The sequence below is a fragment of the Zingiber officinale genome, chromosome 4B (genome assembly GCF_018446385.1).
Source record: "Zingiber officinale cultivar Zhangliang chromosome 4B, Zo_v1.1, whole genome shotgun sequence".
NCBI classification, from domain to species: Eukaryota; Viridiplantae; Streptophyta; class Magnoliopsida; order Zingiberales; family Zingiberaceae; genus Zingiber; species Zingiber officinale.
The window spans coordinates 16,278,688-16,422,866 of NC_055993.1; the positions used below are offsets into that span (position 1 = coordinate 16,278,688).

A 144,179-nucleotide genomic window follows, 5' to 3' on the forward strand; every position below is an offset into this window, starting at 1 on the left:
CAGCCAAGGAGGCATCGTCTCCCCTTACACTAACAGCCTGGACTTACACCCTCGTTGTCGGCTTCGTCAGAACCCCCTCTCTTGCCGCTATTCCCAAGCATCGATTCGGCTACTATCACCGTAGGCCCTATGGTGGCCCATCTGATGGCGTTACACTTCCGTTGTGCTCCGGCCTTCGTGCCAATTTATGTGTATGCTATGTCCTGATCTTCGTATTGATTTGATTTGCGTGTCGTTATTATCTCTCGGCCTACGTGACGTTATTATCTCCCGGCTTACGTGTCACTATTATCTCTCAGTCTGCGTGCCACTATTATCGCCCGGTCTGCGTGTCACTATTGTCTCCCGACCTATAGCTCATCTTTCAGCTCCGTGTCACACCCGGCTCCGTGTTGTCAGGTTCAGCTCTCCATCCTGATCGGGAGTTGTCTACTCTTCCGGGTCACGACAACTCGAGCAGCGTCCCATCTTAGGGCGCCCCCCTGGGCCAGGGTACGTTCTCCATTCATATTTTATACGTATTTCATTATTTTATATCTTATCCTGTTACTTATATACTCGTTGGATCTATCTCGAGTATCGGGGTACTAGAGACCGGGGCGACCCGATCGTTGGTTATAGGTAGCGTTGATTAGAAGACTTCTAACGACTTAGTCAACATAGAAGTCATCTCAGCATACCCCCTCCGGGACATCGCGACTCGGTTAACATTCCATCCACCTCACCCTGGCAATCCATCTGACTCAGATTTCGAGCAAGATCAATTTAGCGCCGTCTGTGGGAATCTTCTCCACCTGTTCTAGAACGTGAAGATGGATGACGTCAGAAGGTTCTCTGTCATTATCACAGCCCCGGAGTATTTCTACGAACTTATTAGCTTCTCTCCTCACTCAACAGGTATTCGGGAGCCGAGGGATTAAGTTGGAGCTTTAGCTTGCTAACAGGCCTTACTCCCTTTACCCACAGTGCTATGCTTCCTTCTGCTGATACGGACTCTGCTCCCTTATATTGCCATGGGCTTCGTTCCCTTTAACAGTTAGGGCTCATATTATTATCTTCTCCCCTCTCTCCACGAGTATTCGGGAGTTAAGGAACCAAGACATATCCTCGACCGGTTGACACCACTTTGCGATCAGATATAACAAAGGCTTAGCTCCCTCATATTGCTATAGGTTTCGCTTCTATGGACTTCAGGGCTTGACCTCCCCCGTTCGGGGTCAAGTGGTTTTCACTGATCTCGGACCAGCTTATCGGATCTCTTATCTCCCCCGTTCAGGGTTGAGGTATCTATTAGTTAGAGCCCTAGAGTCAATCATATGATGATTGTTATATGGACTCGATGTATCATATTCCTATATATATTTATAAAGGCTTTTCTTTATGGTTATTATACTTACTTGTATTGGTGTCAAATAACTAAGTATAATAGCGTCCTTGAGTAGAAGGTTCTTATCTATATCAATCGATTGGTTGAATTGATAGTGAGATGATATAGAGAACACTACTCTTAATCATTCCTAGTCAAGTATTAACATTCAGGGACAATGTTAATGCGATGAGACTAGCATGTAGGTCAACTCGATGGCTTGATCTCACAAGTCATGGATATAGAGATATCAAGTTGACACATGGGTATGCATTGGAGAATGCATACTGAATGACCCGCCATGAGAAAGTATCATGTATCGTTATATGAGTATCATATACTTTCTCATGTGACTATTAGTATGACCATCAATCCTTGGACCTGAAGTCATCATGGTTTCCTACATAAGAAGTTACATACTTTGGCTTCGTCAAACGTCACCCGTAACTGGGTGGAATATAAAGGCGATTACTGGGTATGTAACAAATTATGTGGAGGGATGTGAGTGATGTAGATGGGATCTATCCCTCCTATATGACGGGAGTGACATCATGATTCTTGATAGAGTGAGACCACTAAGTGCATGGTCATGCCCAAATGAGTCAATATGAGATATTGAACACATTTGATTAGAGTGAGTCTACTTAGAGTTCAAGATATAAATTGATTAGAGGATGACACGGTCTATGCCTCATTTGATCAATTTAGATGTCAAGGATAGAAGGACATTGTCACATATTGTGAGAGTCACAATTAGTAGTCACAAAGGTGATGTTGGATCTCAACATTCTTGTAACTTGGGTAGTAATGATTGTTGCTAGATACCGCTCATTACTTATGCTTCTAAATGGGTTTATGAGCATTGCCAACGTTACAAGAACCTATAGGGTCACACACAAAGGGCAATTAGATGGAGAATAGTTTCATATGATGGACCAAGAGGATTAGGTTCATGTGATGAACCAAACTGGATTATGAGTAATCCAAATTACACTAATTGAGTTGGACTCAATTTGATTCATGTGTTGAATGAGTCTAATTTAGATTATGACTCATTGAATCAATTTAATTCAATGAATAGAGATTCATTAAATCAAATTGACTTGAATCAATGGTTAGATTTGATCAACCATGGGAGATAAATGAGTCAAGTTTGACTTGACTTGAGAGGGAAGATGAAGGGTCAAGTTTGACTTGACCAAATGTCACTTCATTGTAACATGGCATGGGGGTCGGCCAATGATGATGGTCCACATCATCAAGGCTACATCAAGTGTGTGCCACCTCATGAGGGAGACCAAGAGTCATAACTCTTGGTATTACATGGAGGTTTAAAAGCCTCTAAAAGTGGTCGGTCACTTAATGCTGTGTGATCCGGCGGTAAGAATGGGGGACCCACTTCCTGAAGGGTCTTAGCTTGAGGACCGATGAAGGGCTGACTAAGTGGTTAATGGCCGCGCCGAGAGGCTTAGTAGGTCCGAGCGGAGCTAGAGATAACCCGTCCATGGGCTTGGGTTTCCGACGCCAAGGCAGAAGGATCGAAGGGCCGAGCGGGAGTCCGCTCGGCTGGGACCAAAGGGCCGAGCGGGTTGTCCGTTTGGCCCAGATAAGGGCGAGGGTACAAAGGTGGCCGAGCGGCCTATGCGCTCGGCTCGGGATATGGGATATCAGCAGAAGCATGTCTGATGATTAGGTCGTACACAAGATCGCACGATGGAGGATCTTGCCGTCACATCATGGAAAGGTTGATACAGTAGCAGTATGGCCTCATGGACGTCTTTCTGACGGATCCATATCTGGGCATGGCCCTTCTGACAGACCCATACTTGGGCATGGTCAAATGTAGGTGGTTACTTTGATTGGCGCGCCCAGGCTTCTTCGAGGGGTCTATATAAGGTCTCCATTTCTTCACCGGAGGTATGCAAATCTTCATCTTGAGGCCACCTATTCGTTATTCCTCGCCTGACTTGAGCGTCGGAGGGCCGTCGCCGGGACACCCCTCCCTGTTCGCCGGAGCGCTCGAGGATCCAGCAGGGAGCGCCACGTGCCCAGTGTCCGTTGACTCCTGGTTCGGACAGGATCAAATTGGCGCCGTCTGTGGGAACGCTCCTGCATTCGAACAAGAACAATGGATGAGGCTGGACGACAACACACGGTGGCGCTTTCAACAGAAGAACTCGACGCTCTGGTCGAGATGAGGGCCGCCAAACTTGTGGAGCAAAAACAGAAAGCCGCGGCCGAGCGGCCGGAGCAACAAGCAACATCTGCATCGGGTGGCCGAGCGGAAGCACCTCAGGCCACCGTCGCATTCCACCGGGCCTTATTTCGCACCCCTGAAGCCGTACCAGCTCGGAGAGATAGAGGCTCTTCTTCAGACGAAATGCCAAGGTGGGATGACAGAAAAGGGAAAGCTCCCCGGGCGGACACATCTCCCGAGCGGATCAATCGCCAATTCTCGGAGGCTATTCTATGAGACCCCCTACCCAAGCATTACGTACCTCCGACGATCGGCGAGTATAATGGAACAACAAACTCGGATGATCATCTGGGTAAGTTTGATAACACAGCTACACTCCATCAATATACAGATGGAGTAAAGTGCCGCGTCTTCCTTACAACCCTCTCAGGATCGGCTCAACGGTGGTTTCGGAGGTTGCCGGACGGATCCATCACTAGCTTCAAGGACTTCCGAACGGCCTTCCTCCACCATTTCGCTAGCAGTCGGCGGTATCAGAAGACAAGTGTCAGCTTGTTCGCCATCAAGCAAGAGCCGAGAGAATCGCTTCGAGCTTACATTCAACGGTTCAACCAAGTGGCGATGGATATCCCAACGGCCACATCGGAGACGATGATGAATGCCTTCACGCAAGGCCTTGTAGATGGGGACTTCTTCCGGTCACTCATCCGAAAGCCACCCCAAGATTATGATCACATGCTGCATCGGGCCAACGAATACATAAATGTGGAAGAAGCGCAAGCCGCTCGGAAAAAGGAAACTCCAACCGAGCCAGCATGCCGCTCAGCAGCCACCAAGAGGACCGAGGGCCGAAGCAATCCGATCCCCCCACGCCAGGTCGCACGTACAAGAAGTGGCTGCAGCTCGGCCCAAGCCAAAGAAGAGGTGGACCCCTATGTTCTGCTCCTTCCATCAGACGGATACGCATAACACGAGGGATTGTCGAAGTCTTCCCTTCGTGGCCAATCCCATTCCCAGGAAAGCCGAACGACTGTCGACTCCCATCGACAGGAGACAAAGGACCCATGAAGCCGACCGGACCCGCACCGAAAGGCGACATCAACAGACACCCGATCGGCACCGGTCTCCAAGACAGGAGAATCGCCGGACGTCCAGAGAACGGTCACGACCGTCCGCTCGGGAAGAGGAAAACAGGAGCAATACTTCCCGGGGCGAGATCAACGTCATTGCTGGCGGGCCAACCGGAGGAGACTCCAACCGGGCCAGAAAGGCGGGCGTTCGGCAGCTACAGATCCACGCAGTCGGCTGTAGTCAAGAGCGGGCAAGTGGACCGGAAATCACTTTCGGCCCCGGAGACTTGGAAGGAGTAGAAGTGCCCCACGACGACGCTCTGCTCATTAAAGCGGTAATAGCAAATTATACTGTTCACCGCCTATTTGTTGACACAGGGAGCTCGGTCAACATCATATTCAAGAAGGCGTTCGATCAGCTGCAAATTGATCGTGCCGAGCTGCTGCCCATGACGACCCCGCTATACGGGTTTACTGGCAACGAAGTTCAGCCGGTCGGACAAATTCGGCTAGCTACCTCACTGGGAGAGGAGCCGCTCAGGAGGACCAGGACAATAAACTTCGTGGTGGTCGACTCTCCTTCGTCCTACAACGTCATTTTGGGACGACCGGCGCTTAGCGAATTCCGAGCCGTCGTCTCAACCTTCCACCAGAAGATGAAGTTCCCCGTCGAAGACAAAGTGGGAGAAGTACGGGAGGATCAGTTAGCAGCTCGGCGATGCTATATCGAGATGGTCCGAGCAGAATCCAACTCTGCTCGGAAGGCGCCTCGAATCGAGGTAAATGCCATCACCGAAAAACCTCCTGCTTTAATTTATGATGAAAAGGAGGAGGTTCAGATCCATCCGAACCGATCGGAGGCCACAACTTTTATCGCCTCCGATCTGGAGAAGGATCAGAAGGAGGAGCTGATCCAGTACCTCCAACGAAATCATGATGTCTTCGTCTGGTCGACACATGAGTTGCCCGGGGTTTCGCCAAGCCTGGCGCAGCATGAATTGCATGTCCGACCGGACGCTCGGCCAGTGAAGCAGAGGAAAAGGGATTTCAGTGCCGAGCAGAACGCCATAATCCGGGCGGAAGTAGAAAAGCTTCTGGAGGCCGACCACATACGCGAGGTGCAGTTCCCAAGCTGGCTGGCCAACGTGGTATTGGTCTCCAAGCCGGGCGGCAAGTGGAGAGTCTGCATCGACTTTCGGGACTTAAACAAAGCATGCCCCAAAGATTTTTATCCCTTGCCCCGGATAGATCAGCTGGTGGACTCTACGGCCGGTTGTGAATTGATTTGCATGCTCGACGCATACCAAGGCTATCATCAGGTGCCGTTCGCCCGTGAAGATCAAGAAAAGGTTAGCTTTGTGACTGCCGACGGCACGTATTGTTACAATGTGATGCCGTTCGGACTAAAGAATGTTGGGGCCACCTACCAACGCTTGATGAACAAAGTGTTCAGGGAGCAGATCGGGCGGAATCTGGAAGTCTATGTGGACGACATTCTCATTAAGTCTGTCCGAGCTGCCGATCTTTTCAAGGACATAGAAGAAACCTGCCGAACGCTGCGCAAATATGGAGTCAAGCTAAATCCCCAGAAGTGCTTGTTCGGAGCAAAAGGAGGACGTTTCTTGGGGTACATAGTGACCGAACGGGGAATCGAAGCAAATCCTAGCAAGGTGAGAGCTCTGCAAGACATGCCGCCCCCGAGAAATACAAGAGAAGTGCAGAGGTTGACCGGTCGGATAACTGCTTTGTCCAGATTCATCTCCAAAACCGCCGACCGGAGCCTTCCATTCTTCAAGATCCTGCGCAAGGCTACTAAGTTCCAGTGGGACGAAGAATGTGACCGAGCGTGAATTGAAGACGTATCTTAATTCTCTGCCAGTGTTAGCCAAGCCGATCGGGGGTGAGTCACTTTATATTTATTTGTCATCGACTGAGCATGCTGTAGGCTCAGCACTTGTGAGGGCAAGCGGCGAAGAGCAGCCGGTGTATTTTCTAAGCCACATTTTAAAGGATGCTGAATCTCGTTACACCGGGCTCGAGAAGTTGGCCTTTGCTTTGGTTCTAGCCGCTCGGCGCCTTCGTGTTTCTTGGCTCACACCATCATTGTCCGGACGAACAGTCCACTCGGAAGAGTACTGTTGAATCCAGAAGCGTCCGGACGGCTCATCAAGTGGACAACAGAATTAAGTGAATTTGACATCCAATATCAGCCCCGCTCGGCGATCAAAGCCCAATCCTTGGCTGATTTTGTGACCGAAGTGCAAAGGCCAGAGCCGGAAGCTATGTGGAGAATATATGTGGACGGGTCCTCCACTCGGCTCGGAAGTGGGATCGGAATATTGCTGCTCTCACCTCAAGAAGAGAAGATGCACCTATCCGTCCGGCTGGATTACAAAGCTACCAACAACGAAGCAGAATATGAGGCCCTCATAGCCGGATTGCAGGCAGCCCGGCATGTGGGTGCCGGTCGGGTGACTCTCTATTCGGATTCACAGTTGGCCGCTCAACAACTTTCTGGCACCTTTGAAATCAATAGTGTTCGGCTTAAACTCTACGTTGAGGCCTTTGAGAAGCTCAAAGCTACTTTCCGAGAGGTTCTTATACAGAAGATCCCCCGAACGGAGAACCAGGCAGCAGACGAGTTAGCCAAACTCGCGAGTTCAATAACACCAGTTGCCATTCAGCAACCAATTGAAAAAGTACTGCTGGTGGCGCACGTCGATCGGATGCAAGGCCTCACGTTTCCAAGCGACTGGAGGACACCTATTATAGAATTTCTCCGTTCGGGCACCACACCCTCCGATGAATATGCAGCCCGGCTCCTCAGAAGAAGAGCCGGTCGGTTTACACTCATCGGAGATCAGCTTTACAAGAAAGCTTTCTCGCGCCCGTTGCTGAAATGTGTAAGCTTGGAGGACTCAGCTTACATCCTCCAAGAAGTACATCAAGGATCATGCGGGGGTCATCCGGGCGGGCGCTCATTGGCCAAGAAGATCCTCTTGGCCGGATACTTTTGGCCAACTTTACAAACAGATGCCGCTCGGACAGTATCTACCTGCCTTTCATGCCAGAAGTATCACAACTTCTCCCACCGACCGACCGAAGAAATGAAGGCGTCAAGCGTTTCATGCCCGTTCGACCAATGGGGAATGGATATTGTCGGTCCATTTCCGATGGCGGCCGGGCAGAGGAAATTCTTACTAGTGGCGGTAGACTATTTCTCCAAGTGGGTGGAGGCCGAGCCGCTAGCAAAGATCACTGAACAAATGGTTAAAAAATTCATCTGGCAACACATCATTTGTCGGTTCGGCATCCCTCGCCGACTAGTGTCCGACAACGGGCGGCAGTTCACAGGGAAGATGTTAGAGGATTGGTGCAAGAGCTACGGCATTGAGCAACATTTCACATCCGTGGCCTATCCTCAGAGCAACGGTCAAGCTGAAGTAGCCAACCGGGAAATTCTCCGTATTCTGCGCGTTCGGCTCGACCATTTGGGAGGAAGTTGGCCGGATGAAGTGCCGAACGTCTTGTGGGCCATCCGAACAACGCCAAAAGAAGGGACAGGAGTCACATTTGGTATATGGTGGCGAGGCCGTCATTCCGGTTGAAGTCGGCGTGGAGTCCGCCCGGATCCAGAGCTACGATGAGGACAACGCCGAACGGAGAAACATGGAGCTGGATTTGGTAGAAGAGGAGAGGGCAAAGGCGTCCGTTCGGCTGATGGCGTACCGACAACGAATGAAGCAAAACTATAACCGGCGCGTCATTCCCCGATCATTCCAGATCGGCGACCTTGTCTGGAAGAAAGTCAAGCCGGTCGGCGACGTCGGCAAGCTTGAAGCTCCATGGGCAGGTCCCTTCAGAATCATCGAAAAGCTCCGCTCGGGCGCGTATTATCTGGAGGATGAGGAAGGTCGGCAGCTAGATAGGCCGTGGAGCGCGAACCACCTCCAGCCTTACCGGGCAGGGTGAAAGGTGTGCCTATGTAAATCATCTTGTGTACTTTTTTCGACTGAATACTTGAAATGCAGAAACGAAAAATCAAGAGAACAAATAAGACATCGCCAACAAAAGAACGAAGGCCCCGAGCCGCTCGGCCGGAGGTAAATGGGTCGGGCCAAGCGCTCTAAAATTGAAGGCCCCGTACCATTCGGACGGAGGTATATTATCCTAGCCCAGATGCTCGACGAACCAGACCCTGAGCCATTCGGCCAAGAGTACGTTATCCGAGTTAGGTGAAAGGAACCAAAAGTGATAAAAAGGAGGGCCAAAGCTTCGCCGAACGGAAGCGTCGTCTAGCCAGACGTTAACCGTAGAGCCGCCGGCTATAAAACCGGCGGAAAGCCGACGAGCACCGTCGTTAAAAATCGAGCGGCGATCGGCTATAAACATCCGCGCCGACGAGCACCGTCGTTAAAAATCGAGAGCCGCCGATCGGCTATAAACATCCGCGACGAGCACCGTCGTTAAAATCGAGAGCCGCGACCGATCGACTATAAACATCCGCGCCGATGATCACCGTCAAAAATCGAGCCGCCGATCGGCTATAAACATCCGCACGCGAGCACCGTCGTTAAAAATCGAGAGCCGCACCGATCGGCTATAAACATCCGCGCCGACGAGCACCGTAAAAATCGAGCCGCCGATCGGCTATAAACATCCGCGCCGACGAGCACCGTCGTTAAAAATCGAGAGCCGCGCCGATCGGCTATAAATATACCGAGCGGAAGAACGAATATCAGAGTAAGAAACCGCGGAAGCTACAAATATTAAAACATTCAGGCCCGATTGGGGGTTGGTCCTTCGATACTCGGCGTTTGTTGACTTCACGCAAGCAGGATACGTGCAGAGCAAGTAGGTCTTCTCGCTCAGACTTTATGCAATGAGCCAAGCCGATCGGACTCGTGAGGGAGAAAGCTTAAGAGCATGACTGGCAGAAATTTTACAAGCATCAATGTTAAGCAAACAGAAGAATATTATGGACAATGAGTAGGAAGACAGGAAAAGGGGCATCGTTTCATTAGAAGAAAAATTATGCCGAACGGCACGTACAAAAATTTTACATCCGCCGAGCGGATGAAGTACAAAAAGTGCTTGAAATAACCCGCATCACTCCGGATCCTCAAAATTAAAAAAGGTGTCCGGGATGTCGTCAATCATGGCCGCCAGTTCGGGAGGGGGAATGCTCAGGTCAGCAGGAAGATGCCCCCCCTTCTTGAGGTACGCCGTGGTGACATTGACCGCCTCGAGGAAGGTTGAGGAGACGTTGCCACCAAACTTTTCGCCAAACCGCTCCGAGCGGATGTATTCCTGGCGTGCTGCTGCTAGCCGACTTGGCTCGCCCTCCTTATATTATTTGAGTACCGCTCGGGAAGCGGTTAAGGTATCTTGGACTGCCTTCAAGTCCATCTCAGCTTTTGTGCGTTCAGCCGAACGGATCTCCCGCTCGGCATCCAACTCGGCCCCTAGCTTCTTAGACTGTTGATCTAGAGCCCGGACTTCGACTTTCATTTTATCTAGATCAGCAATTGCTCGCCTCTTCTGACCATTGGCGCGCTTCACGTCCCCGTCCCGCTTCTTCACCAAGTCTTCGAGTCGGGCCACCTCTGCAGCCAGATCGACAGCCTTCTTCTGTTCGGCCTCAAGAGCTTGTTTCTCCCGCTCGGCCGTGGGACCTCCCGACACTTGGAGTTTTTCTAGGAGATCCTCCAACTCGGCTAGCCGATGGCTCGTGGCGATTTGCTCAGCCCAGCGCTGTAAGGGAAATAATAATGTCAGGAATCAAACAATAGCATGACACGGGAATGAAGATAGGTTTACCTGAGTGGCCTGCTGCATATTGTTATCGCCGAGCTGCTTGGGCGTCATAAGGGCCACCTGAATCTGGGCGTCCTCGAAGAGCTTGGCGAGCGGACCAGTCAGGGTTATTTCGTGAACGGGGCTCGATGGCCGATCGGCAGACAGTAAATATTCCTCTGACGGGAATCGGAGGGTAGTCTTGATGGTAGGGTGGCCGGACGGCGCTTCTTCAGTCGCGGCCGCCTGATGCGAGGACTCCCCTATGGTGGAAGTTTCGCCCAACCGACGTAAGCGGCGGCGAGTTCGGGGAGGAGAGCCGGAGGGCTGTGCGATAGGCGAGGCCACAGGGGTCCCGATCTGCGGGGGCGTGCGGTCAGGCGAAGTTACGCTGATCGGCGCCTGTGGTTCCCCCTCTTGGGTCGGCGGAAGGCTGGGGTCTCTTCGACGTTTCCGCCGAACCTCCAATGGTGGATCTCCAACCTGGGGAACGCCCAGCTCGGCGGGGGCCGAGGAAACAGGATCCGCCTCAACCTCCGTTGAAGCGGATGGGGCAGTTTTTGTTTCAGGGGCGGACTGCGCCCCTCCCTCTCCTGCATCCGCCGGACGGCTGGGGATGAGTCCCCGCTCGGCGAGCTCTTTTTTCGTAGCCGCTTCAATCTCCACGGACTTCAATTTCAGGTTAGCGGTAGCCTTGGAGCGCCACATGACTTCAGCTGCAATAAAAGAAATTAAAATCAATTAGACAAAAAAAGACCAAGGGAGTAAAGGGTCCTTACTCATGCGGAAGGGGAGATTTGCCCGAACGGGAGACAATCCGAAAATATACAACACCCCCTTGAGCAGCAACTGGTCGATCTTGTATCGCTGACCAGACAACCAGTTCGCCGCGTGAAGATAGGCTGGATTGCTTCTGAACTTGCCGAGCTCCGGCTGAGTCGGCACAGCGGTCTGCCATTTGGTTCGGAATGCTGGCCGCTCGGGGAGTCGAATACAGAAGAAAAACTCTTTCCAGTGTTTGTTGGAGGTCGGCATATTATCAAAAAATTTAAAGCCTATTCTACTTTGGAAGATAAAAGTGCCCGGCTCGGATTGTTTGGGGTAGAAGAATGTTAGGACCAAAAGTAGCTAGAGGGGGGGTGAATAGCTCGTCGCGTGCTCGTTGCTCGGTGTTGCTTGTTTCTTCAAGAATGCACAGCGGAAAATACATAAACAAACACAAACACGCTAACACTAGGAGTTTACTTGGTATCCACCTCCAACGGAGATGACTAATCCAAGGATCCACACCACGCACGCACCCTCCACTATGAAAACACTCCTTTTCGGTAACTACCGAGGGCGGAGAAGCCCTACAAGACTCTCAGTACAAGAAGAAGAAAGGGTAGTAAAGAATAAGCAAAAGCTTACAAGAAATGCAGTAAAAACCCTAGCTTCTTCTTCTTCTCGTTGCAACTCGTCTCTTGACTTGGATGAACCTCCAAGAACCTTCAAGAACTGGCGGTGAGGAGCTTAGAGAGTGCTGGGGAGGAGCTGTGTTGAATCTAGAATGAATTGGTGAAGTTCTACTGAAGAAATCGCACGCCAACAGCTATAAACGACGCCAACGGTCGAATCCCAATCGATTGGATTGCTCCCAATCGATTGGGGAGGCTTTGGATCGATCCACGGATCGATCCAGAGCGCCTCTGTGCTCTGGAAAAACTTCTGGATCGATCCACGGATCGATCGAAGCAGCAGCGTCCCAATCGATCCACTGATCGATTGGGACCTCTGGATCGATCCAGAGAGGTTCTGTTCGTGGGGACTCACCGGATCGATCGGTGGATCGATCCAGATCTTTTGGATCGATCCACTGATCGATCCAAACCTGCTGGATCAATCCACGGATCAATCCAAACCTGCTGGATCAATCCACGGATCAATCCAAACCTGCTGGATCAATCCACGGATCAATCCAAACTTTGGTTTTTGCCCAAAACCAAGCCCAAAGCCCCCTAAACCAACATCTAGTCAACCATGACTTGTTGGTACATAAGACCTAGCATCCGGTCACCCTTAGCCAGCTAGGACTCTCTCACCAAGTGTCTGGTCAATCCCTTTGTACCACTTGGACTTTTCTCTTCTTGCCAAGTATCCGGTCACTCCCTAAGACCTACTTGGACTTTTCTTCCTCGTGCCAAGTATCCGGTCAATCCCTTTGACCTACTTGGACTCTCACCAGATGTCTGGTCAACCTTGACCCATCTGGATTTCTCTTGCCTGGCTTCACTCACCAGGACTTTCCCAATTGCCTAGATTCACTCACTAGGTCTTTCACCTGGCTTCACTCACCAGGATTTTCCTCCTGCCTAACATCCCAGTTAGGACTTCCCAGTCAAGTATCCGGTCATCCTTGACCTACTTGACTCTTCTTCAATCAATATCTTATTGTCAAACATCTAAACCCAAACCAAGACTCAGCTTGGTCAACCAGGTCAACCTTGACCTGAGGGATGTTGCACCAACAATCTCCCCCTTTTTGATGTTTGACAATACCACAATAACACTTACAATGCCACATGTAAGTTAGGCTAATCCCATAGCCTCATTCTTCATGCCACTAGGTAATGAAAGCATAAGTTAAGCTTTTCATTCTCCCCCTAAGAGGGAAAACTCCCTCTTAGATAATGAAAGCCTAACTTACTCCCTTTCACACGTCCTTTCATTCTCCCCCTATTGGCACACATCAACCTATGCCCCCTCTTTGGGCACACTTCAACAAATCCTTTTGTTGAAAACTCTCCCCCTGAAGAGTTGCTCATCATTGGTTACAACTTCACTCGTTGAACCAACATGATAATGAAGGTCCCATACCCTTCATTTATCCTTAACTTCTTCCTCAATGTAGACAAATACCCAACCTTGAGCATTTACTAACATCTTGAGTTCCCACTTGAAATAATGAGGATATCCACTCCCCATTTCAAGTTCAAAAGCTCGTCCATGAGCATTTTCTTTAAAGAAGGTTAACCACCTTCCAAGGTTCATGAAAAATAATTTTCATGCCTTTAAAGAGTCCCTCCCCCTAAAGACATGGTGGTAACTTCTGTCATTGCACCAACAATGACTTGGAATCCCTAAACCTTTAGGAAACCCAGATTTAGAAGTTTTGAAGTTCGAATGTTCAAAATTTGAAACAAACCTCAACCTAAACTTCAATGAAGTCTTCCTTAACCATTCCATCCTTGTTTTCAACACGAAAACACCCTTTTTATGTATACAAATGTATTTTAAGGGTTTGGAATGGTTACATAAACTAACCATGGTTCAAAGATGCTGAAGTCAGGCCTTCCCAGCCAAAATTAGCAACTTGGATCGATTGGAGTTGGGATCCAATCGATTGAACCAACCGAATCGATCCACTGATCGATTCAATATGTGTGGATCGATCCACTGATCGATCCAGCGAGCTTCTGCTTGCGAGATTTACCTTCTGAATCGATCCACGGATCGATTCAGGAACTCCAATCGATCCATGGATCGATCGGAGTTCTGATAGTTGCTGAAATTCCATTTCTTCAGAAACCCCTAGAAAATTCTACAAAAATCCAAAAATCATGAAATTTCGTGTAGACATTATTTAGGGCATACTTAATCATGGAAAAATAGCTTTCTATGAAAATACTTTATATTTTCAAAGATTGACACAAACTTGAAAATTTGCAAAAACTTTAGCGTTTTCTTCAAGTTTGTGTCTAACTATTCAATGGTGATTACTATCAAAAGATAGCCTTCACCAAAGTTTTCCAAAAACATTTAAAAATATTTTCAAAACCAATATCCCATCATGTTCCTTGGGCATAATGCACATGACTTGTACATTAGCTTTCCCAATGATGGGAAAACACATAACTATGTGTTTTGATGAACTTAAAACTCAAAAGAATGCACTAAATCAACATCTTGAGTTTTGTTCATCATCCTAACATCTCACTTGTATCTAATGTGCACTGAAACACATATAAGTCATCTTATAGGTCTTTGTGAGATGTAAGATTTTGGTTTTGCCCTATTCTAGGGATCATGCATATCTATCTAGGCATTTTGAGAGGTAGACATCCACAAAGGATGTTACTTGTTGATTTACTTGTTAAACAAATGTCACTTGTTTATTCCACTTGTTGTAAACAAATGCCACTTGTTTAACTAATGTCATATGTCCTTAATTTTTAAGGAAATAAACATAATGCATGATAATGTTATGGCATACATCAAAATAAAATAGCTTTCAAAAGAAAGATTTCTATAACTACATGATGTATGTATGGCATGACATGGTATTTTTGTATTTTTCATGATAAGTCATGAATGCAAAATACAAATAAGATAAAATATGATGTCATGGCATATTATGAGCAAACAATCATGGCAAGGTTTAGCATAAATAAAATATACCTAGATTACCTATCTAAGTATCGTTAATCTTAGCTAATCCTAAAACTTAAACCCTAGATTGCCCAAAGTGCTTCAAGAGAGTGCCAAAACCTAAATGGGCATTTCTAATTCTCTTGATTAATTTATGCCAATTGAAATTAAGCTTATCCTCAAATGTTGGCATATTCCATTTTTCCTCAAGAGTAATCACATAAATCAAGGCCCGGAGTGCCTTAAAATTTATAAGAGAATACCAAAATCCCAACTTGGTATTTCTCTAGGTTTTCCCAATTTATGCCTTTTTAAGATAAAATCAATTTTCCACCATTAGGCACATTTTACTCTTTCAAGGAGTAAATAATAATTCCATTTCATTTTCAAAGGTTAACAACAACCTTGAAAATGCTCCTTGAGTGTCAATTTCCTCAAAGTTGGGTTAACTACCCTTCTAATCGGAGTTGACACTCTCTAACCCATCTATGGGGTAGAGAAGATGCTCCTAGGAACCCAACACCTATTGGTGCTCCTTGGATGCTCTAGGTACTCACTAGGGATAACTTCCCTAGATACCTTCCTAGTAACCTTGTTGAGCTTCTTAGAAGCCTTGGTTACATTTTCTAGGTCAACTCTAGGGATAGCCTCTCTTGTGACCTTGTTAGTGACTTTCTTAGACTTCTTAGAAGTCTTAGTCACTTTGGTTGCAAAGATACTTCTAGGGATATCTTCCCTTGTATCTTGGACTTGACCTCTAGACTTAGGGTTTGTTCCATAGCTATATGGAACCCTATGATAACTAGGCACATCCTTTTTAGCTTTGGGTTTGTATCCCAAACCTCTATGACCATTGGATGACCTTTGTGCTCCTAGACCTAGGCTATGCTCATTTTGGCCTAATAAGATATTTTCCATCCTTCTTAGGGTCTTTTCCATTTTATCAAGTCTTGACCTCAAGACTTGATTTTCCATCACTAAGTCCTTAGTTTTTGGTTTTCCATTAAGTCCATGAGCATTTTTGTTTCTAGGCTTGTAGCTACAATCCTTAGAGTTCTTGCCTAGACTTTTACCTACATTCCTAGCCTTAGGTGTAGTAGTTTTGGCATGTAGGGCCACATGCTTTTCCTTAAAGCCCTCATGCTTCCTATTCTTATGGTAAATCGCATTAAAATGATAAAAATTAGAACTATCATGCTTTTTACCATAATGTAAAGGAGTAGGCTCAATAAATGTTACCTTCTTCTTTACCTTGGAGGCTCCCCCTTGCCTAATGCCTCCTTGAGCCTTGACCATCTTCTTCCCCTTGAGGCATTGACTCCGGTAATGCCCCTTTTGATTGCAAGAGAAGCATATGATATGCTCCTTGCTCTTCTTTGTTCCGGGAATGGTCTCCTCGGGCTTCTCCTTGCCCTTCTTCTTGGCCAAGTTGGGACACTTGCTCTTGTAGTGCCCACTTTCCCTACACTCAAAACATATTATATGATTTTTATTTTTAATTGAAACATTTATACCTTCTTGTGTAGGGATGGCACTTGCTCCTCCATTTGCTATTTCTTGAATTTCGGAGGTGGCACCATCTTCTTCTTCTTCACTTGACCCGGATGTAGAAGCTTCTCCTTCTTCTTGATCCGGAGTCACCAAGGATTGCTCCCCCTCAATCCTAGAGGTGGAGGCTTCATCATCTTGAACATGAAACAAGGAGTATGCTCCCTCCTTGTTCCCTTCGTTGCATTCCCTTGAGGATGAAGCTTCTTGGATTTCCTCTTCTTGGAGGTTGAGCATCTCTCAACCTCGGAGTCCTCCTCTTGGTCTTGCTCCAAAGAGTCACCCTCTCTGGATTCTTCATGATCTTGTACAGTGGAGGGGATCTCTTTATGAAGCTTGGCCAATTTGCTCCATAGCTCCTTTGCATCTTCAAACTCTCCAATTTTGCAAAGGATGGTGCTTGGCAATAAATTGACCAAAAGCTTGGTCACTTTGTCATTTGCCTCGCACCTTTGGACTTGCTCCGGGCTCCATTTGCTTTTCTTTAGAACTTTGCCCTTTGAATTTCTTGGAGCCTTGAAGCCTTCCATTAGAGCAAACCATTGCTCTATCTCCATCATAAGAAAATTTTCGATTCTTGATTTCCAAGAATCGAAACTCGTAGAAGTGTATGGTGGAGCCACCCTTGTGTCAAATCCAAGCCCATCTTGGAATTGAATCTTGAAGTTGAGCTTGATAAAGTCTTGAACTTGAAGAATTTGCTCCAACTTCTTCACCCTCTAACTTTTCTTGATATGCTTGACCCTTTCGGCGATGATTCCGGTGAAGAGCGGCCTCGCTCTGATACCACTTGTTAGGACCAAAAGTAGCTAGAGGGGGGGTGAATAGCTCGTCGCGTGCTCGTTGCTCGGTGTTGCTTGTTTCTTCAAGAATGCGCAGCGGAAAATACATAAACAAACACAAACACGCTAACAAGGAGATTTACTTGGTATCCACCTCCAACGGAGGTGACTAGTCCAAGGATCCACACACTCACACACCCTCCACTATGAATAATACTCTTTTATGGTAACTACCAAAGGCAGAGAAGCCCTACAATCTCTCAATACAAGAAGAAAGCAAAGGGAACAACAAATACAAGAAATCTTACAGGTTTTACAGCTAAAAAACCTAACCCTAGCTTTTCTTTCTTCTTATGTTCTCGCCTCTTGACTTGGATGTCTCTCCAAGATCCTTCAAGAACTGGCGATCTAAACCTCAAGAGATGCTGTGGAGTCGCTGGTGAAGATCGGAGATGAATCGTGTAAGATCTATCGAAGTTCTCGAACGCCTGCAACTATAAACGACGCCAACGGTCGAATCCCAATCGATTGGATTGCTCCCAGTCGATCGGGGAGGCTTTGGATCGATCAGCTGATCGATTCAGTGCGCCTCTGTGCTCTGAAAAAAATGCTTGGATTGATCGGCTGATCGATCCAGGGCTTATCGCGCAAAGTCGCGCCTCACAATCGATCCACTGATCGATTGGGACCTCTGGATCGATCCACGGATCGATCCAGAGGTGTTCTGTTCATGCGATCGCTTCTCCCCAATCGATCCACTGATCCTACTGGATCAATCCACGGATCAATCCAAACCTGCTGGATCAATCCACGGATCAATCCAAACCTGCTGAATCAATCCACGGATCAATCCAAACCTTGGTTTTTGCCCAAAACCAAGCTCAAAGCCCCCTAAACCAACATCTAGTCAACCATGACTTGTTGGTACATAAGACCTAGCATCCGGTCACCCTTAGCCTGCTAGGACTCTCTCACCAAGTGTCTGGTCAATCCCTTTGACCCACTTGGACTTTTCTCTTCTTGCCAAGTATCCGGTCACTCCCTAAGACCTACTTGGACTTTTCTTCCTCGTGCCAAGTATCCGGTCAATCCCTTTGACCTACTTGGACTCTCACCAGATGTCTGGTCAACCTTGACCCATCTGGATTTCTCTTGCCTGGCTTCACTCACCAGGACTTTCCCAATTGCCTAGATTCACTCACTAGGTCTTTCACCTGGCTTCACTCACCAGGATTTTCCTCCTGCCTAACATCCCAGTTAGGACTTCCCAGTCAAGTATCCGGTCATCCTTGACCTACTTGACTCTTCTTCAATCAATATCTTATTGTCAAACATCTAAACCCAAACCAAGACTCAGCTTGGTCAACCAGGTCAACCTTGACCTGAGGGATGTTGCACCAACAAAGAAGAAGTGGATATTTTGGGGTCAAGAGGGATACTGTGCAGCTTAAAGAGGACGACCACCCTGCTCAGCAGCCTAAAGGAGTTCGGCACAAGTTGGCCGAGCGGGATGCGAAAATAGTTACAAACCTCTAAAATAAAAGGATGGGTAGGAAATCTAAGGCCACCTTGGAATTGGTCTAAAAAGAAACAGATTGTGCCGATCGGCGGGTCATGTGGTCGGTCAGTCGGGTCGGCTATAACTATTTCATGGTTATCGGGAATCCCATACGTCCGAACTAGGCGCCGAGCACCCTCCTCATCAAACCGACTCTCCATGGTCACATACCAGGGACCGTGAACGCTGGTGGCGGGTTCAGAGGAACTTGCCATCTCGGAGAGGCAAGAGGATAGCATGAAATTGAAAGAAGGGGAGCGAAAGAGGCGAAATGAGCAGGGAAAACCTAGTAAGTGAAGGAAGAAGACTCACTGAGGAGGAAACGGGCGGAAAAGATCACCGGGGAAAAGGTAGCAGTCGGAAAGTGGGACTGGATCGCCGAGCGAGCGTGCGGCAGAGGAGGAGAACTGAGACTTTATACAGCCGGGGCCCGTCGGCCTCCGCCGTCCGATCCAGGTCACGAAGGACAAGGACGCCATCGGGCCGTCCATTTTAAACGAAGGCGTCCCATCGTGAGTGACGCCGCCGCCACACAATGGTCGACAAGTGGCGCTCTGTCGCCAAGCACAATTAATGCGCCCATACCGCGCATGCTTCTACTTAATGGAGAGGATTTGTGTGATTTTCAAGAAGATCTAGACAAGCAAATATCCACATTAAGCGACAAGGCAACCGAAATGAAGAGCCGAACGGCTGAATTTGGCAGAAGGGCCGAACGGCCCCGAGAATATTATGAGCCATGGAAAGGCGGCGACCGCCCGCTCGGGCACGTATAGTCCAGTCAGTCGGACTCACTGCCTCCTTCGACTAGACTTGAAGGGAAGGCAAGTGATCCGGCGGTAAGAATGGGGGACCCACTTCCTGAAGGGTCTCAGCTTGAGGACCGATGAAGGGCTGACTAAGTGGTTAATGGCCGCGCCGAGAGGCTTAGTAGGTCCGAGCGGAGCTAGAGATAACCCGTCCATGGGCTTGGGTTTCCGACGCCAAGGCAGGAGGATCGAAGGGCCGAGCGGGAGTCCGCTCGGCTGGGACCAAAGGGCCGAGCGGGTTGTCCGTTTGACCCAGATAAGGGCGAGGGTACAAAGGTGGCCGAGCGGCCTATGCGCTCGGCTCGGGATATGGGATATCAGCAGAAGCATGTCTGATGATTAGGTCGTACACAAGATCGCACGATGGAGGATCTTGCCGTCACATCATGGAAAGGTTGATACAGTAGCAGTATGGCCTCATGGACGTCTTTCTGACGGATCCATATCTGGGCATGGCCCTTCTGACAGACCCATACTTGGGCATGGTCAAATGCAGGTGGTTACTTTGATTGGCGCGCCCAGGCTTCTTCGAGGGGTCTATATAAGGTCTCCATTTCTTCACCGGAGGTATGCAAATCTTCATCTTGAGGCCACCTATTCGTTATTCCTCGCCTGACTTGAGCATCGGAGGGCCGTCGCCGGGACACCCCCCCCGGCTCAGTTTTACTGCAGGTTCGTCGGAGCGCTCGAGGATCCAGCAGGGAGCGCCACGTGCCCAGTGTCCGTTGACTCCTGGTTCGGACAGGATCACTGTGTATTAAGCATTTTTGGTGTGCTAATTGAAGTCATCTTCTTCCTCTTCTCTTCTCTACTCTCCCTCTCCTCCTCCATTGCCGAGCCACCCAAGAGTGCTAGCACACTCTAAGTGGTTCTTCTCCACCTTTTGTCCGTGTGGATACTTGTAGAGGAGTGTTCACTTGACACTCTACGAGATCCGACAACTTTTGAACGAGCGGGATAAGTGAAGGGCTTCGCTACAAAGGTATACTCTCTTTTCATGTAGATCTAGTGTAGAAACATGTACATGATTTAATTTAAATATATCTTCGCACGGATCCGTGGCTAGAATTCAGGGTTTCTACAACGTAAAAAGTGGTTTTTACGGCTCGAATTGATAACAGTATCGCCACTGGTCTCGGACTGGAATATCGCCACTGGTCCCGAACCAGAGTATCGCCACCGGTCTCGGACCGGAATATCGTCACTGGTCCCGAACCAGAGTATTGCCACCGGTCTCGGATCGGAGTATCGCCAACGACCTCCCTGTTGTGCCAAAGGATGTCCACATATCTCCACAATGACATGATATTGTCCACTTTGGGTCTAGACTCTCATGGCTTCGCTCTTGGGCTCTCCCCCAAATGTCTCATGCCAATGGAGATATCTTGCATCCTTTTAACCTCATGATCTTTACCAAATCTTTCCAATGTGGGACTTTGATTGAACCCCAACAATCCTCTCCTCAAACGAAGGACCACAATTACTCTCATGGTCTGGGCCTCCCCGCGAGCATCCGGTCATCCTGACCTGCTCTAAGCCTCCCCGCAAGCATCCGCGCCCGGTTACCTTGACCTACTTCGGGCCTACCTGCGAGCATCCGGCCACCCTGACCTACTCGCCTCACCGCAAGTACCCGGTCACCCTGACTTGCTCCAGGCCCCCCCCCCCCCGTAAGTACTTGGTCATCCTGACCTGCTTCGGGCCTCCCCGTGAGCATTCGATCACCCTGACCTACTTGCCCCTTGCAAGTATTCGATCACCTTAACCTGCTCCGGGCCTCCCCGCCAACATTCGCGCTCGGTTACCTTGACCTACTCCGGGCCTACCTGCGAGCATCCGACCACCCTGACCTGCTCCAGGCCTCCCCGCGAGTATCTGGTCACCCTAACATGCTTCGGGCCTCCCTGCGAGCATCTGATCACCCTGACCTACTTGCTTCCGCACAAGTATTCGATCATCCTGACCTGCTCCAGGCCTCCCACGAACATCCGGTCACCCGACCTACTCCGGGCCCACCCTCAACTTCGTTCAAGGTCGTCCCACTTGGCATCTAGTCCGGATCATGGCTTTGATACCATTTGTTGTGCCCAAAGGATGCCCACATATCTCCACAATGTCATGATATGGTCCACTTTGGGCTTAGGCCCTCATGACTTTGCTCTTGGACTCTACCCAAAAGGTCTCATGCCAATGGAGATATCTTACATCCTTTTAACCCCATGATCTTTACCAAATCTTTCCAATGTGGGACTTTGATTGAACCCCAACACTCCCGGTCGGGCTCCAGACTCTCGTCCCAGCGCAAGTTATAAGTGAGCATGCTCTCATGCCTCCAGACTCTCGCCCCAACGTGAGTTATAAGTGAGCATGTTCTCACGACCAACGGCCTCCCAGTAAGGCTCCCACGCTCAACTACTAGTCGGTCGGGTTACTCCCTAGTCAGGGGTTCACTTCACTCGCCACTCTGCCCCGCACTCATCACACTTGCCTCACTCGTCGCTCTGTCCGACACTCTCCATTCGCATTTTCACTCATCGCTGTTGCTCGATCGGCACTCACTGCTCACTCGTCGCTCTGCCCGACACTCACCATACTCGCCTCACTCGTCGATTTGCCCGACACTCATCACGCTCGCTCCATTCGTCAGTCTGCCCGACACTTATCATTCACGACTTACTTGTCACTCTGCCCGGCACCCACCATTCGCATCTCAATCACTGTTATGCCCGGCACTCACCGCTCTTGCCTCCCTTATCACTTTGCCCGGAACTTGTCCCTCGCATCTCACTCATCGCTTTGCCCCGCATTTGCTGCTCGGTTGATATCCACTTTCCTCTTAGATTGACATTCACATAACCGCCCGATTGTTCTACTCCCGTTCACGCTCCATCCACAGACTCTGATTGCGTTCGCACCCGATCCACAGGCTTCGCTCTCAATCGCTTTCAGTCTCTCGGGATCCGTGCCCAATTCGAGTCACAGAGCCTTTGCTCCCATTCGTACTCGATCCACGGGCTTTGCTTCCATCCTCATTTAGTCTTAGGTTCAGTGTCTATCAAGCGCACAGGCTTCACACCCACTTGGCATTCTTTCGATCACCCGGTTGGCCTTCTCTTAGTCGACCGATCAGTATCACTTGGTTATCTACTCGGTTATTCACTTTGTATCAGTTGGCACTTTTCTCGGTCACGCTCACGGCTTTGCTCGTCCATCATTCTCTCTATTACCCGGTCACGATTTACTGTCACTCGGTCGACATTTTTCTCGGTCACGTTCATAGCTTCGCTCGTCCATCATTCTCTCTATTGCCCGGTCTCAATTTACTGTCACTTGGTAGGTATTTTTCTCGGTCGCGCTCACGGCTTTGTTCATCCCTCGTTCCCTCTATGGCCCGGTCGCGATTTACTGTCACTCGGTCGGTATTTTTCTCGATCGCGCTCATAACTTTGCTTGTCCATCATTCTCTCTATTGCCCGATCACAATTTACTGTCGCTTGATCGGCATTTTTCTCGGTCGCGCTCACGATTTTGTTCATCCCTCATTCTCTCTATGGCCCGGCCGTGATTTATTGTCGTTGGGTCGACATTTTCTTGATCGTGCACTCATCTTCGCCCGCCCATTCTCATTCCGTCCGAACGACATTATCTCTGTTGCCTAGTCGGCATTTTCTCGATTGCGCGCTCGACGTCGCTCGCACGTTCTCATTCCATCCGAACGACATTATCTCTGTTTCTTGATCGACATTTTTTCGGTCGTGTGTTTGACACCCCTTGCCTATCGTCTTTCCACCCGCTCTGCATTTTCCCTATTGCCTGGTCGGTATTTTTCGATTGCCTGATTATATTTTACAATTACCCGGTCGACATTTTTTATTTGCCTGACCACGGTTTGTTGTCGCTCGGTCGACATTTCCTCGGTCATGCTCTCGACACCGCCCACCCATCGTCTTTCCACCCGTTTGACACGCCCCCTATCGCCCGCTCAGCATTCACTCTATCGCTCGGCTTAGCATCGCACGACCGTCTGCTTGATATCGCTCGATCTCCCGCTCAACATTCGCTTTATCGCTCAGCTTAGCATCGCATGATTGTCTGCTTGATATTGCTCGATCTCCCGCTCAGCATTCGCTCTATCATTCGGCTTAGCATCGCATGACCGTCTGCTCGATGTCACTCGATCTCTCGCTCGACATCCGATCGATCGCTGGCTCGGTATCGCTCTGTTTCTCACTCGACCGATTGCCTACTTGACACGATGATTTGACTCTGCATTCAGAAGGGATTTCGTTGTTTGTTTAGTTAGGTCTAGTCAGTCTTACTCACGCCTCCTTCGACTAGATTTGAAGAGGAGGCTTGTAATAAGGATATAGGGGAAAGGGGGAATTAAGAGGAGAGGGAGGGGTATTTTCATCATTAATTTGTGTAGGGCTTTAAGGGGGAAGCGAGCACTGTTGTGAAAGGGGGAGCTTCGTTGGCTTCTGTCCGCCGCCACCGCGAACACAGTCCGTTGCTCACTGGATCGATTTCGCCGCCTCCGAGCGCCTCTCGCCACCGGTCGCCACCTCCTCCCTTCTCCTCGCCGACGCCGGCCGCTCCCCTTCTCTTCTCTTCTCTCCCTCTCCTCCGAGTCTTCTCTCCGCTACCTCACGCATAGGAGGTCTCCTTCGTTGGCTTCGCCGCCACCACGTCCAAGGATCGAGAAGGAGGTGACAACTTCTTCTTGGCTTCGCACACCTCCACCCTGAGGACTAGCGACGCCGGTCTCTACACACTCGTTGTCGGTCGTGCTGCTATACCAGCATCCATGCTAGAGCTATCCTTCCTCTGTTCTCCTTCTCTCTCTCCTCTCTTCTCCCTGGAGCCACCTCCGAGCCATCCCTCTTCTTTCAACGACCACGCTACTACGAACTTCGCCAACTCCTTGTCGTTGTCTCCTCTCCATGACATCAGCCCCCTCTTTCCTCACCTGAGACGCGTCGCAGCCCGGGTGTCGCGCGCCTCTACTGCCTCAGCTGCCGTTGCAGCCTCGTCGACCAGCAGCTATTTCGTCTCAAATTTTCTTTAGAGGCCGAAAAATAACTTGCAGATTTTTTTTGTTTCTAAAACCATGTTTTCTTGTAGTGTATAAGCCTCTGCATGCTAGCATAATTAGTTTGGGTAAGAGTATTACTATCAAGAGGCATAGGGTTGATTCTCAGCATATACAAAATACCCTACTAATTACCTCAATTTCTCCTTACATGAGTTGTTGTTGGGCGACCGACTATGTTGGGCTTGATCTTATCTAAGATCATGTCTAACATGATTTTAGTCTCCCCACATCATATGCTTACAATATTCTTTGATCATAACTAAGGTTTGACATCATATCTATCTCCCTCTCACTCAATCCTACCGGATGAATGTAAATTTATGGAAATTCAAATAAGCTATGTCCATCAATAGATTTCTATCAAAACTCATTAATCAATTTAAAATTCTAAGATTACACCTATTTTAAATTATATGGATTTCTAAGATTATAAAAAATTTAAATATATCGTCCATTATTTATTTTGGACTCTTAAGAGGTGTTCCAGTATTAATGATGGGAGAAATAAAATAGAAAGGTCAGTAAAGTGCCTTTGATAAATTATTTGTGTATAGTATATCCTTTCGTAAATTTCCGTAATAAAATTTCCTTTTAATACCATTTTGTTCGTTCATTAAAATGTAAATGAAAGATAAATGATCGTTTTAATTTTGCGCGTGTTTAAAAATGACCAGTGGATTTTTATGATGTACATAAATAAAATTGTTTAAAATTATGAGTAAATCTGTTAAAAAAAATGGAAAAGGCTCGACTGATTTAATTATTATTTTTAATTAGCATTGTATTTAAACTATAATGCATCGAATATTTATATAGTCTCAAATATTCACAGTCGATTATTAATTACAGTGAATTACATAATATTTTTCACTCGAATCCGATATTGAGGTATTGGACCGCCAATATTTTCAAAACAATAAGAAACTTTCGAATAAACTCGATTAACAAAACGCTATTATTATGCGGTACTTTGCATGCCATCCGCCGAGCCTTTGCGCGTTTCGTGTTCTCTCCAATTAACACATGGGTGTATTATGGGTAAATTTAGTAGAGTGTCTTTATCAACGGGAAGTTGCAACTTCCCCCATGGCCCCACGCTACACATGCAGCCATCCTTCTTAGGACGCTAAATGACCTATTTACCCCTCCTTGCCCCTAAGAAACCGAGAAAATAAAATGACAAAAGAACCCCTGATGGAAGTCGTTAACTCCGACCCGAACGCTCATCATCAGACGGCTAGCGTTCGCCTCCTCGGCGGATCAGGTATCCCATGGCACTACCGTGATTTTCGTAAACAAAAAGGGGAATTTATTCGCTGCGGACTCTATAAAAGGAGGTTCGACCTTGCTTTCAAAGGCTTTGCTAATCTCCCCCAATTCTTCTCCTTCCGCTTCTCTCTCGTTCGACGACGGTTGCCCTTCGCCGGAGTAACTAAGGTCCGGTCGATCTCTCCTCTTCCGACGCCGCCTCTAATTTTTTTTTTCCCCTTTTTTTTGGGGGGCTGGTGGTACACTGTATTTTGATTTCACTGGGTTCATTTCACCAATCTCGAGGGCGTCCTGGCTGACGTGGCGGGAGGGAGGGTCAGGATGCTGAGCGAACCAGAGAAGAAGCTTGGCTCGGCGGGGAAGCGGAAGGGCCGCGATCAGGGCGAGGCCCAATCCGTGGCGGAAACGAAGCGAGCTCGGGCCGAGATCGAGGCCACGGCCCAGGGGAAGGACAACAGGCTCCTCGCCGGCTTCCTCGCGCACGAGTTCCTCTCCGCGGGCACGCTCCTCGGGCGGCGGTGGGATCCGTCGAAGGGTGCCTTCGAGCAGGGCATACTTCCACCGGCCTCCGGCGCGTACAGCCAGGCGTCGTACTTGTTGCTGAAGGCGGAGGGAACCCACATCCCCGGCGTGGTGAACCCTAGCCAGCTCGCCAGATGGCTTCAAATGTGAGCGAGGGGGAACTTGAATCAAACTAAAAAAAACAGGTAAGGGGTTCAAGCATCCACAGAACAATGGTTTTATTTTATCTTGATCGATCCTTTTTTTCGTGGATTGTCTTTGAGTAGTATAGCTGATTAGTTCCTGTAGCTCCTTTAACTCTAGCAAATGATTGAATTTCTGTTATTGAAGATCATGCCTTCGATGTTAAAGTATTACTTCTATTCTGCTTTTCTTGGGAGTCTGGTGCGGATTCTCCGTGTTCTTGATTGAATCGGAGGTGCTGTTGGATATCTTTCATTCAATTGGTAAATCATAGTAGTTACATCCAATGCAAGTAACATTAGATTCAACAGTTCATGACTGTCGCCGCAATCAATTGCATATATCTTGATCAATATTCTCAAAATTAAAAAATTCTATCGCCTGAAATTTTTTTCTTTCGTATTCATTACTGTCACTGTTTTAGGTCTCCATATACCTTAGAAATATCTTTGCATTCAAGTAATTGACTAACATTTATGATTATATTGCACATCTAGATGGTAAACATCATAGAATATGGATAGTATGTGCATTCAGATGTTTTCGATTTGTAGATAATTATATCTTTTGTAAATCTTGATTGAACCTTTTATTTCTCAATCATGGATATATGGCTTTAAAATTATGCTATTTAATTTTGGGAAAAAGACAATATCCAATGAAGATTTATATTTTGATGGTGGGGTTACATTAGCACACACTTTTATCATGAGATGTCCTTATATGAATTGAATATGAGACTATTTTCATGCTTTAGTACTGAATGATAAACTCTAAAACCCTAAACTCAAGTAGTATTTTAGTCAATTTTAAAATATAATTAACATAGAATATGACGAACTCAAGTACGTAGCACATTAACCGACTTTAGAAAGACTTGATGGTGGAGCCAAAGCATAGAATATTTTGAGATGTTGCAATGTATGTGCTTATATCTTCCGACAAAGAATGAGTCTTTATATATACATGTTTAAAGAATTTGTTCTTGCCCATTAAAGTTGCAACCCTTGGGATAGAACATCAACTACCAATAATTTCAATATGATGGCAAAAGACGATTTGCTCGTTCCAGCGCCTCCATCAACTCATTCGTAGATTAATATGGAAGAGGTAAATCATGGATGACTACTAATCTTAGACAGTTGCTTGCCTGTCGAGCTATGGTGCAATGGCAAACTGCTCAAATAGTTTCTCAAACACATATGGTTTGAATGCCATCTATGACGTACTGTAGGACGTTGACTACTGAGCGAGAAGTCATCCATGCTTTTGGATTTGTCCACCTCTGGCACTAGTTAGACTGAAATCCCAAATGCCTGGATTATATATATATATATATATATATATATATATATATATATATATATATATATAAAACATGATGAGATGCACATGCCAATCAATAATCAGTCAATAACTAAACATTTTGTTAAATGCACCACTTTGAAAGGTTAGATAGGAGTTATCTAATGGTTGATCTGCTTGGCTAGGCAACTCTTGTGATAGTATGTTAGAATTGAATAACAAAGTGACCATCTAGTATAATTATATCTAAAGTTTAAAATTTCTTTGTAATTGAGAATAAATTAAGATTAAAATTTATCAGGTAAAAAATAACAAATGCAAAAATAGAACTTTGATGTAAACAACAAAATCATCTAAATGCAAACGTTGAACATTAAGGTTTTATTTAATATCCTTTAAAATTTCAAATTCTATAAAATAACTCATATAAAATTTTGTCTATAATTCGATATTTGAAACATCCCTCTACGTTGCATTTAGAAACAGTTTGAGCTTTTTTTTTTTTTTTGAGCAATTTTAACTAAAGCTTGGTTAAAACTATTCTAAGATTGAACAATTTTGATCAAAGTTAGAGCAAATTTAATTAAAGTTTTATTTTAGAGCATCTCGTGGGAGCTCTCCAAAGTCAGCCCTATGTAAAAAATAAAATCTCTATGTATTTTTCCATTATTAAAAAATTCTCAACAATTCCTTTATGTGTCTCATTTTTTTTTATTATATTTTATCTTATATATAATTAAAATCCTCCGTATCATCCCTCCCTTCCTTAATTCAAAAATCTCTTCAGACAAATTTAAATTAAAAATTTTATTTTAATAATAATAAAAAAATAATGTGAGGGAGAGACCCTGTAAATATTAAACCGCTTCTTATCGAAGGTGAAAGAGATAGGAGGGAGCTCTCTCCGTGTCGCCATATCCACAGTGGGAGCTCGATGCCTTTATATTTTTAGTTGTTATTTTACATTGTCGATTAATATTTACATGATCCATCTAATTTTACGAAAATTTTCTCAATTAAGATAAATTAAGAAACACTCACAATGAATGACTCATTAGCTTAACATTTTTAGATCAATCGCCTATTAAAAAAATTCATTCATTAATTTGTCAACTAAAACTTGATATTTAAATGTTTGGAAAATAAAAAAAAAAAATGCTCTACCGTTACAGCATTACCCGAGGGCTAAAAGTTATTTAAAGATAATATAGTTTCAATTAAAGTTATTGAGTATGTTAAATTATTGATGAGGAATTATTTTGATAAATTTTAAATGAGAGATACCTTTTATAATAGGAGTAAAAAAAACAGAGTTGGCTCTGGATAGTGTGGTGGTAAAGTGTTTAACAGACTCCTCCAGAGTTTGAATCTCACCCGCTGTAAAAAAAAAAATCTCTAATATAATGAAAAATCTAAGAAGTTTATGAGCGTGCACACATTTGTACTTTCGAATGTGTAATTTTGATCCTTGTCCTAAAAACTTATTTTAAAACTTTCTTTCTTCGCTGCTATTATTATAATAATTTTAATTAAAATTATTATAAATTATTTAAATATAAAATAAAATTACTTCTATTAATTAAAATTATTACATATAGAATAATATTATATAACAATATTATTTTCAAACCTGATTCAAATATAAAGTGAGAATAAAGATTTCTTAACAAAATAGGCACACTTCATCCTAAAAATATTCTTAATTTTTTTATCACTTTAATTAATTACCTAACCAGGTAATCAACTCTATTTTGACTAATTCTACAATAACTTTTCTTATAGGTTGGTTAAAAATATGTCACTATAAAAATATGGAACCATCATATTAGTGCCTCCCAAGCCTTTTACTACCATTGAGATGGAGGTAAAGTGAAGAAGTTCAAGTGACAAGTGTCTCGACGGAGATTTAAAGAGGCAATGAACTCCTCTATTAAATTTTGATCCACTACTATAACTTCATCCCAAACACTTACCAACTAAAGGGCTCTGACATATGTCACCATAGGCATTATGGAAATTGGGCATAATGAAACCAAACAATTTTAGCGAGACTCAACTTTTTATAATTTTTCTCGTCACTACAGCTCAAACTTTCATAGCTTCTAATATTACCATTTTCTTAGTTTTATAGGTGTGGTACAGTGTCAAAGAGCAATAAAAGGACTATAATTTCAATCTCAAATAAGACAAATATCTTAAAGATCGACTGTGTCAATTATGTTCCATATTTATCCAGTAGGAAAACTAGCTAGGGAGAGATCGTCTGTCTGGCAAAATTTGAACACTTAAATTATAAAAAATTATCATTCCCTCGTGATAGCATATGCGCTCAATAATACTCTCTTTGAGTGGGAGATTTAAATTATATCACGGTTGCAGATGAATGTTAAAGACAGATAAGAAGTGCAGGAGGTGGAACTCCAGATAGATGGAAGCCTTGAAAGAGTGAATTTTTGACATAAAAATTCTAGAGGTGGAATTCCTCGCATGTGGAATTCGAAGAAGTCTTGGCAAGTGGAAGTGTAGGGAGGACGGAGTCAACGTAGGTCCAGTCTCGGTAGTACTCCGCCCCAAAATAAAAATAAATTATTATACACATTTTTACATATAAATAAATATTTATAATATTTTTTATTAATGAAAAAGCAATGGTTTATTACCTCCATGATATTTTATTCATTGTAATCATCACTAATGTTTATAAAGAGGGCATGTGGTCCTCATACGGTGTGATAATTGAGATATGAGATATTATCATATGAGATTTTAGAGTCGAAACTTAGCGCATCCGAGCATGTCTTCTCCTCATGTTTCATTCACTTGGATCTCTGCAAGGATCTTTTTTCTGTCACGAATATATGTTGTTTTTTTTTTTTGTAAAAGATCCCTACAATCTCTCATGTTCAGTTCGTTGGGCTCCATTCTGTCAGGTAGTGCCCACTCGAATAAGTCATCTGCGCCACCGCCAACTCCACCCCGTAAAGCTCCAATTGTATCCTCGAGTAGGACCATCGAACTCACCACCATTGCCTCGCCGCTCAGGACGAATGACACATGATGAAACACCCTCGCCTCCTTTCACACTGACATTTGCAGCCTGATCACCCACACGTTGACCATCACCCGAGACTACGTCGGAACCAAGTACCCAACCACTTGGATCTCCTCCACCATCTCGTGGAGCATCAGCAAGATAGACAGGTGCAGGTAGAGGGTCTCCTTCATTGTGCACTTGAGGTAGGGGAGCTTCACGAGCTCGCTCTCCTAGACCAACTGGTCTAAGCCAATGACGACTGCCAGCTAGCTCTTCTTGCACACACCACATCTCGTCAGGGTTCTTCATCAACTCGACCATCGCTCATTTGATTGCCGATGCCATCGTCTCTACATCACGAGGCAACCACTACCTTGCATGCCCACGTCGCTACCTCGTTGGATAGCGCAAGCGATCGCGCCTATACGGAACTAATATTCTAGCTCTGTCCTTACATGAGAGAGTGTATTCCTAGCAAATAGATCATCAAAAGTGAAACTCTTCATAGGTTTGTTGAATGTCAAAGATCATTTACTAAAGAGCTCAGGTGACCTAGATAAAGTTAGCCTTTATTTGTAATTGTCCGAGTGAAACGACTGACATTTTAAGTCAGGCAGGTAAAGGTAGTAATTGACCTTTATTCGGTCATTTAATGTCATTTATTGCAACAAAGGGGTCTGAGCTCTTATATAAAGATGCACACATTAATGCGAAACACTTCATTCACTTTCGTTCCTGTGTCCTAGGAAATAGATGTCCAATGTAACCTTGAAGCATTGTCGGAGAGAGAGGAATCTGTTTTAAGAAAATTACGTCAAACGTAAACCTCAATATCTTCTTTTTCTAGATCGGGCAACCCATTTGATCTCGGTCTCCCGACTCAGTGTTCGACGATCCACTTGAGAGTTAGATCCGCTCAACACCCCAACCCACTCGCGGTACTCAGAACCCATTCGAGTCATTCAACAGTTACTCGATTGACTTGGTTATCGGGCGACTCAGTGAACTCGACACTTGTTGACTTGGTAGATCGATCACTAGACAAGTTGGACACTTGGCATCACGACTCAGCGCTCAATAGACACAGCAAATTGAACCGATTGGGTCACTCACCACCTTCTTGTAACTTGGTAGCTCGATCACTCAGTCAACTTGACATTCAGTAACTTGGCCAAGACAATCAGCTAAGCTTGATTATTCTGGATAGTCGAACTAGCATAGTCTGACAATTTGAGATTATTAGTTAAGATCATTATCTAACAGATAAGCCTAAAATTGAATTTTATAATTTTTAATTTAGAATATCCCCTATATAATAAAAATTGTATAATAAAATAACACTCAAAGGTAGAGGCTTGTTGAAGAGATATACAAGAGAGGAGCATGATCAATATGAAAGTGTCAGAATAGTGCTCTAGTGTGATCCTGTCCGGAATCTGAGTCGGATGGACCGTCGGATGAGGTGGATGGAATGTTGATGGAGTCGTGATGTCCCAGAGGGGGGTGTGTTGAGATGACTTCCATGTTGACCAAGTCTTCAGAAGTCCTTTGGTCAACGTTACCTGCAGGCAGTGACCGGGTTGCCCCGGTCTCTGTTACCCCGAGGCTCAAGGCAGATCCGATGAATATATAAGTAACAGACTAATATTAGAATAATAAAACAAATGGAGGGTGAGTATGAAAAACGTACCCTGGTCCAGGGGACGCCCTCGGATGGGACGCTGCTCGAGCTGTCGGGATCCGGGAGAGTAGATGAATACGCCGGATGAGGAGCTGGATCTGACGACACTGAGTTGGACGCAGAACAAAACCGAAAGACGAGCTACAGGTCTAGAGAGATAATAACAGCACGTAGGGCGAGATAAAACATCGACACATAGGCTGGGATAAAACATTGGCAAGCAGGCCAGGATAAAACATCGACATGCAGGCCGGGATAAAACATCGGCACGTAGGCCGAGATAAAACATCGGCACGCAGGCCGGGATAAAACATCGGCACGCAGGCCGGGATAAAACATCGGCACGCAGGCCGGAATAGGATCTCGGCCCGCAGGCCGGACAACAATAATACCAAGGAGGCTAGACACAAATCACACCGTCCGAAACACAATCGCGGCTCTAAGGCCGGAACACAACAATGACTCGATGACTGGTATAGTGCCGAAGACGCTCGTCAACATGGGTCGGATACCGGATCGACTTCGGAAATGTACTGCCATGCAGATCGGAAGCCGTCTACGACGCTGGAACTCGGCCATGGCTCAGCAGCCATCCACGACGCTAGAGACGGCTGTGAACGCTGGTTGATGACGGTGACAAGGGGCTGGACAACAAATGGTTGTGCCCTTAACGCCGGAGAGGGCAGGCATTGATCGCGACGATGATGGCTAGCCGCTGCGATGAGGAAGAAAGTGGGGGCGGTGTCTGTCCGATGGCTGTGTCGCAAGGAGAAGAGAAGGATGGCGGCGTCGCGAGGAGAAAAGGGAGAGAGGAGAAGAGGTGGCGGCCGACATCGGCTCCGGCGAGGAGCGTGAGGAGGAAGAAGGTCCTGTAGTGGTGGTCGTCGCTCAAGGGTGGCTGCGAAGGAGATATCAGCGGTGACGTTGCGGTGAGGAGAGGGAGAGGAAAGAGGTGGTTGCCGGCGTCGGCTCCGGCGAGGAGCGTGAGGAGGAAGAAGGTCCTGTTCTTGTTGGCGGCCCCCCCCCGCCCCCCTCCGCTACAGTGTTCTATCCCCCTTAAAGACCTACCTCGTCACTTTCCCAAATTGCCCCTCCCTTTTCCCTTAATTCCTCCTCTACCCTAAACCATATTCACATCACAAGTCTCCCCTTCAAGTCTAGTCGAAGGAGGCGCAAGTCCGATTAACTAGACCCAGCCAAGCGAAAAGCAAAATCCGTCCTGAATGCATAGTCAGATCGCTGGTCTTGTCCTATAGTGTCGGACAAGTAGCTACAAACGGCGAGCGCCCAGCAGAGCGACGAAAAGAATAAGTGTCGACCGAGCGACAAAAGCAATACCGAGTGTGTTGAAAGAGCGATCTAGCGAATGTCGAGCGGTATCGAGCAGACGATCAAGAGATGCTGAATAAAGCGAACGAGCGACAATAGATCAATATCGAGCGACCGAAAAGTGTTGACCGAGCTATAGTAAATCGCGACTGGGTAATAGAGAGAATGATAAATGAGCAGAGTCGTAAGCGCGACCGAGAAAAATACTGACCGAACGTCAATAAATCACGACCGGACAATAGAGAGAATGATGGGTGAGCAAAGCCGTGAGTGCGACCGAGAAAAATTCTGACCAAGCGTCAATAAATCGCGACCGGGCACTAGAGAGAATTATGGACGAGCAGTACCGTGAGCGCGATCGAGAAAATACTGACTGAGCGTCAATAAATCACGACCGGACAATAGAAAGAATGATGGGTGAGCAGAGCCGTGAGCGCGACCGAGAAAAATTCTGACCGAGCATCAATAAATCGCGACCGGGCAATAGAGAGAATTATGGACGAGTAGAGCTGTGAACGCGCCCGAGAAAAATACTGGTCGAGCGTCAATAAATCGTGACCACGCAATAAAGAGAATGATAGCCGAGCATAGCCGTGAGCGTGACCGAGAAAAATACTGACCGACCGTCAATAAATCACGACTGGGCAATCGAGAATGCCAAGCGGTGCAAAGCGAACACCCGAGCAGATGGGCAAGTGATACTGATCGATCGACTAAGAGAAGGTCGGTTGTGTGATCGAAAGAATGTCAAGTGGATGCGAAGCCTGCGCTGAATAAACACGGAGCCTGAGACCAAATGAGAATGGGAGAAGAGCCCGTGGATCGAGAGCGAATGGGAGCGGAACAATCAGTCGGTTATGCGAATGCCAAGCAAGGGGGAAAGTGGGTATCGACCGAGTAGCAACAAGCAACCGTGGGGAGCGAAATGCAAATGATGAGTGCTGGGCAGATCGACAAGTGAGCAGTAAGTGCTGACCGAGCAACAGCGGTGAGTGAAAACGTGAGCTGAGAGTGCTGGGCAGAGCGACAAGTGAGCAGTAAGTGTTGACCGAGCAACAGCGGTGAGCGAAAACATGAGCTGAGAGTGCCGGGCAGAGCAACAAGTGAGCAGTAAGTGCTAACCGAGCAACAACGATGAGCGAAAACGTGTGCTGAGAGTGCCGGGCAGAGCGACAAGTGAGCAGTAAGTGCCGATCGATCAACATCGGTGAGCGAAAACGTGAGCTGAGAGTGCTGGGCAGAGCGACAAGTAAGCAGTAAGTGCCGACCGAGCAACAACGACAAGTGAATCAAGTGTGATGAGTGTCAAGCAGAGCGGCGAGTGAGGAGTGAGTGCCAACCGAGAGGTCGTTGTGCGTGAGAGCATGCTCACTTATAATTCGCACTGGGGCGAGAGTCTGGAATCCCGACCAGTAGGTCGTTGGGCGTGAGAGCATGCTCACTTATAACTCACACTGGGGCGAGAGTCTAGGACACCGACCTGGAAGGTCGTTGGGCGTGAGAGCATGCTCACTTATAACTCGCACCAGGGCGAGAGTCTAGGACACTGACCTGGAAGGTCGTTGGGCGTGAGAGCATGCTCACTTATAACTCGTACTGGGGCGAGAGTCTAGGACACCGATCCCGAAGGTCGTTGGGCGTGAGAGCATGCTCACTTATAACTCGTACTGGGGCGAGAGTCTGGGACACCGACCCGGAAGGTCTTTGGGCGTAATAGCAATGCTCACTTATAACTCGTACTGGGGCGAGAGTCTAGGACACTGACCCGGAAGGTCGTTGGGCGTGAGAGCATGCTCACTTATAACTCGTACTGGGATGAGAATCTGGGGCACCGACCCGGAAGGTCGTTGGGCATGAGAGCATGCTCACTTATAACTCGCACTGGGGCGAGAGTCTGGAGGCGTAAAAGCATGCTCACTTATAACTTGCACTGGGGCGAGAGTCTGAAGGCGTAAGAGCATGCTCACTTATAACTCGCACTGAGGCGAGAGTCTGGAACCCGACCGAGAGGTCGTTGGGCGTGAGAGCATACTCACTTATAACTCTCACTGGGACGAGAGTCTGGAATCCCGACTGTACAGTGATCCGGAGGCCTAACCAGTACTTGATCTGGAGACGTGACCAGGAATTGATCTGGAGATCTGATCAGGAATTGATCTGGAGACCTGACCAGGAATTGATATGGAGACCTGACCAGGAAACAATCTGAAGGCCTGACAAAGAAGCAATCTGGAGGCATGACCAGGAAACAATCTGAAGGCCTAACCAAGAATTGATCTGGAGGTCTGACCATGAATTGATCTGGAGACCTGACCATGAATTGATCTGGAGATCTGACCAGGAATTGATCTGGAGACCTGACTAGGAATTGATCTGGAAGTTCGGCCGAGCATTGGTCTAGAAGCCTGGCCGAGAATTGGTTTGGAAACTCGACCGAGAATTGGTCTGGAAACTCGACTGAAAGATCATTAGCGATACTCCGATCCGAGACCGATGGTGATACTCTGGTCCGAAATCAGTGGCGATAACTTGACCCCCGACCGGGGGAGAATAAGCCTTGAAGCCCATAGAAGCGGAACCCGTAGCAATATGAGGGAGGAGAGCCTTTATCATACCTGATCTCGGGGTGGTGTCGACCGACTGATGATCTGTCTCGATCCCTCAACTCTAAAATACCCCTGAAGTCAGGGAGAGAAATAGTATCGATCCCGTGACTTCCAAATATCCGCGGAGTCAGGGAGAGAATAATCTGAGCTCCAACCGTCAAAGGAAGTGAAGCCCATAGTCATATAAGGGAGCAGAGCCCATAGCAATAGAAGGAAGCAGAGCACCACGGGTGAAGAGAGCAGAGCCTGTAGACGTAAGAAGATGCAAAACAGGTGGAGAATACAGAGCATATAGTAATAATAGAGTGAAGCACCTATAGCAGTAAGAGGGTACAAAACCCCATGGTGAAGGGTGTAGAGCCTGTAACAGTAAGAGGATGTAGAGCCTCATGGTGAAGGATGCAAAGCCTATAACACACCTGATCGGGGAGCTGGACCCCTGGTCCCTGATTGGAGAGTAAGACCCCTAGCCTATAATCCAAAAGTGAGACCCTTAGATCCTGATCGGGAAGTCGTACTGCGAGTCAATGATCAGGGAGCTGTGTCCCTAGTGTAAGAGCAGGGAGCTGTGTCCCTAGTGTATGAGCGGGGAGCTGGGCCCCTAATGTCCGATCAAAAATCGAAGGCCCTAGTCTTTGATCAAGGAACTAGGATCTTACTCTCTATCAGGGAGCTATAGCAGCTCCTATAACCGTAAAAAGGGAGCAGAGCTTGTACCGTACCTGATCGGGGAGCCGTGCCAACCGGCTAAGGGTTTGTCTCGGTTCCTTAACTCCCGAATACTCATGGAGTAAGGGAAAAAACATGATGGAAAAACTAACCTGTCGGCCAGCTGAACCTAGACTTGATCCCTCAACTTCCGAATACCGGTGGAGTGAGGGTAGAAGATAATATATTCGTCGGGATCCTCCAGAACTGTGATAATGACAGAGAACCTCCCGACGTCGCCCATCTTCACGTCCCAGAATAGGTGGAGAAGATTCCCACAGATGGCGTCAAATTTGATCCTGTTCGGAATCTGAGTTGGATGGACCGCCGGGTGAGGTAGATGGAATGTTGACGGAGTCGCGATGTCCCGGAAGGGGGGCATGCTGAGATGACTTCCGTGTTGACCAAGTCTTCAAAAGTCCTTTAGTCAATGTTACCTGCAGCCAGCGATCGGGTTGCCCCGGTCTCTGGTACCCCGAGACTCGAGGCAGATCCGACGATTATATAAGTAACAGGCTAATACTGGAGTAATAAAACAAATGGAGGGCAAGTATGAAAAAACGTACCCTGGCCCAGGGGGCACCCTCGGATAGGATGCTGCTCGAGCTGTCGGGATCCGGGAGAGTAGATGAATACGCCGGATGAGGAGCTGGATCTGACGACACTGAGTTGGACGTAGCACGAAATCGAAAGACGAGCTACAGGTCTGGAGATAATAATAGCACGTAGGCCGGAATAAAACATTAGCACGCAGACCGGGATAAAACATCGGCACGCAGGCCGGGATAAAACATTGGCACGCAGGCCGGGATAAAATATCGGCACGTAGACCGGGATAAAACATCGACACCTAGACCGGAATAGGATCTCGGCTCGCAGGCCGAACAACAATAATACCAAAGAGGCTAGACACAAATCACACTGTCCGAAACACAATCGCGGCTCGAAGGTCGGAACACAACAATGACTCGATGACTGGAATAGTGCCGAAGACGCTCGTCAACATGGGTCGGATACCGGATCGGCTTCGGAAATGTACTGCCATGCAGATCGGAAGTCGTCTATGACGCTGGAACTCGGCCGTGGCTCAGCCACCGTCCGCGACGTTAGAGACGGCTGTGAACGCTGGTTGATGATGGTGACAAGGGGCTGGACAACAAAGGGTTGTGCCCTTAACGCCGGAGAGGGCAGGCATTGATCGCGGTGGTGATGGCTGGCCGCTGCGACGAGGAAGAAAGTGGGGGTGGTGTCTGTCTGGTGGTTGCGTCGCAAGGAGAAGAGAAGGATGGCGGCGTCGCGAGGAGAAAAGGGAGAGAGGAGAAGAGGTGGCGGCCGACGTTGGCTCCGGCGAGGAGCGTGAGGAGGAAGAAGGTCCAGTAGTGGCGGTCGTCGCTGGAGGGTGACTGCAAAGGAGATATCAGCGGTGATGTCATGGTGAGGAGAGGGAGAGGAAAAGAGGTGGTTGTCGGCGTCGGCTCCGACGAAGAGCGTGAGGAGGAAGAAGGTCCTGTTCATGTTGGCGGCGGCGAAGCAAAAAATCATGAAAACCCCGCTATCTCTGCTACAGTATTCTTTCCCCCTTAAAACCCTACCTCATCACTTTCCCAAATTACCCCTTCCTTTTCCCTTAATTCCTCGCCTACCTTAAACCATATTCACATAATAGTGAAATGCATTTTAGATTTTACTTAAAAGTTTTGTATTGAGATCTGTCACTAGAGGGATAGATGAATAGTGATTATTTAGTGGAGGGGATGGATGAATAACGATTTACTTGGTGGATTGAACTAGTTCGTGTGCTCATATAAAAGATTAATAAATATGAGAATTAAAAACACAGAAAATACGAGATTTTACCTGATTCAAAACTCGTGATTCCTATTTATAATCAAAAGTACCAACGATAATCCATTAATTTTCTCTTTATCTTATAACTTTGAGAAACCTCCAAAAGTACAAATTCTCAATACAACTACAATTTGCTTTTCCCATGCAGCTCCAAATGCAAATACGACATTTATGGTCCCCTTTCCTTTTCCCTTCTTCTGCACCTCTTATTTATTTTCAAAAATCTCTTTTATTTTTTTCCCTCCTTTTGCTCACTCGCTCGGCTCACTTTGAGGGGTTCTCTTCCTTTTTCTTCCCCCCTTTCTCGTTTCCTAAGAACATCTACATCAGTTATCTTATCTAACAATTTTACCTTAAATTTTAGATAGGATAACTAAAAATTCTCCGTATCAGTTATCCTATCCATTCCCTAAATTTAGATTTGATGAATAGTGATTATCTAAATTTAGGGAATGAAACCTCTACCCTAAAAATAAAATAATATTTCTTTTTAATCTCTCTCCTTCAACTCAATCTCTCTCCTTTCACTTATTCAATAAATATAATAATAAAAAATAGAAGAAAGAGAATAAAATAATAAAAAAAATAAGGATCATGAAAATTTTAAGGTATTTGATATAGTGTATAGTGAAAAATGATTATCTAAATTTAATAAAGTGGGACATTTACTTTAAATTTTAGATATAATAATAGAGAAACTAATGTGGATGCTTAACTTGATCTCCATTCTCTCCGCCTCCCAGTTATCTCCCTCTCTCATCTCCTCCTCGTATGCGTTTGGAATAGGAGGAAGCTGGTAAAAAACGAATACGCCCCCGGATTAATATGAAAAAGGTAAATGGCTTAGTAGGTAAGTGCAAGTGGGGTGATTTTTACACGAAATGCTGGGATTTATGTTCCCCCAACTCCATAATTCGACCCCACAATATTATACGACACGATATTATCCGACAATCAACCTGTCACTTACCAACTGGGTTAATCATGGCGAAGTATACGAGGAAGGCCAAGGGCACCGGCGAAGTTGCCTCCATCGAGGTTACTTACCAGTCCACCCTCGGCGTCCGTACCACAAGGGCTCTCGCCGCTGCGCCGGCCGAGGACTCCTGCGATTACCTCGAGCTTCGGAGCCGCCGCCTCGAGAAGCCCCTCCCGCCGGTCCTGGCCTGCAAGGGTGCTGACAAGCCCACCATTGGCCCCCTGTCTGAAAGAAAATTCTGGATCCGTGGGGACGAGGAGGTGCTCGGCCTCGGAGGCGTGGCCGGATGCAGAGGCGTCCTTTGGGGAGAATATTATTGAGGCCGAAGCGAAAGATAGGTGGGTTAACTCGGTAAATTAGGGCTTCTTTTTTACTTGATTTTTCTCTTCTTTTTCTCCTATTGTGCAGTTTGGCTTTTACGTTGTCATTTCGCTGATCATGTTGCATTAATACTTATTCTACGTGCTGACCGGAAAGATTCAAGTAAAAGAAATATATTTCATGTAGAGGAAGCTAACACCATTATATACAAGTAATGTAAACTAACATTTCTACTTATTCTGTTCATTTTATAGTTTTTATAAAATTGGCGATTCTTCTACCGTGCTTTTCTCCAGAACTTTTTCTTTCCTTTAATTTCTTTTGTTCTTTTTGTGAAGATTTTGTTCTCACTGATCTTTGAGGTGATTCCTTGTTCTGCACTTATCACAAGAAAGTTATCCTCTCTGCCAAGTGGTCGTGCTTTGTTGGAACAAAAAGTTATTATTCTTACACAACACCTTTTCACAATTGCTAAAGTCATCCTAGATGATCATTGTTTTTCTTCTAACTCCAAGATAATTTAGTACTTACTTTTTTCCCCCTCCATTGATTTTGTACCTTTTTTTACCGGGGTATTGGTGCCCATGGTTGGTTTCCTATGGTACCGTATGAATCCTTAGGGTTGATTCACTTCTTCATTGCCATTTGTTATTTATTGGATAATAGTATTGTGTCGTACTGTTTGCAGACTGTAACCAATTTGACTCCTACTTTGGTTTTATTACTAGGCCATGATGGTGAAGGGGCTTTCTGCCTCGTTTCATTTTGGTCCCGGCTACATAAAATTTGTTTTTTTGGTCATTCATGTGGCAAAAAAGGCGATTCGCTCGCCTCAACGTCCTTGCCATCGTCAATCCATCACTAGGCCAACACGGAGGAGATCAATCACGAGTGATTATTAGCCATTAGTGCAGTGGCCAAGGCATTGGGGAAGACATGCTCGGACGCATCGAGTTTCGACCCTATGACCTAATGTGGCAACACCTCATGCTTCAACCACCGCCCCGTCCCGAGGGGACGTTTTTTTTTGTCATTCATGCTTGCAAGCAAAGTTGTTGTTTTTGACATGGTGTGTATTCAATGCACTTTTATTTTTATTTTTGTTTTTTTAGTTGACACTAGATATTCAGCTTACACTGATTAATCCAAGGGGTGATCAACTCGGTCTTATGAAAATTTTTCATAGGCCACCACAGTAAATCGGGAAGGGCTTGTAGCAGATGACCCATGGTCCAGTGTTCAACTGCTCATTAAGTGAAATTCATCCATTAATTCACTGAAACAGGGACTCGATCATTAGATACGTGGGAAGGAAACTGTGAAGGCACCCTGCGACTACACCATTGCCCCGGGGGCTTCGGTGCACTTTTTCTTCATTGCAAACCATCCTTCCGTATCAAATATATCTTATGTATGTTTTTGTTACCTACCGATGCAACTCTGTCATGTTCCTTCCTGTTCTTTACTTGTTTTCCTTAGGAGCACATATTTTTTCCCTTCCTGCTCTCTATCATGTCATTTCTTTCCCTAGTGATTCAAGCTGTATAAAGTTACAACCAATTCGTGATGTGTCAGTACAGGTTGTTTTGGCCTAATATTTGTTAGTATGTTTGGCCTGTGAAATTTGGCTGTTTTTACAGTTTGTTTCCCACATGTGACTTTAGCAAATTTGTGCGGGCAAACTCGTGTCTCTCTTTGCTTCTTTGATTTTTCTAAAGTTGAAAATTTTACCATCATCATACCAAACTCCAAACGGTGTTGGATCTGTGTTAGGTGTCATGATCAGAAAATTTATCTGGCAGGCAACCAGGCATTAGTCTGAGAATCTACTGAGTTACTAAGTAATTCTATCCAGCTTAGCCCTTGTCCATGCTCGCAGTTTAGTCATGTCTGTGTTAAATGATTATTTTGGAAGCTGATTGGGGAATGCTCTCCTATTGTCATTGGGTAAAGAGTGAATAAACTTAGGTTGAAACCATTGTCTAGTTTCAATTTAGTCATGTCTGTGTTAAATTGCAAGTTGGACAGGGAATGCTCTTGTTATCATTAGGTAGAAACAGCAATGAACTTAGTTTCGATACTCCTGTTGTGTAGTTTGAGTGTCACAGATGTTGTCAACAAAAAGTTGTCTTTGTTTGGACACCTCACCTTCCCTATTTACTTTTTCTGCATTCTAATTAAATCTTCTAGATCTGATTTGCAACTTGTTGATGCGATTTGGAACCTGTACTAAATATTTTGTTTCTTCTCACTTGCACCAACTTTATGTTGGAAAGATTTTGACAACACTGTAGTTCCTATTCTCTTGGTGGAAAAAAAGATCAAATATATTCCTAGTTTTATATTCTTGTTGTCTAACAATTTGAAGTTTGCAGGTTGGGTTTACGCAATTATTGGCTGCTTCATCATTGTCTCACTGGAGAAACACAATTTGGTAGACCAATGTTTCTGATATAGCAGTTGGTTTCAGGTATGACAGGGAAACTGCTGCTTCATCATTGTCTGTAGAAGGTCAAAGGTCCCAGAATTAGCTGTTAGTTTCATGTTTTATGTAACATATAGAGCTGATGAAACACTCCAGTGTAGTTGGCAAGTTTAAGCTCTTTGTAACTTGTTTAACAAAAGTTAAGGGATCAAATGTGAGTTTCTCTCCAATCATCACTCCCATCTCCATAAAATATTATAATTAAGAAACTGTAAAAATAATATATTTGCATACAGGCAAACAATTCAAGTGTATTATGACGTGGATTAGTTATGTTGTGATAGATTTGATGCCAAAATAAATATGTTATGGTTATTTTTAAAAGAATTATATATAGTAGTTTTTTAAAAAATCATAAAAAGTTAGGTTAATTAATCAATAATTTAATAGCATAACCTTAAATCTGACAATAAGGGGCCAACAAAAGCATAGGAACAACCTATATTCTTCTGAGAAATTAATAAATGGGAAGGTTTAATTATGCAACACTAAAACCCTTTTGTGTTTCGCAACAACTAACTTCAAATTGAATCTTTGTGCTTCGCCAACTTAGCTTCTACATCGATTCAATAGTTTTTTTATAATTTCCTCACCCTCTTAGAGCCCACCTCTCTCACACATTTAGATTTAATAAAGTGTGTTGAATGAATATATCTCTTTGTGAGAATTAAGTATATGAGGTCCTTTGTGCACGAACACTTTCCTTCCCTTGAGCTTACCTATGGTAAACACGAAGACAAAGGAAGCTAAGAGACATTAGTGACAACATGATGAAGCTCGCGCCAACTAGTTGTTGGAAGTATGGCCAAGGTGAGTGAGGCAGGAAGGGGTACTTGAACTTGACGATATTAGCCCATGGGGTCTTTCTCAACTTTGGCTCCTTGCTAGTGGTGACTTGATTATTGTTATTGTTGTCGAGAAAGTAGAAAGAGGAATCTTGACGTAACGATAAAATTATTATTGTCCTTGTGGTCCCAATGTCATGTCACAATTTAGTATTCAATCATTCCATATAATATTTAAAATATACTATTTAAAGAGCATTATGGAATGATTTAATACTCTTTGTTATTAAGATTAAGTGCCCAATGCAAAACCATGAGCTTAGACAAAGATTAGCTTTTAGTTTCCATCCTTTAGAAAGAGGTGAGGATTGTTGTTTATTGAGAGCAATCCTGATTAGGATCAAACTTACTATAAGAATGGAAAAATTCTATTGGTGTGGGTTAAAGTGTCTTTCCCTTTTTTGTTTTTGTTTGTAGAGATATATCCTATTATCACTTGCAAAGAATAAATTAGTGGATTGTTACACATTTAATTGGAACAAAAAGATGATATCGTTCATCCCAAACGGTAAGTATTGTTAGTCATATGATAAAATACAGATAACTAAATCACAAGAGTATTTTATCCTAATATAACAGTTCTTTGCATGGGAAAAAAACTAAAATTAATAGTATCCTACATGTTGTATCATCTGTGGAAGTCCTCCAAGAAAATTCACAAATTTTTGTTTTAAGAGGAATGATTTAGACACTAGTATCCAAACACTTGTCTAGAACTTTTCCTACTTCATCAGCATCTCTATTCCTCATCAACATCTATATTCCTACTCTTAATTTGTATAAACTTACTCTTGATTTATCCCTTTTCTACTTTGTAGCTCTATCATGATTTGCCAATAGTATATATCAAATTCAATTTAAACTTATGTGATATAATGATAAAATACTTAAAGGAATATATTGAAAATGGAAGAAAAATCATTTGCCTTTAAAATTAATCAAGTGAAGTCTAAATTATTAAGTAAGAGTTTAGCTCACTCAATCTAATAACTAATTTCTTCTAAATTTTTTTTACCTCTTATAGTTTACTTTATTTTTTTTATTTTAATTCTATAATGCAAGGTATTAAGAAAGAGTTTATAAAATAGAAACCAAATACCATTCATTTAATATTAAGATAAATAAAATAATAAATAAGAAATATAAATACAAATTAAAATGTTTTAAAATAATTTTAGATCCAATAAAGTGTGTATGATGCGGATCCCTGAAGCGGTTTATTTAGTATGGGCTGAAGCCCAAACCCACGAACCAAACCGGCATAAAACCTCGCTCTATAAATTTCATTCAGGTCTATTGCCTCTTCCTGTGATGTCCGCGGCCTGTGCTCTCGGTGGTCGGCACCACTGCTTGTTGGCGTCCGCCAGAAATCTATCTCACCGTCTCCCTTTGGGAGTCGTTGTTCGCCCTATGTCCTACCGTCCCAACTACCAGGGCGGCCGCAGGGGCGGAGGAGGACGAGGTGGCAGTGGAAGAGGTGGAAGAGGGGGCGGGAGAGGCGGCGGCGGTCGGGGGGAGCAGAGGTGGTGGGATCCTCAATGGAGGGCCGAACGTCTTCGCCAGATGGCTGGCGAGGTGATTCTTCTGCCTCTCGTCTTATACTATTTCTCCCTCCATTTACTTTCTTCTATGCGCAGGGCCGGCCTGACTTTTGGAGCCCTTGCGAAAAGAGAAAAGGAACCTCATAAAACTTAAAAATCAATATATTTCATTTAAAATAGGATAAACTTTATATAAAATATATTTCTCAATTTTTTTTAAAATTGTAACACCATATAAAAATATGTTTCCGAAGTTTCTCTAAAAGGTGCTATACCTACAAATAAAAAAACAACTATGAAATAATCATTGAAAAAAATCTAGATTTTCTAGCATTTTGATAAGCAAAATCAACAATGAGGTCTTTAAAATCAAATGTTTCTAACACTTCATTTTCGATGCATAAAATTGTCAAGCCATTTATATTCAAATCATTATCATCATTTTCTCTCAATTATTCTTGCTCATTCGTTGCATGATTATGATCATCATTTTCTCTCAATTCTTCTCGCTCATTGATTGCATAATCATTTAGTTCTTCTTGATTACTTGATTGTTGCTCATTTGTGACATGATCATTTAGTTCTTCTTGACTTTTTTCTAGTAATTCATCAACTGAGTCTTCAATCGAAGAGTTAGCTTTAAAAAACTTATGAAGAACACCTTTGTGAGTTTTAATAATTTGTTTCACTTTTTTTTCTGACTCCCAGATTGATATTTCTTTGGGAACATGTTTGTGCTACAAATTTCAAATGTAAAAATAAAACACACAAAACTAGCAACAAAGCTAGCAATGAAACAATCACAAGCAGTGAAATAATAGTGAAAGAGCAATAAATCCTAGTTCGTGCTTGAAGCAATCGATATAATTTATTCTATGATAATTAAAATTGGGATGATTTATTTAAACTCTTTCAAGTCTGCAAGAAAAATCATAAAATATTGGACTCAAATACAATATTAAAAATTAATATTGAATATTGACAATAAGAAAAAATATAGATAAGTAGGTATCTTATGTTGTAAGTTTATATATTGATGAATGATGATATTAGTGAAACTAAAATTTCAATTGGAGAATAGACTTTTCTGATTTAATTAGAAGAGATTCAAAAGAGAAGAAGGAAGGACATTAGCGTTCTGACTTATGTAAACAAATTAATGAAGAAAGAGTTGTACAAGGAATAAAGTCTTGGAAAGGGAAAAAAGGATCGTTTACTTTCTTTTTTTTTTTCTTTTCTTTTTATATTTTTTTCTTAAATTTTAATGGAAAATATTTTCTTTTTTTGGCCTTTATTAAACCAATTCAATAGTATATATATTTTTGGACCTTTATTAAAATAATCCAATAAAATATATTTTTTTGGTTTTTTATTAAAACAATCTAATTATATATAATATATGCATCTCAAATTTAGGGGTCCCTAAAAATCGGGGGGTCCTAGGCTGTTGCCCCAGTGATATGCCTTAGGGCTAGTCTTGTTAATGCGATCTTCTCAAAGACCGACCTCTTAACAATTCAGAGAATGAATCTTACTACCCGGTTTTGGTTCCATGTTGAATCAGAAGACCTATGTTTCTTTGGGTCGATGGTTTAACATTCATTTGCGATGTTCTCTCTGAGATATAGATAGATTACTTTCTGGTACATGAAAGGAGTTTTGGAGCACACTCCAAAATCTAAAATGAACCACCAGGGAAAAAGCGACGTAACGATTTAAACCTACTACGTTGCAACATATATTAATTATTTTTATATGACAATTATTTTGAGTAAGATTTAGCATCATGGCAATGTGTTTTATTACCTTGTACTCAGATGATCTCAAATTAAATACTTAACTAACAAATACCAATAAGCTTGATTCTTTTCCTACTCAACTTCAAATTGCTTTGATAGTTTGAATCTTTTTTTTTTTTAAATACATAAGGTGATTTTTTGTTACAGTTTTTTATCATATTATATCAAAACTTTTTTGTTACACTTGTGTTGTAGGTATTGAGTTTATAAGGTACAGTGTGTTTAGTCCCTAAACATTATCATAAGTCTATGTATTTATCAAATGGTGGTTTCATTAGATATAATATATTTTTATCTTTTCCAAATTCTACATGGTATAAATACTTTTTCTAGGCTTAGGATTCCAGAATTGTTCTCCTAAAAGGAGGCCCTTGCCATTGCTCACAACCCATCCTCATTATCTATTCTTCTCTCTTCGTTGAATCTCTTCTCTTCAACAATTTTATTGCACACCTCAGCTGTTGCCCGCTATCCGGTTGTTGCCAATGCCCATGAACTGGCCATTGCCAACATCTTCTCCAATACTCCCTACAAGAACTAGATCTGACTTTGCTTGCTTGCAAAGAAGAGTAGTTGTGTCTCCTGCAGTGATGCCAGCACTAGGAGGATATAAACACAAGCTACAGCTCTTTTCCACAATATGTGTCTGCATAACCATCTTGTGCATCTTCTGGTCGTGCTAGCCATTGTGTGAATCCTTCATTGAGAGACCAAGTTGTAACTCTTTGCTATCATACAGTCCCCTTCCTTTAATTCCTATAGTTTACTGGTCGTCTCCTATACCTATATAGGTGTACTCTCCATGCATACTCACATTGACAGAAACTAGCTGCATTAATCACTTCCTCTCCGTGGCACCATTTCTCTAATGCGAGAAATCCTTAAATAAACAACTTACTCATTCTCTTTCTTGGCCAACCTCTTAACTCTACTCATTTTCTAACATTCCAAAACTAGATATGGCCAAATTTGAAGAAGCCTATTCCTTCGCTTTGGCTATATTGTGGTGGTCGTCTCCTTCTCTGCCAACCTATCAGCTTCTTCTTAATAAAGATCTTAGCTCCTGCCATCTACAACATAACATCTGTTATGCATCTATCTTATATCTTCTTCTTTGTTAGAAGATATCCTCTTCCTATAATCCTTGACTCCTACTTGCACAGCAAATTATCATATTTTGTTTACTACTTTATTTCAATTTTCTTTTAAGAACATTATCTTCCCCGTTTCTTCGTTTTTTCTAGTAGTTCTTATTCCATCAGGTTAAAACAGAGAAAATATCAGATTCTCATTTTGCTATATCCAACAAAAGGTTAAGATGTGCTATCTATCTTTAATGAAGTTTTTAATAAAGAAAATGTATAGTTATTATTTTGTTATGTCTAACAAGTAGAGCTTTCAATTTGGGTTGGGCTCATCGGGTTCACCCGCTTGCTAAACAATTTAAGCGAGTTGGATTGAAATTTTACCAACCCATTTTAAGGCAGGTCAAGGCGGGCTGATTTGCCTAGGTCTGCGACCCACGTGGATTGGCCTGCGGTGGGCTTGGGTTGACCCGCGGTTGGGAAAAAAAATCTTCTAAAATTTAAAACTAAAGTAAAAAACTCAATGGACTCTTGAGCTTGACCCGCCTAATCTACGATCCAACCTTAAAATTTTTGGCCTTTTCTATATGTTTTTTAAATTTTTTAGCGGGCCCACAATCCGCCGGGATGCCTGACCGTCCCGTCCCGCCATATGATGGGTTTTTGGTAGGTCGACTCACCCCACCCTACCACGGGTTATCCCATTTGATAGCACTACTAACAAGGAATTATGTTATACCATCCTTTCCTCCTGATTATTTTAGGCATTTAGGCTCTAAAATTCAAATTACAAATTATAAATTTTAATTTTAGGTTATAACAGAGGTAAATCTTAAATCAATACCATAGTCTAAAATCTAAATAGTATTTTTTAAATCTAGAACTACTGAACCGAATCCCATTGTCTGTCATCAAAATTTTTAGGTAGCCCAATTCAAGTTATCTGGTCTTTCCACAAGAAGTCCTCCATCTGCTTCTTTGTGATATTCTTAACTGGCTCTGCATTCAACAATTTAGAGAAGTGATTAAATCTCATGAATAAGAATTTCTTTTGATCTTTACCTTGTGGAAATGACTAAAAATATCAACATCCACAAATAGATTGGTAAGACAGTCTAATGCACTTCATAAATTCAGCTGCCATAGCATGTCCTTATGACTTTCATTGTCAAATTCCTTGCAGCTAGTGCTGGTCTGCTGGAGCCAAGATTTACTATTAGTGGGTGCAATAATAAGCTAAAAAAATTCATAAATATATATAGACATGTATGTTTATATTAGAATAACAGTAGTTAAAAGAATATATCAATATATGGTGTCATAATATGTAGATATAATAGTTCAAAAAATGCATGCTGTTGTAGCTTCTTAATATGTCCTCACCAAAATTGGGTCAATTGACTCTGCAGTCTTTAATTTGGATTCACCTCTACCTGTGCCAATGTTGTCGCCACATATTTCATCATGCAGTTCTCTGAACACCAACAAACACTAATTTGCCTTAGGCTTTATAACTAATGTGACCTCTTATAAAGAACCTCTTTAGCTAAAGTATACTTGGTAGCTTGAATCTGTAAAGCTTTGCCATTATCTTGCCACTTTCTCTCAGTTGCTCCACTTCTACAAATATAAAACTCATCCATCCAACATCGATACTACTCCCCCCTGGCTAATAATCATTTCAAATTTAAAATATATTTTAAATAACCCATGGATACCTCCACCTTCAACATTTCAAGTAACATCTCAAATTTCGCTGCATTTTTGAATTCCTAGTTTTACATCATTTCTGAATCAATTCAAAACAAAAAAGAATTTCAACCATTAAAATTTCCAAAAGAAAATGTACACTATTAAGCAATTCTAGATCTTAAGTTTCCAATACAATTTAAAATGATGTGTTATTCCTGTTTTTAAAGTAACTTGAGATTTGAAATTAGAAACAATTTTTTTACAGATAATAAATTTTAATTTTAAATTTACTAAGTTCATAGTAAATGTATTTTTCAAGGAAATTAATTTGGAAATTACTTTTTATTTGTGTTTTTCAAAATTTAAAAACTAATATTATATAAATTTTGTGAAAATTTAATTTCCAAAATTTTAAAATCAATTGTACATGTTAATTTGTAAAATATTTTTACAATTAGAATATTAATCTAAGAAGACTTGCACTATATGTGGCTTAATGACTAGTGAATTACATATTTGTTGTCCAAGCATTTTTTTTTTTTTTTTTTTGATATTTTGTTGGGCCATACCATTCCCTTCATACAACGATTATTTTCACTTTTTAGCTAGTTGTGGAGTACCAATTTGCAAATATACCTACAGTTGTTAAAATAGGATTCACTATCCATATTATATGATACATATAATATTCACATTAATTCACATTAATATGATAATTCACATTAATGATACGATACATATGAATTGGAAGTGAAAAGAATTGTAATGATTCAATTCAGTACGAATTTTATTTTATATGATTCTAACAATAAGAAAGATAACCCTAACCAATTAAAAGTAAGCCTGATCCTCCGTTAAGAAATTAAATGATAACCCTAACAAATTAAAAGTGAGCCTGATCCTCGTTAGGAAATTAAATTAAACCTAATATACTAGCAATTAAATTGAATATATTATAAAAGAATACAAAGTGATATAAATAAGAGTACAATCTCAAAGTTAATAATGACATAGAAAAATAATTTTGTTAATTGTAGATAGAGATAACCATAGTTGAACTATTTATCTTATTATCTAACAACGCAACAATTACAACCCAACCTTATCCCACTAGGTGGGGTCGACTATATGTATCCCCTACTATATCATTATTTATATTTAAATAAATTTTATCATATTTTATCATTGCTAATTAAGTCTTTTTTTTTGTTTTCTTCTTCCTCTTTTGATATGAACATGTGCCATAGTTTCACATCGCTTAACTGGAATATTTATTAATCGTCTAATTAAATGTTCGCACCATCTTAAACGTGTCTTCGGAGTTTCTCTCAATAGGTGCTACCTCGATTTTATCTTTAATATTTTCATTTTTTATCCTGTCCATTTTTGTATATCCGCACATCCACCTTAACATCCTCATATCTGTAACTCTCATTTTCTACTTACGTGTTCGCGTCATAACTCAACATTTAGCTCCAAATAATATAGTAGGTCTAACCGTTGTTTTGTAAAATTTTTCTTTAAGTCTTAGAGATACTTTACGATCACAAAAAAACACCTGACTTTCTCTTCCATTTCAACCATCTCGCTTATGTTCTATGTAAAACATCTCTTTCAACCTCTCCATCCTTTTGCAAAAATGATCATAAATACTTAAAACTCTTAGCTACACCCAACTCGCTATCTTTTATCTTAATAATTGTCTCATTACGTCTAATATTACTAAATTTAAATTCCATATATTCTACTTTATTCTACCAAGTTTAAAACCTTTCACTTCTAGCATTTCCCGTTATTCGAGTTTAGTATTTACTCTATCTGCCTCATCTACTAAAACAATATCATCTGCAAACAACATGCACCGTGGTATTGTATATTGGATGTGTCATCCATGATTATTATAAAAAGATAGACTTAGAGCTGATCGTATGTAACCATATGAAACGCTTCGGTTAGTTCGCTTGAAGTCTTCCCTCTTGTTATTACATTCTTATACATATCCTTAATTAGTTCAATATACACTATGCTAACACCTCTCTTTTCTAGAGTTCTCATAGAATTTTCCTTGGTACTCTATCGTAAGCTTTTTCTAGGCCGACGAATACTATGTGTAAGTCTTGCTTTTGTTCCTGATACTTTTCAATTAATTGCTCGAGAATTGCTCGAGAAGATGTATAATTTCTAATGTCGACCTTCCAGACATAAATCCAAATTGATTTTCAGTCACTGCTCTTTTTTTCTATTACTCTTTCCCAAAGTTTTATGCTATGACTCATTAGTTTAATACCCCTATAGTTTGCACATTTTTATGCGTCTCCTTTTTTTTTTTATATAAAGGATGGATCACACATTTTTTTAGTTTTCAATATAAGGTTGAATAACTTTGTGAGTCATTCAATACCTTGTTTTCCAAGACACTTCTATACCTCTATCGGAATATCATCTGGTTCAACTGATTTTCCATTTTGCATCTCATTTAAAGCTTACTCTAATTCTAAAGTTTGAATTTTACGATAAAAATTTAAATTTTTATACTCATTTAACCTACTTAAATTACCTAAATTAAGTTAGTCATCTAAACTTTCATTAAAAAGTTGATGAAAATATATTTTCCATTACTCTTTTATTTCCTTATCATTTACTAGTACTCTATTGTATTCATCTTTAATACTTTTTATTTGGATAAGATCTCTCGTCTTCCTCTCTTTCACTTCAACTATTTTGTAAATGTCTCTTTCCTCCTTTTTTAATCTAATTTTCAATTTAAGTTTTCAAAAGTTTCATTCTTAGTTTTATTTACTATTTTCTTGACTACTGTATATTTTTTTAAAAGTTTTTCTCGTTCTTACAAATATTTAATTCTCGTTTTCCTTCACTTTCTCTTGTACTTTCTCATTCCACTACCAAGATTTTTTACCTGGTGGTGCACGTTCCTTTGACTAGTACACTCTTGACTATTATTTTTAACTTTGATATTATCTTATCCCATGTCATATTCGAGTTGTCATATATTTCTTTTAATACTTACTCCTACTCTGTCGTTAAATGTGTTTTGCTTCTCATCTTTTAACTTCCACCACTTAATTCTAGAAGTCGTGTATATCTTTCTTCTATTGATACTATGCTTGAGGTGTATATTCAACACTAGTTAAATTTTCTCCAAGAATAACTTTGTAATCTTTACAAATCTCTCTATCATTCTTCCTAACTATAAGAAAGTCAATTTGTTATTATTATTCCTAATTTTGAACATGACCAATTGTTCTTTTCTTTTCTTAAAAAATATATTAGCTAGTATAAGGTCATATGTTGTTACAAAATCTAATAGAGTTTTTCCTTTTTCATTTCTTGTTCGAAACCTATAACCCACTGTGATATTCCTCATTTTTCGTTCCTACATGCTCATTTAGATCTCCTATTAAAATCATTTTGGTTGACGGAATGTTTTGTAATATCTCATCTAGATTGTCCCATAATCTAGATTTGGTGTGTTCATCTAATCTTACTTGAAGTGCATATATGCTAATTACATTAATAGTTTCTTTTGCCGCTACTATCTTGAGAGCTATAATCATATCCCCTTTTTAACTACTCCAATTACTTCGTCCTTTAGCGAACTATTGACAACAATATCTACTTTATTTCTTGTTTTACTTCTTCCTATATACCATAACTTGAAACTCGAATTCTCTATCATCTTTATCTTTTCTTTTACTCATTTTGTTTCACATAAAATATTAATTCTTCTTCTAATCGTTGTATCAATTACCTCCATCACTTTACCAGTGAGCGTTCTTATGTTTCATATTCCAAATCTTAGATCATTAATTTTCATATAAGATTTGTTCTTATCCAACTTATAGTGTGATAACTCTTACATATTTAACATTACACCTAAATTCTCACCGAAATGTAGCGGTCGTTGCCGATACATTAACTCTTCAACGCGAACTCTTGCATATTTAGCACTACATGTAGTGGTCCTTACTGCGACTTTACAGTCGAACCTTGCAACATGTTCCTTCCAGGGAACATCCTAGTATTAACACAATAGTTTGATGAATCCATTCATCGAAAATTTGCGTTAAAGTCCACGCCGGTGAGCAACCTAACGCGCACAACTCTCACCCTTTTTCAACCCGACTTGGGACCGGCTTTGGTGGGGTTCTATTCATCTAACAATGATAAAGAATAAATTTTGTTGTGTTGAAAAATAAAATGATAATTATGGCAAAATTTATAGTGACTTAGAAGATATGTCATGTTTAAGCTGTATTTTAGTTGATGTTAATGATTTTTTTAAATGTCAAGACAATGATTGCTAATTTTCTGATTGATCATTGTATCTCAATACTTAGTGGAACAAAATAATTTGTAAATTGTCATCAATGAAATAGGAATGTATACTTTTGTAATGAATAAACAACTTTATCGATTCTTTCATGTTATTGAATAAAATATTGTATTATTTTGCCTACTTTTTGATACCAAACCTATTTTGAATAAAGGATGATTCGTTTTGTATAGTTTGTTATTTTGATAATTCATCAAAACAATTCATGATACGAACCTTCATTTGATAACCTTGAATATGCCAATATTTGAGTCACTCAAAGATCATAAGGTTGCTAGATGATTACAATTTTTACTGAATAATACTGTGGATTCATGCGTTGATTAGTCAGTGTTCTGTTTTATTTTATTTATTCATATGTTTGTTTTGGTGTTGTACAGGTTGAAAAGCTGGATGAAAATGAATGGTCAACTAAGATACATAAATTTAAACAAGATTGCCAACAGGAGCTGATAGTCAAGCGCAATTTTGGTCGCGATGGTCAGAATACCCTGTCAAGTATAGCTCAGATGCAGGGGTTATACTTGTAAGATTCTAGTTCCATAAGGATGCTGGTCCTTCTATTTTTAATAAGCAAATAACAGAATTATTCTTGTTTTTGTTTTACCAGAATGTTATGCGTTTATGCCATTTAGGTATGTATGAAATCATGTATATTGCTATCATGAGGTGATTATGTGAAATCAAATTAGCCAGAATTAATTTGACACTAAACTGAAATATGCAGTATATTGAACATCCTTTTAGATAAGAAAGAGTCGTGACCATTATTTTTATAAGTTAAAGTGGCATCAAACTATCTAGAATATATTTCTTAGTGACACACGATTGATCATGGCTTCAAGTGTCGATTGGTATGTGTAGGCACAGCAAATGCATTATTTGATCTCTGACTGATATTGATACTATGACGTGGGTAAATGTCACTATATATGGCTTTTTGTTACCGATTGAGATAGATTATATTGGTTTGGCATTACATGGAGGACTTAAAGTACTAAAAAGAGTGAATGAGTAAAGGGACAATATTTGAGTCGGAGAAACCAAGAAGTATCTATCTTTTGTACCTAGATTTGTTATAGTTCCAACTATGTGAGTTCCAAGTACAATTGGTTAGTTAAGCAGGATATATTTATTGTCATGCAATAAAATCAATTCTAATACCCAATATTCTAGGGGCATTCTGTAACATGAGTCTGAAAATTATAAAGTTAATCTCTTTAGAATGCTGTAAGAACCAATGCTCCTATTGATACACGACACTCATTTATTCATTAGAAAGATAATTATTGGATGAGATGTTTGCTATGTTTTTGTAATTTTATAGCCATAAAATTTTAATTTATTCAATTGTCATTACTATATTCTTATATTTGAATATGAAGAAGTTAAGCAGAAAAAAAACTATCAGATTAAAATTTATTTCAGTTGATCTCCAAATGCTTTGAACTGTGCCAAAGCATGCAAGTGTTTTAGCATAACATTATACCAAAACTGTGCCATTGCGGTCAAGACAAACTCTAGCACCGAACAATACTTTAGACCCTGCAACTAATAATCAATTATTTAAGGCGAAGACGCAGAACATTTCACCACATGGTCTTAATATTGATATAAATTTAATGTAACTAGGCAAGCTCTCTAATGATTGTGGGGATGAAGAAATAGCAATGAATCCTTGGCATAATATTAGTGTATCATCGCAAGTGCTACTGCTGTTTGGTGCTTAAGGCGGCATCAACCAGATTTCCATTTGTGTTAATCATTCTATAGCATCTTTGGGCTTATTGTTAATCTTCTATTGTAGATTTTATCTGAGTTGATCTATACATGTTGTGTTAATACTATTTCTGCACAATGACACAAAGGGTATGCAAATATATTTCTGATGACTTCTTTCTTTTGTCTGTCTTGTTTTGGTAAGTAAGCCATGCATACAACAAAGGGAAGACACTTGTCTTTAGCAAAGTTCCTTTGCCTGATTATCGTGCTGATCTTGATGAAAAGCATGGATCAACTCAAACGGAGGTAGTTCAATACTGATATCTTGTGGCAGTCTAGGAGGTAAGTCTTAGAGCATCAATAGCTGAGAATTTTCTATCATTCCAATGCAGATTAAAATGTCTACAGAAACTGAAAGAAGAGTAGAAAATCTTTTGGATAGATCAAAAGATGTGGCTGCCAAGAGTAGCTCCACCAGTACATTTGTTGAGGGAGGCAAGAAAACATTGACAACCTTGCCCATTTCTATATCTGAATCAATTTCATCGTTTAATGCTTCAAAAGAAAAGTTTAGTGCTCAACTGAGGGACCTACAGAATTCCAAGAAGGTAGTTTTTTTACTGATTTTTGAGACAACACTAAGTAAGATGGAACCATATAGTTGTCTGTTTGTATTTGCTATTATGTTGGTGATCACTTTATCTCCTGCAGGCATCCCAGAGTGCCAGAGCAATGTTGGCTTTCAGGGAAAGGTTACCAGCATACAAAATGAAGGATGAGTTTTTAACAGCTGTGGCAGAAAATCAGGTAATAGTTATCATCTGACCACTTTTAGTAGAGTATAATGTTGGATGCATGGATTGAAATTTCATACCAAGCCAGTCGAAACGGGCGAAGTATTTCATTCTGCTCGCTGACTAGCACGGACATGACATTAGCCCAGCAGCGGCCACGGAGGCGTTGTGCGACCTCTGCGGTTGTCACAGAAGGGTCGTGCGACCCCAGTGGTCGCTTGACCCTAGCAGTCGCGTTGGAGGGGTCTCGCGACTCCAATGGCCATGCTGAAGCCGTCACACGATCCCCGCAGTTGCTGCAGAAGGGTTGTGCGACCCTAGCGGCTGCGCCAGAGGGGCCACGCGACCCCCCTGGCCATGCCGGAGGGGTCGCGCACTAGGTTTAAGAGATTTTTTTTTATTAAAAGTGAACTATAGATTGATTATCTCAATCAACTCCTAAATATGAAAGAGATAATTCATAGAGGCTCAATTAAATCTTAATAAAATTATCTAATTAATTATATATTTTATTTATTTTAATTTTAAAAATATATAATAAATTATTTATTTATTTATTAGCTATGTTATTATTTTTTTAATAGATCCCGTTAATCCCTAACTTAAATAGATTACCAAATATATTTTCTAAAATCCTAATCGAATTATCCAATAAAATATATAAAAAATTATTTAAAATTCTAAACCCTCTGTAGGTGGATTGGTGCCGCAATGACCTCCGCGGGTCATTGCAGCCACATTTTTTTTATTTAGTTAGTTTTTGTAATATGTATTTTTTTATAAATAAACTATTACTAATAATATTATTAATAATAATTATAAAATATTAAAAAATATTTCAAATATTTTAAAATTTTAAAAATTAATAAATATTTTATAAAATAATTTATTTTTTATAAATTAATATAAATTTAAGATAATCTAAAAAATTTAAAAAATATAATTCTTAAACATTTGAAATAAATTTTTTAAAATTTAAAATTCACAACTGCATTAAAAAATAATTTAAGATTTTCAAATAATTTTATAATTATTTTTAGCCTTTCATATGATTTTATAATTTAAAATTTAATTTTGAATGTTAATAATTACCTATTTTTTAAAAAAATTAATAGGCATTATCTTATGAGAAAATATTGAAATACAAATTTAACATCTCAAAATATAAAGTATATTTAGTAATCAAATATTAATAAACTTAATATATATGTATATTTAAAGTGTTAAAAATATACTAAAACTATATCGGCATAATACGATGCTGAAACCGTATCGTTCCAGTCCAGGACGGAAACCTCGGCATGAGTCTAAATTTTAAACCTTGATTGGATGTTCTGTTATTGTGACACTAATCTAATAACTTGGTTTTCAACCGTTCTAGCTTATAATTTGTATTTTATTTCTGAGGCTTGGATTTTACTTGGAAGAGAGAGAATGAACAAAATTAAGTAAATTGTCTTTTGACTGAGCAAATCTAGTGGTTTTTATACCAATGATTAAACAAACCAATTATTTTGGTTTGTTGACCACCATGGTTAGTTACACAAAGTTGTGTTTTTCCCAACTATATGGGTGGGCTAAATGGATTTATTTCTTCCTTGAGCTTTATGTTACACTATATCACTGATAATATTCAAATCCATTCAATTATTTTTTACTACGTTTAACTATTCATTCCTTTGTTCTTTCTTCACCTCATACACACTCAATTATAATAAATTCAATTATTTTAGTTATATAATCTACTGGTTGCCTTTGAACATATACGTACCATTTCAAATTATTTTTCCTCATTTGATCATCCATTGGAGCTAAATTTAGTCGCTATTAGGCATTAGCCCCCACAGGTTAGTGCAGTTGATACCTACATGAGTGTTTGCTCGAATAGGTCTTGGGTCAATTCCCAACGGGTACAAAATACCTTGCTGAGGCAAATGCCCCTCGTGATTTAGCCCTTTCCAAGACAGTGTGGGTCGCCCTAGAGGGCTGCTAAGATGACGACTTCATCTTTTTTGCTCCAATAGATTTAGTCGCTATTAGATATTAATATTTTGTTTATTTGATCCTTTTAGTAATGCATATCTATTTTAGCATTCTTAATCTCAGCTACATTAAATTTTTGTACTAGTTGCTTCCTAATAGCACAAGACTTTGATCTATAAAGTGTGACAGACATACTTTCAATTTTTTTAGTTTAAGGGGCACATAAATCATTTTCAAATTACTCTCTCATCAATTAACAATTGTTTATAGATAATATACACACAAAATCTATATTGAATACGACTGTTAATTTATCGGTATTAATACAAAAAATAGACTTAAAGCTAACCCTTAGAGTCAATCTTTATATAAACCTATGGCTATCAGTAATCTTTTTTCACATGGCCAATATCTCGAATATTAGCAACAACATTAACATGCTAATCTTTTATTATGATGATTTAATTATTAGGTTTATTTTTTTTTTCTAAAATCTACCAAAATGTTTGCCTAACTTTGTCATTTGTTTTTCCTAGGTTAATATAAATCATAGGCAAATCTTTGCTTTCTTTGTATTTTTCCATTAGTTATTTTATTATATAAATAGCATCTATGGTTTATATTCCTCGTGTGAAACCAAGTTGATTCTCAAAATTATTTCTCACCTCTTATTCTCCTCCCAATCACTTTTTCGAGAAGTTTTTGTGATATTACTCATCAAATTGATTCATCTATAATTTGAACAACATCGAATATCATTTTAATTTTTTATTTTTTTTCCCCATTTTAAGCCATCTTCTTAATTTTCAAAAATTTATTGAATAACTTAGTTAACTAAATTATACCTTTATCACCTAAACTCTTCCAAACCAATAATTTGAATAAAATTATATGTCTTTTTTATTTTATAAATGTAAAACCTTTTCTTCCATTTTAAAGCCATTTTCATAATTCTCATTTATTAAATAACTTAATTGACTAAATTATACCTTCATCACCTAAACTCTTCCAAACCCCAATTATTTGCACACCATTGTATATAATTTTTATTTTAGAAATGTAAAATCCTTTTCTTCAATTTTTTTTCTTAATTCTCAAAATTTATTGAATAACTTAGTTAACTATATTAAACCTTTATCGCCTAAACTCTTCTGAACTTCAATAAACCTACTTTGTTGTCTACTTTCATTTTCTTTAAACCTTCTTTAACACCATTTGATTAATATTGCGAGCAAGATCTATGATTCTAAATTTACAATAATTTTTGTATCTGTGAAACTAAATTCTCTACATAATGCTCTATTTAACAAAAGTATTTTTTTTTTCCATATTTCCTTAGGTCATGCATTCTATCAACGGGAACTTTTGATTTCCATCTAGATCATTCTTTTCAGTAAACTAGTGAAACATATACGAAGTTTCAGCAAAATGAAGTTTTTTAAAATCATTGTTTACTATATATATCTCAGGATTACCCTCACCATTGTTTAAAAATCTAGGTCCTTGTTGTTTCTGGTGAGACGGGCTGTGGCAAAACTACACAATTACCCCAATTCATCTTGGAGCAAGAAATAGAACATTTTCGTGGAGCAGATTGCAGTATTATATGTACTCAGCCACGACGGATATCTGCCATATCTGTTGCAACACGCATTGCTTCTGAAAGGGATGAAAGTATCGGAGAAACTGTTGGTTACCAGATTCGTTTAGAAGCAAAATCTTCTAAGCAAACACGTCTACTATTTTGTACAACAGGAGTCTTACTCCGGAGGCTGGTACTTCCTATCAATCATTAATGGATTCTTATCTTATATCTGGAATTTATTTTCATTTAAAGCTTCCAAGCATGTTGTTCAGTTAAGTAAATAGTTCGGTAGCTTTGCAAGTTCTCACTTTAGAATTCATTAATTGTCAAAAGCAGAACATTTATCAAAATCATTTAGATGGCTAACCCAAGATCAGATTCTACATATTCTTCTTAATTTAGTTTATCTGACCAATGCCACTATTGCAGAACATACTACTTTCTATTTATCTACCTTTGTGCCAGCATGTGGGAAATGTTGCTTTACAGACTGCATTATACCTTCCATCATATAGGGAAAATTTTCAGGCTTGCTTCTATTGGTGTTAACATATCAAAATGTGAAGGATGGAGACCAATGTAGAATTTTATTTTGCAGTTTTTGTATGGATATGAATTTTTCTAAAGTTCCGTGGCCAGTTTATTTGATATGAAAAATGCTAATATCTGGAATGGAAAGTAGTATTTTTTAGTTTGAGATGGAGTTAGAAAGCTTTCAGAGAACAAGTGATTTAGGCAATTCATTCTTATTTTTTCCATTTGAAATCTACTATATTGCCATGTATTTCTTAAATCATGACAAATTTGGGAGAGTTGAAGATCAAGCACCTGATGGAGTTTTTGGAGATTAGTTTTTATTGTATGATAACAATTTTAAGAACATAGATCTGCTTTAAAGTTCTTGTGAATCATGACAATCCTTGTGAAATCATACAAATCTTTAAGAATATAGGATCATCAAAATTCTTCTGAATTATGGAAATCTTTCTAAAACCATCCCAAAGTAATAATTTAGCCACAACCATGAGGATCAATGTTGGTATGAGGATAAACTCCTCTCACCTCCTAGCCACTTGATGGTCGGCTATAAGCTAACCCCGTGATTTACCTCCCTTCACATAATTTGGGGACGGGCTGTGAGGGACGTCTGGGGTGAGCGTAATCACCTTTATGCTACAATATTGGTATGAGAATTGGATGGTTAAAAGATCTAAGTATTGGTCGAATCAGTAGGTTTAGTGAAATCGGAATCGTTAAGAACAAATCAAAGAGAAATAAAATATTCATAGAGATCAAGGTTTAAAGTCGGAAGTCGTACAAGAATTTTGGTCTTTTACCGAAATGATACATATGATATTGTGGTGTGCTGATATGGATTTGGTATTTATTTAATTGAATTATTAATGATAACATTATTAATTCTACTTTCTAACTATTTTATTATAATTAATTATTTACTTGAGAGTTATAATTTACATTTATTATAATTATTTACTGATAGTTATAATTGATTATTTACTTTTGATTTACAGATAATATAATTAAAATTTACTGAAAGTTATAAATATTTACTTTAAGATATAATACAAGCAAATAATTATACTGTTAATTACTAATTTAATACCAAAATAGTCTAACCCTAATTATTATTTACTCTATTTTACCTACATATTTACTAACAATAATCAATTAAACTACTATATAACAATAAATTTACCAAATCTTAATTTATTTATTATAAATTATATAACAATCCATTAACCTATTCTATGTGTATTCCCATGAGCTTGAGATTGAAACTACCAATAAATAATTGTTACCATATATATAGTTTAATAGCTTATATAGGGGTGGCAAAAATGAACCCGACCTGAGTCAACTGAAAAAAAAAATTAGGTTTGGGTTGGGAGTTTTTGGGTTTGGGTTGGGAGTTTTGGGTCGGTTTAGTTTCGGGTTCGGGTTGACCTAAATTTAGGATTTTTTTATAGTTAAATTAACTTTTATTTTAAAAATTAAGATGTTTTATGTATATAAATAACAGAATGTAGTATAACAATGATGAAATATTGAGATAAAAGGGAAGAATTATAAGAAAATGACAAAAAAAAAAGTTTTTTTTAATGTTGGGTGGGTTATTCAGGTTTTCGGGTTGAGTTCGGGTTCGGGTTGGGTTTTTTTGTAACCGATCTTCAACTCGACCCGAATCCACCTAACCCATCCGAATTGACACCCCTAAGCTCATACATCTATCTATAGTATGTTATATAATGTAACAGTGATTTTATATATATATATATATATATATATATATATATATATAGTGTACACACTCTCTTTAGGGAAGGACCTTATGGGTTAAAAGAACACAAGTTGTTAGTCAACCATGCACCACATGAATAAGGGCAGCCCGGTGCACGACGCTCCCGCCATACGGAGTCCCGGGGAAGGATCCATTGTACACAGCCTTACCCTGCTTTTTGCAAGAGGTTATTTCCATATGCACCACATGAATGTGTAGATAAAAAGGTCAAATCAAGCAACAACACACTTGAACAAACCAAACAACCACTCACATTATGCTTACGAACTACTTTCAAGTATAGACATTTATGAGGGGGCCCTCCTAAAGTGTATTCTGTTTTATTATCAATTGATTAATTTGGACTCAATTTCACTATGAGCACTCCAATACCATGGTCAGGAGTAGTGGTGAACAACTATAGGGGTATTGGATAAGAATCGATACTCTAACTGAAATTGAATACCTTAAATAAGCTCTCTCTCTCTATATATATACGCATAATTATTTAAGTAGTGATGCGCCAAAGTGCATAAGTGTTGTGGTGCCTAAGGCGTACGTCTTACCGAAGTAAGTCGCTTTGGGTATAAATTTATACAATTCAAACATGTATAGGGAATTTTTGCCAAAATATTTCACTAACAAAATTATAATCCATAAGCTATTAAACAATAATGTAAATATAAAATTCACTAACATTCAAATATTGAAATAGTGTATCTTCATAATCAAAATCAAACTTCAAATTAAAGAAAAAATAAACTTCAAATATTGAAGAGTCATGTTGAGAGAAATAAGTTTGTAAGGGAGGTTGATGTTCATTTTATAAGGGAGAGAAAGAGTCTCGTAAGAAAAATGTGTCGTATGCATGCCACCTAATTAAAGTTTTCCAAGGGAGAGGAAGAGTCACCCAAGAAAAATGTGTAACATGCATGTAATCTAATTAAAGGTCGATGTTCATTTTTTATAAGGGCGCGAAACTCAAGAAAAATGTGTAGCATACATGCAACCTAATTAAAGGTTGATGTTCATTTTCTAAGGGAGCAGAAGAATCAAGTTAGAAAAATGTGCTGTATGCATGCAACCTAATTAATTTAAAGGGTAATTAAAGGTATGAGTTGAGCTTTAAAAAAAAAAAATTCAATAAGGCGAGCGAAATCGTGCCAAAAGCGCACCTTAACCTCTCAAAAGGCACGCGCTTAAGCACACTTCTTTAAAGTATTGCGTTTGGGCCACTACCTAGGTGCATATAGCGAGCCTGGCTGCACCTTGTGCCTAGGCGTAGCCAGGTGCGTGCTTTTCACAATTATGTATATATGTGTGCACTCGCGCGCAGTCATGAAATGGTGGTTGGCAATCTTTGTATTGGTGCCTTCGTCAAATCGGCCTCAAAGTCTCACAAAATCCCCTTCAACTAATTTTGAATGTTCGCTGATATGGATTTCCATAACTCACTGCCATTTTTATTGTCCGTTGGATCTAATATTTACTTAAGCCTAGGTTTCTTCTCCTCTCCTTGTGGTCCCACATTGCTTTCGTGTGTGCAGAAGACTTAATTGAGGAGATTTGTGGCGTTGGGGTGTTCTGTTTGCTAGTTTGTGGACAAAATGAATTATTTCACCCATGACGTAGACATGGAATGAAACGTTAAATCATGTATGAGATGACATCATATCAATTAAATAAGAATAATAAGACTATATGATGTTTTGTTAAGCAACTACTTTGTTTCTTTTTTTATTGATGCTCCTTGTTGAATAAGTGAGATTAGAGGAAGTTACATGTATTGTTCAGCACTTGCCATTGTATCAAATGGTTGACGGTGATTGTGGATGGGCTTGTTGCATTGCTAAGTGAACTTGGTGCAGGTCAAGGGAATGGGTCAACTTGTGGTATGACATATCCTACACCAAATACTTATGATAAATGTGATTTAATAATCATGATGAATTTCGGGGTGAGCATAGGTGAGATCCGATTTTACGAAAATTCAATTTGGTTTCATTCTGGGTATAGAAAAATTTCGAACTCGATCCCAAACCTTGTTAACCATAAATTTTCAAGCCATTTTATAAGTTGCTTTGCCACTTTATAAGTAATAACTATGTGGTATATGATAATGTTTATATTCATAGATTCTGCCTTAGCGCAAAAGTAAAGTTGCTGCCCTGTGACGTAGATGTCACGGGCTTGAGTCTCGGAAATAGTCAACCTCTTGTAAAGCAGGGCAAGACTGCATACAATAGACCCTTTCCTGGGACCCCGCATTGGTGAGATCTTCATGCATTGGGCTGCCTTTTATTCATAGATTTTGCCTTCTAGATATACAATTCATGATGCTTGAGAGTTATACTTGATCACATTTGTTATGCAGATAACACAATAGTTTTTCATGAATTTGGCATATCAGAAAATTCAGCACAATTTCATTATCGGTGTCCTTGTTTGATGCCAGTAGCAACTGTGAAAACCATATCATCATATCATAGCTTAGAGGCTTTGTGAATGTTAATGACTGAACAAGTTACAAAGTAGGTGGAATGAGAATTATGCTCATCCTTTGTGCAAGAGAACAATTTTTTTTGGTGATTGTGTTCTCATGCAACCCACTATTGAAAGGTATTTACAATTTGAATTATGTTCTTCTAGCTAAAACAGATTTCTCGTCAATTAGTTTGGTAATCTTAATTGAACTTAGATATAATACATTTCAGTTGTATTTTAGGTGTTTTCATGCTTGAACTATATGTATAGTGTTAAGTGCTAATTGCATTAGTTATTCCAATAATAATGAGGTAATTCTTGATCATAAAAAATAAGTTACCATGAGTACTTTTTAGCTTGTTGAAACTTGAAATTGCACCAACAGGTTCAAGAACCAGACCTAGCAGGTGTTAGTCATGTACTTGTTGATGAAATTCATGAAAGGGGCATAAATGAGGATTTCCTTATAATTATATTGCGTGACCTTCTTCCACGACGGCCAGACCTGCGAGTAGTATTAATGAGTGCCACCTTGAATGCTGATCTCTTCTCCAAATACTTTGGTAATTCACCAGTCATCCACATACCGGTAAACTATTTATGCAAGCTGTGACAACACTATGCTTTCCTTTGTAATTATACAACTGAGTCAATGGATTTCTTATTTCATTATTTTGCAGGGTTTTACATTTCCTGTAACAGAATTTTTCCTAGAGGACATAATTGAAAAAACACGATACAAGATAACACCTGAGTTTGATAATTATCAAGGGAACTCGAGGAGGAGGAGGATGAGGCAATCATCTGCAAAATGTGATCCTTTGTCAGAAATGTTTGAGGTAAATGCCTTTTGTGAGGTTTTGTGTTTGATTGTTTTATTCTTTGAGCAAAGGAAATCCGTACCTGGTCACTAAATATGTTTGATTTATGCAAGCATCTGCATCCGTCCTCAGCAATTACTACCCATTTGAGTAATATGGTGTGGGCTTGTATAGGAGGCTAATTAGGAGTTGAATTAGGTTGTGCATCAATTTGAATCTCATACTGTATCCATTGATATTTGCAAGACATTATTCAGATAGTATGTCGATACTTGATCATCAATAATGATAATTTCAGTTTCATATTTGCAGTTAACCATGTAAGCAGGAAAACATGGATTCTGTTCTTATTTGATCAGATTGCATTAACCTTATTCTTCCAATTCTTTTGTGCTAATTTAGTTGGTAAAGAATAAGCGTAAGACCACTGGAAAATTCATCGAAAGGACTTGCTTACTAGTTCATTGTGATTTTTAGGTAGTCATTTGGCTGCAACCTGTTGTATGTTGTTAAAACTCAAGTGTTACAACTCTATGCTTTTTTTATTTTTGGTTTGATCACTAGTCTTTCCTTCTCAGTTCGCTACAGAAACTTTTTGGTTATGCAGGGTGTTGATATTGATGTACAATACAAAAATTATAGCATATCTACAAGGCAATCACTTGAAGCATGGTCTTCTGCACAATTGGAATTGGGTCTTGTAAGTAACTGAAAGTTGATGCCTACTTTTTAAGGTTAATTATACTTATTTCCCTGCTTATTCATGGTTCCTTAACAAATTGATGAAGCCTGCTGTTATGATTTTGAAAAGGGGAGCTTTGGTGCAACAGTAAAGTTGCTTTATGACCAAAAGGTTACGAGTTCGAATCCTGGAAACAGCCTCTTGCAAAAAGCAGGGTAAGGCTGTGTACAATGGATCCTTCCTCGGGACTCCGCATGACGGGAGATTCGTGCACCGGGCTGTTTTTTTTTTTCTTTCTTTTTTGCCGTTATGATTTTGGATGTGCTGATTTTAGGTGGGATTACAAGTGAAAAATTTAAGGCGTGATATAACAAGTGCAGGTTTGCCCATGCACTTGGGTTGGGACTAAACAAACTATATTTATAATCAGATAGATGTCAGTTCTTGTTGGATGGCATTGTGCCACTGCATATGTCACTGGACTACCAGAAGATTGAAGCTTTAAGAATGTGGATAAACCTAATATCCGTTATATAAATTTGTTTCTATTCATAAGACTTCAACACGAACTACAATTCCAGTTTATCTGTGTTGGTTTTATGGATCTTTTTCTATCTTTTAGAGCTATTTAATAACCCATACAATGACTACCATTGAACAATGACATACAGAACTGGTTTTTATCCATATGATGGAGCTGCTAGAGACTGAGAGACAAATAAGATGACATGCATCATTTCGAATAACTGCCAACTTCATTGGTGATTGTTGGAAACTAGGAGTTAATAGTATCATGGGAACCGAAGAGTCTCTATTGGAAACTAGGAGTTAATAGTGTTTACTGGAACCGAAGAGTCTCTTTCTTGTAAAGTGTGTATCATCTCTTGTATAAATTAGGTATCTGCTAAGTAATAAGTTCTAAGTTTTGGACTCACAAAGTCCTGAGTCTTGATTACTCTTTACATGGTATCAGAGCCTGGGGTTTGTCTATTTCTTCTCAAATCCAGAAGACAACACCTACCAGACCAGGCCTTACCTTGGTTCATTATCTTCTTCCTCTGCTTTACTAGCTTATCACTGTTACTATGGCCTCATCCTCATCGAGCATGGTCCAGCAAGGTTCAGGAGTCCAGAAAAGTCCCTTTTCATTTGCCTTTTCAGGAACTCCCTCTATTACCTCTGATAAACTCAATGGCAAAAATTATATGGATTGGTCTTCGGCTGTTGAGATTTGGTTCCTTGGTCAAGGGCTTTCGGATCACCTCGAAACTCAAGTAGCGGAGCATGATGATGCATCGAAGGCTGAATGGCAGAGAGTTGATTATCAGCTGGTGTCTCTTCTTTGGCAGTCTATTGACCCATCACTCTTGGTTCATTATCGCTCCTACAAGTCCTGTTATGATATCTGGAAAAAAGCTAAGAGTGTTTATGCCAATGACATTCAACGGCTCTATGATTCTGTCCATAATTTGGCAACTCTTCAGATGCAGGATCATGACTTAACTTCGTATCTCAACAAAGCCCAGTCCACGATTCATCAAGTCAAGATGCACCTAACATACAGCGATCCCAGCAAAGTGTTGGAGAAATTGGATCAGATGTATATGGTGTTTGTTCTTCACGGATTACATAAGAATTTTGACAGTGTCAAGAATCAAGTCCTTACCAACCCAAATATTCCTACTGTCGATGAACTCATTGATCGGTTGGTTCGTGTGCCATTGACCGATGGGTCTCTCAAAACTGAAGTTGATTCTGCTATACTCTTTACCAACTCTGATCGTGGAGGCCGGGGTCGTGGACGTGGGAGAGGAGGTCGTGGAAATCGACCACAGTGTTCCCATTGTAATCGAATAGGACATACTCGAGATCGATGCTTCACTTTACATGGCTTCCCAGCAAAATCTGCAAATATGTCACAGGTGCAAGTGGTAAACTCAGCCAAGAAAGATGAATCTCTACAAGAAAACAAGTTCGTCGTGTCTAACGATGAATATAAAGAGTTCCTTAATTTCAAAGCTGCTTCTAGCGATGTAGCAGCCCTAGAACTTCAATCTGGTAATTCTTCGGTTTGCTTTTCTCACTCTTTGCCCTCTTCCTCCTGGATTCTGGACTCCGGTGCTTCCGACCATATTGCTGGTAATCCTTCATTGCTTTCAAACTTGTCTTCCACAAAAAAAACCCATGTTATAACCCTTGCAGATGGTTCAAAAATACAACCTGCTGGAGTAGGCAAAATTTCTCCCCTTCCTACTCTAAATTTAGATTCTGTTCTTCTTGTTCCCGGCAGCCCGTTTAATTTACTATCAATTAGTAAGTTAACTCGCTCTCTCAATTGCTCAGTAACCTTTCTTCCGGATTCTTTTCATATCCAGGACCGGAGTACGGGATAGATGATTGGCGCAGGCTCTGAGTCGCATGGGCTCTACTTCCTTCAATCTTCATCCTCTACAGTTTGTGCTGCGGCTGATTCTCCAGATACTCTTCATAATCGTCTAGGACATCCAAGTCTGAGTAAGTTGAAAAAGATGGTTCCTAGATTTTCTCATTTACAATCTCTCCAATGTGAACCTTGCCAACTTGGTAAGCATGTTCGTTATTCCTACAAAAATAAGAAAGCTAGTCGATCCAAGTTTCCTTTTGAGTTAATCCACTCTGATGTTTGGGGACCTTGTCGCACCACTTCTGTTCTAGGTTTTCGTTATTTTGTTACCTTTATAGATGATTATTCAAGATGTACTTGGATCTACTTAATGAAAGAACGATCTGAACTATTTGAGAATTTTAAGAAGTTTTGTTCCGAGGTTTCTACCCAATTTGGTCGTACAATCCACATCTTCCGTAGTGATAATGCTAAAGAATACTTCTCTTCTTCATTCAACTCTTTTGTGATCGCTAAAGGCATGATTCATCAGTCTAGTTGCTCACACACATCACAACAAAATGGTATTGCGGAAAGAAAACATCGACATTTGCTTGATACTGCTCGTACTTTATTGCTTCAAGCTAATGTTCCTCTAAGTTTTTGGGCTGATGCGGTTCTTACCGCAGGATATTTGATCAATCGAATGCCATCTTCAGTATTGGGTAATCAGGTTCCTCACTCCCTTTTGTTTCCCAATGAACCAACATACAAGATACCTCTGCGTATCTTTGGATGTACTTGTTTTGTGCATGATTTATCTCCAGGAAAAGATAAACTCGCAGCCAAAGCAATTAAATGTATCTTCCTTGGATATTCAAGGGTTCAGAAAGGTTACAAATGTTATTCTCCTTCGTTGCATCGGTTCTTTATCTCTGCCGATGTGACTTTCTTTGAGAATACACCATTCTTCACCTCCAAAGAAGAAACTGTCATTCCATCCCCGGTCTTGCCAATACCTTTTCTTGATACAACCACTCCTGAGTCCAATGTTCAAGAAGGATCTCCTCATTTGATCACTTATCAGCGTCGTTCCCGCAATGTTCCGACTCCTCAACCAGCTCCTGTTCATGAGCCCAGTGCTTCAGTGCCTGACCAAGCATCCCAACCGATTTCGGATCCTTCTGATCTCCCAATTACGGTTCGCAAAGGTAACCGTATCACTCGTAACCCTCATCCTATTTACAATTTTGTTAGTTATAATCGTCTTTCTCCTATACAATGTGCTTTCACTTCTTCCTTGTCCTCTGTTTCTATTCCAAAAAATGTACAGGAGGCCCTTTCTCATCCAGGATGGAGGCAGGCAATGATTGAAGAAATGCAAGCATTGAAGTTTAATCAGACATGGTCCCTGGTTCCTTTACCCATAGGGAAAAATCCTGTTGGATGCCGATGGGTCTTTACTGTGAAGGTTGGGCCAAATGGCATTGTGAATCGACTTAAAGCACGCCTTGTGGCTAAAGGGTTCACTCAGATTTTTGGCCAAGATTATGGAGATACGTTTTCTCCTGTGGCAAAAATGGCTTCGGTTCGAATCTTTCTTTCCATGGCAGCCATGAACCAGTGGCCCTTACACCAGCTTGATATCAAGAATGCATTTCTGCATGGTGACCTATCTGAGGAGATTTATATGGAGCAACCACCTGGGTTTGTTGCTCAGGGAGAGTCAGGCCTGGTCTGTAGACTCCACAAGTCCTTATATGGCCTTAAACAGTCTCCTCGATGTTGGTTCGGACGATTCAGCTTGGCTCTACAAGAATTTGGAATGATCAGAAGTAAAGTAGACCACTCAGTATTCTACAAACATTCTTCGAGCCTATGCATGTATCTTGTGGTGTATGTAGACGAGGAAATGACCACGCTGGAATTCAAAGATTGAAGGAACATTTACTCCGTCATTTTGAAACAAAGGACTTGGGAAAACTGAGATATTTTCTTGGAATAGAGGTTGCTCAGTCCAAGTCAGGAGTCGCCATATCCCAGAGAAAATATGCCCTCGATATCCTTGAAGAAACTGGAATGTTAAATTGCAAACCAGTAGAGAACCCAATGGATCCAAATGTCAAACTTCTTCCTGATCAAGGAGAACTATTCTCTGATCCCAGCAGATATCGAAGATTGGTGGGGAAGCTAAATTATCTCACTATCACTAGACCAGACATTGCTTTTGCTGTCAGTGTAGTAAGCCAGTTCCTAAATTCCCCTCGTACTGAACATTGGGATGCTGTTGTCCGAATTTTGAGATTCATTAAAGGGTCACCTGGTAAAGGATTGGTATATGAAAATAGGGGACACAAAGAAATTACTGGCTATGCCGATGCAGATTGGGCTGGGTCCCCGAGTGATAGGAGATCCACCTCTGGGTATTGTATTCTATTTGGTGGAAACCTCATCTCTTGGAAGAGCAAGAAACAGAATGTGGTTGCACGATCAAGCGCTGAAGCAGAGTATCGAGCTATGGCCCTTGCTACGTGTGAACTGATATGGTCAAAACAACTCATTGCTGAGTTGAATTTCTGTGAGGTTGGAACAATGAGGTTAATATGTGATAATCAAGCAGCTCTCCATATTGCTTCTAACCCAATGTTCCATGAACGAACAAAGCACATAGAAGTGGATTGTCATTTTATCCGTGAGAAAGTTGTTTCTGGAGAAATCACCACGTCCTTCGTCAACTCTAATGATCAGCTGGCAGACTTGCTCACCAAAGCTCTTCGAGGACCAAGGATTGCGTATCTCAGCAACAAGTTGGATGCCTTTGATATCTACGCTCCAACTTGAGGGGGAATGTTGGAAACTAGGAGTTAATAGTATCATGGGAACCGAAGAGTCTCTATTGGAAACTAGGAGTTAATAGTGTTTACTGGAACCGAAGAGTCTCTTTCTTGTAAAGTGTGTATCATCTCTTGTATAAATTAGGTATCTGCTAAGTAATAAGTTCTAAGTTTTGGACTCACAAAGTCCTGAGTCTTGATTACTCTTTACAGTGATTAGGAGTGCAATTTCAGCCATCACTTTTGTTGCTTATTCCAATGTGAATCTGGTTGTAATGGCGTGAAGTGTATTTATCTCCGGAGCTTCATCGAGATACCTTGGCTAGGATTGCTATGATTTTTCTTTCTAATTCATTAGAACTTAAAGGTTGTGATCATGAAATGTGACTTTCTAGTAATGATATACTTAACCCAAAACAGTTATTATTACTTGCTGGTTTATTTTTAGCTTCAGTGGGCTAAAAACTAAAATCATCTGTGTGGAGTTATTTGTTCAGTACTTTAGTATGACAATTTTCTCCATTCTTGCTTTTTATATTTTTTATTCTGCTGGAATTATGTTTTGTGTAGATGGATTTAGAAAATGGAAAATGACATGCTTTCGTCTCTACTTGGTTCTCAGGTTTGAATCGGATGTGTGATTTTTTTTTTTTTTTGCTTTTCAAAGTAAAATTCTTTGAAATGGTTTTTGGTTGATCATTGAATGAACAAATGAGTCAATGTTCATTAGCTGTACCTATGTTGATATATTGTTTTTTGAATAGTTTTTAGTTATAGGATCAGTTCTCTATTCATGATTGTGGATTGTATGGAAACTATATTTCTATGATCTTTTAGGTGGAAGCCACTATTGAATATATTTGCCGCAATGAAGGTGATGGAGCCATCCTTGTGTTCCTTACTGGATGGGATGAAATATCCAAACTGCTAGAAAAAATTAAAGGAAACATATATCTTGGAGATTCCAATAAATTTCTTGTTCTTCCATTACATGGTTCAATGCCAACTGTCAATCAACGTGAAATCTTTGACAGACCTCCAAAGAACATAAGGCAAGTAATCCTGTTAAAACTCCAAAAATAATAAAATGAAGCTGCTGCTTGACATTAATATATACAGCTGAATCGCATTCCTAGGATTATTGTGCTTCCAGACTCTTTTACCAGCTTTCATTTTGTTTCTATATACCTTGATATTGATTTTGCAACTCAACTGCTCTGACACATCTTCCAGTTCTTTTAGTAGCCAAATATGTTATAAAATTGGTGTTATGGTGATAAATTGTTACACTTGGAGACCTATTACTTGAGTTGCCAATACCTTTATCTGTTTTTAGAGTACCAAACATAGGTCAGACCACAACATTTGATAAGTAGAAATATGATATAGATTATAGATGTTAGCTGCATAATCCAAAGCCCAAGAACAATAACATGGTTAGAATCCATTTGTCTTACTTGATGCCTTTTCTCCCAGAAATTGACACTGAAATATCTTGGAAACTTTGACAGCAGGCCAAAAGAAGAGTAATAGCTAAGAAGTTTGTCAGGTTACAAGGTCGACGATGCATGTTTGTTCATCAGATATGTGGCGATCTTCTGCTTATTCTTCTTTTCTTCCTCTATTTCATCCTTTGGATAGTTTGACATCAGACACATATGCTGAGCCACAAATATCTACAGTACACTTATTCTAAACCTTGAGCAGTAGTATGCTTCATCATGATTTTTCCCCCTCCCGAAAGGACACTTCCTGTCTAAACATGATACTTCCTACAACTATAAGGAATATATTCTCCATATGCCCTCTACTGTTGAGTATGAGTTTTGAATATCAGTTAACTATGATTATGCCAGATATTCCAAGTGAAGAAAACCAAACAGCTGAGTTACTGCTCTTAACATCATCTCCATACTTATTGCACGTAGATCATTTAGGGTGTAACAAATATGTGATTTGATATTGGCTTAGTTGTTGCCAATCCTCAATTAACAGACAATTTAATATACTATTGTTTTTTTATCATCCTCACGTTGACTGTACTCACATCCAAACGATCTACATCTCTAGGCCTAATATTGACCTTTATCTGAAGTTTGTTAAAATTGAAGAGCCTTCTTCCAGTAAAAATTGGAAAGATTTAACAATATATTGTGAAATTTATTGACCTTCTTCCTAAAAAAAATTTAATATTGTTATATTGTTTTTTATTTAACTTGCCTGATCTGCTAATGTTGACTTTTCTATTGTGATCTATTGCTAGAGTAATAGTAGACATCACTATCGTTTCATTTTCAAAAATGAAAATAGAATATGAAGTAGCTGCTACTTGAGGTTCCTGTGATTTTTATAACAAGTTGTAGTAGAATAAAACAGGCCTTACTCCAGACTTTTTGAGGTCAGATTCATGAATCTTTTCCCTTTATTGAATATTTCACTAGCAATGTCTATATTAAGCGAGTTGTGCTTGGTATTTCCTCCATACTCCATAGGCATTTCTCAACTTAATTTCTCAGTTTTTTTTTTCCAGATTTTGTGCTCATTGATTAAAATGAGAACTCACTTTTCTCAATTGTTTGTGAGACAGAGAAGTGATTGGTTGAATGCCTGTTCCTATTGTAAAATGCTTTGCATATAGAACAATCTTTCTATATCCCAACTCATGGCATCTTTACCCCTACATGGCTATTACAATTTTGAAGGTCCATGACATTCTACTTAATCCAGATACATTGTGATTAAAATATCTATCTTAAGGAGGTACAAAATACTACTAGAATTATTGATCTAAATTAACCATAGGGCGTAGAGGTGTTGATAGACTATGCCTGCCTCAACCACCATGGGTATGCGAGGTTGGGCATGCCCCAACTCTTTTCTGGTTGTGCTCATGCCAACCCTACAAGAGCCAAGGCCAATCACAACTCGGGCCTTTCTTTGTTTTAGCTAATTGATCTTTTAATCTTTTAATTTTTATTTTTTAATTAATATTTTAAAATTATTTAAATAGGTAATAAAAATGATAATAATATTATTATTATCAACTATATTTTATATCAACAGATGGAATTTTAAAATTATTTTAAAAAAGATTAAAATTGAGCTATATTTGAAGTGGGTGTGTTGTGCTTAGTATTGTGTTGGGGTAGGCATGGTTTCGAACTTTGTTATACCCTGACCCACCTTGTGGACCGTGTAGGTATTGCCTGACCTGAATCCAATTGAAGGTGTTAGGCCGGGCATGGCGCAACCCGTTTCATGTTGAGCTGGATGGACCGTGGGTGGTTTGGCTTGACACCTCTACATGTTGCAACCCATTTTACAAGCATCCAGTTGAATTATTTTTCTTTTTAGTAATGTTTGATGCTAGAACATATATAAGTAGCTATAATTATTTGATTTGGTGTCAAATGAAGAAAATAATTTCCAGTAAATCATTTAAATTACTATGATAGATATTCTGCATCCGTCTTAAATTTTGTATTGGTACGATTGAAATGTCCAAAATGCTTTGTTGAGTTTTGGTTTCAGAATGGTTCTTTTGTCAAGGTACATAACATCCTGAAATCCTTTTTATATCTCAGGAAGATAGTTTTAGCAACAAATATTGCAGAAAGCAGCATTACGATAGATGATGTTGTTTATGTTGTTGATTGTGGCAAGGCTAAAGAAACAAGTTATGATGCCCTTAATAAGCTGGCATGCTTGTTACCATCATGGATATCGAAGGCTTCAGCACATCAGGTCCATCAGATGAATGTTAATGCCACTCAGCTATTTTTATTCAATTTAATATCCTAACATTTGCTAATTTTACAGAGAAGAGGACGTGCTGGCCGAGTTCAACCAGGGGTGTGCTATAGGTTGTACCCAAAAATTATTCATGATGCTATGCCCCAGTACCAGTTACCTGAAATTCTTCGAACCCCTTTGCAAGAACTATGCCTTAACATTAAAAGCCTACAACTTGGAGCAATTGCAGCATTTTTAGCCAAGGCTCTTCAACCCCCTGATCCTTTGTCTGTTAAAAATGCTGTTGAACTTTTGAAAGCAATTGGAGCACTGGATGAAACAGAGGAGCTTACCCCACTTGGTGTGCAATAATAAAATAAAGTTTACTACTTTAGATTTACTATTAGAATGTGCTTCAGTTGGTTTACAATGGAACCTTTTTTTGTCCTTGTCAGTACTATTAAATGCCTTTTAAACTTCTATAGGACGGCATCTGTGCACTCTACCCTTGGATCCAAATATTGGAAAGATGCTACTTATAGGATCCATATTCCAGTGCCTAGATCCAGCTCTCACAATTGCCGCCGCTCTGGCACATCGCGACCCATTCGTTCTACCTATAAATAGAAAAGAAGAAGCTGATTCTGCTAAAAGATTCTTTGCTGGTGATTCTTGCAGGTCTAGATCACCACTCATCTTTGTTTACACCTTTTGTATGAGTTTAGTACCTTTTGCATGAGTGTAGTAGTATGCTTCTTTTATGTATGATGTGTATAATGATTCTATAGAATGTTACGTTGGAAATTCATGAGCGACTGCTACTAGTTATTTGAAAAGAATGTATGCCGGTAGCTTGATACTACTGTTTTGGAAAAAAATTGTAAAAACATTGTATTTTTTCCTTTACAAATTTCTAACAGCCAAACTATATTTGTTCATGCTAGTTGATTATGTAAAGCTTATCTTTTGGTGCTCAATGGGAACCCTAAAATGGCAACGCTATGCATTTGTTAGTTCTTTAATGTTCTTAAACCATGGATTGTCAAGGTCCATAATGCTATTTACTTTGTACATCATTGCTGCTAATTTTAGAATGTTCAAAAATTTGATGAAATCTGGAGAATCTTGCAGTGATCATATTGCTCTTCTTAATTCATTTGAAGCATGGAAGGATGCAAAACGTGGTGGTAGAGAGCGTGCTTTCTGTTGGGAGAATTTCTTGTCTCCCATAACATTGCAAATGATGGAGGATATGAGAAAGCAGTTCTTGGATCTTCTATCTGACATTGGTTTTGTGGATAAAGCTAAAGGTGCCAAGGTTTGGATTCTATCATTTTGTTCTGATTCCAATATGTTTCTCCACAATCTTTTAGTGGGAAATTATTTATTAAAGATATCCTGACACTTGATCATCCATTCTCGCCTAACTAGTATGTCAATGAAATAGTTTGAAATAAAAATCTGAAAAACTGGAAATGCTTCCTAGATCTCTATATAAACAAAATGTTCTCCTTGAGAAAATGCATTAAACTACAAATAACATGTTTTGGTCCTAAGATTATTTTTACTTATTTTCATGGTTAATTATTTATGATGGTTTATTTCTCTTTAATGAATATATTGGAGAATTGATTTCAGTGTAGAAGATAAGGAATTTTTATTAAATATCTATAGAGTGAACGGTAGTTTTGGATTTCTTTCAAATTATTGATCAATATATGTTCTGTCAGTGATAATTTAATCTGCCTATGGCCATATGATTATTTGGTTGTTTCAATGATTTTAGGGTTTATGGGGTTGCTTTGGTCTTTGACATAATAAGTTTCATGGAATAACATTTCACAATAAAATCTCAAAAAAAAAAAAATATTAAGAAATATTTTTGCTTAATAAATCACTAAGAACTTGTTTTTGTATTTTCATTGTATCAGCCATGATTTGAAATTTCGTACCATGCCTGGCTAAACGTTCAAAATGTATCGTTCTAATAAATTATCAAAACTCAATATCACTCGACGAATATCTTCATCTTCCTTCATCTCCTAACACCATGCATCCAAATGTTGGCATGATATCGAAACGATATTATTCCAGTCAAAAACCAAAATGTCTGACACATCTTGAGATTTTAAACATTGGTATCAACCTAGCTAGAAATAATGTTTGTATAAACATTTTATATTGTCATTCATCAGGTTTGGTATGCACTGTCCAACATTTCCTGATGATGCAAACAGATTGGTGCCGCATACATGAATTTAGTACCCTAGATTATTCCCATTTTATTGTGAGAAAACAATAGTAACGGCAGTTCTGTGTTGAGACGCCATATTAGGCTGGTTTCTTGATTATCTTTAAGCTATCTGAGAACCAGATGCACAGATGTCTATCCACGATTTACAAAACACACTATTGCAATCGATAGGATAGCTGAATGGTAGAATAATCATGTGGCCAACTATCAAATTAGTTGAAGATTTTCTGCATTCTTGTAGTAGCATTTTAGGTTCATTTATCAACTTGATTTTATTTATATGAATGGATTTTTTTTTTTCAAGCTACTGTTAGTATTAAAATCTGTGAGACGCTGATTATGCATATTTATATCTCTTTGTTAATATATACTTGGTTGCAGGCATACAACCAGTATGGAGATGATATGGAAATGATATGTGCTGTTCTTTGTGCTGGCCTTTACCCCAATGTCATCCAATGCAAAAGAAGAGGAAAGAGAACAGCTTTCTACAGCAAAGATGTCGGGAAAGTTGATATCCATCCTTCCTCAGTTAATGCAAGGGTCAATCTGTTCCCTCTGTCCTACATGATTTACAGTGATAAGGTGAAATCTTCAAGCATATACATAAGGGATTCAACAAATATTTCAGATTATGCTTTGCTTCTGTTTGGTGGCAACCTTACACCCAGTGAATCTGGCGAGGGTATTGAGATGTTAGATGGCTACCTTCATTTCTCAGCTCCTAAAAACACGCTACAACTTATTCAGGTAAGCATAACCCTCTGGTAGTTTGAGATGATATATATATATATATATATATATATATATATATATATATATATATATATATATATATATATATACAAGAATGATACACTGCACATTGAGCGACGGTGGGTAACATCCAACGTGGATCATTTGACATGGCTAAAATCAATTTTTTTAATCTCTCTCATTTGCATGTAATTCTCTTCTCTCTCCTGCATGCAAATCTCTCTCCTATATGCAAGGTGGTGCTGGTTTTTACAAACTAGCTCTAACGTGTTGGTCTTTAAATACCAGGACCGGCACGTTGGTGCTTGTCAGTGGTGCTGGTTTCCACCACGTTGGTGTTGGTTTGCAAAAACCAACACCACGTTAGTGTTGATTTGCCCAAACCAGTGGTGTTTGTCTTTAAAGACCAACACCAAGAGAAGACTATCACTAACTGTTGGTGCTGGTTTGCCCTAAACGAGCACCATCAGTGGTGTTGGTTTGGACCATGTTGGTGCTGGACCACTACTGGTGTTGGTTTGTGCAAACCACCACCACTAAATCTGTTGGTCTTTAAAGACTAGCTCCACCTTGGTGCTGGCTTGTAAAAACTAGTGACCACCTTGCATGCAGAAGAAAGAAGAGAGTTGCATACAGATGAGAAAGATTAAAAAAATTTAATTTTGGCAGTGTTAGATCGTCCACGTTGGATGTCAGTCCACCGTCGCTCATGTTAGAGTGTGCAGGGTATCATTCTATATATCCTTTTTTATTGTTGATGGAATGCTCGTTTTACCTTTTTTTTCCTTAATCGAGCTGTTTTCACAAGTTAAATGCTGTTCATGATGAATTTCTAACCTGACTAAATTTTGGCAGAGATTGAGAGGAGAGCTTGATAAACTTTTGCAGAGGAAAATTGAGGAGCCAGAGCTTGATCTCCCTGCAGAAGGTAAGGATGTGGTTGCCGCAGCTGTAGAATTATTGCACAATCAAAACGTTTACCGATAAATGGAGAGCGGGTCATGTGCAAACACGATACAGAATCGCCAATCAAAGGGGTGTTTTATGTGAGTTTGTCACATTCATGACAAAACTGCCTGAGTAAACTTTTATGTGAGTTTGTATTCAAGTGCGGTTTTGTTTATGACTAAACTTTAGTCGTTTGCAACCAAAAGAACTTTGCAATATGAATAATGTTTACACTCAAATCTGAATGAATTGCCTTAGTATTGAGAGTTCACTTTTGTGCCTCCTAATTCCTATTTACAAATCATTCTAAACGGTTCCCTAAGATGGGAATAAGCCGATGACATTTTCAGCAAGATATTCACCACGGGAATACAGTGTCAACTCTGATAAACTTTCTCACTGTTTCAAAACTATATGCTCAGATTTGTGTCACAATCTACATGTGACTGAAAAACTGATATTTGGAGGATTCATTGGTTTCAAAGAAAATAATTGGAACTGGTGACCTATTGCTGTTGTAGCTTAAGGTAGAACTAAATCAGATAGCTCAAATCAAAGAAAACCACTACTAGAGTACTTACACAGCAATTGGCTTCTTATCTCTTACTGTAATTAAGGTTTCATGGTTATTGTTGGTGGATAGCAAACATATTTCATGGGGCACCACAGCAGCTATCTACCAATGCTTCCAAATTCAAGTATCAGAAATGCCCCCACATGCTCAACAATTACTACACAATTTAAAACAAAGATACTTTCATATGATTTTTTTCAAGATCAATCATAGTTATAAAATGACAATTTGGGCTCATTTTCTTGAGATTCAAATCTGTTTCACTAAATATGCGTGCATTGATAAACCTACCAAACTCAACATTGAAAAGGCAAGTAATGTACAATATGTTGCTGATCTTGCAGTTGATGACTACTGGCATATAAACATTATTCAAGAATCTTGATTATTGAGATTGGGAAATGAAATGAAAATCAATAATGATAAAGAAAACGACGGTTCCATACAACTAGCATAACTAGAGACTAAAATTCCATATTCAAAAACTTTTTAATTTCCAATTTTATATCAAACAACATCCCCCAAAATAAATGAAAGCATAACACTGAAATAGACTAATTTCAATCTCAAGACATTCCTTGTACACGCAGTTCAGTGATATTTCACTGTAAAAGCTAAATCATGCAAAAGATGCCTATATGCTATGCTACATAAGTATCACAAACACACCACAAAATGAGCCATTTAGGAAACATAAAGGAACATATTTACACAGGACCTGAATATGTTTTCTGTTTCTAAATATTAAATAAAAGTTACATCTATATATTATAATATAATTTGTAAACCTCATCTAGATCGCACATAAAATCTCAATAAAGAAGCATATAAATATTATAATCAACTTGTAAACCACAATGATCCTGAGACCGAGATATACATTTGGCCCAAACTCTTAATACCAGTGATTCCAATATATATCAATTTGGGTGAAGCTAAACTTCCTGCTCAGAGTCAAATCAATTAGTCATTTCTAACTTGTCTTGAAATCTCATTGTATTTGAGACTCTCATACACATGACATTTTTTAGGAAGATATTTAAAATGTCATGCATGAGTCACTAGATGTGCAAGTTTAATGTATCCCATTTGCTCCCAGGGCGTAGTACAGACGACGGACACATGATAACTCTGGCGTAATAGTCAGGGTCGATTCCTCGAGATGATGGCCGACATGGTCGATCCCACCATGTGCTCAACGCCTGTGTATCTACACGAACCTCCATCTATATCCGTTGAGCCAGCTCTAGGGAGGCCGTTAAAATAACGGATCTATATTTTTTTAATGTATCCCATTTAATATGTTTGTACCCGAGAATCTACAAATTCCACCCTACATTATTCAAAAAAAAAAAAAAAAAAAAAAAAAGTTTCCAACCACTCAATAACAATTTCTACAAGGACAAATTTCACATTTTTAGGCCTAGAGATTCCTTCACAAAGCAGTCCATGTTTCTTCCACTTATTGGTCCTCAATGCTAATATAGCAGCAGATACAAAGGATGAAGTGTAGCTATACCATGATCTTATAAGACTATGACCATTGCCCTGTGAGGGTGTTCAACTATATAAAGAAGTGGGTGAATCGTCAAGGCAGCATTGTATTTGAGTGTGTGCTCATGGTATGCCTTTCCCCTATCTACCTCTCTTCCATGTGTTTATTAATGCCCTAAATTGTATCATTTGGGGAAGAAACATGTATCGTAACATTTTTGAAAGTGTCAGATAGAGTGTTCGAGTTTCTTAATCTGAAAAGATAAATAAATAAGTGCTTAGAAACCCAAAGCTATTTTTGAATTAAAACACCTAATAGTTCCTTTTTTTTAAGCACTAGGTATTCGGCTGACTAATCCTAGGGACCACTGGCTCGATTCTACAGAAGTTTTTTTATTGGTCGTCAGGATAAATCCGGAAGTGCTAGCAATGGGTAGCCCAACAACCAACATCCCAAGTTTGTCATCCCACTGAAGAAAAATGTCCTATAGTGCTTTGTAACGAGGAATCGAACTGTGAATACTTGAGAGGCTGCATGGATGCCCTATCGCTTCCAGAGTGTGAGTGTGAGTGATAATTTAAAGTAGTCCTATTTGAATATGTGGGAAGAGTGTGAGTGATATTGATAATTTAAAAGTAGGAGCATGCTTTTGGAAGTCCAACCTCTGCTAATTTGGAAAATTTACCAAAATACGTTGGATGGTGCACCATGAAAAGGGATGTGAACACTACATGTCTCCTCTTCCAGTTTGAGATCGTTGTTGGGTGATTCCACAAAGAGCAATTGTCGTGAAGAAGATTGCAGATGACATGATGGTGAAAGGGAATCACAAAGTTCCTACGAACACTCAGCAAGAGTTTAGAATGGGTGCCGAGATTGGACTCGGGGTGACCACTCCGATGCTTAAATTAGTACAGGGGATAGAGAAAGGTGAAAAACAATGGAGAAGTAGAAGACTTTGAATGTTTGTGTGTGTACATCAGCCCACAGAAGTGACTATATTGCCCAAGTCTTTAGGGAGAAATAACTATGTTATCTATGCTCTTCTGAAAAAACGGTATGATAAGCTACATAGGATGTAGGTCTCTATTGAGGGTGCCTGAATTGAAGGAGTTTGGTGAACCGAGCTGAAGGAATTTGGTGAATTGAGTTGGAGAAGTTGGATGATTGAGTTGAAGGAATTAGTTGTCCGAGCTGAAGGAATAGGTTGATCGAGCTGAAGGAATAGTTTGACCGGGCTGAAGGAATAGGTTGACTGAGCTGAAGGAGTCTGGTAAGCTGAAGGAATCGATTGATTGAGTTGAAAAAGTTTGGTGAACCGAGTTGGATATGTCTGGTGACCGAGTAGGAGGAGTTGGATGAACCGAGTTGGAGAAGTCTAGAGACTGAGTAGGAGTTAGGTGGCCACTTTGACCTTCACCTTTGCTTGACTCTTGACTCCTTGACTTGATTTTTGACTTGGCCCTTCCATGAGTAGGTTTCCCTATCCGCCACATCACAAACCTTCCCTCGAGTCTAGTTGAATGAGACCCAAGTCCAATTGACTAGACTGGTAAAACTGTAGCTCGATCGTTGACTCATACGTAGGTATGACATGGTATCCCTGCTTCACCGCCTTACTCTTTGTTGTTGGATCAAGAAGCGCTAGAGGAGGGGGGGGGGGGGGGGGAATAGCGCTCGTGGCTATTTCGTTCGATTTAAAACGTGTCGAGTAAATATGCAGTGGAAAATAAAAGAAAACACAGCACACGCAAACACAGGTTGTTTACTCGGTTCGGAGCCTATGGCGACTCCTACTCCAAGGCCCGCGATCGTTGTTCGCTTTCTGTGGACAACACCTATAAGCTCGAATAACGGTTACAGAATTATTACAATCTATTAAATTGAAAGAGTATACCGACAACAAGAATGAGCAATTTCGAAGCTTCGGGTCGTCTGGATCTCGTTGCAGCACTTCGGGATCGTCTTGTTAGCAGCTTGTAGCACAAAGGTCACTTGGTCAAAGATATTCATGGTCACTGCTCGAGATGTACTTTTATTGGACGTTTAAGGCGCCTCCAATGCTAACCCAAGGCGCCTCAAACCCAATTTTTATCCCGGATAGAACGCTAAGATGAGCTTCAGATTGCTGCCTCTTATCCGCTTGGAGGCACCTTCAACGCCACTCCAAGGCGCCTCCAAGCCGGGGTCCAAGGCGCCTTCAGTCCCCATGAAGGCGCCTCCAGCTCCTCTGCACAACTGGCTTCGGCTTGCACCCGAGGTGCCTCCAAGCTCCATGGAGGCGCCTCGGACACTGTTCATCCGAGGTGAAGTGTGCTCTTTTTGTCCCTGCATAATGTGTTAGTCCATAAAATACACATATACCCTGCAAGATAAGGTTAGCACACATAAATATGTTAAGAAAGGTGTTTTATAGTCTCTTGACTGTCCGGGTCTGACTTCGGATTTCCAACCGGAAACCCTAGGTCGACCCGACGCTTACTGTTCCCTCTGCGGAGAACGTGTCCTCACCTATTCCTCTCAGGAGAGTTACCTGTTTCCAGTGTGATCCTCCAGATCGACTGGACTTTTGCTCAGTGCTCGATGCTTCTGGATTTTCTGCTGGACGCCCGCTCCCCGACCCGTCCAGTCTTCCACCTGATTCGCGACACTAGGACTTTCCACCTAGGGTTACCACCCCCTAGGACTTTTTCCTGAAGCCCTCAACCCACCAAGACTTTCCGCATACGGTTACCACCCCCTATGACCTAGGGTTACCACCCTCTAGGGTTTTCCACCTGCCTAACCTTGGTTAGGACTTTTGCCTAAGTACACTTAGGACTTTCCTGCAAGCTCATTCAAACTGTTAGATCACAACATAACCTTAACTTTGAATGCTTTGCCATTATCAAAACACTGGTTCGATCCTCGGTTGCTTCCCACACCAACAATCTCTCCCTTTTTGATTATGGCAACTTAAATTCAAAGTTAAGTAAAACAGACATAAGTAAACGAATGTATCAATACACATAAGCAAGCTTTTAAGTAAAAAGTTCAAGTAAGAACGTAAGCAAGCTAAATGTCTAAGGCTCCCCCTTAATAAGAGCTCTCCTTTTCTTATCCTTAATTTGAATTTGTCCTACTCTCCTCCTTTGCCATATATAAAAAAAAACTTTTGTAGGGAAAAGACAAGATGAAAGGACCAAGTTTTTTAGAACCAATAAATTATGTTTTCAAAAAAGTTACACTTTTTAAACAACATTTTAAAGCAACTTGTAAGTGAAATTTGCTAAGTAAAAACTTGTTTTTGAAGTAAGCAAGTTAAAGCAGAAGAAATATTTTAAACACAAAGTTGGTTTTAAGAAAAGTAATTTAGCTAAAAAGATTTTCCTTTGAATCGAAAGATAGCTAAATTGACATTTCTTTAGTTTTGAACAACTCCTTTTACGTAGCCAAAATTTGTGCAAATTGAGGTTAAATTTTGAAAAATTAAAACAAACGATTTTCTAGAGGCAAGTTTGAAAATAGTAAGTTTAAGTTTTGCAATTAAAAATGACTTAGCTAGTTTTGAGAGGCTTTGTTGAAAATTTTTCATTAAAATTTTTAAAGCCTTTTGAAAAACATTAATTTCGAAAAGATTTTCGAATATTTTTTTAAAAGCTTAAAAAAAATTAAAAAATCTTTCGAACTGACTTAGTTAATTTTAAAGACGGCTATAGAAGTCATAAGATATTTAGATGAATAAGGAATTTTAAATTAAAGGCAAAGGAGGAGGAATAATTTAAGAACCTAATGTCCAAGCATGAGTTAAGTTAAATGGATTTTTAAATTAACCAATTTCCTTTAGTGAGGTATCAGAGCCCTAAGGTGCAAGCATGAGTCATCTTGAATTTTTAATATCCTTAACCAACTGTCTAACCTTTAGCTACTGACTGAATACCTAGAGGGCAATAATTTTCACTTGGTTAGCCAAGTTAAGTTAGTAATCCAGTTAGATTTGATTAGGGCTGGATCATTTAACTTGATTAATGTAAGGTTAGTTTTAACGCCCAGACTCACTATGATGCACAGAAATAAGCATTCTGGAGTCCAAGCTGTACCCTATGCATCTCACGCCATTCTAAGTTTCTTTCAAACACAAACAAGTTTTGCCTAGTGTGTTTGTGAGATGCTCTGGCTAAAATCTAGGGGAGCATGATATCTAAAGGTAAGTGCCTAGGCTAATTCCAATTTTGAAAATCTAATAAGGTTGGGATTTTGAAAACATTATTTTTCCTAGAATTTTAAAAGATAATTTTAAGATTAAGCAATTTTGAACACAATTTTTTTTAAAAAAATTAGATGTAAGAAATTGGTTTGAAAATCAAGATCTATTCTACCCAACACATTCCTATTTGTCTTCTAAGTGCATTGAACTCAAGTTCAGGTAAGAGTTTTGTGAAAATGTCAGCTAGGTTTGATTTGGACTCAACATGGTTAAGTACAATTTCACCTCTAGCGACATGATCCCTTACAAAATGGTGTTTTACCTCTATGTGTTTAGTCCTAGAGTGGTGAATTAGATTTTTGGTTAGATTAATTGAACTTATATTATCAATTAAAATTTTTGTATTCTAGTTGATAGTCTTTTAGTGTATGCATCATCCACAGAAATTGAGAAGCACATTCTCCTAGGGCTATGTATTAAGCTTCAGTAGTGGATAAAGCAGCGCAGTGTTGCTTTCTGCTTGACCAACTTACTAGGCACTGACATAGAATTTGGCAGCTATCACTTGTGCTTTTTCTATCTAATTTACACCCGCCATAGTCTGAATTAGAATAGCCAAAAAGGTCAAAGGTGCAAGTTCTAGGGTACTAGAGTCCTACATTTAGGGTGCCCTTAATGTACCTAAGTATTCTTTTAGCATATGTTAGATGTGACTCTTTTGCACAGGATTTGTATCTTGCGCACATACCTACTGCAAATAGTATATCGGGTCGACTTGTAGTTAGGTAGAGTAAGCTACCTATTACACTTCTATAGTGTTTTGGATCTACTGGTTTTCCTTCAGGGTCAGTATCAATGTTGATATTAGTTGCCATTGGTGTATTTATAATTTTTGAATTTTTCATACCAAATTTTTAATTAGTTCCTTAGCATATTTAGTTTGATAAATGTAGATTCCATCTTTGGTTTGTTTAATTTGTAAGCCTAAGAAAAAATTGAGTTCCCCTACCAAAATCATTTCAAATTCATTTTCCATTAATTTAACAAATTCTTTTAAAAGTTTAGTGTTGGTTGAGCCAAAAATTATATCATCAACATAGATTTGAGCTATGAAGATGTCTTTCTCTAAGGTTTTGACAAATAAGGTCTGATCTATTTGACCTTGGTTAAATCCCTTGGATATTAGGTAATTAGATAATCGTTCATACCATGCCCTAGGTGCTTGTTTTAGGCCATATAAGGCTTTTTTCAGTCTGAATACATGGTTTAGTTTGTCTATGTCCTCAAATCCGGGGGGGGGGGGGGGGGGGGGTTGGCTTACATAGACCTCTTCCTTAATGAACCCATTTAAGAAGGCTGACTTGACATCCATTTGATATAACCTAAATCCTTTATGTGCTGCATATGCCAACAACATCCTAATGGATTCAAGTCTGGCTACTGGTGCATAGGTTTCGTCATAGTCTAAACCTTCAACCTGGCTAAACCCTTTGGCTACTAGTCTGCCCTTATTTCTTACTATATCACCCTGATCATTCAATTTATTTCTAAATACCCATTTGGTGTCAATTATGGACTTATCCAAGGGTTTAGGTACAAGTTCCCAGACTTGGTTTCTATCAGATTGGGTTAACTCTTCCTGCATAGCAATGATCCAGTCTGGGTCAAGTAGAGCTTCTTCTATAGTCTTAGGCTCAATTTTAGAGATAAGTGCAATCTGACTCAGGTTTCTATAAGAAGCTCTAGTTCTAACTCCTAAGTTTGGGTCACCCAAAATTTGGTCAGGTGGGTGAGAAGTACTTATTCTGGTTGGTCTTATACTTGAGTCAGTAGTTGGTTCCTCTGGTCTAGTGTTAGGTTGAATTTCTTCATCTTCTATAATTCTTGGGTTAATGTCAACATTTTCATTTATATTAGGTAGGTTATTTTCTTCATCAAAGATTACATTAGTTGTTTCTTCAACTTTTAGGGTATTTTGGTTATAGACTCTATAAGCCCTACTGGTTGTGGAATACCCTAAGAATATTCCTTGGATTGATTTGGGTGTGAATTTTCTTAAGTAATCTTTAGTGTTTAAAATGTGAACTTTACATCCGAACACTTTTGATCCGGTGGTAAAAGCCCGGGACCCCCTAACGAGGGGTCAACGCCACGTGGAAGTCAAAGGGCCAGGTGGTCCGTCGAAGAAGGGTGAGCCGACCGGGCTCATGAGAAAAGGGCAAGCCGATCGGTCTGCCAGTAAACATCTGATGGTAAAAGGCGCCCCGACAGGGATCGGGGTTCCGACGCTCAATGAAACAGTAAATAATGGCCGAACGGAAGGACTAAGAGAAGGCAGGACGTAACAGGTGCGCCGCCCGGCCGGCGTAGGGAATTAGGGCCGTCCGGACGGCGCTCTTCGTCTAGCCGGCCGGCTCTGACAACGGGGTGTCCTGTTGTCCCATCGAAGGCGCGATGGGACTGTTGCAGTATGGCGTCAGGTAAGCTTTCTGACAAACCCATACCGAAGTATGGACTGTGGACACGTACGCGCCTCGGGGGGCGTGTAGAGGCTCTTTTATCGCTCTATATAAAGAGCCGCAGACTTCGCCGGAGGTAGGCGTTCTACAAGCTTTGGAGCTACTTTTTCCACCACTTGCTTACCTGACTTGAGCGTCGGAGGGTCGCCGCCGGGAACCCCATCCCGGCCCGACTTCTTTGTTGGTTCGCCGGAACGCCGTCCGACCGGCCGAAGATCTACGTCAGCGACACCACGTGCCCAGCGTCCGTTGACTCAGCGATTCGGACAGGATCAATTTGGCGCCGTCTGTGGGAACGCTCCTGCATCCGATCGGAAGCAATGGACGAGGCTGGACGACAACACACGGTGACGCTTTCGAACGAGGAACTCGACGCTCTAATCGAGATAAGGGCCGCCAAACTCGTGGAGCAAAAACAGAAAGCCACAGCCGAGCGGCCGGAGCAGCAAGCAACATCAGCGTCTGGTGGTCGAGCGGAAGCACCACCAGCCACCGTTACATTTCACCGAGCCATATTCCGCACCCCTGAAGTCGCAGTAGCTCGCAGAGAGCGGGGATCTTCTTCGGATGAAATGCCTAGACGAGATGACAGAAAGGGGAAAGCCCCCCGAGCGGACGCATCACCCGAGAGGATTAATCACCAATTTTCAGAGGCTATTCTGTGAGATCCTCTGCCGAAGCACTATGTGCCTCCGACGATCGACGAGTATAATGGGACAACCGACCCAGATGATCATCTGGGTAAGTTCGATAACACAGCTACTCTCCATCAATACACATATGGAGTAAAGTTCCGAGTTTTTCTTACTACTCTCTCGGGATCGGCTCAACGATGGTTTCGGAGGTTGCCGGACGGATCCATCACAAGCTTCAAGGACTTCCGAACGGCCTTCCTCCACCATTTTGCAAGCAGCCGACGCTACCAGAAAACGAGCGTGAGCCTGTTTGCCATCAAGCAAGAAGCCCGTGAATCGCTCTGAGCTTACATCCAGCGATTCAACAAAGTGGCGATGGATATTCCCACGACCACTTCGGAAACCATGATGAACGCCTTCACACAAGGCCTAGTGGATGGGGATTTTTTCCGATCACTCATCCGAAAGCCACCCCGAGATTACGATCACATGCTACACCGGGCTAACGAATACATCAACGTGGAAGAAGCGCAAGCGGCCAGGAAAAAGGAAACTCCAGCCGAGCGGGCTCCTCTTGTCCAGCGGAAACAGCACGCCGCTCATCAGCCGCCTAGAGGACCAAGGGCCGAAGCAATCCGGTCCCCCAACGCCAGGTCCCATGTGCAAGAGGTAGCTGCCGCCTGGCCCAAGACAAAGAAGAGATGGACCCCGATGTTCTGCTCCTTCCACCGAACGGATACGCACAACACAAGGGATTGTCGAAGTCTTCCCTTCGTGGCTCATCCTGTGCCCCGGAATGCCGGACGACGGTCTCCCTCAGTCGACAGGCGACAGAGAACTCATGAAGCCGATCGGACGCGAGCTGATAGGCCACAGCAACAGACTCCCGATCGGCATCGTTCTCCAAGGCAGGAGAATCGCCGAGCGTCCAGAGAACGGTCTCGACCGTCCGCTCGGGAAGAGGAAAATAGAAGCAATACTTCCCGAGGCGAGATCAACGTTATTGCTGGCGGGCCGACCGGAGGAGACTCCAACCGAGCTAGAAAGGCGAGCGTCCGGCAGCTCCAGATTCATGCGGTCGGCTGTAGCCGAGAACGAGCGGAAGGACCCGAAATTAGTTTCGGGCCCGGGGACTTGGAAGGAGTTGAAGTACCCCACGACGATGCTCTGCTCATCAAAGCGGTAATAGCCAATTACACCATTCACCGCGTATTTGTTGACACAGGGAGCTCAGTCAACATCATATTCAAGAAGGCGTTCGATCAGCTGCAAATTGATCGAGCCGAGCTGTTGCCCATGACAACTCCGCTCTACGGGTTTACGGGTAACGAAGTTCAGCCGGTCGGACAGATCCGGCTGGCTACCTCGCTGGGAGAAGAGCCGCTCAGGAGGACAAGGACAACAAACTTCGTGGTAGTCGACTCTCCCTCGTCCTACAACGTCATTTTGGGACGACCGGCGCTCAGCGAATTCCGAGCGGTCGTCTCAACTTTCCATCAGAAGATCAAGTTCCCCGTGGAGGACAAAGTGGGAGAAGTACGGGGAGATCAGCTAGCAGCTCGGCGATGCTACATCGAGATGGTCCGAGCAGAAGCCAATTCCGCTCGGAAGGCGCCCCGGATCGAGGTAAACGCCATCACCGAAAAGCCACCCTCTTTAATTTATGAAGAAAAAGAGGAAGTGCAGATACACCCGGCCCGATCGGAGGCCACGACCTTCATCGCGTCCGATCTGGAGGCGAAGCAGAAAGAGGATCTGATCCAATGCCTCAAAAGAAACCATGATGTCTTGGTCTGGTCGACACATGAGCTGCCCGGAATTTCACCAAGTATTGCGCAACATGAGCTCCACGTCCGACCGGACGCACTGCCAGTCAAGCAAAGAAAAAGGGACTTCAGCACCGAGCAGAATTCCATCATCCGAGCGGAGGTGGAAAAACTTCTGGAGGCCGGCCATATACGCGAGGTGCAGTTCCCGAGCTGGTTGGCTAATGTAGTATTAGTCTCCAAGCCGGGCAACAAGTGGAGGGTATGCATAGATTTTCGGGATCTCAACAAAGCTTGCCCGAAAGATTTTTATCCTCTGCCCCGGATAGATCAGCTGGTGGACTCTACGGCCGGCTGTGAATTAATCTGTATGCTCGACGCCTACCAGGGCTATCACCAAGTGCCGCTCTCCTGCGAAGATCAAGAAAAAGTCAGCTTCGTGACGGCCGACGGCACTTATTGCTATAATGTGATGCCGTTCGGATTGAAGAATGCGGGGGCCACATATCAGCGCTTGATGAATAAAGTATTCAGAGAGCAGATCGGACGGAATCTAGAGGTTTATGTGGATGACATTCTCATTAAGTCCGTCCGAGAGGCCGATCTCTTCAAGGACATGGAAGAAACCTTCCGAATGCTACGCAAATACGGAGTCAAGCTAAATCCCCAGAAGTGCCTGTTCGGAGCAAAAGGAGGGCGTTTTCTGGGATACATAGTGACCGAGCGGGGAATCGAAGCAAATCCCAGCAAGGTGAAAGCCCTACAAGATATGCCGCCTCCAAGAAATACAAGGGAAGTGCAGCGTCTGACCGGTCGGATAACTGCTTTGTCCAGATTCATCTCTAAAACTGCCGACCGGAGCCTCCCTTTCTTCAAAATCTTGCGCAAGGCCACTAAGTTTCACTGGGATGAAGAATGCGATCGGGCGTTCGAAGACTTGAAGGCATATCTGAACTCTCTCCCGGTATTGGCCAAGCTGACTAGTGGTGAGCCACTTTGTATTTATCTATCCTCGACCGAGCAGGCAATCGGCTCAGCACTGGTGAGGGCGAGCGGAGAGGAGCCTGTGTATTTTCTTAGTCACATTTTAAAAAATACTGAATCTCGCTACACTGGGCTCGAAAAGTTGGCTTTTGCTCTGGTCCTCGCCGCTCGGCGCCTTCGCCCATACTTCCTGGCGCATACCATTATTGTCAAAACCAATAGCCCGCTCGGGAGTGTGTTGCTGAATCCAGAAGCATCCGAGCGGCTCATCAAGTGGACGACGGAGTTAAGCGAATTTGACATCCAATACCAGCCCCGCTCGGCGATCAAAGCGCAATCCTTAGCCGATTTTATGACCGAGGTGCAAAGGCCAGAGCCGGAAGCTATGTGGAGAATATATGTGGATGGGTCGTCCACTCGGCTTGGAAGCGGGATTGGAATATTGTTGCTCTCCCCTCAAGAAGAAAAGATGCACTTATCCGTCCGGCTGGATTATAAAGCTACCAATAATGAAGCAGAGTATGAGGCCCTCATAGCTGGCTTGCAGGCTGCTCGGCATGTGGGAGCCGGTCGGGTAACGCTTCACTCGGATTCGCAGTTGGCCGCTCAGCAGCTCTCTGGTACCTTCGAAATCAATAATGCTCGGCTCAGGCTCTACGCTGAAGCTTTCGAGAGGCTCAAAGCCGATTTTAGAGAAGTTGTTGTCCATAAAATACCCAGAGCAGAAAATCAAGCAGCCGATGAGTTAGCCAAACTCGCGAGCTCAATAACGCCGGTCGCCATTCAGCAGCCAATTGAAAAAGTACTGTTGGTGGCACACATCGACCGGATGGAAGACCTCACGTTTCCAAGCGACTGGAGGACACCCATTATAGAGTTCCTCCGCTCGGGCGCCGCACCATCCAATGAGAATGAAGCCCAGCTGCTAAGGAGGAGAGCCGGTCGGTTCACACTCATCGGCGATCAGCTTTACAAAAAGGCTTTCTCACGCCCGCTGTTGAAATGTGTGAGCTCGGAGGACTCGACCTACATCCTCCAAGAAGTACATCAAGGATCATGCGGAGGGCATCCGGGCGGACGATCGTTGGCCAAGAAGATCCTCTTGGCCGGGTACTTTTGGCCGACTTTACAAGCAGACGCCGCTCGGACCGTGTCGACGTGCCTCTCATGCCAGAAGTATCACAACTTCTACCACCGACCGGCAGAGGAGATGAAGGCATCAACAGTTTCATGTCCGTTCGATCAATGGGGAATGGATATTGTTGGTCCATTTCCGATGGCGACCGGGCAGCGGAAATTTTTGCTAGTGGCGGTTGATTATTTTTCCAAGTGGGTGGAGGCCGAGCCACTAGCCAAGATCACCGAACAGATGGTCAAAAAATTTATCTGGCAACACATCATCTGTCGGTTCGGCATCCCTCGCCGATTGGTTTCCGACAATGGGCGGCAATTCACAGGGAAGATGCTAGAGGAGTGGTGCCAAAGCTTCGGCATTGAACAACACTTCACATCTGTAGCCTATCCCCAAAGCAACGGTCAAGCCGAAGTAGCCAATCGGGAAATTCTTCGCATTCTGCGCGCTTGGCTCGATCACTTGGGAGGAAGTTGGGTAGATGAAGTGTCGGGCGTCTTATGGGCCATCCGAATGACTCTTAAGGAAGGGACGGGCGTCACGTCTTTCCACTTGGTGTATGGCGGCGAAGCGGTCATCCCTGTCGAAGTCGGCGTCGAATCCGCTCGGATCCAAAATTACGATGAGGACAACACCGAGCGGAGGAACATGGAGCTGGATCTGGTCGAAGAAGAAAGAGACAAGGCGTCCGTTCGGCTAATGGCGTACCGGCAGCGGATGAAGCAAAACTACAATCGCCGCGTAATCCCCAGATCATTCCAGGTCGGCGATCTTGTCTGGAAGAAAGTCAAACCGGTCGGCGACGTTGGCAAGCTAGAGGCACCGTGGGCGGGCCCCTTCAAGGTTATTGAAAAGCTCCGCTCGAGCGCTTATTATTTGGAGGATGAAGAAGGGCGTCAACTGGACCGGCCGTGGAGCGCGAATCATCTCCAGCCTTATCGGGCCGGGTGAAAGGTGCAATAATGTAACTTACTTTTGCATATATGTTGGTCGCCCGTACCCTTGTAATGCAGGAACCAAAATTAATTCAATGGAGGGCCAAGGGTTCCGCCGATCGGCAGTATCGAAGTTAGCCGTAAAGGCCGTCGAGCTCCGACGTTAAATATCGAGAGACGAGCCGGCGTCTATAAACGTCCGAGCGGAAGACCGTCGAGCTCCGACGTTAAATATCGAGAGACGAGCCGGCGTCTATAAACGTCCGAGCGGAAGGCCGTCGAGCTCCGACGTTAAATATCGAGAGACGAGCCGGCGTCTATAAACGTCCGAGCGGAAGGCCGTCGAGCTCCGACGTTAAATATCGAGAGACGAGCCGGCGTCTATAAACGTCCGAGCGGAAGACCGTCGAGCTCCGACGTTAAATATCGAGAGACGAGCCGGCGTCTATAAACGCCCGAGCGGAAGACCGTCGAGCTCCGACGTTAAATATCGAGAGACGAGCCGGCGTCTATAGATCGGAAGGCCGCCGAACTCCGACGTTAAATATCGAGACGAGCGGTGTCTATAAACGTCCGAAGCGGAAGGCCGCCGAGCTCGACGCGTTAAATATCGAGACGAGCCGACGCCTATAAACGTCCGAAGCGAAGGCCGCCGAGCTCGGCGTTAAATATCGAGACGAGCCGGCGTCTATAAACGCTCCGAGCGGAAGGCCGTCGAGCTCGACGTTAAATATCGAGAGATGAGCGGCGCCTATAAACGCCCGAGCGGAAGGCCGCCGAGCTCCGACATCGAGAGACGAGCCGCGTCTATAAACGCCCGAGCGGAAGGCCGCCGAGCTCCGACGTTAAATATCGAGACGAGCGGCGTCTATAAACGCCCGAGGAAGACCATCGAGCTCCGACGTTAAATATCGAGAGGCGAGCCGCCTATAAACGCTCGAGCGGAAGGCCGCCGAGCTGCGATGTTAAATATCGAGAGACGAGCCGGCGTCTATAAACGTCCGAGCGGAAGGCCGTCGAGCTCCGACGTTAAATATCGAGAGACGAGCCGGCGTCTATAAACGTCCGAGCGGAAGGCCGTCGAGCTCCGACGTTAAATATCGAGAGACGAGCCGACATCTATAAACGTCCGAGCGGAAGGTCGTCGAGCTCCGACGTTAAATATCGAGAGACGAGCCGGCGTCTATAAACGCCCGAGCGGAAGACCGTCGAGTTCCGACGTTAAATGTCGAGAGACGAGTCGGCGTCTATAAACGTCCGAGCGGAAGACCGTCGAGCTCCGACGTTAAATATCGAGAGACGAGCCGGCGTCTATAAACGTCCGAGCGGCTCGCATTGCGAAAATCTAGCGAAAACTCCTTTGAGGTAAGGCGCAAAGCAAAAGATGGTTAAGCGGAATTAAAAATGCGAGCAAGTGGACAAGTGACGTTCGCGCGCTGAGCGGCTGCTTAATTGCGTGGCGAAAGACGTTATTGAAGGCAGACGGCTTGAGTCCATGTTAGAGCGTAAAGCAGAGCGGACGAGTTTTAAAGAACACTTGACATATGACGAGAGAAAAATTTCTTGCCAAAACAAAAGTTGAAGAAAAGGAAAAGATTATCTATTAAGCACAGGGCTAACCAAAAAAGTTACAGCAAAAATAAGTTTGGCCGAACGGCGGGGATACAAAAAAGTTCATAAGAAACACTCCTCATGCGTCGAAATCAAAAAGAGCATCAGGGATGGCGCCCATCACGGTCGCGAGGTCCTCGGGAGGGATGATCAGCTCGGCGGGTAGGTGGCCTTTGGCCTTTAAGTGGTCCACAGCCGCTTTGATCGCCTCTTCAAAGGTGAGGGAGATCTTGTCAGTAAATTTCTCCCCAAAGGCATCCGAGCGGACGAATGCCTTCCTCACCTCGTCGGAGCGAGCCGACTCCCCCTCTTGATACTCTTTGAGCTCGGCGTGGGCAGCGTCGCTGGCAGCTTGGAGATCCTTCAAATCTCCATCAAATCTTTGAAGATCGGCCGAGCGGCTCTCCTTCTCGGTGGCCAGAAGAGCATCCAGAGCCTTGATGCGTTGCTCCAGCCCTCTGATCTCCACCTTCATGCGGTCCATGTCATCGATGGCCTGGCGTTTCCGGGTGGTCGCCGTCTTGATATCCTTATCTCGTTGTTTGACCATCGCTTCGAGCCGAACGACCTTGCTCGCTAGATCGGAAGCTCGCTTCCGTTCGGCTTCCAGTAATTTTTTGGCCTTCTCCAGAGCAGCCGTCGACTGTTGGCTATCTCCCGCGGCCTTGAGTTTTTTCAATTCATCCTCTAGCTCGGCCAATCGATTGCTAACGGCAATCTGCTCCACCCAGTTCTACGAGCAAAAGTGAACAGGTTAAAAAACTTAATTCAAATACACGAACAAAGAAAAAGAGCATACCCCGGTGGCCTGTTGAAGGTTGCTGTCGTCGAGCTGCCCGGGAGTCATCGCTTTTATTCGGCGCCGAGCGTCCTCCCAAACTTGTGCAAGAGGGCCCATTAAGGTGATCTGCTGCTCGGGGACCACTGGCCGATCAGCAGCAGCCATGTATTCTTCTGAGGGGAGGCGCAGGACAGTTTTTATTAAATTCGGGCCGCTCGGCTCGCCCTGAGAAACATCGACACTACCGGATGGCCCACCGATGGACAAGGAAGGAAGCTCGCCCAAACGCCTGATACGGCGTAGTGTTCTTGAAGGGCTGGACGACGGCACCTCCGAGATTGCCCTCGGAGAGCCATGTGGGGTCGGGGTACTCTCTAGGGAAACCGTCCCGGACAACACCGGAGCATCCGCGCCCCGCTCGGGCTATGGCTCATCAAGCGGAGTTGAGACAGACGAGGATTCCGATCGTCGGCGCTTCCGAGTGACTAGCGGAACATCATCGGCCGAACGGCCCTCCACCTCGGCTTGGGTAGAAGGTTCTGTGCCGCCCGCTGTCTCGTCATGAGAGGTAGTAGCGGCTAAGGCTTCAGGGGCATCCTGAGTCCCCTCGCCTAATTCGCCGGTCGGATCGGCTGGATCAAGGCCCCGCTCGGCGACCTCCTTGTTCTTCACCGCCTCAATCTGAGCGGCTTTCAATTTGAGCTTCTCGGTCGCCTTTGCACGCCACATGACTTCAGCTGCAGAAACAAAGAATAAATCAGTTAGAACAAAAGAAAAAGGGGAGATAAGAATCGCTTACTCATGCTACAAGGCAGATCGGCTCGGATGGGGGACAAGCCAAATATATACATTACTCCAGGGAGGAGCAACTTGTCAATATTGTAACGTTGGCCGACCAGCTGGTTGGCCGCATGAAGATACACCGGATGACTCTTGAATTTGCCAAGATCCGGCTGATGCGGCACTGCCGTTTGCCACTTCGTTCGGAAGGCCGGCCGTTCGGGGAGACGCATGAAAAAGAAATGCTCCTTCCAATGCTTATTGGAGCTCGGCATGTTGGTAAATAGTACGAAGCCCGACCTAGATTGAAATATGAAGGTCCCCCACTCGGATTGTTTTGGGTAGAAGAAATAGTGGAAAATTTGGGGGTCTAAGGGGATATCATTCAACTTGAAAAGGACTATCACTCCGCTCAGCAACCTAATGGAGTTCGGGACTAATTGTCCGAGCGGGAGGCGAAAGTGGTTGCATATTTGGATGATGAACGGATGTGGAGGAAAGCGCAGCCCGACCAAAAATTGATCACGGAAGAAGCAAATGGTGCCGACCGGCGGATCATTAGGCCGATCGGAAGGGGTGGCTACAACTATTTCGTGGTCGGCCGGAATTTCATAAGTGCGAATAAGACATATTGCGTCTTCTTCATCGAACCGGCTCTCCATAGTCATATACCAGAGACCAGGAGCACCGACTAGGGGCGTAGAAGTACTCGCCATGGTCGGAACAGAAGAGATATGGACAGAAAAACTAGAGGAAAATGCCGACAGAATGAAAAAGAAAGCAATACAGGAGGCGGGGAGTTGAAAAGTAAGGCTTACGGGTGTTAGAAAAATCAAGGAAAGGAGGAAGATGGCGAGCGCACCAAACAGGCAGGGAAGAAAGATCGCCGGAGCAGAGAGAGCAGCTTGAAGGCGGAGTCGATGAAACAAGAAGGCGGCTGGGAGAATTGGCCGCGAGATTTATATCGATAGCGTCGAACGGCTGTGACCGTCCGATTCAGGTCACGAAGAACGAGGTCATCATCCAGCCATTTATTTCAAACGGCGGATGTCCCATCGGAGGTGACGCCACCGCCATATGCTGACAAGAGCAGGATTGCCACGTGTCAGCCGAGCACAGGTTGCATTTAATGAGCGCACCTTACCGTGCGCAGAGCACGTGACTGGCAGTAAGGGAAATGATTTGATATGAATTTCAAAGGAATGCAAGGCGCGAGCAGGACATTGCCGACCGGATGTGAATCTCCGCGCCCAGCCGAGCGGACTAGTATAACGACCGTCATGCAGGCGAATCGGCAGTCCAGTCAGTCGGACTTCGCCTCCCTCGACTAGACTCGAGGGGAAGGCAAGTGATCCGGTGGTAAAAGCCCGGGACCCCCTAACGAGGGGCCAACGCCACGTGGAAGTCAAAGGGCCAGGTGGTCCGTCGAAGAAGGGTGAGTCGACCGGGCTCATGAGAAAAGGGCAAGCCGATCGGTCTGCCAGTAAACATCTGATGGTAAAAGGCGCCCCGACAGGGATCGGGGTTTCGACGCTCAATGAAACAGTAAATAATGGCCGAGCGGAAGGACTAAGAGAAGGCAGGACGTAACAGGTGCGCCGCCCGGCCGGCGCAGGGAATTAGGGCCGTCTGGACGGCGCTCGTCGTCTAGCCGGCCGGCGGTGGGTAAATAGGGCTAGGCCATACTCCTAGTCTGACAACGGGGTGTCCTGTTGTCCCATCGAAGGCGCGATGGGACTGTTGCAGTATGGCGTCAGGTAAGCTTTCTGACAAACCCATACCGAAGTATGGGCTGTGGACACGTACGCGCCTCGGGGGGCGTGTAGAGGCTCTTTCACCGCTCTATATAAAGAGGCGCAGACTTCGCCGGAGATAGGCGTTCTACAAGCTTTGGAGCTACTTTTTCCACCACTTGCTTACCTGACTTGAGCGTTGGAGGGTCGCCGCCGGGAACCCCTTCCCGGCCCGACTTCTTTGCAGGTTCGCCGGAACGCCGTCCGACCGGCCAAAGATCTACGTCAGCGACACCACGTGCCCAGCGTCCGTTGACTCAGCGATTCGGACAGGATCAACTTTTAAATAGTTCAAGTTGGGAATTTTATTATAATATATTTCATAGGGGGTTTTATTGTGTAATTTGTTTATCAGAATTCTATTTTGAATGTAGTTTGCTATATTTATTGCTTCGGTCCAGAATTGATGATTTAAGTTGTACTCATTTAGCATGGTTCTAGCAGCTTCTTGTAGGGTTCTATTTTTGTGTTCCACCAAACTGTTTTGTTGGGGAGTTCTAGGACATGAAAATTCATGTTTGTATCCATTAATTTTACAAAATTGGGTAAACCTATGATTTTTAAATTCACCCCCATGATCACTTCTTATTCTTTTAATTTTGGTATCTTTTTCATTTTCTATTAACTTGCAAAAATTATTAAAAGCTTCAAAGGTTTCATCTTTTGTTTTTAGAAATTTTACCCAAGTGTACTTAGAGTAATCATCAATTATTACTAAGCAGTACTAATTCTTGCTTAGTGACTTGGCTCCATGTGAGTTAAATAGGTCTAAATGTAGGAGCTCAAGTAAGAAGTCAGTTCTATCTAGGTTGGTTGACTTGTGAGTTGATTTGGTTTGCTTACCTTGTTGGCAAGCCTGGCAAATTATATTTTCTAGGTTTTTTTAATTTGGGTAGCCCTCTAACTAAGCCATTTTGACTCATTCTTGAAATGAGTTTGACATGCGTGTGACCTAGTCTTCTGTGCCACAGGTTGGTTTTGTAGCGACCCACCTCCTACTGACTAGGCTACGAGGCCGATCGTTACGTTATGCTGTGCTAAATTACTATTGCGGAAAATCTGGATTGATTAAAATTTTGCTAAACTGATTACTGAAAAATCTGAACTTAATATTCTAAGTGTACCTAGGAGTTATACACATGCTAGGGAAGATAATCTATGCCTCTCGAATGACCTGCTAGCTGTAATCAGGCATTTCAATCGACCCATGGATCGATTGGGCTGTCGGATCGATCCAGTGATCGATCCAGCTTGATACTGGCACGGAAGAAGACTCTGGATCGGTCGGCTGACCGATTCAGAAGCACACATCACTTCTGTATGTGGCTGGATCGGTCTACCGACCGATCCAGGAGCACACTGATCGGTCGGCTGACCGATCAGTGAATTGCTGCACCCTCTGTTCGCATTTGGATCGGTCGGCTGACCAATCCATAAACTCTCTGTTCGCGACTGGATCGGTCAGCCGACCGACCCAGTGGCACAGCCTAACCCTGATCGATCTGTAGATCGATCTGGGTTTCTGATTTCGCACTGAAACTCTGATTTCAGCACTAGTTCGTGCCAAAATCTCATATAAGAGTTCTAAAATCAATTAGAATAAGTTCTAACATCTATTAACTAGCATTCAAACATAATTACTAACAACTTAAACAAATCTTCCATGGTTTAAACATTCTAAGGTCTAAAAATGCATGAAAGAAGAAATACTAAGAATTCAACTATTTAAGCTTGCTAAAACCCCTGAGGATCTTTTATTCCAGTTCCTACCACACACACCATCTTTGCATTGAACTCCAGCTTCCTCTGCCAGTCCATTTTCCCTTTATCTTTATCTGCAGTATAAGGAAAATAGAATCTGTAAGCTTAAAGCTTAGTAAGAAACCAACTACCTCACTAAAACATGCAACGATGCAAACATGCTTTTAAAGAATGCTATTTGAAAACATGTACTGGCATGACATACTCTGGTTGCAAGCATAAACTGAAATAACTGAACATGTAAGCTGAAGCATGGCATAGCAGGCTAATCACATAGAACAATAATAGAGAACTAAGCTAACTGAAGCTAACCTGAAGCTGAAATCAAACTCAACTAACATAACTGATTTTATGAGTTTTGAAAACTAATAGCATAGTAGATCAAAATAATAATCATGTGCTGTTGGGCCCGACAACTGTACTTACTGTGCGCGCATCCCTAACTAAACCCGGGTTTGCAAGTCCCGAATTTAGTAGGGTTTACTAGGTTATCTGAACCTAGGGACGACTGTGGGAGTCCAACCCAATGGATATCTAATCCGGTACAGTGCCAACTGAAAAGTAAAATACTGAATATAGTTAAACTGTTCTAAATTGCTGTTTCTAGGTTATCTGGACCTAGAGCTAGGTTGTCTGAACCCAGAGGCGACTGTGGGAGCCCACCCATTGGACCGTAGTCCCATATAAGCTAGAATAAACTGATTTACTGATTTAGATGCTTCTAATGCATTCAACTGAGCTGTTAAAATACCTAGTTTGCATTTTTACTCAACTAGCTATTTTATCGAACACTTAGTGTGCCCCAACTCTCCTCTCTATTAGGGAGACCACTCTAGGCATCCGACAATGTCTAGAAACCCCCACTGAAGAGGGATTATGTGTCCGGCCCATCTAGAAGTGCTCACTAAATCCCTAAACCTACGAGGAGGGTCAATTTCACGCTATGCGTCGATAAAAATCTGCTTATAGCTAAACTAATGCGTAGAAAACCCAAACGGAGCTACTTATACTGCAGGTGAGGGGTTTCTTACCTCGTGTCCTTACAATTCTATTCGCTAGAATTCCGGTGGAGACGACTTCTCGACGATCTTCTCGCGTCTAAGCGTTCCCCTCGCGAAGGAGAGCGTCCTCGTGCCGGAGTTATCGCCGGAAGATGTCCTTGGGGCCCTAGGGAGAGAACCCTAGGTCTTCCTTGTGGTTGGCGCCGAGAGAAGGAGAGAAGAAGGGTGTTCGGCGTGAGGGTTTGGAGGGGAGGAGTTTGCCAAACCAAATTCTAAAATAAACCAAACCCAACCTAACTCTTCTATTTATATTAAGTGGATAATTGAACCCAACTCTAATATAAATATAATTGATTCCTCTTTCTTTCAGTACGATCCTGCTGGGTTCACCGGTTACTAAGGCTAACTAAAAGTTATCGGATCCGAGGAGTTCCGGGTTCGATTCCCGCTTAAGCTATTTTGCGGTTCTAATTATTTTTGCTGCTTCCGCTACTCGAAAAATTCCGGAAAAATATCTAAAAATCCCAGAAAAATCATAGAATATTTATAATGCAGTTTAGAGAATTTTTCGGGCGTTACAATCCCCCATACCTTATGAAAAGTTCATCCTTGAACTTAGAATAATTCTGGGTACTTCTGTCTCATGCTGGCTTCTGTCTCCCAAGTTGCCTCTTCTGCTGTGTGACTGTGTCAAATGACCTTGACTAATGGTACTTCCTTGTTCCATAATTTCTTAATTGCTCGGTCTATTATCTGAATAGGTCGACTATCATAGCTGAGGTCTTCGCGGATCTGTACCAACTGGGGCTCAATCACTTGGGTGGCATCTGGGGTATGCTTCTTCAGCATAGAGACATGAAATACGTTGTGGACAGCCGACATTTCCTGGGGTAGCTCTAGCTCATATGCTACCTTGCCCACTCTTCTGCTGATAAGGTATGGTCCCACATATCTGGGACTTAGCTTGCCCTTCTTCCCAAAACGCATTACTCCCTTCATGGGAGCTACTCTGAGGAACACTGAATCCCCGACTGAAAACTCTAGGGGTCTGCGCCGTGTATCAGCATAGCTCTTCTGGCGGCTCTGGCGGATTTGCTGTATAACTGCTGTGGTATCTGCTACTAGATCTGTCTGAAGCTCTAGTTCCTTCTGTTCACCACTCTCATACCAGCAGATTGGAGATCTACACCTCCGCCCATAGAGAGCCTCGTAAGGTGCCATACCGATAGTGGCTTGATAGCTGTTGTTGTATGCAAACTCTGCTAAGCTTAGATAATTGCACCAACTTCCCTTGAAGTCTAGGGCACATGCTCGGAGCATATCTTCGAGTACCTGATTTACTCGCTCCGTCTGACCATCTGTCTGAGGATGGAAGGCTGTGCTAAACTTTAACTTCGTGCCCAAAGCTGACTGTACACACTCCCAGAAGTGTGATGTGAACCTACTATCTCTGTCTGAAATAATGGTTCGTGGGACTCCATGCAGCCTGACGATCTCCTTGAGATATAACTGAGCTAACTGCTCCATGGAATAGGATATTCTGATAGTTAGGAAGTGGGCTGATTTAGTCAACCTGTCGACTATTACCCAGATGGTGTCGAAACCATTCGTGGTTCTGGGTAGTCCCACTATAAAATCCATAGAAATGTCTTCCCACTTCCATTCTAGAATCTGAATGGGCTGCAAAACTTCTCCTGGTCTCTGATGTTCTGCCTTAACCCTCTGACAGGTTAGGCAGGTGCTGACATATCGAGCGATGTTCCTCTTCATCCCAGGCCACCAAAAATGTTTCTTCATGTCCTGGTACATTTTGGTGGAGCCAGGATGCATCGCATAGGGAGTCTTGTGAGCCTCATCTAAAATCTTCCTTCTGAGTTCCTCCTGATCTAGAACACACAATCTGTCGCCAAAATACAACACCCCGCTATCTGACATTCTGAACTCCCCACCTTCTGATTATGCTAAACCTTGCTTGATTCTCTGAATTTCAGGATCCTGCTCCTGAGCTGTCTGGATGTCACCGAGCAAGGTAGACTCTAATGTCATAGTAGAGAGCTGTCCGACTATGAGTTTGAGACCGAAATCTGTGATCTCTTTCTGTAGGGGCAGTGACATGGCTGCTAGAGATAATAGGGTAACGCTGGACTTTCTGCTGAGGGCGTCTGCTACCCTATTTGCTTTTCCTGGATGGTAGAGGATATCTATGTCATAGTCTTTGACCAGTTCTAGCCATCTGCGCTGTCGCATATTCAGATCCTTCTGAGTGAAGAAATACTTCAGACTCTGATGATCTGTATACACCCTGCACTGAGCTCCATACAAGTAATGCCTCCAAATCTTGAGAGCGAACACTACTGCTGCAAGCTCAAGGTCATGGGTAGGATAATTCCTCTCATAATCCTTGAGTTGTCTGGAGGCATAGGCGATCACCTTGCCATCTTGCATCAGCACTGCTCCTAGTCCCAACTTCGAGGCATCACTATATATGTCAAAGCTATCTGCGTTCTCTGGCAGAGTCAGAATATGTGCACTGGTCAATCTCCTTTTCAGCTCGCTGAAGCTGTTCTCGCATTCCTCTGTCCACTGAAATTTTCTGTTCTTTCTGGTAAGAGCTGTCAGTGGGGAGGCTATCCTGGAGAAGTCCTCTACGAATTTCCTGTAGTAACCTGCTAATCCCAGAAAGCTTCTGATCTCACTGGCGTTCTTGGGTCTTTTCCAATTGCTCACAGCTTCTATCTTACTGGGGTCTACCATGATACCATCCTTTGAGATGATGTGACCCAGGAAGGACACCTGATCCAGCCAAAATTCACATTTCGTGAATTTGGCGTACATCTGATTCTGTTGAAGGGTCTGCAATACTGCTCTCAGGTGCTCTGCGTGTTCTTCCTGAGTTCTTGAATAAATAAGAATGTCATCGATGAACACGATAACGAACTTATCTAAGTATTCTCTGAATACCCTGTTCATGAGGTCCATGAAAGTAGCTGGAGCATTTGTCACGCTAAAGGGCATGACTACGAACTCATAATGTCCGTATCTGGTCCTGAATGCTGTCTTGGGTATATCCCCTTCTTTGACCTTCACCTGATGATAACCCGATCTGAGGTCTATCTTAGAGAACACTGCTGCTCCCTTTAGCTGATCAAACAAGTCATCAATTCTGGGAAGAGGATACCTGTTCTTGATGGTGACTTGGTTCAGCGCTCGGTAGTCTATACATAGGCGCATGCTCCCATCCTTTTTCTTCACGAACAACACAGGCGCTCCCCATGGTGAGTGACTAGGACGTATGAAGCCTTTGTCAAGCAGCTCCTGTAGTTGTTCATGAAGTTCCTTCAGTTCTGCTGGAGCTATGCGGTAAGGCGCTTTGGAGATAGGATTTGTACCGGGAATGAGCTCTATCTCAAATTTAATCTCCCTGTCTGGTGCTAATCCTGGTAACTCTTCAGGGAAGACTGCTGGGTAGTCACTTACGACTCGGACCTCTGCTAGCTGTTGGTCCTTGTCCTGACTGGTACTAACTACGTGTGCTAAAAATCCCGTATACCCTGAATCCATTAATCTCTGTGCCTTCATAGCTGAGAGAAACCTCATGGCCTTTCTTTTGGGTTCTCCGACGAATTCAAACTGTGCTTCTGCTTCAGGTTGGAATATGACTTTCTGCTTACGACACTCGATAGAAGCACCGTATCTGATCAAGAAGTCCATTCCAAAAATGATGTCGTAGTCAGTCATATTTAGCACGATCAGATCACAGAAGAGTTCTCTGTCTGCTATAATGACTGATACTGCTCTGAGCCAGTCAGTAGATGTCATAATTTCTCCCGAAGGTAATGTCGTCAGAAACTGACTACTGAGTACCTCTGGAGGTATTGCTAACTTGTTTGCGAATGCCCTGGCTATATAAGAATGAGTTGCCCCAGTATCGAATAAGACAGTTGCTATTTGCTGAAAAATACTAATCTGACCTGTAATAACTGTCGAGGCATTTTCTACGTCCTCTCTGGTGAGTGAGTAGATCCTCGCATTGGTAATAGCTGGAGGGGCTTCTAATCTGCCCTGGCTGATGTGTGGACCATCTAGAGCGACCTGCATCTGATGCAACTGTGCTGGCTGGCCTCCGTACTGAATCGGCTGTGGCTGAGGAAGACTGGTCTTGTTTGGGCACTGCTTAGCCATGTGCCCTTCTTGTCCACATTCAAAGCATCCTCGTATGCCCTTACGACAAACTCCAGGATGGAATTTCCCACAAGTAGCACACTTTGGATAACTGGGCTGCTTGCTGGCTGGTCCTCCTGGTTTGCGCTTGTTACTGGAGTTCCCTTTCCAGTTAGAGCCATAAGAGCTGTGGCCCTGCTGCTTCTGGGTACCTAAGCCTCCTTGACCCTTAGGTTCTGAGGGGATTTGCTTCTGCTGCTTGATACTATTCTGGTAGTGCTCAGTGGTCAACCTATAGGCTTTCCGTGTGGCAGCCGTCACCACGTTCATTGCTATTTCCGGCCTCAGCATCTTGAGCATCAACTGGACTCGTTCTTTTTCTGTGCTGACTAGTTCTGGGCATAGACGAGCCAACCTGTTGAATTTCTTCACGGCTTCCTCCACTGAAAGGTTGCCCTGACGAAACTCTGTGAACTCGTCGTAGTGGCGGTTCGTGACCCGCATGTGAAAGAATTCCTCAAAGAACTCCTTCTCAAAGTCAGCCCATAACATCTGGTTCACTGGGCGCTTCGCTCTGATTCTCTCCCACCACATGCGTGCATCCCCTGTCAGGCAGAAGGAGGCACACTTCACCTTCTCGTGTTTTGGCCAGTCCAGAAGCTCCATCGTATTCTCCAGTGTTTTGAACCAAGCTTGTGCATCCCATGGTTCACTAGTGCCTGAGAAGTTCTCTGGCTTGACTCTCTGCCACTGGATCAGATAAGCCTCTCTCCTTGCCTCTGCTGCTGGGGCTGCTAGTGCTGATGCTGCAGGCTGGACTGGTGGAACCTCTAAGACCACTGGAGTCGTCAGATTTGGTTCCGGGGTGACTGTGGGGGTATTCTGCTGATTAGCCCTGAGGGTGACTATCTCCTGTTGCTGTTCAGCTAGCTGCTGCTGTAACATAGCCACTAACGCGCTGGGGCTCAGTAGCTGGTGTCCTTCTAGCTGGGCGTCCTCGTGCCATTTCTAAAGACATAGAGGACAGGACATGTATAACTAATACAATTATAATTGTATAACTATTGCTATCATGTTATCTATTATCACATACTAACATGCATCAGTTATCTATAAACATGAACTGTAACAAGAAAGCAAGGAACATAAATAAAGTAGAGGTATTCTTACGTGGAAGTTGCAGGTTCAATGCTGATGTGTGTGTAGGAAGTATGGAACACTGCTCTGATACCACTCTGTAGCGACCCACCTCCTACTGACTAGGCTATGAGGCCGATCGTTACGTTATGCTGTGCTAAATTACTATTGCGAAAAATCTGGATTGATTAAAATTTTGCTAAACTGATTACTGAAAAATCTGAACTTAATATTCTAAGTGTACCTAGAAGTTATACACATGCTAGGGAAGATAATCTATGCCTCTCGAATGACCTGCTAGCTGTAATCAGGCATTTCAATCGACCCATGGATCGATTGGGCTGTCGGATCGATCCAGTGATCGATCCAGCTTGATACTGGCACGGAAGAAGACTCTGGATCGGTTGGCTGACCGATCCAGAAGCACACATCACTTCTGTATGTGGCTGGATCGGTCTACCGACCGATCCAGGAGCACACTGTGTAACGACCACCCTTCTTACTACTACTACTACTCTCTAAGAGTGACCGTTACTTAACTACTAACTCTACTTAACCGGTACGCTACTTAACTACGAGAAATCCCTACCGAAAAATTTCGGCAGAGTCTCCCCTGTACCGGTGACAATAATCATAAGTACATACATATACAAAGCAATAACATCACCACGCAGTTTATATATAACTAAAAATAAGCTATCCTAGCAATAGTAAACAAAAGAACTCCAACAATAGGAAATAACTCAACTACAATGCGGAATAAACTTAACATAGACAAAGGGAAACTACTAAAACAATCTCTATCAATTTAATAACTGAAAGAAAACTCCAAAGAAGGAGTCTTGACAGTTTCCTTAGCAAACTCATGATCTCTCCATAGTCCAGCCATCACACACCTTCATCACCACCACCTTGTCGCCTTCCTTGCTAAATCTTTTCCTTTCCTTTATCTGCAGTAGGAGGAAGTGCAGTCTATAAGCATAAAGCTTAGTGAGCGCTATCTACTCACAAAAACTCGATATGCATGTATATAAATAAAAACATGCTAAAACTGAATGCTAACATGTAAAGTTACTCATGCTCATAAATAGCAAAGGAACCATACTATCTGAAATACTAAACATGTATAGCTAATCATGCTCAAAATCCAATAAAGGAAACATACTAAACATGTAAAGCTACTAAACATGTAAAGCTAAACATGCTGAATAATCTAGTAGCAAGGAAACAATTGAAACTACTACTGCATGCTTCAAATAACAAGAAACTAAACTTTCTAATTCTAGACATATTTGAAGCTTGTTTCATTTGTTTCAAAACTTATACTTTAATACTTGAAAATAATAATAATCAACTTCTCTTGGGCCCGGCATTGTACCACTTTGCGCGCATTCTTAATAAGAATCGAGGTAGCTAATCCCGAAACTACTAAGATACTTCTAGGCCTTATGCCTAGGGGCAACTTGGAGCCCATCCCTTGGACCTTGTGTCCGGTACATGCCCTTTAAAAGTAAAATACTTTTTATCTTTAAATACTTCTTATAATAAAATGCCTTGGCATTTATTTAAGCACCTTGTGTGCCAAAATCCCTAAAGTCTTGACTTTAGGATCTTCTTAAGGCCTTGGCCTTTTCTTTCTTTTCTTTAGCTTTCTTATACTTGTTAATACTTCTAAAAGAATACTTCTTTTAAAAGAAACTGAAATGTTTAAGCAAATTCTATCTTTGAAATGCTTAAACCAAAAACCTGCCTACTATGCTAATAAAATTCTGCATATTAAGCTTAATAAAAAATCTGTTCTAAAATTGAAGTTCTGCATGCAATACTTATCAAAATCTGCAAGCAATGCTTGTGAAAATCTGCTTATTAAAATCTGCATACTATACTTATAAAAATCTGCATGCTATACTTATAAAAATCTGCTTATTAAAGTCTGCATACTATACTTAACAAATCTGCATTTAAGCTATAAGAAATCTACATCCCATACTAAACTGAAGTGCCTAAAAATAACATGGTACAAACACTTAAAACCTCATGATCAAGAAAACCAAGAAGCTAACACTACATACTTAAATAAAGGCTGTTCTTGCCCTTTTTGAGTAGCAAGGTAAATGCTAACTGCATGCTTAAATAACAAAGGTTATTCATGTTCAGAAACATGGAAATCCAAGGCTAAGATACTAAACTTAAAACTAATCATGTGCATGGAATTAGCAAAGATAAACCAAGCTACAATGAGAAATTCTGCATACAAAGAGATACAACTACACTAAAATTCTGCACATGATATTCTAATAGCAAGAAAACTAAATTTCCAATGCTACTAAACAAGACTGATCGTGTTTATTAAATAGCAAGAAAGCTAACACCATGTTCCTGGATCTAAGGCTGTTCGTGCCCACTACTTAGCACAAAAGAAGGGTCTAACAGGAATGCTGATTATAGGGTTGTTCTTGCCCAATGCAAAGCACAAAAAGGCCTATACAAACTTATTCACAGCTTAAGTTATTATAGAGTAAAGGAAACCTTTTAGCATGCCTTAAACCAAACTGGAAACAAAGCACACTAGAATCCGGACTGCAACAAGCTCTAAGAGGGGCTGTTCTATGCTCTAGTAAAGCTGTTCGTGATCACAAAAATGCAAATGAAACTGATCATGCTTAATTATTAGCAAATGGAAAACCGAAATGCTCAATATAACAACCGACGAATCTAGGGCTGTTCCTGCTCGGCGAGAAAGCAAAGAAGAACAACGAAATCGCGGAACTACTCCTACTGCAGGTGAGAAGCAACTCACCGTGATTTGCTTGAACTTACAACCGACGGGAGAAGAAAAGCCCTAGGGTTCGGTCAACTCAAATCTTCCGGCTCCTCTTCGTGCGCCTTCGTGTGCTCCTCGTCGAGGGGAGCTCGGCGGTGTGAAGACCGGCCGGAAAAAGCCCTTCGCCGGCGCCGGAGATCAAGCCCTAGGTCCTCCTTTGTTTCCGCCCGTGAGTCGGCGCCGTCGCGCACCAGAGAAGAGAAGAAGAAGATTTTTGAGAGAAAATTCCGATTTTCCCCAAAATAAAACTTAAATCTCCTTTCTTATACTAGGGTTTTTTTATCATCTAACTACTGCTTAAGTATTATTCACTCTTTCCTTAATTAACACCGGCCGCTAGCCCAGTTGGTCAGGCGGGTTTTGCTCGGGTCAAAGGTCTCGGCTTCGAACCCTCAACCGCGCACTTTTAATTCCAATTTATTTCCTAATCCTTAACTATGCTATAAACTTAGTTCTCACCATATAAGGTTAACAAAACCGTGTAGCTCAGCTGGTTGGGCTGGTTTTGCTTGGGTCAGTCTGACCCGAGGTCGTGGGTTCGAATCTCACCTTCAACGTTTTTGTCAAACTTTCTTTCTTTTGTAAACATACTAAATGACCTCCAAAAATTACGTAAAAATACTCTAAAAATTCCTAAAAATCTCTAGAATATTTTAAAAGTATTTCCAAATATTTTTATGGACTTTTAGAACTTGAAATAGGAAAAATTGGGTCGTTACACACTGATCGGTCGGTAGACCGATCCAGTGGCTCACTGATCGGTCGGCTGACCGATCAGTGAATTGCTGCACCCTCTGTTCGCATTTGGATCGGCTGACCGATCCATAAACTCTCTGTTCGCGACTGGATCGGTCAGCCGACCGACCCAGTGGCACAGCCTAACCCTGATCGATCTGTAGATCGATTTGGGTTTCTGATTTCGCACTGAAACTCTGATTTCAACACTAGTTCGTGCCAAAATCTCATATAAGAGTTCTAAAATCAATTAGAATAAGTTCTAACATCTATTAACTAGCATTCAAACATAATTACTAACAACTTAAACAAATCTTCCATGGTTTAAACATTCTAAGGTCTAAAAATGCATAAAAGAAGAAATACTAAGAATTTAACTATTTAAGCTTGCTAAAACCCCTGAGGATCTTTTATTCCAGTTCCTGCCACACACACCATCTTTGCATTGAACTCCAGCTTCCTCTGCTGTCCATTTTCCCTTTACCTTTATCTGCAGTATAAGGAAAATAGAATCTGTAAGCTTAAAGCTTAGTAAGAAACCAACTACCTCACTAAAACATGCAACGATGCAAACATGCTTTTAAAGAATGCTATTTAAAAACATGTACTGGCATGACATACTCTGGTTGCAAGCATAAACTGAAATAACTGAACATGTAAGCTGAAGCATGGCATAGCAGGCTAATCACATAGAACAATAATAGAGAACTAAGCTAACTGAAGCTGAAATCAAACTCAACTAACATAACTGATTTTATGAGTTTTGAAAACTAATAGCATAGTAGCTCAAAATAATAATCATGTGCTGTTGGGCCCGACAACTGTACTTACTGTGCGCGCATCCCTAACTAAACCCGGGTTTGCAAGTCCCGAATTTAGTAGGGTTTACTAGGTTATCTGAACCTAGGGACGACTGTGGGAGTCCAACCCAATGGATATCTAATCCGGTACAGTGCCAACTGAAAAGTAAAATACTGAATATAGCTAAATTGTTCTAAATTGCTGTTTCTAGGTTATCTGGACCTAGAGCTAGGTTGTCTGAACCCAGAGGCGACTGTGGGAGCCCACCCATTGGACCGTAGTCTCATATAAGCTAGAATAAACTGATTTACTGATTTAGATGCTTCTAATGCATTCAACTGAGCTGTTAAAATGCCTAGTTTGCATTTTTACTCAACTAGCTATTTTATCGAACACTTAGTGTTCCCCAACTATCCTCTCTATTAGGGAGACCACTCTAGGCACCCGACAATGTCTAGAAACCCCCACTGAAGAGGGATTACGTGTCCGACCCATCTAGAAGTGCTCACTAAATCCCTAAACCTGCGAGGAGGGTCAATTTCACGCTATGCGTCGATAAAAATCTGCTTATAGCTAAACTAATGCGTAGAAAACCCAAACAGAGCTACTTATACTGCAGGTGAGGGGTTTCTTACCTCGTACGCTAATTTCCTTACAATTCTATTCGCTAGAATTCCGGTGGAGACGACTTCTCGACGATCTTCTCGCGTCTAAGCGTTCCCCTCGCGAAGTTATCGCCGGAAGATGTCCTTGGGGCCCTAGGGAGAGAACCCTAGGTCTTCCTTGTGGTTGGCGCCGAGAGAAGGAGAGAAGAAGGGTGTTCGGCGTGAGGGTTTGGAGGGGAGGAGTTTGCCGAACCAAATTCTAAAATAAACCAAACCCAACCTAACTCTTCTATTTATATTAAGTGGATAATTGAACCCAACTCTAATATAAATATGATTGATTCCTCTTTCTTTCAGCACGGCCCTGCTGGGTTCACCGGTTAGTAAGGCTAACTAAAAGTTATCGGATTCGAGGGGTTCTGGGTTTGATTCCCGCCTAAGCTATTTTGCGGTTCTAATTATTTTTGCTGCTTCCGCTACTCGGAAAATTCCGGAAAAATATCTAAAAATCCCAGAAAAATCATAGAATATTTATAATGCAGTTTCGAGAATTTTTCGGGCGTTACAGGTTTCCTCTTGTTGTGTCAAGAGACACTTTATTGAGGATATGGGCAGGTCAATTGTGTAAATGTTATTTTTCCTAAGTCCCTTAAGTATGACTTCGGGGTTATCAATATTTTTAACTAAACACCCAGAGTTATTAAAAATAACTAAGAAGCCACTATCACACAATTGACTTATACTCAGTAAATTAAAGTTAAAATTTTCAACTAATAAAACGTTTCGAATAATAAAATCGGAGTTAAGTTCGATATTACCTTTTCCGATTACCTTAAGTTTACCGTTGTTGCTGAATGCAATTGATCCTAGGTTCTTGTATTTGAGCTTTGTGAACTTCAATTTATCGTTAGTCATATGTCTGGAGCATCCACTATCCAACATCCATTGATCTAATTCCTACACAAAAGGTATTCGAATTGGATTCTTTTTAATGGATCAAAAGATAGTTTGATTGAAATAAACTCCTTAATTTTCCATCTCACCCAGTCTAGGTTTTAGTGATCAGTTATTCTTATGGGTGATTGTGAGATGGTTGAATAATTAAAATATTAAGTTAATTAAATTTTAAAAATGTTAAGTTAATTAAATTTTGAAAAATATTAAGTTAATTAAATTTGATTTAATTTAATTTAATTTTAATTTTAATTTAATTTAATTTTAATTTTAATTTTAATTTTAATTTTAATTTAATTTAATTTAAATTTAATTTTTATTTTATTTAATTTTAATTTTAATTTTAATTTAATTTAATTTAATTTAATTTTAATTTTAATTTTAATTTAATTTAATTTTAGATTCTTCATCATCACACCCAATCTAGATTTTTCAAATAGGGAATCCTATAATCTTGTGAGATGAATTAGATTTAATTATAGGGTTTGGTTTAACTTTATGTTAGATTCAAGTTTAGCTTTGAGCTTAACAAATAGGCATTCTTTGGATAAACTTCTGGGCTATGGTGAGTCACTTGGACATCATTACAGTAACCATGTCTTCGAGGTTTTCTAAATAGTCCTATCCACTGAACTTTAATACAAAACCTTGGTCTAACTAGTTAGGATTCATAAAGGGTAGCTTCGGTCAGTTCCACTTAGCCAAATGCACCAGGTCGAAGCCATATCTTCCTAGACATGCATAAACTAAGCTTCCCTAACGTACTATCATCCAATACTTCACCAGTACCGTGGGTCAAGTTAAACTTAGCCCTTTTTATTTTAGCCCTAATTACCCTGCCGGGTAGGTTGTATTTGGTTACCCTATCGGGTAGATTTCTTTTTGGAGGTGCCAGCTATTCTGGAGCCTCCATTATTGATTTTCCTTTTAACTTGTTTTTTAAAGTTTTAATTTTGAATTATATTCCTTAAAATTTATTTGTTAAGATAATTTTTATATATTTATTTATTAATTAAAATAATTTTTCTTTTTGCTCCCCTAGATCATAGCCTCGATAAGGTTTATCAAGGTAATGTACTTGATCCTTGGGGACCCAATACTGACCAAGTCCAACTTGATTGATTAAGTTGGACTTGGGTACCCATGCTTGGACTAGTTTACTATTTGGTTTGTTGACTAAGGATAGATAAGATCGATATTTCCTTTTGGATTTAAAACCTAGTCCAGTTCTGTTGTAAATGACTCTTTGAGTCCCAAGAATTAGGTCAAGGTTCTTGGACCCCAAAGAAAACCGTTCTAGGGTTTTCTCCAAATCCTTGACCTGAGTTTTCAGACTAGAATTTTCTTCCTCAAGTTTTTGGACTTGAGTTGAATTTCCAGTCTGAACTGGTTCAGGTAAGGTTTTGGAGTTAGTCACTTCTTTAAGGATAGTTATTTCCTTTAGAAGTGATTTGACCATAATGTTTGATTTTGCTAATTTGCGTAATAAATAATTCACTAAATTATTTAATCGAGGAATACTTACAGAGGGATCGGGCCCTTCGGAAATCGATACAGATCCGTGGCTTCTTTCCGATTCAGCTTCCGATTTGCTCTCGCTCTCGGACACGTTGATTTGATCCCGGGCCATCAGCATGAGGAGGCTCGTCTGGTTGAGCTCGTCGTCGGTATCTTCTTCGGAAGATTCCTCAAAAGTTGCTTCCAACACCTTCTTCTTTCTCTACTTCTTTGCTTCCTTTTGATTTGGGCAGTTGGCCTTGATGTGCCCCTTCTGGTTACACGCGTAGCAGATCACCTCGAACTTGACTTTTGAACTAGGTTGAACCTCCTTGGATTGTACTGTCTTCTTTAGGTCTCTCTTGTTGAAGCCCTTCTTCTTCTTGTAGAGCTTCTTCACAAGGTTCACAAGTTCTGTTGTTAGTTCGTCGTCTTCATTGTCTGAGTTGGGTTCTTCTTCAGATTCTGGTTCGGTTCTTCGTCGTGATCTCGAGTCACGAGTTCTACTGGTACCTGTAAGCAAAGCTACACTTTTCTCGACTGGCTGCGCATTAGTCTGCTCATGTAATTCAAACTCAGAAAATAATTCATCTAATTTTATACAAGATAAATCCTTGGAAATTTTGTAGGCATCTACCATTGATACCCACAATGTGTTCCTCGGAAAAGAGTTGAGTGCGTACCTTATGATGTCCCGATTCTCGACTTTCTGCCTGATTGCATGGAGGGAGTTGAGAATATCTTGTATGCGTGCGTGGAGTTGACTTGCCGTCTCTCCTTCCTGCATCTTGAGATTGTATAGTTTATTAAATAGTAAACCTCTTTTACTCACCTTGGTGTCAGAGGTGCCCTCGTGGAGTTCGATCAGTTTCTCCCATAGCTCTTTTGCGCTGGAGAACGGTCCAACTCTGTTGAGCTCCTCCTTGGTCAGACCAGACTGGAGTATGCAGGTTGCCTTTGCATTTGCCTCTACTTTCTTTATTAAGGATGCGTCATAGTTCTGGTATGATACTAATTTGCCTGAGCCGTCAAGTGGAAGTTCAAGGCCTGTCTTGGTGATCATCCAGACTTCGAACTGGGTTTGCAAGTACGCCTCCATCCGGCCCTTCCAGTACTCGAAATCATCTCCGGTGAAGAGCGGTGGTCGAGCGGTGCTATAACCTTCTTGAAGTGCCATTTTAAAACCTGCACACACAAAAAAATCTGTTCCAAGACTGGGTCTTGGATTAGTAGTGCGGGATGTATAAAGAAAAAAAAATGAACTCGAGTGGTGTTGCACCAACTTTGAGCAAAAATCGATTCGAGCGAGAAATAGATCGGAATATAGTAATTATACTAATTCCGGTCGACTCCGAAAAAACTGAAAATACCACGAAAAAATTGCTTTATTGGTGGTTGCACCAAATCGAAGCGACCCCACTCTGACACCAATTGTTGGATCGAGAAGCGCTACAGGAGGGGGGGGGGGGGGGTGAATAGCGCTCGTGGCTATTTCGTTCGATTTAAAATGTGTCAAGTAAATACGCAGCGGAAAATAAAAGAAAACACAACACACGCAAACACAGGTTGTTTACTTGGTTCGGAGCCTGTGGCGACTCCTACTCCAAGGCCCGTGATCGTTGATCGCTTTCTGTGGGCAACACCTATAAGCTCGAATAACGGTTACAAAATTATTACAATCTATTAAACTGAAAGAGTATACCGACAACAAGAATGAGCAATTTCGAAGCTTTGGGTCGTCTGGATCTCGTTGCAACACTTCGGGATTGTCTTGTTAGCAGCTTGTAGCACAAAGGTCGCTTGGTCGAAGATATTCATGGTCACTGCTTGAGATGCCCTTTTATTGGACGTTTAAGGCGCCTCCAATGCTAGCCCAAGGTGCCTCAAACCAATTTTTATCCCGGATAGAATGCTGAGATGAGCTTCAGATCGCTGCCTCTTATCTGCCTGGAGGCGTCTTCAACGCCACTCCAATGCGCCTCCAAGCCGCGGTCCAAGGCGCCTTCATTCCTCATGAAGGCGCCTCCATCACCTCTGCACAGCTGGCTTCGGCTTGCACCCGAGGCGCCTCCAAGCTCCATGGAGGCGCCTCAGACACTGTTCATCCGAGGTGAAGTGTGCTCTTTTTTTCCCTACACAATGTGTTAGTCCACAAAATACACATATACTCTGCAAGACAAGGTTAGAACACATAAATATGTTAGAAAAGGTGTTTGATAGTCTCTTGACTGTCCGGGTCTGACTTCGGATTTCCAACCGAAAACCCTAGGTCGACCCGACGCTTACTGTTCCCTCTGCAGGGAACGCGTCCTCACCTACTCCTCTCAGGAGAGTTACCTGTTGCCAGTGTGATCATTCAGATCGACTGGACTTTTGCTCAGTGCTCGATGCTTCCGGACTTTCTATTGGACGACGGCTCCCCGACCCATCCAGTCTTCCACCTGATTCGCGACACCAGGACTTTCCACCTAGGGTTACCACCCCCTAGGACTTTTGCCTGAAGCCCTCGATCCACCAAGACTTTCCACATAGGGTTACCACCCCCTATGACCTAGGGTTACCACCCCCTAGGGTTTTCCACCTGCCTAACCTTGGTTAGAACTTTTGCCTAAGTACACTTAGGACTTTCCTGCAAGCTCATTCAAACTGTTAGATCACAACATAACCTTAACTTTGAATCCTTTGTCATTATCAAAACACCGGTTCGATCGTCGGATGCTTCCCGCACCAACATTTGTATACCTCTGTAATATGCGAGTCAGGTGTCATTAATGCAAGCAATACGCGTGATAGTGTATCAAGGTCATGATTGGTGTATTACATCTGATCATTAATGCCTCCTGGTCTGAGGTTAACAAATGCTGAGGCCACGTCGAGAGATCAGCTTGAGGTGATTGTTGAGATTCCGTGGATTCAGGTGCATGATCCAATGACCTAGACCTTGAGCTTGCCTTTTTGCCTTCTGGATCTGACGACTAAAATTTCAATCTCGAACTATATTAGGGCTAGCGTGCGGAGGAATGCTGTTGCATTCATCATTTCTTTCATCATCGTTCTCTGGCAACATCTTGTTTTTGCCTGTAGTTCCCCATGTAAGTTCATCATCTTCTCTTCTTTGCTTTCTTCTTCAGTGCTATTTTTTCGATCATTTGTCTGTGGTTGTCAATCTAACCATGACTTCCAAAGGCCCTTCTACCCTCTGTATGAGTCCATGTTGTTGGACTTTAAAGGAGGTGATTTAATTTATACCAGATATGATTGTAGTTAAGATTCCTGCCGACTACTGCTCGGTAATCTCGAATGCTCTTGATCAACCTTTTATTCCACCCATCGATTTTGTAACCTTCTTTCGGGTCATTTGTTAGGCGACCTTCGACCCACCTGAGTTTCTTCACAGAGGTCTCTTAGTACTTCCATATCTCCTTTTAGCAACTAACTCTCAACTCTTTCCGACTACTTTATGGGGTAGTTATCATATTCCACCTGTATCAAATACCCTTTACCTCGAGTCTTCCATTGTTTCTTTTACTTAAAGAAGATAGAGGTTGGGGTCTTTTATTTCAAGGTGAGATCCTTTTGTAGCTTCTTAGGGAAAATTCTAACTTTGAACACAGCATGGAAGTTACATTACGTGTTTGTCCAACCTCCCACTCCATTCACGTGGCCAACTGGTTGGAAATGGAATTGTCAAAGCTGCCACGTTTAAGTCAATTCAAGTTGGAGCCCACTTATCATATAGCAGTAGACATTCTATCTGATCTTTAATTTGATGTTAAACACCTGCTCGAGGAGGGTGTTCTCTTCCGCTTCGGATTAAGCCCAATTGATGTTGAGCTCCAGTCTTCCTTTGGTAAGAGTTTTCCTATCTTTGTCTTATGTGATAACTAACTGAAGGTTTTAATGTGGTGGCAAATTCGCAAGTGTACGAAAATGTCATCAAGTAATAATAGATATTGATCCTATGAGGACTGTGAATCAAGTACTAGTTAGAATGGAAAAATAGGTTATCTAGACAATGTTTGTGTGTGTCACTAGAACAAGAAAGAAAGCTAGAGTTGAGAGAGTAAGAAAGAGATGTGAGAGAGAGGTAGAGAAGAAGGTAGAGCGATCAAAGCAAGAAGACAGAGTGTGATCACAGAAGGTTCAGTGGTGAAGGGCAATTCTAGGACTTCAATTTCACCTAATTGATCATAAACACCTAATCTATATTTGATTTCCTATCCTAAATGGGTATTTATGTGTGTAGACCATTTTATGGTATCCAATATGAACTTTTGCTTCTACAACGACATATAAACCCTAATTATTTTCTACTTTTGGAAGGATCATAATTAGTAATCGAAATCTAGGGGGGCATGTAACAAGATCCCTTGACCTCTAATTAACAATGTTTCCTATTGCGTGACAACGAGTCATGTTTGATCCATTAAACTCTATGACAGCCTAGGATTCCACACAACATGCTGGGTTGCACGTTCATATCTAACTCTTCACGTCTCAGTCTTCTACGAGTCAGAGGGTCGGATTCTTCTTTTGGTTCCTCCCCAAACCCTTGTGGGATATGAATCTCGTGCTTTTGTCTTCAAGATTGTGTTAATACGGTAGATCCGGACCATAAACACAAATTTCATCAAACAAGAAATATACAAATATATAGATTAAACGAAAAGGTGTTCACATATCAAAAGGGCTACTCCCTACAACTTAGAATCAAGAGAACTACTTCATTGCAAGGAAATTACAAATCAAAGACACTAATAAAAGCATTAATACATATCAAAGCAGAGCATAGAGATAGAGAAATACTTAGGGAGAAGATTCACGGTGTCTTCGGAATGGTTCCCTTGCACCGGCGGTGGATGGATTGCTGAAGTTGATAAAAATGAGTGTTCTAGGGTTTCCCGTAGAGGGGAACCCCTCTCTAAGGAGGAGGACGAAGTCCTCTGGTCCAAGATCCCCAACCCAATGGGGGATGATCCCCTTTTATAGGGTTGAAATCGGATGCGCGATATAGCCTGTGCTACTAGGCATGGGAGCTTCGGATCTGGCGGGGCACAACCTGTGCCGCTGGGCACCGGCCGCTAGTGTCACAGCGATAGAATCGAGCATGACCCATGCCCGCTATAGTGTCTTCTCCTCTTAGTCTTTAACTCCCCTATTTCACTCCATCCTTCGCCCTTGTCATCAAAATTACACGGAAGCATTATCTAAGAGTAGAAAATCATAATAAGGAATCATAACAGTAGAATATCATGGAATTCATATGTACAAAATTGATCGAAAATAGCGTGAAAACATAATAAAACCCCTATATACTTCATGCTTATCAAGTTTTCCTTTTTGTTCAGCTCAGACAATGTTGAAAGCATCTCTCAACAAGTCTCTCAAGTTGATCAAGTCTGAGTTGGAGGAGTGTTGTGCTCCACACACTAGTTCTTCAGGTAATGCAATTGTGAACACGGGGAAACTACCACCAACCCACACCTCAATGTTGGAAGTGCCCGTATTCGCTGAGGAGTTGGGGAGCCATTAAAGTATAAATAGAAAAAGGCACCAACCGTTGGGGCCTTCGACTGAACTGAGTTTATCAATAGTTGCCCTGACACCGACTCATCTCATCGAGGTAGTATTCCCACCGGTCGAGTTGGGCTGCCATTCTAGTGAGCCGAGGTCTCAGCAAGTAGAAGTTTGTTTGGCTCCTTGCACACTGGTCTGAGTTCTTTATGTCTACCTCACCATCCAGACTCCCCAGCCCCCTCCCAAGGAGACCTTCCAACTGACTTTGATGATCACCCCAAGTCATCTACGTCACGTCAAAAGGCAGATGGGGGGCTCGCCTCCGACACTGAGTGTGCCTCGAGGATAGGAGGCCCTCAAGAGCCTCGGTCCGTAGTTATAATAAGATTAACTAATCGGATGGCTGCGATGTGGTTTGAAATGACCAAGGCTGCGAGGCACAAATCCTTCGAGTCTCTAGCAGAGTTGGTGGCTCTGGATTCGACTAGGATAAGAACTTGTAGGATTTACCATGTTGAGGCAAGGGTATTCTTCAAGTTGTTGTAATTAATTTCCGAATCCATGTTGCAGCTGTGGACCGAGATGATGCTGATTCTTGACTTTCTTTGATCCCATCAAGACATGCGAGCTTGGTTGTAAGAGTTGGAGGCTCAACAGATCTCTCCCAATCAAGAATTAGAGGAGGCGAAGGCAGAGGCCGAGCTGTTGGGACCTTGACGTCTGCTAGAGGGGGGGTGAATAGTCGATCACCCAAATCGTCGCTTCCTACAATGGTTAGTACGTACAATAGAATATAAAAACAAATACTAATAAGAGAAAGCAAACCTAACATGTTGATTTAACATAGTTCATAGATAGAGCTCCTACTCTACGATTGTCAATAAGGTGGACGATCTCGATCCGTCGGTAGATGATTCCCCGGAGAACTTCTGGCTAACTCGCATATCTCCTTATGGGTGGAGAAACCTCACCACAGCTCGCACAAGACTACACTATATCACTTGAGTACTTGGAGACTCTAATTAGGGCTAACCACCATTAATTTCATCAACAATGCCCAAGTACCCCGAGCTCTATTAAATAGAGCTTGGGAGAAAAACACCAAGCTATTTTCTCACCACCAGTGGGCTGGTACAACCACCTTGTCCTAAGTGAAATTCGACCGTTATAAACCAACGATCACTACCAATCGATTGATGAAAATACCAGTCGACTGTTATAGTAATACTACAGCAACGCTACAGTAATGCTACTGTAACACTAAAATTTTACCTTGGGTACAAGTCTCTCATGCACTTGTCCTTGCTCGCACAATCTAGACCTAGCCTTCTAGTCTCCTCCATTAGCCTCGCGTCCCTCGGATGCCTCCCCATCCTTCACGCCTTGTATTCTAGAGCTTCCATTGGCCTTGTCATTGTTGTCGGGTCTTCCTTTGCCAAGAGGCCGTGCCTCCGGGATTTCATCCATTGCCAAGTCACACTTGGACTTACATTGCCAAGACTACATGCTTGGACTTACATCGCCAAGACTCAACTTAGACTTTCACCTTTACTAAGATCACACTTGGACTTTCCTTGTTGTACTTGTATCATGCACACTCACAATACATATCAAATACAATAATAAACCTAACTTAAATCTTTGTCCAAATATCAAAACCTAGGACACCTAGATTGCTTCAACAATCTTCCCCTTTTTGATGTTTGACAACCCGTTTAATTTAGGAAAATATAAATGCAATAGCAATGCAAATAAATATGCATATCTACTCATGTATAAGTCATGGAACTTAACCCTAGGCTTCCCCTTCACCTAAGCTTGCTCTTGAGCTAGGATTTCTTATAAAGTTAAACTTCTCCCCCTTTGCCAACAAGTGAACGATTGCTCCCCCTTCACCTAAGCTCCCCCTTGAGCTAGGATTTCATGCAAAGGTGTGTAGGTTTCCTACTTAAACCCAACACTCCTCCCCCTTTACCATACATCAAAAAGTGCTCCAATAATATCTCAATTATTAGGCTCTTTAACCTCTAATGACCATAAACATCATGTATTAATCTCCCAAAAGATTACATACATGTTCACCATTCTTTTGGTCATTTTCTAATGCTAAAACATATTTTTAGACTGTATCAGTTGACTGCCATTAATCCTAGTCGACTGCCCTCTTCAAAATGAGTTTACAGAGATATTTTGTGCTTATAAATAGTGTTACTAGTCGACTGGTGACTGTATCAGTCGATTGGGACACTATTTCAGTCAAAAATAATATTTTTGACTCAACTTCAGAAATGCACCAGAAATTCCACAGACCTCCAAAAATTTCTAAATTTTGTATAGAGATTTGTTTTACCAATGTCTACTTGGAAAAATATATAAAAAAATATATTTATCATAGATCCCAAGATTGACACAAAATCTAAAACTAGCTAAATGATTCAATTGAACATTGACCTAAAGTCCTAGTTTTGGCTTTCTCTTGATGCATCTGCCCATACTAAATTATAATACATCCCTAGCATTATTTATATGACATATATATATATATATATATATATCAAAAACTAATTTTCATGCAATATGAACCCAAATCATATTTTTATACATAAAATTTAATTCAATTGTGCCAATTCCCTAGGTTTGAGACTCAAGTCCGTCTCCAAAATCCTTTGGCACATTCCATGGCTCTTCTAGACTCCCAAGTAATATCCACTTGAGATCCATTTACCATATGTGCCAAAGACTCTTTGAACTCCCCCTAGAGCTCTTAACCTTAGCCGCCTCCCTATATGACTCATCCACTATGGCTAGGCCACTTTGGTGCACCTCGAGTAACACTTGGCCTACAAACTTTACCTTATTAAACTTAGACATCTTGTCTTTAGTTAATTTCTTCTTATCCTTAACCTTGGACACCTCATCCTGTTGGAACCCCAAGGTGTTTTGATGTGATCAAGCAAGCTAAGTTAGGTTCTGCGTTTGTTTAACCCTTGTGTCTAAGTGTGCAGGAGCTTAGGAACACAGGAAGTTGAGCGGAAGACGCGGCTAGCGAGAAGGACGACACGGGAGAGAGCCGACGGGCTCGGTGCGTCTGAGGGACGAGGTATCCACAGAAGAGTACACCGGTGGACGAGAAGAACGTGCGCGACGTTCGAGGGACGAGAAACCGGGAAGGAAGGCTGCTCGAGGAGAAGGCCGGAACATGAGTTCGGGTGAGCCCTATTCCGGAAGGCCGAGATCACCCAAGCTAACGGAGCCGGAGCGAACAGACCTGGACCGAAACGAGCTAAACCGGAGCAGTGGAACCAGACCACAAAAAGTCAACAAAGTTGACTTAAGAGGTTCGGGTGCCCGGAATCATTCCGGGCGCCCTGGGCGCTATTGAGGGTCCGGGCGCCCGGAACCCCTCCGGGCGCTCGGAGCTGGATTTTGACCAGGATCGCGTCAAACGCGATATGATCGTTGGGGATAGAATTTTATCCCCTCCAGGGCGCCCGGAACTCCTTCCAGGCGCTCGGACCAGTACTATAAATATAGTACTGGTCTGCACATTCAGAACAACTCACTTGTAATCAATTCTTTCTGTGCTTTCAGTTGTGTTCTTTTCATTTGTGCTGTCAACGTTGTAAAGAGGCTTCTCCGCCTAGAGGAGATCATAGTGCGCTTACTTTCCTTGGATTAGCAATCCTCTGATTGCAAACCAAGTAAATCTCTGATGTATGATTTCTTTACTTAGTCTCTACTTTTTATTACAAGTGTTTATGTTATATAGTTGAAATCCGAGAAAGGTTCGAGTTTAATTTGTAGGGCAATTCACCCCTCCCCTCTTGCCGGCCTCCAAAGGGACTAACAAGTGGTATCAGAGCAAGGCGCTTCAGGAGGACTAACCGCCGATCGAAGCAACAAAGATGGCCGGACCAAGCATTGTTCCACCAAAATTCGAGGGGAACTTTGCAGACTGGAAGCGTCGTATGGAGGTATTCCTAAAAACAGATTTTGAAATTCAGTTTATCATGAAATATGATTTTGTAGCTCCAATAGATAAAGATGGAAAAGAAAAAGAAGAGAGCGATTGGACAAAGAAAGAGCAGAATGAGTCGGTAGCAAATAGCCGTGCGGAACATCACCTGCTGAGCATGTTACCGCCTCAAGAGGTCAACCGCATCGGAAACTATTTATCTGCTAAAGAACTTTGGGAGAAGTTCTTGGAACTCCACGAAGGCACGTCCGAAGCGAAGCTCGCTAGAAGGGACATCCTCTGCAACAAACTGATGAACATCCGTCTGGAGAAAGGTGAGAAAGTAGCTGGTCTACATGCGAAGGTAAAAGAACTAGTTACTTGTCTCGAAAACCTTGGTGAAACGGTAACAAACCGGGACACTATACGCTACGCGCTCAACGCGTTTCCAAGAACTCCGGAGTGGACATCAATCGTCGACGCCTACTACATCTCAAAAGACCTGGAGGTAAGTACTTTAGAAGAGTTGTTTTCTACTCTTGAATTGCATGAAACCAGGTGTGCAGGAACGACAAAGGATACAACCCAGACTATGGCGCTGAACGCAACCTAGAAGGATGAACTCGAGTCAGACTCCGAAGACGATCAAGAAGCATACATGGTAAGAAATTTTAAAAAGTTTTTTAGATCTAATAAATTTAAAATGCAGAATCAAAAGAATCAAAAAGGTAGAAGAAAGGTACGGTGCTACCAGTGTCAGAAGGAGGGACACCTAAGGGAAGAGTGGCCAGAACTCAAGAAGGTCAAAATGAAGGCACCTAAGAAACACAACCTAAAAGCAACTTGGGACGACACTTCTTCATCCGAATCAGAAGCTCAAGAATATGCCGGGATAGCACTGATGGCAAGCTACGAAGGACAAAGTACATCAGAACCCAACATTGATGAAGGGGGAGCGACCTCAGATGGAAGTAGCGAAGCAGGGGGAGATTCAGGCTTCAAGTCTGATATAGTAAGTGAGGTATGCCTCTTACCCCCTGATGAACTTTACTTTGGTATCAAAGCTATGACTAAATCCATGTATAAATTATAAAATAAAAATGCCAAATTAGAAAATGAAATTTTAGAAACAAAGAGAATTTTGGCAAAATCATGTCTTATAGAGGATTTTGAAAAATTAAAAATTGAAAATGAAAAACTAAAAGAAGAAATTGAAAGATTGAAAAAAATCTAATGGTTCAAATATTCCTACTTTTAGAAATTATAGAGTTTTAAATTGGTATTATAGATTTCATCAAAGTCAAATTAGAAATATATCAAAAATCTATATACCTAGGAAATACTTAGTTAATCTTGTAGGTAGGAACCTCTACTGGGTTCCAAAAACCTGTTTAACTTAAAATTAAAGTCAGACTTAGCATTTTCAGCAAGGAAATTAAACAACTAATTTCTTTATGAGGCTTTGTCTAAGGAAGTGGTTGTTGCTCCAATAACCAAGAAGGCCTAGTGCCTCGCCACGACCTGGAAGTCAAGTATCGATATGAAAAGTTTAATTGACTAACTGAAAAAGTATTAATTTAATACTTTAAAAGAGTTATTCAATTTGTGTTAGAAAATATTTAAAATTTTTTAACTACTTAGAAATTTTTTTTAACTTAGAATTTTTTTAATGATAATATTGCCTTATCATTTTTTTGACTTAAAATTGTTTCTTATGAATATTAACTTAGAATTTTTTTTTTTTACAAATATTTTTTTGAATACTGAGATAAGTTTCAAATTTAATTTTTTTTAACACTTATGACTGTTTTTACCTGTTTTACTTAAATTTTTCTCGAAAGAAAAATTCTGAAGAGTGTCTTTAAACTAACTTAGACTTTTTTACACTCAAAGTTTTTTTTAATTTACCTTAGACTTATTTATAACCCCAATTTTTTATGTGATCAAAGGGGGAGAAGTATGTTAAGTCTAGGGGGAGGTAATATAATTTTTCATTTGAAAAATACTTGGACTTATTTGAATATAAGTTGTTTTTATTGCATATGTTTACCCTAACTTAACTTGGGTTACTCACATCAAAAAGGGGGAGATTGTTGGAACCCCAAGGTGTTTTGATGTGATCAAGTAAGCTAAGTTAGGTCCTGCGTTTGTTTAACCCTTGTTTCTAAGTGTGCAGGAGCTTAGGAACACAGGAAGTCGAGCGGAAGACGCGACTAGCGAGAAGGACGGCACGAGAGAGAGCCGACGGGCTCGGTGCGTCTGAGGGACGAGGTGTCCGCGGAAGAGTACACTGGTGGACGAGAAGAACATGCGCGGCGTTCGAGGGACGAGAAACCGGGAAGGAAGGCTGCTCGAGGAGAAGGCCGGAACATGGGTTCGGGTGAGCCCTATTCCGGAAGGCCGAGATCACCCAAGCTAACGGAGCCGGAGCGAATAGACCCGGACCGAAACGAGCTAAACCGGAGCAGTGGAACCGGACCACAAAAAGTCAACAAAGTTGACTTAAGAGGTCCGGGCGCTATTGAGGGTCCGGGCGCCCGGAACCCCTCCGGGCGCCCGGAACCCCTCCGGGCGCCCGGAGCTAGATTTTGACCAGGATCGCGTCAAACGAGATCTGATCGTTGGGGATAGAATTTTATCCCCTCCAGGGCGCCCGAAACTCCTTCCAGGCGCCCGGACCAGTACTATAAATATAGTACTGGTCTGCACATTCAGAACAACTCACTTGTAATCAATTCTTTCTGTGCTTTCAGTTGTGTTCTTTTCATTTGTGCTGTCAACGTTGTAAAGAGGCTTCTCCACCTAGAGGAGATTATAGTGCGCTTACTTTCCTTGGATTAGCAATCCTCTGATTGCAAACCAAGTAAATCTCTGGTGTATGATTTCTTTACTTAGTCTCTACTTTTTATTACAAGTGTTTATGTTATATAGTTGAAATCCGAGAAAGGTTCGAGTTTAATTTGTAGGGCAATTCACCCCTCCCCTCTTGCCGGCCTCCAAAGGGACTAACACATCCTTGTCATAATTATATGACACCCTAGCATATTCCTTCTTATTGGTCTTGGATGACTCTCCCTTACCATTATCATTTGCCACCCTAACATATGATTTCTCCTTGGTCTTGTAAGAATCTAATTTGATATTTTTGAGTTTTTGACCACTCAAACACATGTCAAATCGTTTAGGTCCAATAATGAACATATCTAGAACTTTCTTTAACCTATCAAGCTTTTCCCTTAAAGCTTGATTTTCCAATTCTAGGTTTTTAACCCTAGAATCAACATATCCATCATGGACATTCCTAGATCTACCCTTCCTAGGCATGTGCCTCTTATTCTTGAGATTAATGGCTAGGTTTTCACTCACTTTCCTTCCTTAGGCAAAGTAGTTTGAGTCTTATTAGGTCTAATCTTAGTACATGATTTCCTAGGGTTATCTACCGTGTTAACCCTATTTCTATCATTCTACCTAAATCCATAATTATGCATAGGTACATAATTTTCAATATTCCTAACAAGCATGAAGTAATTTGAAATTGGATTAAACTTCAAAATAGGGATTACCTTTCCTTTTATCTTTGAAGTTCCTACTTGACTTGAGCTCATCTTTTTTTCTCATTTCTTCAAGTGCGCCAATTTCTTGAGCTCTCCTCTCCTTGGGCACTTCGTGTGGTAGTGCCCCCATTCACCACATGTGAAACACCTAATGTACTTCTTCTCCTTGGATCCATTCCTACATCCCACGTTAGTTCTTAAAGCAACTTTACTAGGTTTAGGAATTACCTCCTTTACCTTTTTGACCAAAGGACACCTACTCTTGTATTGCCCATATTACCATACTCAAAGCATTTGATGTGGTCCTTTGTGCTCTTCTTGGTAGTTGAGATGGAGGGTTAAGCTTCCAAGATCTTCTCTTCCTTGGATTGCTCTTCTTCCTCTTCACTTGAAGATGTAGATGGTTCCACTTCTTCCTCCCTTGAAGATGTGGATGATACCTCCTCATCTTCCTTCTCCTCCTTGGATATTGAGCATGTGTCAACATCCGATTGGTCCTTCCCTTGGACTAATGAACCCTTCTCCTTGGGTTTCTCCACTCCTTGGAGTTGTGTAGCATCTTCATGGAACGCAATCACTTTGCTCCAAAGCTCATGAGAACTCTTGTACTCACCTACATTCAATACCACATTAGGAGGTAATAAATTAATTAAAATTCTAGTTACCTCCTTGTCCACGTCTGATTGCTCTCTTTGCTCCTCAGTCCAATATCGAGGTCGGAGGCATTTTCCCTTCTTGTCTGTTGGAGTCCTAAATGGTTCTTCCAAAGCCATCTAATGGTTCCACTCCATTTGGAACCATGTATCCAACTGCGTCCTCCAATAACTGAAGTTGTCTCGGTCGTACAGAGGTGTGATCTGGATATCCCATCCTAGCGGTCCTTCCAACTCCATCTTATTCTTCCTCTAGCTGCTCTCTTGGTGATTAGTCCAATAAGAGCTCACCTAGCTCTGATACTACTTGTTGGGGTCTTGACGTCCACTAGAGGGGGGTGAATAGTCGATCACTTAAATCGTCACTTCCTACAATGGTTAGTATGCACAGCGGAATATAAATCAAATAATGATAAGAGAAAGTAAATCTAACACATTGATTTAACGTGATTCGGAGATAGAGCTCCTACTCCACGGCTGTTCATAAGGTGGATGATTCCGATCCATTAGTGGATGATTCCCCAGAGAACTTTCGGCTAGCTCGCGTAGCTCCTAGTGGGTGGAGAAACCTCACCATAATTTGCACAAGACCACACTAGATCATTTGAGCACTTGAAGACTGTAATTAGGGTTAACTACCACTAATTTCATCAATAATGCCAAAGTACCCCGAGCTCTATTAAATAGAGCTCGAGAAGAAAACACCAAGCTATTTTTCTGCCACCAGTCGACTAGTCCTAAGTGAAATTTGACCGTTATAAGCCAACGATCGGTTACCAGTCGATTGATGAAAATACTAGTCGACTGCTGCAGTAACACTACAGTAATGCTATAGTAATGCTACAATAATACTATAATAATACTACAGTAACACTAAAATTTTATCCTAAGTACAGTCTCTCATGCACTTGTCCTTGCCCGCACAACCTAGACCTCACCTTCTAGTCTCCTCCATCAATCTCGCGTCCCTCGGATGCCTCCCCATCTTTCACGCATTGCTTTTTGGAGCTTTCATTGGCCTTATCAATGTTGTCTGGTCTTCCTTTGCCAAGAGGCCGCGCCTCTGAGACTTCATCCATTGCCAAGTCACACTTGAACTTACGTTGCCAAAACTACATGCTTGGACTTACAACTCCAAGACTCAACTTAGACTTTCACTTTTGCCAAGATTGCACTTGAACTTTTCTTGTTGTGTCTATATCCTGTACACTCACAATGCACATAAAATACAACAATAAACCTAACTTAAACCTTTCCCCCAAAATTAAAACCTAGAGCACCTAGAGTGCTCCAACATGAGCAACATAAAGTGGAGTGATACAAGGCTCAACTTATAGCCCAAGAAGGATAGCTATGTTTGATGCAACAAGAGCTAGACGTGGCAAAGGCTAAGTGGACATCCCTTAAAGGGATGTTAGACGAGTTTAAAGTCTGCATGAAAAATTTGAAATCGTAGGCATCCTTGAAGAAGAAATGACAGAAGAAGGCCTTGGCTGCATTAGAGGAGATAAAGCTGAGTTGGAGACTCGAAAGGCGGCGCTGGAGGCATTGATGACTGAGTTGGAGGCAAGGAAGGTTGAGTCTAAAACTCAGAAGACTGAAATGAAAGCCCTGAAGGGCAAGCTGGAGAGAGAGGATACGAAGCTCGAAGGTTATGGAAAGGATTTTTTTGCCTCGAAGGAGTTCTATGATTTACTCGGTGATCATATACCCAAGATGGTCAAGTATGGCTTTGACGGAGCCATCCATCAAGTCCAAGAAGTCGGACACATCCCAACCAACCTTCCTCTAGGCTTCATGGGCTTGAGGAAGGTCTATGATGATATCCCTCCAGAGGACCTTACTGACTTAGAGTAGTCTTACTTTGCTTTTACTTCTTTTTGTAATTCTGAGATGGCGTGTTAGCTAAGTTTGGGAATGAAATGGAAAATTTTACTGTTTGCAGTTTCTTTTACAGTCTTTGGTGGATCTTGTGTCGAATCACGAGGGTCGGGTGGGCTCTGAGTCTATGATAGGACTCAGTGTATGAAGAATGACTTGGATTTTGTGTGAGCATGGATAGACTTGATGTATGACATGATCTTCGATTTCATGGTAGCACACATAGACTCAGTGTACGATTCGAGTGTCTTCAATTTCGTGGGAGCACACATAGACTCAGTGTATGACCCAAATATCTTCGATTTAGTGGGAGCACACACAAATTTAGTGTATGACCCAAGTGATTTAAAAAGGAAAGATAGCCTTTTATTGTTAAAGGAAAAATGATAGGTATAAAGTAAATAAGTACTTGTGATAAAATAGAAAACCACAGGCACCCGAGGTCCCTAAGCTTAAGAAGGTCATAGAAGCACAACCTGCCATAGTCGGCTGAGCTCTTTGTCATCCGAGTCCTCTAGATAGCATGCTCCTGAACTCATCTTATGAGTGACTTGATAGGATCCTCCCCATTAAGGCTCTAGCTTTCCCACATCACCCACGAGCTTGACTTTCTTCCCAACAAAATTGCCTACTTGAAAGGCACGGGAATGAATTTCTTGTTGTATATCTGACACATTCATTGTCGATAGGCCAAGAGTCGAGCTGCTACTTTCTCTTGAGTTTTAGTGATCAGGTCAAGCTCGAGTAATCATTTATCGGGATTGAAAGAATCGTAGGTTTGTACTAAGGCGAACTCCATGCCGATCTCGACGAGAATGAGTGCCTCCTCTCCGTAGACCAAATGGAAAGGGGTCATCCTTGTGCTTTCCCAAGGAGTAGTTCTATAAGTCCATATATAGAATATTCGGTAGCTCCTCCAACTACCTATCACCGATTTGATCGAGCTTAATCTTCAGTCTTCGGATGGTCTCCTAATTGGTTGCCTCAGTTTGCTTATCACTTTGAGGTTAAGCGATAGAGGTGAAGGTTTGCTGAATGTTAAAACCTTCACACCACTCATTGAGCTTGCGCCTATGAAATTGCCAGCCATTGTTGGATACTAACCTACAAGGGAAGTCGTACCTACAAACAATGTTCTTCCACAAGTACTTATATATGAATTCTTCTGTTATCCGACCTAAGGGCTCAGCCTCCACCTATTTGAAGAAATAGTTGACCACCACTGATGTGCGTATATTATATACACTTTTATGCATATTTGGACGCACATCTACTTGTATTTCATTGGCATAATCTATGTTTATTGCACCCTATTTCTTTATAATGTCATACTTCCATTATATTTTTTTCGGAGATCTGCTCTTTGCTTGTTTTGATTGACAGGACGTGATTTGGAGTAAAAACAGAGCTTAAATGAAGTCTAGAGCTTCCAGAGTGTTACGGGTATATGAAAACTAAGTTCTTGCAGGTTCTGGTCGTGTGGAGATCACATGGCCGTGTGGAGGCCATGTGGGGGGCGTGTTGAGGCCATGTGAATGTCACACGGTCGTGTTGAGGCCATGTGAATGTCACACGGCCATGTGAAGGACGTGTAGAATTTTTAGCACTGCAGATCAAAAGTAAAATGGTCATAACTCTGTGATCGATTGGAATTTTAAGCTGTTCTTTATACCAATTTGTAGATAACTTCAAGCTCTACAACTTTGATGAAGACTTAAACCAAAGAAAACCCCATCTTGATGGTGTAAAAGACGTTGCCATGAAATATTGTCATTCAGAGCCAAGCCAAGGGGTGTGTGAGCACCACACGGCTGTGTGAGCTACATGGACCATGGTCGTGTGAGACACACGACCGTGCAATAGAGTAGGCTATGTGAGCCACACGACCATGCAGGATTTTCAGAATTGAAGCAGAACATGGCCGTGTGAGCCACACGACCGTGTCACTAGTCCAGAGGTAGAGAAGACCACAACCGTGTGATTTTGGCAGAGGAGAAGAAGGCCACGACCTGTGAATCCACACGGCCGTGTAACCTTGACAAAGCAGAAGAAGCACATGGTTGTGTGAGCCACACGACCGTGTAGGCCATCCAGTGTTGAAGCAGCACACGACCGTGTGAATCTACACGACCGTGTCACTTTGGCCGAGAGGAAGATGCACATGACCGTGTGAAGGCCACACGGCCGTGTCACGGGCCGTGTGGAGGCCACACCCTGCTCTATAAAAGGGGGGTTTCTCCCCTTTTCAAATCATCTTGGGTTTGGGACTTTGTCCCTCTCCTTGGGGAAGGGTTCTTCCCTTAGGGGGAAACCCTAGAGCTTCATCCACCTCCATCCCTCATCGATCCGTCCATCTCCGGAGCAAGGAGGCATCCCCAAGACATCGGAATCATTGGCAAACATCTCTTCTTCCCCTTCTTCTCACATTTAAGGTTGTAAGTATGCTTTTCTTAATGTTTTGGGGTTGTTCTTCTTTTGCAATGGAGTAGATCTCCAGATCTAGGATATAGGGAGTATTTGTGATGTGATGGATGATGTAAAACTATGTAGATTTGCCATGATTCTATTTAATGACTTGTCGATGCCTTATTCATGTTTGATGATGTGTGTGTGAATGTATATATATATCTTTTGCATGTTTTATCAAATGGTTGTGTAGATTTATTAATCCCGTAGGGGAAATACCCTAGATTGTATGACCGAGGGGCGTCGTGATAGGGTTGCCCCATTAACATATGTCTAGGGTATCACCTTGAAAGGAGAAACAAATCTCCACAAGGAAGTAGGGGATCAGGCGTAATCTCTATTTCTATTTCTATGTTATTGTGTGTTAGTATGTTTCTATATTGTATGACCTAGGGGCGTCGTGACAGGGCTGCCCCGCTAACAAACTTCATAGGAATCACTTCCATTTAGTAGCATAGGACATGGAGTAGTAGATCATGCCGGCTTATCCACTGCAGGGGAGAGTCGGTAATGAATCTAACTTCCTACAAGAGCATGAACATAGAGGATAGAAATTAAGAAATCTATGTAACATCACCTAGCATTACAAGGAAATCGAAATTCTAGAATCTATCATCCACCATCCTCTTGCTCAACCCCTCGTAAGATCTATTCTCTCTCTTTCCTCTTTCTTTCTAATCAATCTTGTGTTTGTCTAGATAATTCACCGTGCGAAGTTAACTAGTGCTTAATCAACAGTCCATGTGGACACGATATCTTTTATTATGACTGACGACGTAACCATATACTTGCGGTGACGTAACAAATTTTTGGCGCCTTTGCCGGGGACTGTTTTCGATTAACATTAGTTGATTAGCATATGAGTTACTCTAGACATTTTTATTTTTCTTTTGCCTTTTCTTTCTTGTTTTCATTATGCATTTTCTTTCTGTAATTTAAATTCTGCATTTTTATTTTTTTTGTTACTTCTACATGTCTATCTTGTTTTGACTTTAATCATTTAGATGGACATGTTTAAACTGATCACTAGATTGAAAGCTCTATTTCAAAAGTTTGACCAAATTTTTGTTGTGAACTCTAATACTCTTTTATGTGAATTTTGTTGTGCAACTGGTCATATATATGATAACTGTCCAACATTGTTGGACCATCCATATAGAATGCATATTGAAAGAAGGGGTGTTTTCTGTAACTTTAATCAAAGGTCAGAGCAAAATTTTTGTAAAGCTTGCAATGAAATAGGCCATTCAATTGAGAGTTGCTACAAGCTATTTAATTTGGGAACATCAATAGATGAACTCGATAGAAAGATAGATGAAATAACTTCATTAAATTCACACACATATGGCTCTGACTTGTAGGACCCCCAACTTTCATCATTTCTGGATAGAATGTTGAATGGTTTAGAGGAGGTTCTAGCTATTCAAGCTGAATCACGCAAGGACATCAAGAAAATGCATGCTACACTTGATAATATAGACTCAACAAATAATAGAATTTTAGCTAATCTCGAGTCTATTATAAAAAAAATGTTGTGATAAGCTTGAGGATCTTGAATCTGAGACTTTGATAGAGTGCACCACTCTAATTCCATTACCTCCTAATATCAAAGATCTAGAAGAGCCTTTCCTTCCTACATTTGAACCAATTTATAGTCATGTTGTGGAGGGATGTGTAGGGATGACTCAAGAATCACTCCCCTTAGTCACACAACCATTAGTCACTTTAGATGATGTAGGATATGAACTAGTTGATGTTGAGAGTGTAGGGACTTGTGTAATAGAAGCTAAGTCTCAAGAATTACTTCTTTTAGAAAGACCACCACTTGAGCCACAACCTTCTTTATCTAAATTCCAAACCATGTTCGATGATTTACTTACATTATTGATTGGTAAAAGTCAAATTTCAATTAATTTTTCTACTATTACTAATCAATTCTTTTTTGAGCATGGTGGTGGCAAGACATACGTTGCACAAGAGTCACAAGGATATGATAGGGTTGAACCTTTGAAGGAGAGCATATTTGTTGAAAAACTAAGAACCCTTGGTAAGAAGGTTATAAAATATCTTACCTCTCCAAGATCAAGATTTAGATGAATTTAACGAGGTGGTCGAGCTAATGACCTTAAACAAGCGCTTCTTGGGAGGCAACCCAAGTTCAATCTTGCTTTCATTTTTTAGTTTCTTTTTAGTTTCATTTCTTTCTTTATAATAAACTTGTATCCTCTACTTAATTTTTCTTGTCTATCTTATTTTTATAGATTTCAAAGTTGTGGAGGAATGTGAGCATTGGATAGAGGAGTATCTTTAAAAACATGAATGCCAACCATTTGGAGCTCATCACTTGGTAACTTTTCTAAACTTCATAAATCTCCTCCATATATCATTTCTAGTTTTCATTGAAACAATGAAAAGTTTAAGTCTGGGGGGATGCATTAGATGCATTTGGTTAGATGCATTTGGTTTAGTTTAGTTTTTGTTTTTGTTTTCTTCTTTTTGTATAATAAAATTTTTGCTAGTTGCATCTTACATCACATCATGATTGTTTGTTCCTTATTGAAAAATACTAGCACATTTATTCTAGATTCCATGTGGTTTATTGGTTACTTATGGTGCTATTATGTTTAGTGATCTATCTTTTTCTATCTATGATAGCATGAAGTGAGCAATGTTTTTACTATAAGAGTTTAAGTATTGACCTTGTTTTAGGACTTCTATACACTTTGCCTAGTTTTGATGGTTGAAAACTTTGAAAATAGTCATGATTCATAAAACTTGATTAGTACTAATGTTTTCTTGGTGATTTCTCAAACTACATTTTGGTTACTGGATGATGCTTGAATCATGTTAACTCATTTGTAAAAATCAAAATATCCCAACATTTGCACTTATATGCATTTGTGTTCAAGTGTTGCATCTTGCAATCACTTAAAAATAATGATGAAAAAAGAAAAAAAATGAATAAGGGATATAAAAAATAGTTATCGTGAGTGGAAATTAGCAAGTTACCCCTTTGAGACCGAGTTAGGTTACTGGGGAAATAACTGCTATGCTTCTCTTGATATCGAGCATGCCTTTGAGACCTTGGGTAGATTGAGAAGGATGAACCAAGCATGTGGCAGGTAAGTGCCTATCGCTGAGAGCATAAGGAATACGGTTCTATGACGACTTGACTAGGCTTAGGGATTGAAACTTGATAAACATAGACCACTATTGCACTGAGCACGTAGGACTACTACTTAGGTATATTCAAACTACTTTTGTATCTTGCTCAGCAATGAAATCATTTGATAGGATTAGATTGATTTGCTAGATATTATGATGCACTATTTAACCACATGAATCTAGATTGCAGGTTTTGCTTGAGGACAAGCAACCACCCAGAGGAACTTCTTCTGGTTGGGTCCTATCAGGAAGGGATCGACGATCTCTATTTCCCACTGGTCAAAGGGTTAAGACATGGTAGATGTTTTCAATAATTTAGTAGGAGATCAGGAGATATTTTAATGTTTCTGACAATGGACATAGGTGTGAATGAGCTATCCTCTTGTAGAGTCGGCCGAAAGTAGCCCACCAGGATCTTCCTAGCAAGAGTCTAACCGCCTATGTGATTGTCACAACTACCTTGGTGGATCTCACTCATGAAATACTTGACATATTCAAGGCCAAGGCATTTGAGCAGAGGAGGAGAAAAGACCTTCTTGTATAAACAATCCCCAACCAGAGTAAATCGGGCTACCCGACTTTTGAGAAGTCGATCTTGTTCATGGGTGGTTGGGCAGAGTCCCTTCCTTCAAGAAGGAGATAAATGGCATTTGCCAGTCAACCGAGTTATTAAAGTTAGGTGCCTAGTTGACTTGAATGATTAACTAAACTCGAGTGATCAGGTCTTCTAATGTCTATGTAGCCAAGGCACTGCCCATTTTGGCTAGTTCATTTGCCTTCTGATTTTCGGCTTGGGATATCTTCTGAAGGATGACCTCTTAAAATTCATCTCTTAATTTTTTGAAAGCCTTAGCATAACCCCGAAGTCAATCATTCCTAATTTTGAACATTCCTTTGAGCTGTTGTGTGGCTAGTTACGAGTCGAAGTGAATTATAACTCAGGAGACACCAACCTGTTTGGAAACTTGGAGCCTAGCCAACAATGCCTCGTACTCGACCTCATTGTTCAAGGTTCGGAAGTTTAACTGGAATTTTAGCTACAACACCTCTTTAGGGGTGAAATCAGTAACACCCATACTCCATTGCCTTGCTTTGTAGCTGACTCATCTACGAAGATCCTCCAAGTCTCCTTCAACTCTAGACCTATGGTTTTGGTTAAGAAGTCGGCCAATACTTGTACCTTGATGGTCGCCTTGGGTTGATATTGGATGTCATACTCACTGAGTTATATTATCCATTTGATCAATCATCTCAAGGTCTTAGTGTTAGTCAATACCCACCCTAGGCTATTATTGGTGAGCACGATGATGGGATGAGATATGAAGTATGATAGTAGTTTGCGAGACGTTGTGACCAGAGCCAGAGTGAGAGCTAATTTCTCCAAGAAGAAGTATCTAATCTCAGTGTCTTTCATAAGGTGGCTGACAAAGTAGATTGCATGTTGAGTGCTACCCTCCTAGCGGAGTAGAATTGAGTTGACTACTCCCTTAGCTGCGACTAAGTAAAGCCAGAGCTTCTCCCCCACTATAAGATTGGAAAGAAGAGGTAGTCACACTAGGTATGTCTTAAGCTCTGTGAAGACCTTCTCACATTTCTTGTTCCATTTGAATTGGGTTGTTTCAAGAGAACCTTGAAGAAATGCAGACTCTTATTGGTTGACTTGGAGATAAATTAGGAGAGTGCGATGACTCAACTGACTAACTTCTGTGTCTCTTTAAGGTTCTTAGAAGAGGCCATGTTTTGCAGTGATTGAACTTTATCAAGGTTGACTTCAATTCCTCGTTTAGTTACTATAGGATTGAAAAGACACTAGAGGAGGGGGGGGTGAATAACACTCTTCATTTTTTCTATAATAATAAGTTAAAACAACGCAGTGGAAAAGAAAGAAACGAGAACACATAGACAATCACTAACACAAGTCTTTTTTACTTAGTTCGCAGCCTTCGATGACTCCTACTCCAAGTCCCACATTCGTAGAGTACTTTCGTTAGACAATCACTATTAGTTCAAAAATATTTACAAAATTTAAGTACAAGAACTTTTAAATAAAAATATTGACAACAGAAGTCAGAGCAGTCGGACGGTCAAGGAATCGTGTAGAAATGTTATATTTTTCTTGGACATCTGACCTCCTTTTATAGATGAACCTGTTCTTATCAGATCCATTAAATTTGAGATAAACTTTCTGATTTTGGATCTTATGAATAATTCTATAGAGAAAACTAATTAAATAATTCAAATCTTATCCATTGTTTCTGTTCAGTCTGATTTGGTTTGGTCCGGTTTCCAGTTCGATTCACTCCATCCACTTGAGGTGCCTCCAATTATTGTTCAACACAATAATTTTCTAGAGACTATATCTTTTGAATTCGAACTCAGAATTAGGCTCTATCAGTGGTCATGTGTGCAAGATTTGAAGATCTACATATGTATCTATAACACAGAGTTAGAAAAATATATACACAAATAGTTTATATATTTATGAGTTAGATCCTGTCTTATTAAGACCAGGATCTAGTCTTGATCTTAATCTATATTTTCAAAATGGATCTAAGTTGGATCAACGCCTATAGTTCCACCGGGACTCATCCTCACTAATTTCTCTCCTCTAGTGCTTACTTTCACTTACCATTTGTAGACCTACTTGACTCTGATCTCTTGACCCACCAAGTCTTCTTACCAGATGCACCATCTGGACTTCAGCTAGTTGTTAGGTCCTGTAGACATAACTGAATTTCCTGCTAGATATTAACCTATATGGACTTCCTTTCAATTATCAGGTCCTCTAGACCTAATTGAACTTTAGCTTGGTGTAGGTCCCATCAAGTCTTTTAGTCCTGCACACTTGGTAAATAACTTAGAATACGACAACTAACTTTAATCACTTGTCATATATCAAAACACTTGAGTTTGATTATTAGTGCTGACTGCACCAACAGTTACGATGCATCCAAGAAAACATCAGCTCTTGACTTCAAACAAATAATTGTTCTGATTCAGCTTGAGACTATATCAGCATAGCGTGCCACAAGCCTCCTCAATGTTCTTAATTAGGTTCTCAGCTAGAGTACTATTGATCAGAATGTCATCAACATATACCTCAACATTTCTTTCAACCTGATGCTCGAATACTTAGTACATCAACTATTGATACGTTCCTTGTACATTTTTTAGTTCGAAGGGAATAACATTATAGTAAAAAGTTCCATCCGAGGTGACAAATCTAATCTTTTTTTGATCTTTAGTTGTTAAGGGGATTTAGTGATAACCTTGATATGCATTCGGTATGTATATGAGCTCACATCTTGAGGGTGAGTCCACTAACTGGTCGATTCAGGATAGGGGATAGCAGTCCTTCAGGCAAGGTTTGTTAAGATCCCAAAAGTCCACACAGACCATCCACTTGCCCTAGAGCTAAAGAATTATCACCACATTTTCCAACTAGCTCACAAAATGAACTTTGCAAATGTGGTCGTCTTCCATCAGCTTGGTAATCTTAGCTTTGATTGTCTTATCATTCTTGGGGTCGAAGTGCCGCTTATTATGTCAGATCAACTTATTATAGTAAAAGGTGAACATGCCCATCCCATGAGCCCCTCAAAGCCTGTCCTTAGGTTATGTGAAGGGAGAGGTCAACTTATAGCTAACCGCCAAGTTTTCTTGGGGTGGGAGGGATTTTTTTTTCTTTGAGGGCATGCACTTGTCGAAAGTTTGCCACCCTACAGCCAACTGAGCATCCTGTGGGGACCTGTCAGACCGACTTAACTTTTGGGTCGGTGCTCTATGACCATGAGAAATATCCCTTGACCTCCTTAGCTGACCAAACAAAGACATCCTGATTGTGGGAGAGAAAGTCGATTACCTTTTGCTTTAACTTAGGAGGGAGGTTGGTTGCCATCCCAAGGGATACATTTTCATATCCCTCAGTCGGTTGAATTGGAAGAAGTCATGGAAAACCTGGACCTTGACTCCTTTGGTTCTCAGATTTTTCCGCAAGTTGACCTGTACCACCTCAACGTAGAATTTCCTTATGACTATCTAATCACCCTTGACTTCATCCACCTGGTCGTCTATAGGAAACATCATCTTCTGGTGTGATAGGTGGAAGCCACAACTAGGAATGAGCTTAAGGCGCGTCATCCTAGGATGACATTATAGGCGGATGGGGCGTCAACCACCGTGAAGATAGAAGTCTAAGTCTACTTCAAGGGTTCTTCTCCCAGGGATAGCAGGAGACTAATCTGGCCTAATGTCACCACTTCATGCCCGATGAATCCTAACAACATTGTAGAGATGGGTCGTAGCTCATGCCGGTCTATCTACATCTAGTCAAAGGCCCTTTTAAAGAGCACATTCACCTTGCTCCCTATGTTAATGAAGACTCTCACCATGTTATAATTAACTATGACCATCTATATTACCAGTGCATCTTCATAAAGCATAATTACCCCTTCTAGGTCTTGGGGACCAAAATTGATCGGGGGACCTATTTCTAGCCCAACTTGGGTTCCAATTCCATACTCTCGAGTCTTTAACCAAGAGTCTTCTAGGCTCGGTTTGAGTCTCCGTCTATCGGGCCTCTAAAGATCATATTGACGTTGCCTCAACGCGGGGGACTTTCTTTGGTGACCTTAGGAAGAATGTCCTGTTAACACTGAGTCACTTCCCGAGATCTCCTTCTTTGGGGTGAATCCCTTTGATGATTGACTTAGCGATCCAGTAAATCTCTTTGATAATTGACTCAGTGCTCAAAATTCTCTCCTTGAGCATACCTAACTAGTGATCGCTAAGCACTGGAGATGATCCTCAGGAAGTCAGACACTCCTTCGCGGCACAATGAAGTTCTCTAGCATATATTGTCTGCAATCATGGGTGTAATACCCATGAGACTGGTGATAAATGCAATATCGCCCTGACTTCTCATTGTTCGATCTACTCGACTCGGAGCAACTTTGACATTTTTCACTATTCTCCCACCCACCTTGAATGGGATATACTATTGGTTAGTGAGTGGCTCCTTGTGTAGAAGAGGTGGTGAAGGATCCTTGTGCTTAGGTCAAACCAATATTGATGTTGGTGCCATGATCTCCTTCTTTCTCATGGCTCCCGAGATACCCATGATACCCATGGGATATACTATTGGTTAGTGAGTGGCTCCCGAGATCTGTCTCCAGTCATGTGTCTGGAGCATCCACTATTCAACATCCATTTGTCCAAATTATTATGTTACTACACATAAAGTATTTGATTTGGATCTAATTTTGATGGATTAAAAGATAGTTTGATTGAATTCAACTCCTTAATTTTTCATCTCGCCCAGTCTAGATTGTTAATCAGGTTATACCTATGGGTGATTGTGAGATGGTTAATAATAATTTTTTTCTCAAGTTGATTTGATTTGAGTTTGGTTTAAATTAAGTTTAATTTGTTGTGCCCAAAGGATGTCCACATATCTCCACAATGACATGATATTATCCACTTTGGGCCTAAACCCTCATGATTTTGCTCTTGGGCTCTCCCCCAAAAGACCTCATGCCAATGGAGATATCATGCATCCTTTTAACCCCATGATCTTCACCAAATCTTTCCAATGTGGGACTTTGATTGAACCCCAACAATCCTCCCCTAAAACGAAGGACCATAATTACTCTTATGGTCCGGGCCTCCCTGCGAGCATCTGGTCACCCTGACCTGCTCTGGGCCTCCTCATAAGCATCCACACCCGGTCACCTGCTCTGGGCCTCCCCACAAGCATCCGTACCCTGTCATCTTGATTTATTCCGGGTCTCCCGACGAGCATTCTGCCACCTTGACCTGCTTCAGGCTTCCCTGCGAGCATCCGGTCACCCTGACCTGCTCCATGCCTCCCCGCAAGCATCCAGTTATCCTGACCTGCTCCGGGCCTCCCCGCGAGTATCTGGTCACCTTGACTTGCTTCAGGGCCTTTCCCACAAGAATCCGGTCATCCTGACCTATTTCGGGCCTCCCCGTAAGCAGCTGGATCTGGTCAATCTTAACCTACTTCAGGCCTATTCGCGAGCATCCGGTCACCCTGACTTGTTTCGAGCCTCCCTATGAGCATCCGACCACTCTGACCTACTTGCCTCCCCGCAAGTATTTGATCAGCCTGACTTGCTCCAGGCCTCCCCGTAAGCATCTGGTCACCTTAACCTACTTCGGGTTCCCCGCGAACATTTGGTCACCCTGACCTACTTCGAGCCTCCCCGCGAGCATTCAGTCACCCTGACTTACTCCGGACCTCCTCGCAAGCATCCGATCACCCTGACATACTCCGGGCCCACCCTCAACTTCGTTCAAGGCCACCCCACATTGCATCTGGTCTGGACTATGTCTCTGATACCATTTGTTGGGATCGAAGGATGTCCACATATCTCCACAATGACATGATATTGTCCACTTTGGGCCTAAGCCCTCATGTCTTTGCTCTTGGGCTCTCCCCAAAAGGTCTCATGCCAATGGAGATATTATGCATCCTTTTAACCGCATGATCTTTACCAAATCTTTCCAATGTGGGACTTTGATTGAACCCCAATATAATTAAGTTTAATTTTATTAGATTTAAGTAACTTGAATTTAGTTTAATTTTAATTAAGTTTAATTTTATTAAGTTTAAGTAAGTTTAATTTAGTTTAATTTTATTAAGTTGTCAACTAATTTAAACCTAGATCCATCTCACCATTTTCTAGATTTTCAATCAGGAAACTTTATAGGTTTTTTATGAGATGATTAATTTTATCTTTACTTTAGATTAAAATCTAAGGATTGTTTCACATTTGAGTTAGACTAAGGTTTAGTAATTAGTTAATTAAATATCCATTTCAATAATTGGCTTCTAGGCTGTGGCAAGACACTAGGCCTTCTTGGGTATTTGATCATCAACCACTTTTAGACAAACCTTTTAACGAAATTGAATATTTAATTTTCTTTCTGACAATCCTAGGTCTAACTAATCAAGTGTGAACCAAGCCTAAGTCCTTATCTACCCTAATCTAAACATGAATAATAGAGAGCAGTAGAACATTCATCAAACAATTTATCTAATGAATATGATTTTTCTATTAGCTCCCCCTGGATCATAGCCTCGATAGGGTCTATCAAGGTAATGGATTTGATTCTTTGGGATCCAATATTGACCAAGCCCAACTTGATTAATCAAGTTAGACTTGGGGACCCATGCTTGGATTATTTTTCTACTTGTTCAATTCACCAGTGCTAAATAAGATCTAAACTTGCGGTTAGCCTTATATCCAAGTTTGAATTGATTGTATATGACTCTTTGTTTTCTAAGAATGGAATCAAGATACTTGGAACCCATGGTGAACCGTTCCAACGTATCTTTCAGTTTCTTGACTTGATTTTTCAGACTGAAATTTTTTTCCTTGAGTTTTTGGACTTGAGTTGAAGTTCCATTCTGAACTGATTCTGTCAAGGAGCTTGGGATAGTCACTTCCTTGAGATCTTTGCCCTCTTCTTGGAGTGACTTGACCCGGAGGTTGGACTTCGCTAACTTTCTCGACAGGTAAGAGATTAAGTTATGCGATCTAGTTAAAGAGATACTTACATTGGTTTAGGAATCTTCTGAACCGGATACGGATCCATGGCTTCGCTCGGACTCTACTTCCGACATTGTCTCAGACTCGGATTAAACGACTTGCTCTAGGGCTGGAAGTGCAAGGAAACTTGTTTGTTCAAGGTCTTCATTGGAGTCTTCCGATGAAGATTCATCCAACGTTGCTTATAGTGCATTCTTTCTTCGTTGCTTCTTTGCTTCCTTCTGATTTGGAAAGTTGGCTTTGATGTGACCCTTCTTGTTGCAGCCATAGCAAGTGACTTCAACCTTCGTTTTGGAGCTTGGGCTTGGTTGCGTCATCTTTGACTAGATTACCTTTTTTATTTCCCTTTTTGTGAAGGCCTTCTTTTTCTTGTACAGTTTTCATACAAGGTTGACGAGTTTGGCGGTGATCTCGTCATCATCCTCTGAGTCCAACTTGTCTTTAGGCTCGGGTTTGGTTTGGCGCTTAACTTTTGGTTCCTTTGTTCTGTTTGTACTTGTAACAAGAGCAATATTTTTCTCAACCAAATGTGTATTAGTCTGTTCATATAATTCAAATTCTGAGAACAATTCATCTAATATAATTGAGGAAAGGTCCTTAGATACCTTATAAGCATCTACCATTGATACCCACAAGGTGTTCCTAGGAAATGCATTTAGTACATACCTGATGATGTCTCGATTCTCCACCTTCTGAACGATTGCGTGGAGGCTGTTGAGAAGGTCTTAGATGTGTGAGTGTAGTTGACTTTCTGATTCACCATCCTGTATTTTTATGTTATATAACTTATTTAAAATTAGGTCTCTTTTACTTACCTTAGTATTAGAGGTCCCTTCGTGTAGCTCGATTAGCTTCTCCTATAAGTCTTTGGCGCTTGAGAATGGGCCGACTCGGTTCAACTCTTCTTTTGTTAAGCCACATTGGAGAGTGCATGTCGCTTTGGCATCGGCCTCAATCTTCTTCATCAGACTTGTGTCCCAGTTCTTGCATGATACTGGTTTTCCAATGTCGTCGAGTGGAAGTGTGAAGCCGGTTTGGATAATCATCTACATCTCGACTTGTGTCTTGAGGTGGTACTCCATTCGACCCTTCTAGCATCCAAAATCCTCGTCGAAGAAAAGAGGCGGGCGGGCTGTACTGTATCGTTCTTAGCGGGCCATTATTAAAGAGAAATCTCACACAAAAAAAAAAACGAATGTTCCAAGACTTGGTCTTTGATTAGTAGTGCAGGAGAGAGAGAATATAGTAAAACTCAAGTGGTGTTTGCACCTACTTCAAGA

General features: G+C 41.7%; 2 protein-coding genes and 1 long non-coding RNA gene across 4 annotated transcripts; all 3 read left to right on the forward strand.

Annotated features, from left to right (window-relative positions):
* The first annotated feature begins 25,987 nt into the window (after positions 1-25,987).
* LOC121977424 lies at positions 25,988-26,785 on the forward strand. The gene has a single exon (XM_042530004.1). It carries the CDS (start codon positions 26,216-26,218, stop codon positions 26,564-26,566), a length of 351 nt encoding a protein of 116 aa, XP_042385938.1. The 5' UTR covers positions 25,988-26,215; the 3' UTR covers positions 26,567-26,785.
* Positions 26,786-40,055: 13,270 nt separating this feature from the next.
* Positions 40,056-43,065, forward strand: LOC121974791. The gene is made up of 2 exons (XR_006110090.1): positions 40,056-40,427; positions 42,786-43,065. It is a non-coding gene; the product is annotated as an uncharacterized LOC121974791 (long non-coding RNA).
* Positions 43,066-45,041: 1,976 nt separating this feature from the next.
* On the forward strand, positions 45,042-79,738 carry LOC121974792 (DExH-box ATP-dependent RNA helicase DExH1-like). Of its 2 annotated transcripts, XM_042526021.1 has the most exons (16): positions 45,042-45,315; positions 54,592-54,737; positions 56,140-56,239; positions 56,326-56,541; positions 56,645-56,740; positions 60,210-60,485; positions 65,464-65,667; positions 65,759-65,917; positions 66,507-66,599; positions 72,615-72,829; positions 75,362-75,521; positions 75,597-75,870; positions 75,995-76,187; positions 76,641-76,827; positions 78,145-78,513; positions 79,375-79,738. In XM_042526021.1, exons 1-16 carry the CDS (start codon positions 45,052-45,054, stop codon positions 79,504-79,506), a joined length of 3,084 nt encoding a protein of 1,027 aa, XP_042381955.1. In that variant the 5' UTR covers positions 45,042-45,051; the 3' UTR covers positions 79,507-79,738. The 2 variants fall into 2 exon arrangements, with proteins under 2 accessions (XP_042381955.1, XP_042381956.1); XM_042526022.1 differs by lacking the exon at positions 45,042-45,315 and having other exon boundaries at positions 54,603-54,737; positions 56,136-56,239.
* Positions 79,739-144,179: the final 64,441 nt, after the last annotated feature.

Coding starts and splice junctions, on each gene's coding strand:
- LOC121977424 (XM_042530004.1), top strand. CDS start 26,216: ATGCTGAGCGAACCAGAGAAGAAGCTTGGCTCGGCGGGGAAGCGGAAG.
- LOC121974792 (XM_042526021.1), top strand. CDS start 45,052: ATGTCCGCGGCCTGTGCTCTCGGTGGTCGGCACCACTGCTTGTTGGCG. Junction 75,522..75,596: donor CGAAGGCTTCAGCACATCAG/GTCCATCAGATG, acceptor CTAATTTTACAG/AGAAGAGGACGTGCTGGCCG. Junction 78,514..79,374: donor ACACGCTACAACTTATTCAG/GTAAGCATAACC, acceptor AAATTTTGGCAG/AGATTGAGAGGAGAGCTTGA.